Source organism: Symsagittifera roscoffensis, chromosome 9 (assembly GCF_963678635.1).
Source record: "Symsagittifera roscoffensis chromosome 9, txSymRosc1.1, whole genome shotgun sequence".
NCBI lineage: Eukaryota > Metazoa > Xenacoelomorpha > Acoela > Convolutidae > Symsagittifera > Symsagittifera roscoffensis.
In genome coordinates, this window is record NC_087070.1 from 52016724 (window position 1) to 52154749 (window position 138026).

At 36.7% G+C, this 138026-nt stretch overlaps 1 protein-coding gene and 1 non-coding gene across 3 annotated transcripts; both read right to left on the reverse strand.

Annotated features, from left to right (window-relative positions):
* Positions 1–42712: 42712 nt before the first annotated feature.
* LOC134854006 (UDP-glucuronic acid decarboxylase 1-like) lies at positions 42713–97494 on the reverse strand. 2 transcript variants are annotated; one of them, XM_063870067.1, is made up of 13 exons: positions 97397–97494; positions 84480–84613; positions 79549–79609; positions 79295–79384; positions 75186–75249; positions 72574–72819; positions 66311–66410; positions 52493–52614; positions 48557–48720; positions 47628–47688; positions 46501–46558; positions 46304–46407; positions 42713–43482 (listed from the first exon to the last, which is right to left on the reverse strand). In XM_063870067.1, the coding sequence occupies exons 2-13, from the start codon at positions 84547–84549 to the stop codon at positions 43363–43365; spliced, it is 1260 nt and encodes a 419-aa protein (XP_063726137.1). In that variant the 5' UTR covers positions 84550–84613; positions 97397–97494; the 3' UTR covers positions 42713–43362. The 2 variants fall into 2 exon arrangements, with proteins under 2 accessions (XP_063726137.1, XP_063726136.1); XM_063870066.1 differs by lacking the exon at positions 97397–97494 and adding an exon at positions 95948–96203.
* On the reverse strand, positions 54893–54979 carry Trnai-uau (transfer RNA isoleucine (anticodon UAU)). Its single transcript is given in 2 exon segments — positions 54893–54928; positions 54942–54979. It is a non-coding gene; the product is annotated as a tRNA-Ile (tRNA).
* Positions 97495–138026: the final 40532 nt, after the last annotated feature.

Sequence of the window (138026 nt, forward strand, 5' to 3'; positions counted from 1 at the left end):
GTTACTTTCTGGATGTTGTCCAAATAATGGCGGGGGTGCTGTGAATGTATTCCAGTCTAATCTTAAAGGAATATTTGTTGATGATTGTTCTCGATATATAGCGTCGAGGTTATTTGGGAAATTTAAAGGAAAAGGCGTCGGTGAAATCTGGCTTATTGATGTTGTTGATGGTAGTGATAATGTTTCTGGTAGTGATGATGATGTTGTTGTATCCGTAGAAATATCTATTGGATCATTGATTAAATTTGGTTCACCTTGTGTGAATGATTGTGTTGTCCAATTTGGTAGTCGTGATGTTTGGTTTGGGGGGTTAAAGGGATTTTCACGTATTTGTTCAGATGTTGGTGTTGAACCTAAGTAATCTGAGGGTAGGCTTGAGGTGCTACGTTGTGAAAGAAGCGTAGGGGTTTCTGGTAATGTACCAATGGGGTTTTCTGGAGTACTTTGTGATGGGGATTGGGGTATATCAAAATGAACTCGGGGGGTTTGAAAATTTCTATTTCGTCGAGGATGTATAATTTGTCTATTTATTTCAACGGTATTTTGATTTTGACTAAGATTTCGTATTCTACTTAATTCTTGTGGTAGTGTTGGGTACAAGTTATATGTTGGTTCACTTAGAGGTGATTGTCGTTGAACTGGTTCTAGTGGTTCAGATAAGCGAGCGTGTCGTTCTTCAAAGGTATATGGGTTATCTTGAAAAGAAATTCGTGTAGATGTTTGAGGGTTTTGGGTAGTTAGAGGTGGTGTTGGGTTATCTTGGGATGATGTCGGTAAAAACTGACTGTGTGATTGTTGGTTAGCAATTTTTGATGGTTTTTGATCTATTTCTTTTAGTGAAAAAATTTATGTTTATTGTAGTACTCTTCTAGAAAAAGAAGTAGAAGGATTGTTGCTAGGGCGAATGTGATGATTGCTTTCTTTATAAATTTGCATATTGTCAAGATGAGGGATGATAGAAATGTTATAAAAATTACAAATAGTAAAAAAATATAGGTTCTACTAAAAATGGTTCGTATCATTTAGATAAGTTTTGTGAATCGTACCTGTGGATATGGTCAATGGCTTTTGAAAGTTGGAGGTATAGTTCAAATATGGAATAGAAAATTTAAAAAATATTGCAAAAAATGATTAAGATTATTACAAAAGCTTCAAAGGTATCAAAAAGAAATATGATTAAAAGTTTAAATATCGTTAAAAAGTTTATGAAAAGGTTAAGAATTATGTTGACTGATCGAGAGAAGAGCATTTAAGAAATGGCTTCTCGATTGAATATTTTTTGTTGTTTGAGGCAATTTTCAAGTGTGGTCGAATTATTTATTGGTTTTTTGACAAGTGGGTTGAGTTTTTTGAAAAATTGTTGGGGGCGAATTTTATGGTGTTCGGGAGGTCTTCTTTGTCTTTATTTTTATTTGTCAAGTGATCTGGGGTATTTTTGAGATTTTTATACTTTAGGCTATATAAAATGGTCGTTCTTTTACTTTAGGCTAATTTAACATATTTGTTTCGGGAGTATTTGAGGTCTGAGTTGGGGAAATATTGTTGATCTTTGGATTATTAGATAAGGGAGGGTTATGATATTATGGTAGTATTTATTTTAGTTGTCAAGTTGGAATGGTTTGCTTATTTTTGACCTGGAGGTCGCAAAGTTATAGTTATAGATATGCCTGGAGTTTAATATCGTTCGTCTAGTTGGTTTGTGTTAGAGTTATAGAAGGTGACGGATTGGATGAATCCTATTGGCTAATTTTGAACTAGAATCGCTGCGTGTCTGTCAGCATGTTATTTTGAAAAATGAAAGTTCAAAATATTTCAGAGGTGCAAAGATTATTAATTGTAAAATTAAAGCTGTTTTTGAAATTCAACTTTCTTTAATATTTTAGATTGTGGGATGAATGTTTTATAGTTTTTGCGTGGTTGATTTCTAAGTCGTGATGACTCTCTATGTTCTGATTTGTCGATTTGTTCTTGGGGTATAATTTTTTCTGTCATTTTTCTATTTTTTCTTTCTTTTTGAGGAATATTTTGATCTAGCTTTTTTGTATTGTTTTTTATTGTAGTAGATTTTTTATTTTGGTTTTCGGGATGAATGTCATGTTGGTTTTTTGTTTCATTTTCCGTATGCGGGTTATTTTGAATAACTTTTAAACCTGTGAAAGAATATAATTGAGTTAGTTCGCGTAGTGCGTATTCTTTTTGGTAATAAGGTAATAGATTGTTTCGATGTTGAATAATTTCTTTTTGTTCTGAGTCGGTGATTTTATATGTGACGTCAGTGGGTTTGGCAATTATTTGGTATGGTCCTTTACGAAGGGGTTGTATTTTTTAAGAAATTCCTTTTTGAGTGTTAAAATTGGGTATTAAAACAAATGTTCCAATTTTTAAATCGGAGGCTGGTGTAAAGCGTGAATTTATTTGTTCATTAATGTTTTGCCTTTGTAACAACTTTTTTGTTACTTTTTGGTAAATTTCATTGTGTTTTTTATTTCTGTTTAAAATCCATTCGGTGTGTGTACCGGAGGCTAATTTAGGAATTTGTGGGTGATGAAAATGATCTTCATCGTGTGTGTGTAAAGGTAGGTTATAACAAATTGAGTCTTTATTCGGTTGACAATGACTTTGTGCATTTTTATGAGAGTTTGCTGTAAACATAATTGGTTTGCGTGGCTTTTGATTAAAAACCATTTCATATGGTGACATTCCTAGAGTTGTCGTGATTTGTGAATTATATGCTAAGGGAAATAGTTTTACATCTGCTGACCATTCGGTGTATCTTGTATCATTTCCATTGATGATACATCTAAGATATTCTTGTAGTGAACGGTTCATACCTTCGACCAAGCCGTTTGTCCAAGGTGCATGAGATGTACGTGGTTTGTGTTTGATGTTATATAAATGACATAGTGTGATGATTTCATTATTTATGAATTCTGTACCGTTGTCTGTAACTAAAATTTCTGGTAGTCCGAACTTGGCTATCCAGTGTTCATAAAGTGTTGTGTAAGCGTAATAAGCGTTACAATGTGGTACTGGGTTAAGTGCTACATAATGTGTAAATGAGTCAACAATTACCATAATGTAGGAGTTTCCTTAGGATGATGGTGAAATTGGTCCTTTTGTATCAAATGAAATACGGTGGTTAAAGTACAAACTTTGTCCTTTAAAATCTTGTTTTTGTGCTATTTGTTTTTGATTTGGATAAGGTTTATTTAGCTGACATACTATACAATCATTGCATAGTACTTTTATCCAAATTGGTGCATTTGGGAAATAAAAGTTTTGTATGAAATTTGAATATGTTTTCTCTGATCCAGAGTGTCCTTTAATGTTTTGTGTATGTGAAATGTTAAAAGCTATGAGAATCATACTTAAAGGGAGACAGGGAACTGTTGATTCATTTAATTGGTATTCTAGAAGGTCTGTGTTTTCATTAATTGTTGTATTATTAATTTTTCGAAAAAATCGGAGGAGTGTTCTATTTCCTAAAATTGTGGTATCTGCCTTTACGGGTTTAGTTTTATATTTGTGCCATGATTTTAGTTGTCTAATTACTGGGTCAAGATTTTGATATTGTTTCAAGGTATTAACTGTAATTTTTTCTGTTGGAGGGAGAAAAATGTTTTCAATTTCTAATTTAGATAAAGGAATTGTGTCAAGTGGGTCATGGAGGTCGAAAACTTGATTTATTGTGTTTTTTGAATCGTTTGTTTGTGGTCCTGATAAATTTATTTTATCAGTTAGATTTTCTTTTTCAATTAACGGAAAAAGGTCTTTTTTATGCGAGTGTTGTTTTACTCTTTTTTGTTGGGTGTTATTTTTTATCCATTGTGAGTATGGAATTGGTTTGAAAGTTGATGTTCCAAGTAGATCAACTTCGTAGTGGTTATTTTGGCAATCTAAGTAAAGTGGGAAGTGTTGTAGGTTATTTATCTGTGATTGTTCAACGTCAGTTTTTACTGCATATTTGCATTCTAGTCGGGGTGATGTTTCGTTTTCTGCAAGATAAAATTTTATATTTTTGGGTATTTCAACTGTAGTTTTACGTGTAAGTAATTCAGGTGGTGTATTTCGACTTAATGTGTCTGGTAATGCAAGATTTTTTCCTGCTGTCCAAACTATATGTAAGTTTGGAAATTTCATTAGAATTAATTGAAATCTATAAACTCGGTGATTTGGGTTGGACTTTTGTGTAAAGAGAAAAATGATTGGTTTGTGATCTGTGAATAGAACTGTTGGATGTTTTGATCCAAGTATCAGAAATTCATATTCTGTAAGTGTATAGATTATAGCTGTACATTCTCTCATTCGAGTTGAGAGTCGTAGCTCTGCTTGAGTGAATAATCGAGAATTTGCTGATATAAGGTTCATTTTGTTTGTACCATTGTGTGATTGTAATAATGCTGCGCCGATGCCAAAATTCGAAGCATCGCACATTGCATAGAATGGTTGATTTGGATCTGGAATTGTATTCGAAATTTGTTCAGTTAAGAGTTTTTTAATTTCTTCAAATCGTATTTGATGTTCTGTATTCCATTCAAAATTATTTTGTTGTCTAAGTATATTATAGAATGGTCTTAAGTATAATTGCATTTTATAGACGTATTTGCTTAAAAAGTTTAACATTCCAAGGAATTCTTGGATTTTCTTTTTGTTTGTTGGTGGTTGAAGTTTCTGAATAGCATCAATGCGTGATTTTAATGGAGTGATTGTCTTTCTTTCTATATTGTGTCCTAAAAATTTAACTCGTGTTAAAAAGAAGTGTGATTTATCGGGGGCGGCCTTCAGATTTTCGTTCTGAAGTATTTTGTGATAGTGTTCTAAAACTTTAAACATTTCTTCTTTTGTCTGTGATTGCATAAAAACATCGTCTAAATAGGTGATTGCGTTTTTCTTGAGTATTAGTGGTCTAAAAATTTTGCTCATAAAAGCTGAAAATGCTGCTGGTCCTATGGATATTCCATAGAATAGGCGGTTAAATTCGTATTGTTGATTTCCAATAACAAATTGTGTTAAGCGTCGCGATTGTTCATCTAGTGGCATTTGATTGTATGCACTATTCATATCTGCGGTTGTAAAGTATTTTCCGTTTATTTTTGTTAAAATAACTTGTATTGGTTCAATAGGTCAATTGTATTTTGATTCGTCTATTAGTGAATTAAGATATCTAGCGTCTAGAACTATTTTTAATGATTCTCCTTTTGCTAGGATGATAACAGGGTTGATAAATGTGTTACCTTTTGGTTGTTCTTCTTTGTTTACCGGTGAGATAATTTTGTATTGCTCTAAAATATCGAGTAATCTGTTCACTTTATCGTGTAAATGAATTGGTACTTTACTTGCTCTTTGTTTTTTGAAAACTGCGTCAGGTTTTAACGGGAGATGTAGTGATGAACTGATTTTGCCAACATCAAATTTGGATGTTGCATAGACTGATGAAAATTTTATTAGCTGTTTGGCTAACTTATCGAATTCGTCTTGTGTTATTTGTGAATGTTTGAAGTTAAACATTGTTAAAAATTTCTGTTGATCCTCTGCATAGTTATTTATAATTAATGTAGGTTTGAAATATGGGGTTTTTGTGAAATAATCTGTATTTCTTTTTTTATTACTTATTATATTATTTATGGATAGTTCTTCGTTAAGAATTGTGGATTGACAAATATCTAATAATTGGAGTATATTATTTACGCGGTATGCTTTTTCATGCATTGGTGATATTGTAGCGTTGGTTTTGCAATATCCTAAAAGTCCTAAGGGTAATGTTACTTGATACGGTGTATTGTTGTATACATGTAACAAAATAATATCTGAATTCGTATTTTTCAAATATTTTATGGATGAAATTGTGATTTTGAAAAACTTATGGATAGGTTTGAATTCAAAGTCTGACATATAGAGTTGTTGTTTATTTTGATTTTTATCATATTGGTGAACTTGTTTTATTGAAAAATTATATATGTTTCCTGATAGTGGTTTCAGGTGTTTTCGTTGTTGGTTATAAATTGGATAAAATTTTGAAAAGAATGGTGGTTGTTTATTTAATCTTTGAAAAAATGTTAGGGCTGTGTCTTTTGTTTTTGTGTACTTATCTTTGATTAGTATTTTACTATTCAAGATGTTGATTGTTGGTATATATTTAGAGATAAATGGTATTCCAATGATATTGTGCTTAATATCAGTGATATGAACTATTTGTTTAAATGGTTTATTTAAAATTTTATTTTGCTCCATTGTTCTTGTGGGGAAAAAAAATAATATGTTGATCCTTGTGCTGTTGCTAGTTTACTGGAGGTTGCAAGAGGTGTTAATTTTGGGTGTAATGTTTTGATTTCATTCCATGTGGGAATGTTTATTATGTTTGATTCTGCTCCTGAATCAATTAAAAAATCAATTTCAAGATCTGGTGGTTGAAATTCTTTGTTTCTTGGACTTTCTAAAAGAAATGGTATTGTCCAAATTTTTTCTTTGGGTTGTTCTTTTTGTATATTTTGATAGATGTGATTTGTATTCAAGCATTTTGTTTTGTCATTTTCATTGGATTTATTTACAGTGTTGATTTCGTTAGTTTCTTGTGCCGTTTGTGTAGTATGGATGGGTTCAACATAATAATTGTGAAGGAGTTCTAATTGATTTTCATATATATGTGATGAAAAAGGTTGTTCATATATAATAGATTCGTAGTCGTTTTCGACTGCTATCATATTTATGGAGATAGTGTTTACTGTATCACTTTCTGTGTCTGATGATCCACAGTTTATTTGATTTAGTTGTAGTTCGTTATTTCCTGTGTCATCAAAACCTGGGGGGTCTGATGTTGTTTCTTCATTTGATTGTACTTGATTAATATGTCTTTGATGTTTGGGTGTACTACTTCTGTGGCGATTTTTAGAATTATTATAATGGTTATTATTTCTGTGTGGTGATTGGGAATAATTTCTATAACGATTATTATATTCTATAACTTGAATGTCGATTTTGTGAATTGTTTCGTGATCTGTTTTGATAATTATCGTTTGATCTGTGATAGTTTGATCTGTTATATGAGTTATTCCTTGATCGATTGTTTGAGTAATTCTGATTTCGGTTGTTTGAATAACTTCTATTTCGATTATTTGAGTAGTTTCTATTTCTATTATATGATGAGTTTCGTGATTGATTGTTTGGATAGTATTTATTTCTTATGTTTGATTGGGAATTAGATCTAGAAACAAATTGTGTTGTATTTGAATTTGATATGGAGTAGTTATTTCGACTATTTGGTCGATTATAATGATTTTGTGAAGAATTCTGTGTATTTCTTCGTTCTGGTGATCTTCCTCTATAACTTGAGTTATATGGCGATTGATTTCTCGTGTAATTGGTATTGTTCGGAAGTGGTTTTCCTGAACGGTTGTTGCTGTATACATTTTTGTTTGGTAGATTTTGATCTTTCTTCATGTATTGATAGAATGATTTATTTGGTTCTTTATATTTTTGAGGTTTGTTTTGGTTATCCTGTTGTTTTTGTCTACATTCAGAATTACAATGCCCGTATCGTCGGCAATAATTACACCATTTTTTGAAAGATGGTTTGCCTTTAAAGTTTGGGTGTTTTTCAAAAATATTTAGTATTTCAGTGATTTTTTCAACGAGGTCTGTATTTGATTCCTGTATGTTGTTGATATTTGTGGTATTTGTTTCAATTCGATTAACATATTGTAACTTCAATTTTTCTGTTTCTTCAAGTTTCATTGTGATTTCCGCTTGCTGTAGTTTGTCTACTAGTTTTCGAAAATCTAGATCGGGCTCTCGAATTGAGGAGGGATGGGATGCTCTCTTTTTTATTGCTATTTTCCTTAATTGAGGTGTTAAGGTCATCATTAAGATTTCTGTCCTTTTTGTGTTTTTATAGTCATGTGTATTTAATGAATATGCTTTTCGAACTAGTGTTTTGATACGTACTGCTAATTTTTTGATGGTTTCTTTTGGTAATCTGCGAATTTCATTACATAAAACTCTTTGTTGTTGTTTATTTCTCTCGGAGTCAAACATTTTTGAAAATTCCTGTGTAAATCTTTTCCAATTTGATTTTATTTCTATAGGCAATACTGAAAACCATTTTTGGGCTGCGCCATCCAAAGTTGTTTGTATCAACGCTGTGCGTCGATGTATCCAATTTTGATGTAGTGGTGTATTAATTGGTTCAGGTCCTATATTTAGAATTAAATTTGCTGTTACTGCATTTAAATAATCTTCTACAGAATATTCAGGGTCTGTTCCTGTGAATACCATTAATGGTTTGATTGATGTTATTGATGATCCACCCATAAGGTATGGATTCATTGTCATTTGTAATAATTCTGCGGCATTTGGCATTTGTGAAAAGTTTGAAAGTTGATTTTTTGTTATTTCGTGTTGTTGAAGGTAATATGGGAGTGGTATTTCATTTTGCAATTGTGTTGGTTGATACGAGTGTGTAATCATTGGGTTTTGTGGTCGAATTGGTTGAAAAGATTGTGTATTAATTTGGTTTTGCACTTGTATTGGTTGTTGATTTTGTGTATATGTTGGATGTGGAGAAAAAATTCTATGATATGTACGTGGTTTTTGCACTCCTTGTCCACGATATTCTTGAGTATATGGTGCAAATATATCTGGTTGTAAATAATCATCATCAGAGGATAAATAATCCGTTTGATGAGGTGCTTGCTTTTTATTTTTATTTTGTTGAAAGAATGGGTAATTTTCACTACGATCCTGTGGAGGATGTGAATTAGTTTGAAAATTTACTGAGTTGGTTGTTGCCATTGGGTTATCCCAATATCGAGATCTTATCTGATTATTGTTTTTTTTTCGTGGGGGATATTTTGTTTTTGATGAATGTGCGTAATTATAATTGTGTTCCGCAAAAGTGTTTCTTGTGAACGTTCTGCGTGTTTTTGACGGTACTGTCATGGGTCTATATGTTTGATAATCCATTTGTGAATATTTTGGAGCAACCGAAGGTTTAACGGTTGATTGTAAGGTTACTTGTGCTAGTGAAGTGTTTGTATTTCTTTGTGTTGTTAAATTTGGACGTATCGGTGAAATACTTTGTTGTGTAGTTGTTGTTGTTTGGACGATTTCTTCATTTATGAAGTGTGATGGTGTTTGAATATCTTTTTGAGTAAGGTTCCTAGTTCCATTAAGGTTTTCATTGTGTATGATGGTCGAATTTAAACTGTTATTTCGCGTATCAGGTAAAAATGTATTGTAGTTTAATGGTGTTGCATCAATGGTTAATGGTATTACTCTTACATAATCTCTTATATAAGATATTGTACTTATTGCTTGACTTGAGATTGATTGTGGGATATTTATGAATGCATAATGAGACCATTCGGGGTCCCAAACGTAGTCTGACTGTTCTGTGATGGCGGTATCATCGTTTGAATTTTGAGGTCTGAAGTTTTTTCTTGCTTGTGAAATTAAATCTATATTATGTGTGAAATAATCTATCATAAATCATGCCAAAATTTTTTTAAAGTCATGTTTTGTATGTTGTGAATCTTTAGTGAAATTTTCTTTAATTATATGTAGGAAAGTTGAAAATAGTGTGATTTCATGTCGTACCCTTATATGTTTGGATGTCTCTGTCGGTGAGACCTTTGGGATTGGGGTTTCGTTTTCTAATATTGAAATATAACTATATATTATTGCAAAAACTTCATTAGTAAATATGGAGTTTGCTCTTTGTGAGTTATGATATTGTATGCTTTTTATATATTCTAAGAATATTTTTGAAAATTCTAAGTCAAGATCGTCTGTTTGAATTACATATTTGCGGTGATTCGGGTTTGGTGTGCTGAATTCTATGGTGTAGATTCCGTATTGTTGTGTTAAATTACATATATCTTTCAGATAGTGATCAATAATTTGTCTTTTTTTTACATCTGGGAACTCTGCTTTACATGGGCTGATTCCGGGTTCAAACAAATTTAGGAGGAAATTCTTGCAAAGATTGTGTTGTCCTCTATTATCGGGTGCATCTACGAGGAAGGGGTAGATATCGTCGTCATCTGGACTATCTTCACTTGGAGTGTGTGTTTTCCTCATTTTTTGTTTAATGACTGTTAATAGGTAATTATTGATTTGTCTAATTGGTTGATTTCAATTATACAAGTGTACTGGTTTGTGTTTATATTGCTTTTTTATTCTTCTTTTTCCTCTTTTTGATGAATTTGAAGTTGTTTCTGAGTCGGAAAAATATAATTGATCGTGAATGGGGCAATTTTTATCAATAGATTCTTTTAATTTATAAAGTTCGTCTAAATTGCTGGCTTCTGATTCTGAAAATGCGTTTCTATTTTTTGAAAATCTTTTTCGTGTGATTTGTCTTTGTTTGGTTATTATTTTCCTTTTTAGTGTTTGTCGTTTTGTTCTAATATATCCAACTGTTTGTGTATGAGGTGTGATTACGAGGTCGTATTTTTTGTTGTCTATTTCACAGTTGTGTAAAACGATTGTTTGTTTGTTTCCTAGATTTTTAAATGACATAAGGCTTAGGATGACGGATGCAAAAAGTTGTTAGATGATTTCTATTTCTTAGACTGTTAGTCCTTACGATTTTTTGGTTAGCTTAACCTGGGTCTATTTGTTCAGGGTTGGAGAGAAAAGTATATCGATTCCGAAGAATGATTTTTTACTTTCTCGTGGCTAGTGTAAGCTAAGGTGTTAACTTACTTAATCTTACTTAGGGGTAGTGATTGTGTTCAAGGGTTGGAGAATAGTAAATCGATCCACAAGGTTCAGGTATAATTAGAACGCGAGTAGTTCGTTAGATACTATTTTAAACTTACTAAGTCTAAGATTTATCCTGGGTCTGGTAAGAGGAGGGTTCAAGTGAAAGATTTATCCTGGGTCTGGTAAGAGGAGGGTTCAAGTGAAGGATGAATAAACGAAGTTCTTCACTGTTTATCCTAATTTGAATGATTAGTTTTGTTCAAAAATTTCCATTAGTCTTGGGTTTTTTGAAAGGGTTGGATAGTGAATCGACGTTTGAGGTCCTTAGACACAAGCTAATTGGGTGGGGGAGAACAAAATTGTTCTTTTTGATCCAAGGATAGGCCTTGATGATCAAGTTTTAAATTTAATGAAATAGAAACTTTAATGTAGATCCAAGGATAAGCCTTGATGATCTGATTTTAAAATTAAGTGAATTTAAGTTTAAAATGGTTTAAATTGTTTAAAAATTTTAGTTTTTGATGTTTAGTGAGCTTATGATTGCTGTTATGTTTAGGTGATGAAGCTGGGACTACAAATGATTTTATGATTACTAACAATTTATTGTCATGCTACTAATTTTTGTTTTGATTTTCAATAAATATTTTCCAAACATGTTTTATATAATACTGCAGAATTTAGGAAAACGATCTGAGATCTTTTTATCAATCGTTATTGTGTATTAATAATTTTGTTTAGCGCCTGAAATGATCATGAAGATTGACTTCAAGATTTTATGTTTGTAAATGAAAATCTAAATTCATTGCTAATAAAACTCTAAATATAAAAGTTTGTGTTGGCTTTTGCCGTCCTATCATATAACTATTTGGTAAGTGTCTACTTTGTCGTATGTCGTCTCTGGTTCGAGGTCTTCATCCAATTCCGGGTAGTTCTATTATCGTTCGGAATATTGGCTCTGATCTATTGAGTCGTAGAGACATTTTGATTAAATTATCGTCGTATAACATTTTGAAAATGTTTTGTCTAAATTCTAATCTATTTTTGGTTAATTCTAAGCTATTAAGGTCTTGTTCGAGACTTATGGTCGCACCAGATGAGTTAGGATCAAGTGGTTAACTCATAGAGTAATTTCGGATAGGGTACACCGTCTGCTCGTCACGCTATCTTATTTTCGGCCGGATAGATTCGTGCAACTTCTTAGTCTAATACCGATCCTAATCTTACTCTTATACTATCAAGTCTCAGGTTGTTTAACTAGTCTCTGCTAGGCTCAATAGATCTAGGGTATACTGGTTTATTGCGGCTGCTGAAGTTCTCTTGGAGAGGCAACTAATTTCTAAGTTAAATTCAAATCTCTCTGGTGCTGAAATTACAAGTAATTTCAGCACTTACAAATAAGTGGGTTGTTAGTTAGATGGATCATGATTGGTTAATATTAAATACTTTACAGTGGTAAAATATCTAATTTATCCAATCATAAAATGTAGTTTAGATCAGATTCCAAACTCTCAAAGAGTTCTAACGACATACAATTGAGCCAATAAAAGGTATTGAGCAAACCATCTAAGCAAAAAAACGTGAATTTAAAAAGCTCTGAATTTTGAATGCTTTTATTTCCCACATTTGAATTTTTCCAGATATGATACTTTCAGTTGGTCTAAAAACAGGAGTGCAAAATAATGAGCCGCGTTGTTCTTTTAAATTTAATATCGCGAGAAAAATTCGATGAAAAACTTATTTATAAGAAAATATTGAGTTCCTGGTATTAAAAACATTTACATATCGCAAAAAACTGAAAAAATTGACACAATAGATTTCATTTTCAAACCACCTCTAATGGTGCATTTCATTTTTGCCTTTTTTCGCCTTGTAGCCCAGCCCATACGACATGTAATTGTAGCCCAGCCCATACGACATTTAATTTTGCACGATTAACGGCAACTACGAGCATACTTAATGAGGAAACTTATGAGAAAATCGTAGAAAAAATTGAGAATTGCAAAATCTAATTTTGTTCAGATTTTGAGAGCGAACAAGGAGCGAATGTGTTTCAAGTTGGAGGTGGTTTAGCATTCAAAATCTACCTGTACGACCCGACTGAGACCAGCTTCACCGCCTGGGACAGGTCTTACTCGTTCGAGATAGGCCCAGGCAGGAGCTACAACATGAAGCTGTCCACCAGGAAGTTCAGAGACTACACCGGTTTCAATGACTGCATAGAAGAGGGTAAAATGGGGTGGGTGCCCTTACATGTTTTCATTTTTGGACCATGTTTCCAATGTTTCCATTAAAACCAAGTAAATTACACAAGAACCCGTTTGTCGATTTAGGGTGTTGCGCCACTACGACAAAGGCTACTCTCAGATGTTGTGTGTGAGCGAGTGCTACAGCCAGATTGAGTTCGAGATCTGCCAGTGCAAGAGCTTCACCCAGCTGTTCTTCTCCTCAACCAGCTACGAGTGTGGATCTGTCACCACGAGCATGTGTCCAGTCGAACAGGAGAAGGTCATGGGTGAGTCATGAGCCATGATCACATTTTAAGGACTAAGAAAAAACATCTTCACACGCAACAGTTAAACCACTAAAGCAGATTTTAGCTATTTCGATTCGAGTATTTATTTTTACACGCAGCGGTGAGCAATTATGGTCCAAATTTGTTTTCAAAAGAATGGATTTTAAGTTTTCACTTGACCTTCGTGTACGGCCTAATACTGCTGGTTAAGTTTTCGAAAACCTTCTGAAGAAAAAATACATTGTGAGGACAAATTTTCTGCCAGGTTCTTAGAAACAAAAAAAACATATCAATGCAAATTTTTCACAGTGGAGACGATGGCAAAATAATAGGAAGAATTCACTGTTACCATTAACATTTGTCATAGCTCAAGCAAAACATAGCCCTCTGACAGTTGGAAAAGAGTAATGAACGCAAGGGAACAGAAAAAAACTGACTTGCTGTTTGAAAAAATCTTTACTTTCGAATTTCGATGAAAAAATAGATGGCCTAAAAGCTCGTTGAATTTCTAGAACAACATATGATTGACAATTTTCCATAAAACTAACCCAATGTGAGAAAACTGGATCAAAAGATGAACATTTTTATTTCGCTAGAAAACCTGAAAATTAACTTCCACCTTCGAAATTAGAAGTCGATCACGTTTTTCGTGAACTTAACACTTTTGCTGTTCGATAGTGGAGTTTGCCTTCATTTTGAAAATGGAAATGAACTGAACTTAAAAGGAAACAAGACTGCTCGTATATCAGGGCAAAGCCCTGAATGTTCCGATTGTCCCTTAATTCATATCGAATAGTTTTTGGGGAAAGAAAATATTGAAAACCTGTAAATTTTGGACAAAATCAAACTGTAAAATTTTGAGTCGTACGAAATTAATGCGACCAATAAGCTAGCCTCAATTCGCTTTGGAACGATTTTGTTGTGCGGGATAATTCGCTACGCATAAATAAGTCGCGTTACGCTCTCAACAATATGAATAATTTATTCAAAGTGCACACAATTTAGTCCGGAACATGGGCAATTTGGCTTTTTCAAACCCCCAGAAAATTACAAAAAATAGTCAGAGGTAAAATATCTTTTTAATTTTGAACTCAGAAAGTTGATATCTTTAATGGGGTATAAAAAGTTTTTGTTGAAAACTATTGTTTCGATCGACGAAAATTGACTGAATAAAAAAAATACACCGAGCATAAATATTCCGTTTTCTGCGAAAGTCGGAACAATAACAATTCAAACCACAAAAAATCAAAGTTAAGCGTTAACAAAATTTAGATCTTTTTTACTGTGTTTATTTCTCGCAATAAAAAGCTATTTTGCAATAATTGAGTTTCAATTACGTTTGTTGAAATACTTATCAAGAAAATTGTTTTGATCCTGTTATCAGAAACGTGTATGGAGAGATGCAAGCCTCAATGCAGCTACACCAAGTACAATTTTGAGATGACCTCAACTGCTTTTCCCAATCCAGGCTACAAGCAATACTCCAGGGCAAGAATTGGGGGAAGTAACACAAAAAGGGATGTTACAAGTTGATTTTGACTAAAAAACGAAAAAAAAACGAAAACGTATTAGGGTGCGTTTTAGATTTTTTCCGCGAAAAGTCAGACACCAAAGTTACATATCGGAATGAGTGATATATCATATAAGGGCCCTTACATTTGTGACTTTAACGAAATTTTGAATATATATATATATATTTCAATTTTCGTTTGAAATTTTTGATTTTTGGTTTAATTTCAAACAAAAACATTTACCACAAACAATAATTGTAATGTGTGGAGTGATACATTGAAGCCCTTCCAGTCCTGATTCGAACGGCATTAAAAAATTGTCCCAGTGCCGAAAAAATTGGTTTGAAACTTTTTAGTGTCCGAGAGAGTAAAACAAGCGAGCAGGCTTATTATAGAAAGATAAACCATGAAACTTCAGTTTAAGACTCGGCAAATTGTTTTTTGTGAAGCTTTTTAGCGCAAATTTTGGGAAAGAAAGCTTCGAAACTTCAATACAATTTTTGCAAAAAAATGGAAAAAAAAATTTTTTTAAATTTTTTTTTGAGTTTTGTTTAAGTTAATTTTTGACAAAACCGTCGCCCATTTTGCCTAATTTACTCTGGCTGTCAAATATGCCTCATTTAAAAATTTTCGTCAGATCTTTTCATCAACGCACGCACAAAAAACACTAATTTGAAAAAATGAAGAAAAAATTAGTTTTTGGATTAAGGTCTTTTAACATTTGAAAAAATATCAAGTTAACATGTAGCATTCCATAACAACTATCGCAGCACTGTTAGTTACGAATACATGCGAGGAAACTACGCCGAGCTCACACTCAACATGGGATCCCTAACTGTACAACACACGAATGTACATCCAAAATACGAGATATTCTCGGCCAGCAGTGCCATGGGGGGACTTCTCGGAATGCTTCTCGGAGGCAGCATGTTGACAATATACGAACTATGCGAGCTGTTGTTTTGTTTGGGAGGCCTTGTCATACATCGACTGATCAAGTGGTCAAAAAGATTATCAAGCATGAAAAAAGTGAACCCTCTTACCCAGGCGCGGATCTAGGAATTTCTCGAGGGGGCGCGTTTTTAGGCACTTTTTGGAAAATTTCGACCAAAAAACCGCGTTTTTTCGGCCCCCCTTAAAATTATTATAGATTGGCGCTGAAGGCGCCTTTAGAAAAATTTTAAGGTCCGTCAGCCAAAAATGGATATCTCAAAATAGTACAAAGGGTGGACCCTTTGGGTCGGCAGGGGTCGAAGCCCAGAGGGCGTCCGCCCTCCCCTCCCCCCTAAATCCGCTACTGCTCCTACCGACAATATTCAAACAGCCAGACGCACAAAAATTTCTGTGCAAACTATTGAGATCCAAACTACTGTATATATATGATACAAAATTTCTGCACGTTGTTTGGCGATAATTAAATGTTAGAGTATATATATTTTTTAGAAAAGTGAGCAAACAAAAGTAGTGGAACCTGATCTAAACTACATTTTATGATTGGATAAATTAGATATTTTACCAATGTAAAGTATTTAATATTAACCAATCATGATCCATCTAACTAACAACCCACTTATTTGTAAGTGCTGAAGTTACTTGTAATTTCAGCACCAGAGAGATTTGAATTTAACTTAGAAATTAGTTGGACTCTCCCGAGCACTTCAGCAGCCGCAATAAACCAGTATACCCTAGATCTATTGAGCCTAGCAGAGACTAGTTAAACAACCTGAGACTAGATAGTATAAGAGTAAGATTAGGATCGGTATTAGACTAAGAAGTTGCACGAATCTATCCGGCCGAAAATAAGATAGCGTGACGAGCAGACGGTGTACCCTATCCGAAATTACTCTATGAGTTATACACTCCAGTCCTAACTCATCTGGTGCGACCATAAGTCTCGAACAAGACCTTAATAGCTTAGAATTAACCAAAATAGATTAGAAATTAGACAAAAACATTTACAAAATGTTATACGACAATAATTTAATCGAAATGTCTCTACGACTCAATAGATCAGAGCCAATATTCCGAACCATAACAGAACTACCCGGAATTGGAAGAAGACCCCGAACCAGAGACGACATACGACAAAGTAGAAATTTGCCATATAGCTATATGATAGTTAGGCAAAAAACAGAACAAACTTTTATATTTAGAATACTACTGGCAATGAATTTAGATTTTCATTTGCAAACATAAAATCTTGAAGTTAATCTTCAAAATCATTTCAGGCGCTAAACAAAATTATTAATATACAATAACGATTGATAAAAAGATCTAAGATCGTTTTCCTAAAACTCTGCAGTAATATACAAAACATGTTTGAAAAATATTTATTGAAAAATAAAAATAAAAATTAGTAGCATGACAATAAATGGTTAGTAATCATAAATCATCCTGTTGTTCCAGCTCCATCATCTAAAACATAACAGCAATCATAAACCCACTAACGTCATCAAAACACTAAATCTTTCCTTTACACACATTTAAAATTTTATTAAAACTTAAATTCACTTAATTTTAAAACCAGATCATCAAGGCTTATCCTTGGATCTTAAATCATTTTCTACTTAATTAAATTTAAAATTTGATCATCAAGGCTTATCCTTGGATCAAACAGAACAACTTTGTTCTCCCCCACCCACTTAATTAGTGTCTAACGACCTCAAACGTCGATTCACTACCCAACCCTTTCTAAAGACCCAAGACTAATAGAAATTTTTAAACAAAACTAATCATTCAAATTAGGATAAACAGTGAAGAAATTCGGTTATTCATCCTTCACTTGACCCCCCCTCTTACCAGACCCAGGATAAATCTTAGACTTAGTAAGTTTAAAATAGTATCTAACGAACTACTCGCGTTCTAATTATACCTGAACCTTGTGGATCGATTTACTATTCTCCAACCCTTGAACACAATCACTACCCCTAAGTAAGATTAAGTAAGTTAACACCTTAACTTATACTAGCCATGAGAAAGTAAAAAATCATTCTTCGGAATCGATATACTTTTCTCTCCAACCCTGAACAAACAGACCCAGGTTAAGCTAACCAAAAAATCGTAAGAACTAACAGTTTAAGAAAATAGAAACCATTTAACAACCCTTTGCATCCGTCATTCTAAACCTTATGTCATTTAAAAACCTAGGAAATAAACAAACAATCGTTTTACACAATTGTGAAATAGATAACAAAAAATACGACCTTGTAATCACACCTCATACACAAACAGTTGGATACATTCGAACAAAACGACAAACACTAAAAAGAAAAATAATAACGAAACAAAGACAAATAACACGAAAAAGATTTTCAAAAAATCGAAACGCATTTTCAGAATCAGAAACCAACAGTTTAGACGAACTTTACAAACTAAAAGAATCAATAGATAAAAATTACCCACTTCACGATCAATTATATTTTTCTGACTCAGAAACAACTTCAAATTCATCAAAAAGAGGAAAAAGAATAATAAAAAAGCAGTATAAACACAAACCAGTACATTTATACAATTGGAATCAACCAATTAGACACATTGATAATTACATATTAACAGTCATCGAACGAAAAAATGAGCTCAACGCACACCCCAGGTGAAGAAAGTCCAGATGATGATGAAATCTTTCCTTTTATAGTAGACGCAGATACTGATAGAGGACAACACATATTTTGTCAAAATTTACTCGTAAATTTGTTTGAACCCGGAATCAGTCCATGTAAAACAGAGTTCCCAGATGTAAAAATCAAAAGACAAATCATAGACCACTACTTAAAAGATATATGCAACATAACACAACAGTATGGAATCTACTCCATAGAATTCACCTCACCAAACCATAATAATAGAAAATATACAATTCAAACAGACGATCTTGATTTAGAATTTTCAAAAGTTTTTTCAGAATATATAAAAAGCATCCAATATCATAACTCACAAAGAGCAAACTCCATATTCACCAATGAAGTTTTCGCAATAATATATAGTTATATTTCGATATTAGAAAACGAAAACCCAATAACAAATGTCTCACCGACAGAAACATCTAAACATTTAAGAGTACGACATGAAATCACACTACTCTCTAGTTATTTAAACATCATTAAAGAAAATTTCACGAAAGACGACGTTTCACAACATACAAAACACGATCTACAAAAAATTTTGGCATGGTTCATAATAGATTATTTCACACACAATATTGATTTAATTGCACAAGCAAGAAAAAATTTTAGACTCCAAAACTCGAACGATGATACCGCTATCACAGAACAATCAGATTATGTTTGGGACCCCGAATGGTCTCATCCCGCATTTATAAGCTTCCCACAATCAATCTCAAGTCAAGCAATAAGTACGATATCTTACATAAGAGATTATGTAAAAATAATACCATTCACCATTGATGCAACACCATTAAACTATCATACATTTTTGCCCGATACACAAAATAATAGTTTAAACTCTACAGTCATACACAATGAAAACCTCAATGGAACTAGGAATCTTACTCAACAAGATATCCAGACACCATCACACTTCATAAATGAAGAAATTGTACACACAACAACTACACAACAAAGTATTTCACCAATACGCCCAAATTTAACAACACCAAGAAATACAAATCCTTCACAAACACAGGTAACCTTACAATCAACCGTTAAACCTTCGGTTGCCCCTAAATATTCACATATGGATTACCAAACATACAGACCCATGACAATACCATCAAAAACACGCAAAACATTCACTAGAAACAACTTTACAGACCATAATTATAATTATACACATCCATCAAAAACATATAATCAACCACAAAGAAATTTTAACCAATATACAAGATCTCGAAATTGGGATAACCCAATGACCCAACCTAATTCAATAAATTTCCAAACAAATCCTCCACAGGATCACAGTGAAAATTACCCATTTTTTCAACAAAATAAAAATAAAAAACAGACATCTTATCAAATGGATTATTTATCCTCAGATGATGATTTCTTACAACCAGATATATTTGCACCAAATACTCAAGAATATCGTAGACAAGGAATACAGAGAACACGTACAAATCATAGAAATTTTTCTCCACAACCAATAGATGCACAACATCAACAACCAATTCAACAACAAAATCTAATTAATACACAATCTTTTCAACCAATTCAACAACAAAATCCAATGACTGCACACTCGTATCAAGCATCACAAATGCAAAATGAAATACCACTCCCATATTATCTCCAACAACATGAAATAACAAGAAACCAACTTTCGAATTTTTCTCAAATGCCAAATGCAGCAGAATCATTACAAATGACAATGAATCCATACCTTATGGGTGGATCATCAATAACATCAAACAAACCTTTAATGGTTTTCACAGGAACAGACCCTGAATACTCTGTAGAAGATTATTTAAATGCAGTAACAGCAAACCTGATTTTAAATATTGGACCTGAACCAATTAATACGCCACTACATCAAAATTGGATACATCGACGCACAGCGTTAATACAAACAACCTTAGATGGCGCAGCTCAAAAATGGTTTTCAGTACTACCTCTAGAAATAAAATCAAACTGGAAAAGGTTTACACAGGAATTTTCAAAAATGTTTGACTCCGAAAGAAACAAACAACAACAAAGAGTTTTATGTAATGAAATTCGCAGATTACCAAACGAAACCATCAAGCAAATAGCAGTACGAATCGAAACACTAGTTCGAAAAGCATATTCATTAAATACACATGACTATAAAAACACAAAGATGACAGAAATCTTAATGATGACCTTAACACCACAATTAAGGAAAATAGCAATAAAAAAGAGAGCATCCCATCCTTCTTCAATTCGAGAACCCGATTTAGATTTTCGAAAACTAGTAGACAAATTAGAACAAGCAGAAATCACGATGAAACTAGAAGAAACGGAAAATCTGAAACTACAATACGTTAACAGAATTGAAACGACTCCCACTAATATTAATAATATACAGGAATCAGAGACAGACCTCGTTGAAAAAATCACTGAAATACTCAATATTTACGAAAAGAACCCAAACTTTAAAGGCAAACCATCTTTCAAAAAATGGTGTAATTATTGCCGACGATACGGACATAGTATTTCCGAATGTAGACAAAAACAGCAAGACAATCAAAATAAACCTCAAAAATATAAAGAACCAAATAAATCATTCCATCAATACATGAAAAAAGATCAAAACCTACCGAACAAAACAGTCTACAGCAACAACAGTTCAGGAAAACCACTCCCGAACAATACAAATTATACAAGAAATCAATCACCATATAACTCAAGTTATAGAGGAAGATCACCAGAACGAAGAAACACGCATAATTCATCACAAAATCACTACAATAGACCAAATAGTCGAAATAACTACTCCAGATCACATTCAAATACACAACGATTTGTTTCTAGATCTAATTCCCAATCAAGAAATAACTACTATCCAAACAACCAATCACGAAATTCATCATACAATATGAATAGAAACTACTCCTATAATCGAAATAGAAGTTATTCAAACAACCGAAACCAGAATTACCCGAACAATCAATCAAGGAATAACTCATATAATAGATCGAACTATAACAGACCAAACAATAATTACCAAAACAGATCGCGAAATAATTCACAGAATCGACACTCAAGTTATAATAATCGTTATAGAAATTATTCCCAATCACCACACCGGAATAATAATAACTATAATAATTCTAATAATCGCCACAGAAGTAGTACACCTAAACATCAAAGACATATTAATCAAGTACAATCTAATCCAGAAACAACATCAGACCCTCCAGGTATTGATGACACAGTAACTGATACGTTACAACTCAATCAAATAAACTGTACATCATCAGATTCAGAAAGTGATACAGAAAACACTCTTTCTATCAATATGATAAAAGTCGAAAATGACTATGAATCTGTCATATATGAACAACCCTTTTCATCACACATATATGAAAATCAATCAGAATTTCTTCAAAATTATTACACTACACCCATAAATTCTACACCAACGACGCAAGAAACAAATGAGATTAACACTACAAATCAAACCAATAAAAATATCAAAACAAAATGCTTGAATACAAACCACATTTATCAAAATATACAAAAAGAACAACCCAAAGAAAAAATTTGGACAATACCATTTCTCTTAGAAAGCCCAAGAAATAAAGAATATCAACCACCAGACCTTGAAATAGATTTTTTAATTGATTCAGGAGCAGAATCAAACATAATAAACATCCCCACATGGAATGAAATAAAAACTTTACACCCAAAGCTAACACCTCTTGAAACCTCCAGTAAGTTAGCAACAGCACAAGGATCAACATTGATAAACTACGGAAAAATCCAATTATTTCTCCTCCCCACCAGAACAATGGAGCAAAGCAAAATTTTAAATAAGCCATTTAAACAAATATTCCATATCACTGATATTAAATATAATATCATTGGAATACCATTTATTTCGAAGTATATACCAACAATTAACATCCTAAATAGTAAAATATTAATCAAAGATAAATATACAAAAACAAAAGAAACATCCTTAACATTTTTTCAAAGATTAAATAAACAACCACCATTCTTTTCAAAACTCTACCCGATATTTAACCAACAAAGAAAACACTTGAAACCACTATCAGGAAACATCTATAATTTTTCAATCAAACAAGTTCACCAATATGATAAAGAACAAAACAAACAAAAATTTTATATGTCAGATTTTGAATTCAAACCTATTCACAATTTTTCAAAATCACAATCTCATCCATAAAATATTTGAAAAATTCGAATTCAGATATCATTTCCTTACATGTCTATAACAACACACCTTACCAAGTAACATTACCTTTAGGACTTTTAGGATATTGTGAAACCAACGCTACAATATCACCAATACACGAAAAAGCCTATCGCGTAAATAATATACTCCAATTACTAGATATTTGCCAATCTACAATTCTTAATGAAGAATTATCTATAAATAATATAATAAGTAACGAAAACAAAAATACGGATTATTTCACAAAAACTCCATATTTCAAACCTACATTCAACATAAGTAACTACACAGAGGACCAACAAAAATTTTTAACAATGTTTAATTTCCAACATTCACAAATAACACAAGACGAATTCGAAAAATTAGCCAAACAGCTAATTAAATATTCATCAGTCTATGCAACATCAAAATTCGATGTTGGAAAAATCAGTTCATCACTACATCTCCCGTTAAAACCAGACGCAGTTTTCAAAAAACAGAGAGCAAGTAAAGTACCAATTCACTTACATGATAAAGTGAACAGATTACTCGATATTTTAGAACAATACAACATTATATCACCAGTTAATAAAGAAGAACAGCCAAAAGGGAACACATTTATCAACCCCGTTATCATTCTAGCTAAAGGAGAATCATTAAAAATCGTTCTCGATGCTAGATACCTCAATTCACTTATAGATGAATCAAAATGTAATTGGCCCATTGAACCAATACAAGTTATTTTAACAAAAATAAACGGCAAATACTTTACAACCGCCGATATGAATAGTGCATACAATCAAATGCCACTAGATGAACAATCACGACGTTTAACACAATTTGTTATCGGAAACCAACAATATGAATTCAACCGCTTATTCTATGGAATATCCATAGGACCAGCAGCATTTTCAGCTTTTATGAGCAAAATTTTTACACCACTAATACTCAAGAAAAACGCAATCACCTATTTAGACGATGTTTTTATGCAATCACAAACAAAAGACGAGATGTTCAATGTTTTAGAAAAATATCACCAAATACTTCAGAACGAAAATCTGAAGGCCGCCCCCGATAAATCACACTTCTTTTTGACAAGAGTTAAATTCTTAGGACATAATATAGAAAGAAAAACAATCACTCCATTGAAATCACGCATTGACGCTATTCAAAAACTTCAACCACCAACAAATAAAAAGAAAATCCAAGAATTTCTTGGAATGTTAAACTTTTTAAGTAAATATGTTTATAAAATGCAATTATATCTACGACCATTTTATAACATCCTTAGACAACAAAATAATTTTGAATGGAACACAGAACATCAAACACGATTTGAAGAAATAAAGAAACTTTTAACTGAACAAATTTCAAACACAATTCCAGATTCAAATCAACCATTTTATGCAATGTGCGATGCTTCGAACTTTGGCATCGGTGCAGCACTATTACAATCACATAATGGTACAAATAAAATGAACCTCATATCAGCAAATTCTCGATTATTCACTCAAGCAGAGCTACGACTCTCAACTCTAATGAGAGAATGTACAGCCATAATATATACACTGACAGAATATGAATTTCTGATACTTGGATCAAAACATCCAACAGTTCTATTCACAGACCATAAACCAATCATCTTTCTCTTTACACAAAAATCTAACCCAAACCACCGAGTTTACAGATTTCAACTAATTCTAATGAAATTTCCAAACTTACATATAGTTTGGACTGCAGGAAAAAATCTTGCATTACCAGACACCTTAAGTCGAAATACACCACCTGAATTACTTACACGAAAAACAACAGTTGAAATACCCAAAAACATAAAATTCTACCTTGCAGAAAACGAAACATCACCCCGATTGGAATGCAAATATGCAGTAAAAACTGATATTGAACAATCACAAATAAATAATTTACAACATTTCCCACTTTATTTAGATTGTCAAAATAATCATTATGAAGTTGATTTACTTGGAACATCAACTTTCAAACCAATCCCATATTCTCAATGGATAAAAAATAACACCCAACAAAAACGAACAAAACAACACCTGCCTAAGAAAGACCATTTTCCACTAATTGAAAAAGAAGATTTAACTGATAAAATAAATTTATCAGGACCACAAACAAATGATTCAAAATACACAATAAATCAAGTTTTTGACCTTCACGACCCACTTGATACAATACCCTTATCTAAATTAGAAATCGAAAACATTTTTCTCCCCCCAACAGAAATAATTACAATTTCAACACTGAAACAATATCAAAACCTTGACCCAGTAATTCGACAACTGAAATCATGGCACAAATATAAAACTAAACCTATCAAAGCAGATTCAACCATTCTAGGAAACAAAACACTCCTCCGATACTTTCGCAAATTTAACAACACAACAATTAACGAAAATACAGACCTTTTAGAGTATAGCCTGAATGAATCTACAGTTCCATTTCTCCCTTTAAGTATGATTCTTATAGCTTTTAATATTTCACATACACAAAATATTAAAGGACACTCTGGATCAGAAAAAACATATTCAAATTTTATACAAAACTTTTATTTCCCAAATGCACCAATTTGGATAAAAGTACTATGCAATGACTGTATAGTATGTCAACTAAATAAACCTTACCCAAATCAAAAACAAATAGCACAAAAACAAGATTTTAAAGGACAAAGTTTGTACTTTAATCATCGTATCTCATTTGATACTAAAGGACCAATTTCACCCTCATCAGAAGGAAACTCCTACATTATGGTAATTGTTGACGCATTTACACATTATGTAGCACTTAACCCAGTACCACATTGTAACGCTTATTACGCTTACACAACACTCTATGAACACTGGATAGCAAAATTCGGACTACCAGAAATTTTAGTTACAGACAACGGTACAGAATTCATAAATAATGAAATTATCACACTATGTCATTTATATAACATTAAACACAAACCACGTACATCTCATGCACCTTGGACAAACGGCTTAGTCGAAGGTATGAACCGTTCATTACAAGAATATCTTAGATGTATCATCAACGGAAATGATACAAAATATACCGAATGGTCAGCAGATGTAAAATTATTTCCCTTAGCGTATAATTCACAAATTACGACAACTTTAGGAATGTCACCATACGAAATGGTTTTTAACCAAAAGCCACGCAAACCAATAATGTTTACAGCAAATTCTCATAAAAACGCACAAGGTTATTGTCAACCAAATAAAGACTCAAATTGTTATAACCTACCTTTACATACACACGATGAAGATCATTTTCATCACCCACAAATTCTTAAACTAGCCTCCGGTACACACACTTAATGGATTCTAAATAGAGATAAAAAACACAATGAAATTTATCAAAAAATAACAAAAAAGTTATTACAAAGACAAAACATTAATGAACAAATCAATTCACGTTTTACACCAGCCTCCGAATTAAAAACTGGAACATTTGTTTTAATACCTAATTTTAATACTCAAAAAGGAATTTCTAAAAAATTACAACCCCTTCGAAAAGGACCATACCAAATAATTGCAAAACCCACTGATGTCACATATAAAATTACCGACTCAAACAAAAAAGAAATCGTTCAACATCGAAACAACCTATTACCTTATTACCCAAAAGAATACGCACTCCGCGAATTAACTCAATTATATTCTTTCACAGGATTAAAAATCATTCAAAATGAACCACATCTGAAAAACACAGAACAAAATGATAACCCCACCGAAAATCAAAACACAAAACCAACCGCCACCAAAAACAATACACAAAACCATAAAGAATCCCCAAAACAAAGAAAAAATAGAAAAATGACCGAACAAATAATACCCCAAGAACAGATCGACAAATCAGAAAATCGAAAAACAACAAGACTCCGAAATCAACCACGTAAAAACTATAAAATATTCATCCCCCAATCTAAAATTTTAAAGAAAGTGGAATTTCAAAAGTAATTTTAACATTATACTTCACAACCTTGAAACCTCCGAAACATTTTTCATTTACATTTTTCAAAATAACATGCTGACAAGTACGCAATAATTCTAGTTCAAAATAGACCAATAGGATTCATCCAATCCGTCACTTTCTCTAACTCAAACTAAGACCAATTAGACGAATAATATAGAACTCCAGGCACAACTATAACTATAACTTTACGACCTCCAGGTCAAAAATAAGCAAACCACTCCAACTTGACAACTAAAATAAATATCACCATAATACCATACCCCTCCCTTATCTAATAACCCAAAGAACAACAATATTTCCCCAACTCAGACCACGAATACCCCTAAAACAAATTTGTTAACATAGCCTAAAGTAACAAAATGAACATTTTAATTAGCCTAAAGTATAAAAATCTCACCATACCCCGGATCATTTGACAAACAAAAATAAAGAAAAAGACGACCTCCTGACCACCATGAAAATTGCCCCCAACAATTTTTTACAAAACTCAACCTACTTGTCAAAAAACTAATAAATAATCCGACCACACTTGAAAATCGCCTCAAACAGCAAAAAATATTCGACCAAGAGATCATTTCTTAAATGCTCTTCTCTCAATCAGTTACTCAAATACTCATAAATCTTAAACATTTTTTTACAATACTTGAAACCTTTATAATATTTCTTTTTGATATACTTGATTCTTTTCTAATAATCCTAATCATTTTTTGTAACATTTTTTTAATTTTCTACCTTATACTCGAACTATTCCTCCAACTTTCCAAAACCCTTGATTATATCCACAGGTACGATTTATACAACTTGTCTAAATGATACGAACAATTTTCAGTAGAACTGATGTTTTTTTATTGTTTGTAATTTTCATAACATTTTTATCATCCCTCATTTTGACAATATGCAAATGTATAAAGAAAGCAATCATCACATTTGCCCTAGCAACAATTTTTCTAATTATTTTTTTGGAAGAATATTATAATAAACATAAACCTTCCCACTAAAGTAACAATTCAAAAATCCATCAAAAATTGCTACCCAACAGTCACAGAATCAGTCTTCACCGACATCATCCCAAGATAACCCAACACCACCTTCAACTACTCAAAATCCTCAAACATCTACACGGATTTCTTTTCAAGACAATCCATACACTTTTGAAGAACGACATGCTCGTTTATCAGAACCACTAGAACCAGTTCAACGACAAGCACCTCTAAGCAAACCAACATATAACCTATACCCAACACTACCACAAGAACTAAGTAGAATAAGAAATCCTAGTCAAAACCAAAATACAGTCGAAATAAATAGACAAATTATACATCCTCGACGAAACAGAAATTTTCAAACTCCCCGAGTTCATTTTGATATACCTCAATCCCCATCACAAAACACTCCAGAAAACCCCATTGGTATATTACCAGAAACCCCTACGCTTCTTTCACAACGTAGCACCTCAAGCCTACCATCAGATTACTTAGGTTCAACACCAACATCTGAACAAATACGTGAAAATCCCTTTAACCCCCCAAACCAGGCATCACGACTACCATATTGGACAACACATTCATTTACACAAGGTGAATTAAATTTAGTCAATAATCCAATAGATATTTCTACGGATACAACAACATCCTCATCACTACCAGAAACATTATCACTACCATCAACACCATCAATAAGCCAGATTTCACCACCACCTTTTAACTTAAATTTTCCAAATAATCTCGACGCCAGATATCCAGAACAATCATCAATAAATATTCCTTTAAGACTAGATTGGAATACATTTACAGCACCTCCACCATTATTTGGACAACATCAAGAAAGTAACCGCCTTCATAACTGGGCACTTAATAGATTACAATATCGCCAAGATATTCACAACGATATCCGTGATCACAATATTCAAATACTCCAACAAAACAGTTTACAATTAAAGTTTGAAATCACAGTTAAGTTAAACAATATTACCCAACATCCCTACCCATTAAACCCACCTAACATAACAGCTCAATCACTACCACCACCGTTTATAACTACTGAAGTAATATACAAATACGACAGATATACCAAAAACACAATTGGCTACATTACATTTTATAATCCATACTCAGGATTATCATACACATGTATATTCTAAAATTATTAATTTTTCTCCAACTCCTTTTTCTAGTAATCTCAAATCAAAACATAAACCCTTCCCCTCGTACAGGACCACAAGATTTATTAGTAACACATTACGATTGTGAAGAAAATGAACAAAAAACACTACATAAATATGCAATAAATCAAGTATCACAATGTGAAACAGAACCACAAGCTATAGAAACCACAAATGTAATAGCAACACTCTATTCAAAAGCCCGAGCAACAACAGTTACAGGTTATAAATTCACAGCAACATTTTCCGAAAAGAAAGTACATTGTTCACAAGTCTCGAACGGAAACAAAAACCGACTTGACCATGAATCATTCTATCAGAGTAATATAGAACGTCTTTTACATCTCAATCCCGACGATTGTAAAAATGAATTACTTAGACTAAACATCACACAAAATAAAAACTCCGAAAGAAAGTTAGTTAACTTTCAAGTTTTTTCAGACTCTGTACATCAATCACAACTTGAAAGACACCAAGGACATATAAAACTAGACGAAAAATACCCGTATAACGGCGCGCACGGACGATTAACCTATGACCTACACGATAAACATTGGATACCACACATTGGTATAAATAACCCATCAAACTGCAAAGCAGACACAAAAAATAAAGGATACCAAGAAATAATGTTTTTCGATTGGAAAATACAACTCGAAAAAATACAACTAACACGAGATTTATCAGATAGTACAATGATCTATCAAGGAATCCGATTACCTTGTAAAAATGATCAAGGTTATTGCGACCCTACAACGAGAACACAAGCAACAATTGTTTGGTTCCCCGAAGATACATGTACAACATTTCAAGTAGCAAGAATACACGCTCGTATGATAAAATTTCACGAAAAATACTTTATACAATCAGTTCCATATGAACAAGTACATCCATCACGAAAACAAAGTACTAATTTTAGAAACATACACAATATAGAAAATAAATTGACACGTTTTCAAATATATCAAGAAACAGAACTTGCATGTAAATACAGGAATCCACTCCATAAAACACAATACTCTGAAATATTAGTTGAATACGAAAAAGGATTCGACATGACCACTGGAAAAATAAAACTTGACCCACATGCCACAGGTCATCCTCCAAACGAAGGAACATCCTATATACCAGTTAATTTTGAAAAAAGCAACGGACAACCTGGTGGACATCTAAAACCCCATGACACCAGAAGCACACGCTTACAAGAATTATCACTAATGAATACTACATATTTCGGTAATATCCACTATGATATTCATTTAGATATGAAACTAGATTATACAATTAGCCGAATTTTTCAAGAAATGTCACTCTCCGAATTAGAAACACTACACCAACTATGCGAATTAGAACGAACACAAATATTACAATCACTTGCACTAGCAGTATTAAAAATACCCTATACAGGATACTTATTATCTGGAAATAGATCAAATTTTTTAGACTATGAAGGAAACATCTTATGGTTTTATACTTGTACTAAAAAAGTATCACCACTATACGTTTTTGAAGATAAACGATGTTATAAAAGAATCCCTATCTTTTATAAGAATAAAGTACATTTCGTGGATACACTTTCACGAAGAACCTATTTCTGGGATACCGCAGTCCCATGTGGATCAGAAAACAGCCACAATGTAGTACAACTAAACCCTGATGAAAATAAATATTATCTTCTCACTCCATATCCCACATTAATGCAATCACTCAAAAAATTTTCACCAGAAAGCATTCGCGCTATTGCTCGAAACCCAAATATAGACTTACAATCAATAGGAATCTATTCAAAATCAGATATTCAACATCACATTAGAACACAACAATTCCAAGAATTATTAACACAAATGGACACTATACAAAGACAATCAATAGACCAAAATTTACGCAAACTTGCAGAAACCGCAGGATTTGCCGATATCTACACGCAAGACTATAGCGGATATTTTAAAGACATTAAAGATTATATATATCTAAACGGTGAAAAATACCGTCCCCAAGATATATCACCAATTAACATTTTTAGCTTTGTTACACTCAAAAATGAGATCCTCGATTTTCTAGGATGGCCCTACTACATCTTAGAAAAATTGACTATTTTATACGCAATGTTTAACTTTATTGGATTTCTTTTCTCACTTTTAAAAGGAATCTACAACACATGTGCTATACACACACAGGTCAATCGACAAGCAAGTGTAGCACGCATACTCTTTGCAGGATTTTTTGGAATCTTTTCTACATCTATAAACAAAATTCTTTTAGACGCACAAATAAAAGAATATAACACAAAAATAGCAACACGACAAAATACATACGACGAAGAACATAACAATGTAGACATAACGCCAACGGCACCACAATTACCAGCCCTACCAAATAACCATCCACTATCCCTAGTCCCACGAAATTTTCGAAACTTAGCCATCACACATAATCCAAATTTTCGACTCACCACATCACAAAGTCCCATTCAACATATAATGACACACCAGTCACAAGACGATAATACTTATGAACAAATTATTGAACAACCCCATACCACCGCTTTTCAGTCTCAAAATAATCATTTTTTTAGCCCACGATGAGCCGCCAACTTGGATCACTACACCGATCAAATTCCCACCCAACCAATCTTACCTCCCCAATCCCAATAATACCACTTTTTGCTTTTCCGCCACCCGATTTTCCATCTAGTAATGTAACATCAGGCATGAATTCCGATACTAATTCACACATCTCAGTTTTATATTCCATCTCACAACTCAATAACCCGAATATTGAAACCCCCGATGAATTTGCCGACTCAGAACCATCCCCATCCAATAATTTTCATAACTCTTCTAATTTTTCTCAACCCCCTTTTCAACCCATATTATCCAATAACCCTGACCCAATCACTCCCACACCCTCTTATGCTTCCCAAGTTACCCCAACCTACTCCTCATACCATTCTGACCAATCTCATTCTCCAGACACCCCCCGAATCTCCCCAGAGCTAGATAATTTTATTACCCTTCAACAACAACCCTACCACCTTAATACCCCAACCATAAACCAAATCTCCTCCACAATAAATTCATCCAACCCCCCTACCCCTACACCCTCTTCAAATTATACTGAATCATTAGCACCATCATCCACATCAACTGAATCTTCACTCAACACTAATAGAGCTTACCGCACTTTTAAAAGAAAGTTCCCCAACCATCCTTTCCCAGCAAAACCAGGAACAGCCCGTGAATACATCAACCACCCCAAGCATACTAACACAAAAGAATTTTTAGCCATCACCTTACCCTCATTCCCACAATACACCTTAAACACCCCCCACGACACTAACGAAACACGCAACTTCGTAGATGAATACGTTTTAATGCCCACTCTCTCTTGGACCTCATATTATCATTTTACTAACCCTCTTTGCTTACCATTATCTAACACTCACATCGATATAGAGCGAAATACGGACATGCTATATCGACTCACTACACCACTAACCGCTAGACAATTTACTTACGTTGGATATAAAAAATCACTAAAAACACACACTGCACCTAGAGCTAACGAATATACACTCGAATACTATGATCACAACATCATCAGAGCTAACCAAGATCAATTCTTAGACGACGATCGCTTCGCTAATCCACAAATTACCGAGAAATTTTTCATCAAGACACCATATATATTCACACTAAACATCTTCGACCGAAAGTTTGATCACATTATTTCAGAAGCACTAACAAACACACAAGCATACGAAAGTTTCAAAGAACGCTTCCAAATATTTTCACTAACCTTTCATTTCCTTGCACCACACGAAAGAGATTTACACTGCTCACACGATATTATGTTGCGCACTAAACAAACCCACACATATAGTTATTATCGCTTCATCCAAAATCACTTTGACCTACACACACCCTCTAGACAACCACACCATCGTTTTCAATTCATTAATTCCAAATACACTTCACCATTTTTCCTAAATTTCACATATTGCATTAAAGATACTAACCTTCATGGTATTCTTCGCTATTATGATCCCATAACCCAAATGTACATCTTCTGTCCCATCACCAAGACCTTCAACGCCGAAGAATCCCGACCCTTCCTTATCCCGCACGAGTTTGTACAACCTATAGAAATCCCAATTTTAGAATTCATCCACAACACTAAATTCAATCACAAATTATATAATCTAATCCAAAACACACCTTATGAGTTTGCAGTTGGCACTGAAGAACTAACCACTATTAAGGCACTTCAATTGCTTTGGCCACTGCTTCAGACTAAAAATATCATCCGCATCTTAGCTAAACTACTAACAAATTCCGATCTCATCCACGACATCTTCCCCCACGGTTTTTTCCCCGACGACTAACAGGTAAGTATGAATTAAATGAATATTACTAACTAATTAAAATATTAAAAAACTCACCATACTTTATCCATGTTTTCTTTAGATTTTTAGCCTTCATCCGACAATCACCTACAAAAACCACAAAAGACAAATAAAAATCGCAAATTTCATCAAACAGATTTCAAAAATTCTATTAATCTCTTACACTTATAAATTTATAAATTTAATACCAATGCAGTAAATTCATTTCTAAAATTTTCCCCACAAGCAGTAAATCTAATTATGATGAAAATTTGTAACTTAAAATTCCCCCATAACTAGCAGTAAATTTCCAAATTCTATGCAGTAAATTAATAAAATGCAAATGCAGTACTAACCTTTTGATATTCTCATTCATTCGCACAGAAATTCTATCCACACTCGCACAGCTCGCCCACGAAGAATTGTTTAAAATAATGAATTTCAGTTTCAAGTTTTCACACTCAACAACTCTAAACATATAATAACATGTTTCAAACCTTCCTTTAACCCGGTTGGAAAGGAATCATATACTAAACAAAACTAACCAACGCAGCTTACTAAATACCACAAATCATAGAATAACAGCATGACTAAGAAAAGGAAACCAACGGTACCCAAACCGGATTAACCCAGTTTAAAACTGGATAATTTATTCTTTTGAAGACTATTATAAAGTCTAAGAAAGAAATAATAAAACACAAAAAAGTCGAAAGACAAACCCATACCACGAACAATTTGCTTTTTGGAAAAAGGACATAACCAACAAGACATAAGAAAAACCACAACAAACCCAACATAAAACGTTGTCACATAACAGGACCCCTCATAAAAACCGCATGAAATCATACTCCCACTCCTGGCCTAACCCACCAGGAAGAACGTCCTGAGCATGCTCTATAGCCGGCCTAACCCACCGCGCTACATCCACGCTTTGTGACCACACCTCTATTTTTAATAAGAGCTACTCAAGGGTGAGTAACTCTTCAAAATAACCGAACTAAAACAAAAAGCTTTTGTGAAAACAACTAACTAAAATCATAATTAAAAAATATTAAACTAATAAATGTTTTATAAAATGTAAATTACATTATGCAATACATAGATCAGAATATAACACCAAGGACGAACATCTAAAGACAAAACGACCCCACTACACTCGAGAGAGAATGGCCAACCACAATCGATATGCCACTCACAATCACAACTCAAAGGATTTAGAGTACGACTTGACTTCGCAGAAAAGGACTTCATTGAACTAGACCAATGACCACCTCGATGTTCAAGTATACGTACAGATCCGAGTAACCAGGCATCCCCTCCACGCACAATCTCCACGCCATTCCCAAACTAGATCAGACACAAAAGAAGTTCTCCACGCAGAACAGAAAAACCTGACATAGCCAACCATTCTGAAATCAGATTTGAGTTGTTGCAAAGACTTAGTCGTTGTCACTAGAAGACACAACGTCTTATGTCTCTAACTCCAGCTTCCTGGAACTTCTTTAACAAAGAGGAAACGGAAGAAAATGATGTTCGCCAAAAACCAACGTCCATCATCCATCCTTCGAATCGCAGAAGAACTATTCTAAAAAAACTCTGTAAAACCCGGATGGGTGGAACCTGATCTAAACTACATTTTATGATTGGATAAATTAGATATTTTACCAATGTAAAGTATTTAATATTAACCAATCATGATCCATCTAACTAACAACCCACTTATTTGTAAGTGCTGAAATTACTTGTAATTTCAGCACCAGAGAGATTTGAATTTAACTTAGAAATTAGTTGGACTCTCCCGAGCACTTCAGTAGCCGCAATAAACCAGTATACCCTAGATCTATTGAGCCTAGCAGAGACTAGTTAAACAACCTGAGACTAGATAGTATAAGAGTAAGATTAGGATCGGTATTAGACTAAGAAGTTGCACGAATCTATCCGGCCGAAAATAAGATAGCGTGACGAGCAGACGGTGTACCCTATCCGAAATTACTCTATGAGTTATACACTCCAGTCCTAACTCAGTAGTTTCGCTACATTTACTTATTATTACACGGATTTTAGTCAGTGATAGCCTGGCGAATGGCGAATGATACCTTTTTTTACTGTTATAACGAAACCCCTTAGAGATAGGATCGAATAAAACAACTAGTACGGCAAAGTCCTGAACCTTCAAACTACACTTTAACTAGTCTAGGTTCGCCTGGGATAAAAAAATGATGCAATTTTCAAAAAAAAAACTAATGAACACAATTTTTTAAAAATTTATCCTCAAAACACAATGTCGAGTATGATGAACTTTTGAAAGCTGAACACTCAATCTCCAATATAAAATGCCCAATTAAAAATAATCAGACAAAAACATTTTATTCGTAATTTCTGTAATACAAACAGGTATTGTCGTACTTAAAGCATAAACTATTATCCGATATCATTCTCACACCATAAACTTTTTGGTACGGTGTGAGAAATAACCTTGCACAAGCTTTTAGCGTGAACAGAAGATACATTAATGGACCAAAGAAAAAGAATAGGCTTCAACAATCTCTGAGTCGGATTAACACTCATCTTACGATAAGCGTACAAAAGAAAAACTGGAGCTGCAGCTAAATTTAAATATCCCAAATTGATGATTTTTATTCCCTTGCTACTTCAAGAAAAATACCTTATTAAGTTTCAAAAAAATGTCATAGCGCAAAACAAATTGACCCGCATAAAAAACAGTAGTATAAGAATTCATCATGTCAGCAAGTTACATTATTCTGCAAGTTACATGATTCTGCAAGTTACATGATCTGATAAGTCAAAATATCGATGCTTCTAGATATGTAAGTGCGCGTTATTGTGCAAAACTAAGGGGAAAACTAACCTGATTAGATTTTAAATTGAAGTTCAATTTTCAGGAGAGTTTTAAAATTCAAATCAGTTAGTGGTTGAAAGGAACTAATAAATTTAATTTATTTTAAAAAATTCTATTTTTAAAATAAGTCTCACATAAACGCTGTTTTAGAGATCAGAAGAAACTACTTGCAACTCAAAAAGCTCGAACCAAACAAACTTGGTCAAACTTTGATTTGACGGTCAGTCTAAAACAATGCTGTAAGCAAGTGTATCAGAAAAAAAACGGTTGAAAACGGTCAAATAGGCAGCCCTTTATGTTTACATGTAAATCATATTTAGCGTGAACAGAAGATAGATAAGCTGGAGCAGCAGCTAATTTAAGTACCCCAAAATAAAATTTTTAATCCCTCGCTGCTTAAAGAAAAAAAGAACGTTTTAAACTTTTAGAAATGTCTGTGCAAAAACTTAATTGACCCGGAGAAAAAAGAGTAGTATAGGAGGTTAATCTTGAAAGGTATTTTAAGCAATCTATAATTTATCTGATTTTGAAAGTTTGTTGTTTATTTTTTTCATCCAAAGTTTTCAAATAAAGTTACTTTGGTTTAGTCAAATCATATTGCGTAAATTTGAGGTCCAAATATAACTCACAGCTTTTAGTTGTTTCAGTAAGGATGGTTCGAAAAAGTAATAGCACTAAATTTATTGTTATGACAAGAACTCTGTCAACAGAAGTCACGCCAATGTTTTTGTTCCGACTTTCGATACGAAAGTAACGGAATATTTGTGCTCGGGGTGGGGTTTTTTTTTCTTCAGACAAATTTCGACTTTTTAACTAGCCATTTTTGACGGATTTTTTTTTTCATTCGAAAGCTATTGTTGTCTTGAGCTCAAATTTGAAAAGATATTTTACCTGTGATCATTTTTCGTAAAGTAATGGGGGTTTAAAGATTGCCATTTTGGCCAATTTGGGACAATTAACGCGCGATATATTTCGCGCTATTAACGCGTAAGCGGAGAGTTAATCCGTGTTAGAAATCGTTCCAAATTGGTTGAAAATAGCTTATTTGCCATAATTGATTTGTTACAAGGAGCTAAATCTATCTTTTTGTACTTTATATGGCGTGTGGGGGGATGATTTTTATTTAAAAAATTTCAAATTTTAGAAATTTTTTTTCATTTTATTTTATTAATTTTAATTTTTTGGTGTTATTACTGCTCCATAAAACCTTAAAAGGCAGTCGGAACATTCAGGGCTTCGCCCTGATACGAGCAGTCTTGTTCGCTTTTGTTGCCGCTCAGTGACCGAATCCCAATCCTTTCAACGCTGATTAAGACCATCATCTATTACAAACTTTGTGTATGTTGCAATTCCCTATCTTGTAACACAATGTTTTTGTTGTATCGCAAATTTTGCGAAGCCTCGTTTTGTTTCTGTGTAACTATCCGAATTAACCGAAGAGAAATCCAATTTTTGTTAAAGCGCTCCAATTGTTTTTTTTTTGAAATTTTTATCATTTATTTTAAAGTGAACTTAAATCCGTATTTTTGAGGGCAGTCGGAATAGTCCGGATTTGGCACTGGTACGAGCAGTTTTGTTGAAATTACGCCTCCAATAGCAGTATCAAGTAAAAAGTGCTAAGAAGTGCTGTAGTTTGAGTGTAATATGGATTGTTAGGGGTCATTTGACGAGCCACTCTTATTCCAATTACTTGAGCTCAACAGATATTAAAGTAATTGGTTGCGATCAAATATTTGGTGCTGTTGAATTGACCAGTTACAAAAATGGGAGTCAGACGCTCATTAATTTGTTCAGCAAATTGGGCGAACTGGTATTTTTGAACCTCCAAATGATTACAAAATTGACAAAACTCAGAACCATAATTTTTTCCGTCCGGTATCAAAAACAAACTTCATCCAACTTCTTCTTGGCTGTTATTTCTTGAGCTCAATTGAAAAATTAAGGAACATTATATCTGCAAAGTCTTTTTCCCTGAGCTGACGCTCCCTCGAGGGCTGATATCTCTACATATTTATTTATAGATCTTAACATAAGGCAGTCTATTTTTTATTGGGCCATGAGAAGTTTTTGAACTCATGTATCGACCCTGCTTCGTTTATTGTTATGTTTCGATCATAATCGACTTATGCATTGACCTTAGTAGAACAAAAGTTTTGGTCGGCTAAGATAGCTTGGGTGGACAACGGACAATTAGTCCAACCATAGGATCTAATCAGTGTTCGACCCAACTCTGTTTCAACTTATATTAATAATTTTAGTCAAATCGATTTGCGCAGTTTCGAGGACAAAACATATCTTTATGCTTTTAGGTGTTTCAGCATGGATGGAAAAACATTTTGTTATGAGAACAGTTTTGTTTTCGTCTCAACAGGGATCAACCCAAACGTTGTCATCTTAAGAGCAGCTCGGTCAAATAAACCCAATGTTTTCCAACGCTTTTTATGAACATAATCTATTAAAACAATGAAAGGTTGTATTAGTTTTTTTTTTTGAAATTGAATTTTATATGAAACGTTTTCTTCCTAAATTTTGAAACAAATTTTTTAACATTTTTCTTTTTCTGTTCACTATCTTTTAAAGCAAGTTTTTTTTTGTGTTGTAAGTGTTGGAAAGCTCCGTCCCACTCTACGTTTGACTCTGAATCGCAAAAACTTTCAACAAAATAAGTCGCTATTGGCTACACTTAAGTAGTTTTGGTAATCAGAGGTTTTACCCGTCCCAAAATGTTTTAAACAAAGACTTAATTGAAAACAAAGTTTTGTCAGATCTACTGCGAGAACAAGTGTTTTGCAACCAGTGAACTAGATTTCTTCGCATAGGACTTACCCCTTGAGAGCTTATTAGTGAAAAATTACTGCCCAGCACATATTTTACGCTTTTTCTGCAAATTGATTCGCTTGCTATCCATTTGCGAGTGACATCTAACCTGCTCCCATGGTTAATATTACAATATTTGAATTCACAACGAAAAGAAGAACGTAGCTAAAAAATGAAAAAAGTGTCAAAATAAAATGATTTTTCGCACATTTTTTTTCGCACATTTTTTGACAAACGATTTTTCGAAGAAAAACACTTGGAAGGTTTTTTAATTGATGAAACTGTTGGCATTATCATGGCATTGATGGGGATCCGCTCCCTCAGAAAATGATACCATCGCAACCCGGTGGGTCTCTCCTGTTATAATATTTTAGGACATCTCATTTGGACTATTATTGGGCGCCTATATACACTAATTTGAATGAAGGAGCATTACAAACGTTCAATTTCTCACGCAATTTAAAGCTTATTCATGGTGAAATAAAGCTGGAATAAACATTTGGAACCTAAGAACCGTAACAAAACAAGAGAATATCTATTACGCAGTAGCGAGGCTGAGCTTAGCACCACTTGCGATACAAAAATGAATGATTATGATTTAAAAAAAAAAGAAAAGACAATTTTAAAAAACTTCAAAAAGTTGTTTTTTTTTCTAAAAAAAGTTCCGAATATCGCAAAAAAGGAAAAAAAATCCTAAATACAATTAACTGTAACGCTAGAAACATTGACATGATCTTTTCTGCGGGATCTAAGCCCATAAAATTAAGCAGCCACACATGTCTAAAAAAGTCAAAATTTTCATTTTCCACAAAAAACAGGTCCCGACTGGCATTGAGTTTCCGTGATTTTTGTCTCAAGTATGGGTGATACCACTGCGCCAACTGAACAGAACATTTTTTGAACTTGAGCTTTAAAAACAACTTCCAAAAACTTTTAACTAATAACATGAAAGAAAATTTAAAAAAATCGGCAATATTCAAGTAAGAAAAAGCTAAAAATTTGAACGTGCGACAATTTCCTGTTAAAAAAAGCAGATCTTGGCCGGATTCGAGTCATCGATCTTTGTCTTTATGAGAAGGTGCATTAGCTTTTTGCCACACGCGTATTAACGTCTGACTTTTGATTCCATATGAATCAAAGGTAAAATGTTTAAATTGATTCTTTCAAACTAATTTTTAGCCCTAAGAAAAATTCAATATTCTTATTTGATAAGCTTGCTAATCACGAGCGTAATTAGCTTCACCAAAAGATTTTATAAACAAACCTGCCACTCGAAAACAGCGAGTACAATTTTGAACAATTTTGCCAAAATTAAAAAATCTAAAATTTCATTACAATATTTTGTTTTGAAAAGTATCAGAGAAGTTGATTTTAAGCTTATGAACATCGATTGTCGAATTTGAGTCTATTTCAATTCAAAAAATTTACTCAATCACAGAAATTTACTCAATCTAATAGAAAAACAAAGTATATAATCCGACAGAACTAAGGCCGACACCAAATAAACTGAAAACAATCCGAAACTGTTTCGATTTAGAATCACATGACTTCCATGGACCACTTAAAATCAATTACTATCTTTAAATAAAAAAGTAGTTCATGTAGGATGTAGGTGGTACATTAAAAGGAAGAAACTTAAAAATCGTAAATTTTTAAATTGACCAATGGCATGTACGAAATAATGAAGAATTGCTGGCGCTATCTTTCTCAAGATTGGACCAAAGCGGAGGAGTTTGTGGAGCAGTTGCAATGGAGGCTGCACGTCCAATGATAAAAAGGAAGATGAACTTTTTACTGTTGCAACACCATAGCTACATGAATATGGAGGCCATTGTGCGACAGCAACAATTAGAGAGGCCACAGAAAAATCTCCGCTTTGACATGGAAATTTGAAAAACCAGATTTCTTACTGACGACCGAAAAGTATAAATTTTAAATTTCGAATGCTAGAAATGAAAAAAAAAAAAGTTTTTCTTTGTTGACTGAAAAAATCGATTTAGTAGAAAATATTAGCCGACGATCAATTTTATTCTTTTGATAGTGTCTTAAGTTTTTTTCTGTTATTGTCTTTAGTGTCTTGTGTTCGATGTTTCCGATAAATAGATTTTCAATACTTAGTTACTTATTTTGTTACAAAATTTGAACAATTATGTTTTGTTACATTTGTAATTTTCTCTTCATGAATTGGTGTATCATGAATTGATGAGTTTCTCTACATGGGAGTCAGCCGCTCATTAATTGGTTCAGTAAATTGGGCGAACTGGTAATTTTGAACCTCCAAATGATTACAAAAATCGACCAAAAATGGAGATTTAAAGATAATTTTTTCCGTCCGGCATCAAAAAAAACTTTAATCGAACTTGTTCTTGGCTGTTAGTTCTCGAGCTCAGTTGAAAAATTAAGGAGCATTATATCTGCAAAGTCTTTTTCCCTGAGCTGACGCTCCCTCCGGGGCTGATCTCTCTACATATTTATTTATACATATAAATATAAGGCAGTCTAATTTTTGCTGAGCCATGGGAAGTTTTTGAACTCATGTCATGTATCGACCCTGGTTCGTTTTTTGTTATGTTTCGATCATAATCGACTTATGTATTGACCTCAGTAGAACAAAACTTTTGGTCGGCTGAGATAGCTTGGGTGGACAACGGACAATTAGTCGAACCATAAGATCTAATCAGTGTTCGACCAACTTTGTTTCAGCTTATATTAATGATTTTTGTCAAATCGATTTGCGTAGTTTCGACGAAAAATTATATCTTTATGCTTTAAGTGTTTCAGCCTGGATGGAAAAGTTTTTGTTACGAGAACAGTTTTGTTTCATCTGAAAAGCTGCTCTGTCAAATAATCCCAATGTTTTCCAACGCTTTTTATGAACAATCTATTAAAACCATAAAAATTTGTATTAGTTGTTTTTTTTTGTGAAATTAATTTGTTATGAAACTTTTTCTATGTAATTTTTGAATTTTTTTTCTAAGGTTTCTTTTTCTGTTCACTATACTTTAAAGCAATGTTTTGTTGTATCTCAAGTGTTGGAAAGCTCCGTCCCACTCTACGTTTGACGTTGAATCGCGAAAACTTTCAACAAAATAAGTTGCTATTGGCTACATTTAAGTAGTTTTGGTAATCAGAGATTTTACCCGTCGCAAAAAGTTTTAAACAGAAGACTTACTCGAAACCACAATTTTTTAAGATTTACTGCGAGAACATGTGTTTTGCAACCAGTGTCCTAGATTCCTTCGCTTAGGACTTACCCCTTGAGAGCTTATTAGTGAAAAATTACTGCCCAGCACATATTTTACGATTTCTTCAATTTAAGTAACAAAATACCAAAATTTTGAATAAATTTGGTGCTGCGGCACTTAAGCCGACAAAAAGCAAGCAGAAAACAGAAATCCGGCGAATATTTTTTGACGCGCGACATTTTCCCGTTTATAAAAAAGCAGATCTTGGCCGGATTCGAGTGATCGACCTTTGTCTTCATAGGCAGGTGCGTTAGCTTTCTGCTACACGCGTATTAACGTCTGACTTTTGATTTCATATGAATTAAAGGTAAAATGATTGAATTGATTCTATTAAACTAAATTTTAGCCGGAAGAAAAATTCCATATTCCTATTTGATAACGCTTGCTAATCACAAGCGTAATTATCTTCACCAAAAAAGATTTGATAAACAAAGCATGCCACTCGAAAACAGCGAGTACAATTTTGAACAAATCTGCCTCCGTAAAATTTTTTTTTAAATCTTAAATTTCATTACAATATTTAGTTTTGAAAAATATCAGAGAAGTTGATTTAAAGCTTATGAACATCGATTGTCGAATTTGAATCTATTTCAATTCAAAAGATTTACTCAATCTAAGAGAAAACAGACTTGCATGGACCACTTAAAATCAATTACGATCTTTCAATAAAAAAGTAGTACATGTAAGATATAGGTGGCACATTAAAAGGAAGGTACTTAGAAATCGTGAATTATTAAATTGACCATTCTGTGAACGAAGTGTTTAGGGTAAAAAATCTAGTAGCCGGTTGCAATACCCTTACTTATCGCAAGGGTAATAACATAAACATTTAAAAGATCAAACAGCAAAATTATTTACATTGAAAGAGTGATATGATCGTTAATTATGTAACAACATTAGCACTGATAAAGTTTTAAAACTATCTGCAAAACTTACCCTCTGAAGTAAAATAGACTAGTTCAACTAATATTGAAGTTTAAGTAAGTATATTACCAGCACCGATATTTATAGAAGATACAGAAACTATTAAACCATAAAATAAGTTTATGGTTGTGTACTAACAAGGTTTTCCTAACAAGAACGTTTTCGTTCTTTTGAATGTGTGAAGTTATTAATCTATGGTATCAATTGGCTCCTTTAATAATTCCTCATTTATTAACGTAAGTGCTACTCAAATGACAGCAACAGGATCCAAATTTGAAAATTACTACCGCTAGAAACATAGAAAACTTACAAACATGTTTCAAAACTCAGTCAAGAGAGGGGCGGGGACTTGACGAAAGAGCCTTCTATTTCATCTTGACAATTCAAGGCGCGTATGCTACGTTTCATAGCAGCAGATTTATTTTAAATTTTTCAACAATCAGTCCTCTTTTTTGCTAACAACGGACTTTACATCTGCGAATGGTTCCCACGTGCTGTCCCGGTAGATCTCCGATTTGAAGTACTTGATTGTTGTCTCAAGTCCTTTCTTGACTGGCACCTGACAATATAAGTAAACCGTGAAGATAATTTAAGGAATATTTGAAAAATTGGTTAGAAGTTGTAAGCAGGGCTGATAGGGCGAATTGAAATCTTACTACATCGGGTTTTATTTGAATCTTTAAGAAAACGGAGCATTAAAATAATGATAATTCAGTCTAATTTTCCCAAAATTGATTTTAGAAAAAAAAACATTCGCATACACAAGCAAAAATATGACCGATAACGCTACAGGGAAAAACTGAATGAGCAAAACTTTGAGTCTACAAAATTTCTTAAGTGACGCACGCCAATTATGAGTCTACATAATTGCTAAGTGACGCAAGCCAATTATGACGCAATAGCAGTACCAGTCAATTTGAAGAAAAAAAGAAATTTACCAACTAACATGCCTCACTTTATAAAGGGGACGCATTTTATCTAGTATACGAAAAATTTCATTTAAAACATCCGACACTGACCAGGTTCGAACCCTCTTATTTCGTTGCTGGTCTCCTTCCCTACCTCTACGCTACAGATCCATGATACCTTGAAACTAAAGTGCTATTTGTAATATAATAGTCTGTGTTAATATCCTTAGCACTGACTGTACTTAATAGCTGGATCAAAACGAACACTTTCAATATGAACACATTTTGTCACCACAATTTCAGCGCAACAATATTTGCGGCTTAGGTTAAAAAAAGAGTTCATACTATTACACAAGCTATACTTGTTTAACTACAGGCAAATAGCGAATTCGAACACTGGTAAAAGGCACGTCAGATAAAGTTCCTGTAGAAAGCGCAACGAAAACAACGATAAGCAAAAAATGTATGAACATAAAACAAACGAAATATTCTGTAAACGCATACAAAACAGTAAAACGTAGATTTAGTCAAAAAAAATTAATTTAGACAAAATCCAATATTTGACATCAGTTCTCTAAACAATTCAAAAATTGTCATCAGTTCCCATAGAAACATTGACTGACCTCAGACGGTTCTCAAGTTTGAAAATAGTGCAAAACAACGGCTTTTTTTCAAACAACGGCAAGTTTGAAAAAAAAACAAATGACACCCGGCTTTTGGGAAAGAATTAAGCGACTACGGGATTCAAACCGCGAACCTCAGGATTATGGATCATTCGTCTTCCTGGCTGTGTCCACTGATCGAGCTGTCACACAGTTTAGCAATAATTTTATAGAAAACAGCAGGCTCCCTTACGAAGCGGATACAAGATATGACCGCAAAAGAAAATTACGAAAAAGTTAAGAAACTATTTCAAACGAAACGTTTGTTGAATAACAAGGATAGCCGTATTCATAAGCAAATACAAATAAAAAATCTACAAATTAATCAGTTCTACAAATTAGTGTCGTTTCTTGTGCGTGGTATGACGCAAAAACTGTACACAAACGTAGAAAAATAGTAAACTAGCGTAACCGCCAAGTGTTAGCTTCGAAAAAAACAAAAAAATCAAACTTTTTAAATTTGATTTTTTTTTGCACAATATTTTTTAAAATTCTTTTAGAAAACTTTTTTGGCCAGGTAACTGAAAAATGAAACTTCCAAAACTAGTTTTTGTATAGAATAAAAATTTTTTTAGCCTAAATGAACAATTTAACATGTTATGACACTTTATTTGCTCCAAATTAGACGAAAAGTCAAAAACTTCAAACCGTTTTTTTTTACACAGGGAAAATTTGTTGGAAACCTTTTAAGGTCGTTCGAATAACGACTGAAAGGGCTTCAATATGATATAACTCCCACTCAGTCCAATAAATATTTAACGTACCTGATTTTGCTGTGGAAAAAAATACCCGAATACAAAGTTCGTCCGCATTTTCAATAGTCGGAACAAAAACTGAACTTTTTCATTCTGCTGGGATTTTTCGCTTATATAAAAATTGTCAGGGAAACTCAGTCATTCACGCATTTTCCATCAATTTCCAGTTAGCTATTGGAGAGCGTAATTGTCTTTCATTAAGCAAATAGAGTTTGAAAAAATCACAATACAATTTTTGCTAAAAATCCTTTCAAAATTACAACTTCTCGCACCATTTGCATTTTTGCTAAATAAAATCGGATCTTGAAGTTAAACACTCGCAAGAGTAAAAAGCTTTTGTTACAAAATACAAAAAAAGAACGACTTTCAAATTTAAAAAAAATAATAATAAAATCGCACCTTGGATTACAAATTTTTTTTTCGATTAAAATGAAACAAGTGGTAGAAAAATGGATCAATAAGTTAAGTTTTTATTCCAGTTTGAAAGATTACAAACTAAAACTACAATAGGTCTCACATATTTTTTCAAGCCACTCGCACTTTTGTCAAGCCATATTTTTTCACGCCACTCAAACTTTTGGAAAGAGCGTAAGCTGCCTTCCAATTCGCAAATTGTTGAACAGAAATTAAAAGTTAAACTCAAAAAAAAATTGAGCGTGACACACTTTCAATAAGTGAAAACACAATTTCAATAAGTGAAATATCACTTAGTTTATTAGCACTTAAAATAAATATAAATGTACTCAAATTCCAAAAATGAAAGTTCTCACAAAAATGTGGTAAATAAGCCAATAAGGATGAAGTCGGACACCATGTGGCCCATAAAAAGTTCGACAAAGGACAAACCGCCGAGACGAAATGAAATGACTCGACTCAAAAAGCCACATGAAATTGAACGTTTTGGAAAAAGTGAAGGAAAAACTAAGCACACGTATATTGAAAAAGTGTTGATCGAAAAACAGAAAATTTTACCATTCAAACAAATTGACATAAATCGAAAAACGGCTTTGTAAAGATTATATCAGAAATAAATTCCAAATTTACAGTTTACTTACGATTGGTTTCCAGCCTAACTCTCTCATTGCTTTCGAAATGTTCGGTTTCCGTTTCTGCGGGTCATCTACTACTTTCGGCATGTACTTGATTTCACTAGGCGAATCTGCAGCAAAAAAGTATCATCAATGAGAAGTTATATTTATAGATAATATAGATACTGCAGAGCTTTAATGCAGTGAACTAAAAAATACGTTACCTGTCATTTCCTTGATGATTTTGGCGAAGTTTCCAATCGAATACTCGTCAGGGTTTCCCTGAAATCCATGACTAATGTAAAAAATAAAAGCGGAAAAACGATTAAAGGAAAAAAATCAAGAAGCGGAATCACCTAAAATCCAGAATTTCGATCACTATAATTTAAAATCATAAGTCACTTCGTTGCTAGCAATAAAATGGTTCCACAACAACTCGCAACAAAAGACAACCCGTATAAATGGACAAATCGTAAGCTTTAAAGAGATGGTACACCTCGATAAGCTTAAAAATTAGTCTGAAACGCAGTATTGACAGGTAGCGACCGCTTCCATTTATTAAAATCTGCACGCAGACTTTTGCTGCATGTTGCATTTTTAATTGTGATAGTTCCTGCCACTTCAAAAAATGGGAAAAAACTACGTCCTAGGTACAAAAATTTCGCAGTATTTGCTACCCCAAAGAAACCTTGTAGAGGGTCGAGCGTAGTATCATATTAAATCCCTATTAGTCGTTATTCCGATTCCAAAATAAAATTTAAAAAAATTATCTGTATCGAGAAACTCGCCTGGTTTCATATTTAAGCCATTTTGGTCGTAACTCGATTATAAAAAAAACTGTCTGGGGTGTCGAGAAACACTGGTCAAATTTAGTCTATAAAAATTTTTAAAAAATAACCAAAAAAATTTGCATGTAGTTCTTAAGCAGGGGCACTAGAACGGTTCGCCGTGATGAGCAGTTCAGCTCGTATGTTGTACCTTTCCCTCGTGGATGAATTGTCTTAATCTTAGTCTAAAAAAAACTGGTTTTTCAGACTAAAATAGACAGAGGCTGATGTGACAAGAATTTGATTAGATGCTGGCCTCCAAAAAACCTCTACCTCCAAAGTTAAATTTACACGATTTTTAGTTTTGAAAAATTACAACTGATTCGAGCATTATTCCACCTAGTTCAATCGCCTTTCCTAGAAACACATAAAAAATTTTTAAAAATTTCTATTTATAAATTTTGTCTTAGTTTTTATCTTTCTTCTGTAAATCAGTGTGGTCGGAACATTCTGTACAACTTGTACAGGGACCAGCTATCCATGTTAGTTTTTATCACGGGCAGTGAAAGGATCTGACAACTTACGAGATTGACAGGGGTGGTGACATTGCTATCCATCAATTTCACCAAACCAGCTACCAAGTCACTAAAAACACAATTTACTTACATTTATTATCCTTGTATGACTCAAAATTAAATCACAATGAAATTTTAGAATGCTCACGTATGAATGAAAGTATAGTGCTGATTTAAACTATCCGTACAAAATGAATAAAACTTGAATTTTCAAACACGTTTTTCTCAAATTGGGTTAACATAAGACAAAAAGTGAAGAGAACAAAAGTTGCTTAGAATTTCATCAGAATTAATATGGGGCAATTTTTTCTCCCAAATTCTCAACCAAAATTTTACCCCAAAAATGGGTCACTTTGGCTTTTTTCAATTTATCAAGAATTACGCTTTGTTAATTGATGAGGAATGTATATCACAATCAGCCCAACAAAGTTCTCGCAGCCCGTAAAATTTAAAAAATGCTTGGTGGTTTTGGGCACAAATATGAGCAGAGAACGGTTCGCGATCAAGAGCGGAGCAGCTCTTATGCTGAGCATTTTTAGCAAGGAAAAATGGTTCGAAGCTGATGTTTCTTTTAGAATGTTCTGGACCCGACACAAAATATGCTCACTGTTATTAACGGATTTCTATCGAATTCCAACTATTATTATCTGCCCTCCTTGAAACAAAGTAATTTATACATATACGATGTTGGAGTCCATCGAAAGCAGTGGAAATAATGACCATCTTGGTTTTCGCATGAAATGAAACTATTTCATACCTTGGTGAATAAGTTCAGCAATTTCAGTTTTTCACATGATATTATGTGAAATGAAATTTATGAAAACGCCGAGTTTCCACAAATGTAGTTAAATAAACGGAAGTTGAAATAATTCACACTTTTCTCATTGAAATGAGATCTCAAAAGAAAAGGAAAAACAAAAATAAATAGAAAGTCTCACCTGACATATTGGAAAGAGCGAGTGATTGCACCATCTCCATAAATGGTAAGTGGCTCCCCCTTTAGTGATTGGACAATCAGATTGCTCACCACTCGACCATCGTTTATATGCATGCGCGGGCCGAACGTATTGAAAATTCGGGCGACTCGGATGTTCACATAGTTCTTAAACAAAATTTCATGAAGGTGCTTCAGAATTAATCACTTCATTGTTGATTGACAATTTTCCTCAAACCACAAGAATATCCCAATTGTATTTAGGCATGATGCTCAACAATAATATGTGGAATAAAGTTTAGACGGGATTTAGAAATTGTTTATAAGAATGGTAAACACAAGTCGCGAGGAGGTTTCGAATCCACAAAAGTTGGTAGTGTGAATGCAGTGCACGTAGTCTAACCACATCCCAAACTAAACAATCTCCTATTTAAAGCTAATTTCTATGAACAGTCTATCATTTCATTTGATAACTTCAGTCATTCATTTCTACTAACTTCTACTGAGAGAATACAGCGAAAATTATGAGAAAAAACTAGATTCTACAGATCAGCGTCTCCCAAAAATGAAGATTGGGTAAGTTATCAGGACATTTTGTTCGAAACTCTTTCAGAAAAATCCGCCAAAGACATGAATCAACAAAACCATTTTGAGAGAAATTGTTGTGCATGCTTTGGTGGCTTTGTAAAAAGAGACGAATCTTGTATTTTAAAAATTGAAACTTATCGTTACTGGATGGATATTCTGCTGCTAACTTATGTAGAAATGAGCCAACATTGTGCATACTTCAGCAGCCGAATAAAAAATCACGAGACAGTTTGGTATTATTCAAATGAATCTAATTAACCCAAGTTAGAGCTATTGCGAAACGTTGTTCCGGTTTGCAGAATATGATATCTTAATATTGTGCATACCCCGACAACTATTGACAAAGCTCACGAAATGAACAATTTTCTGGGGTCAGAAACCTTTTCGCCCAGTAAGTTTGCAGTTTTAGCAGTTAATGGTTTTTCAATCTGTAAGTCTTTTTCAATAGTTACACAAACAATTTCGTTTTCGTGGAAGCAACTATTGAACAACAGAATTTTGAAGAAAAAACATTGGAAAAACAGACCTTTGAAATGTTAATTGCATATTTTATAAATAAACAACAGGATCTCTGTAATTTAAATCCTATGAGCTTTTAATGATTCTTTGTGAGAAAAAAACCAATGCAGACCATTTACTTCAACATGGAGTTACGTCAAAAATTGTATAATTTGGTTTAAAAAAACAATACGTATACTGTTTCTAAGCTTATACTGGTCAGTTTTTTTTTCATTTTTTATCCTATTTTTTGGGAAGTTTTGGGATGCCAAAATTCGTTAGTACCAAATTAAATTTCCAGCTTTTAATTATAGGAAAAACTTTTCAAAGTTTCAGCTTTAACAGAGACAACGAAGCCCAAAAAAACTATCTATCTTTTAATGATGGAAAAATTGAGCATATCTGCAACATAAAACACATTGAGCTAGTATTAGAAATTTTACAGACAGCAAATATAGCCAACAGACAGTTTTAAAAGAGTCAATGAATTCAAGTACACAAAAAATATTGAAATACTTTGTGAAAAAATCTTAAACTTTCGATTTTTTAAGAAAAATTTGATGGCCCTAGATCAATAGGTAAAAACTTTATTTTGCAGGAAAATCTGATAATTAAATTCCATTTTCGCAATAAGAAGTCGATCACGTTTTGCGTGACCTTTACACTTTCGCTGTTCAGTAGTGGAGTTTGTCTTCCTTTTGTTTAAAGAAAAGAACTGAACTTGAGAAGAAATCAAAACTGAATCCGCGAAAAATAAAACTCCCTCCTGAACTTTCAAAAATCCAAAACGGAAACTTTCAAAATTAACAAACAAAAATAAAAAATACGATGAAAAAATATTTACTTCAGAAACTTTTCCTAACAAGGTCAGCATTTACTGATGTATTTTAAATTCATCCGAAAGCCGATATAAATTTGAAATGCATCCGAAAAACACTCAATGAAGTTGAAAAAGGACCAACTCTAGCAGCAAAACTTTTTTAAACCTTTTTCCCGTTTTTCAATTTGATTCAAGTTTCAAAATCAGCAAACACAAAATCATGATATTGACAAGGATAGCCGGTTGCTGTTAAAATAGCACAGAATGTTCGCAGGTTTAGCAAAAAAAAACACATCAAAAAAATTCTTCGGAACATTCTTATCGTAAAATTTTCCGAGAGAGAAGCAAGGTGTGGAACTTCACATTTAGCTGTCTTAACGAATTGTCAAGAGCTTCCTAAAACACGTCCAGATTTGCTCTTCGCTCTATAAATCCTATAATTCAAACAACTTTTTCTGTGATTTTTCCTTTGGACTTGCAATTACAGCTGAATTGGCTTGGATATCATGTAAAAATTTTATTTCAAATTTCTTCATGGGTTTGCACGAATATTTTGCTAAAGAAAACATACATAAATCTAAACCTAACCAACAGATCATTGGAAAAAAAGTCTGTGAACGCAAGGAAACCAGAAAAAAGACTTGTTTTTTGAAAATAATTCAATTTCAAATATCAGAGTTAAATCATAGGGTCTTGAATCTCTTCGAAATTCAAGAAAAATTAATGATAGACTTTTTTGATCAAATATAAATAATTTGAGAACACTTGATCAACAGGTTCATCTGAAAATTAAAATTCATTTTCGAAATAAGAAGGATAGTTGAGTTTGCCGCTTTCTTTATGACAAATAAACTGAACTTGGAAAGAAATCAAAAGTCAAACCTCGAAAAAACAAATTTGAACGTGAACAAATTTTAAGACTTTTCCTGAAAAAAAATCATCAGGACCTAAATAAATATCTTCACTACGTTCACCGACCTTTCAAAAGATCCTTCCCAGTCAGAATAGAAAACAATGTAATATAATATAACAGACAAAAAAATTGAGACTTGAAGCTCATTTCTACAGTTGCTGAACAGTTAAAAAATTTGAATAAGTTTTCAAGATTTAATTTTCTGAAATTGTGAATAAAGCACTGTGGATGAAACAGCAGTAGACAAGAATCTGACAAGCAACACAAAACAAGACCAGGAAGAAAGGTGTAAGAATAACAAAAGACCAAAAAAACTCTTTTTCTTAGAAATAAAACTGCATAATGCTTCAACACAGAGTTCCCATTTGTACATGTTCGGATCTTTTTGCCGACTTAAAATTGTTTGAATAACGTTCTTGTCAGATAGATAAAAGTTGTTTAAAACCGTTTTTAACAGCTGGGAATATTCCGTGATCCAAGATCCCAACTATTGAACATAGACGACAGACAGTTGGAAAAGAGTCAGTGAACTTAAGGAAACCGAAAAAAAACTGACTGGCTTTTTAAAACTTCAACTATCGAATTTCAAAGAAAAAATTAGATCCCTCAAAGCTCTTTGAATTTCTAAAACAATTAATAATTTTGAATATTTTTTGGATAAAATTAAGCGAATTTGAGAAAACTGGAAGAATAGATAAATCGCTTAATCCGCTGGAAAACCTGAAATTTATAATCCACTTTTGAAACTAGAAGTTGATCAGGTTTTTGTTGACCTTTACACTTCAGCTGGTCGACGGCGGAGTTTTCTTTCCTTTTAACAAAGGAAATAAATCTGAACTTGAAAACAAATCAACTTTCCTGAAAACGAAAAAAAAATCATCATGACCTATAAGAGCCTTCATTACTTTCATCGAGCCTTGTAAAAAACATGTAAAAAATATGAACTCATCATTCATTGTTAACTGAAGTCTTTATTAATGTAGCATCTACTTTAATGTAAGCCGACGATTCACAACAGGCGACAATTAAACGACTTGTGATACCAAATTCTGCCTTCTCACAAAAACTTACTTGTGTTTCCCCTGTGTTCAATTTATACATGTATGTATTTGTGTACTGACCCTGCTGTTGTATGCGTAACAGAGTGTCTCTCCCGCCCTTTTGCCTTCGTCATAACAGGATCTGGGTCCCATGGAATTCACATTGCCCCAGTAAGTCTCCGACTGGGGGTGCTGAAGTGGATCTGAACAAGTTTTGACACTCACAAATCACATTATTATTCTAATAACGACCATTGTTGCAAAAATACGGAGAGCCGCTGTTGTACTCTAAATTACGACTTCCATGTTTTTTAAATTGTTTTTGTGGGTTAGGTGATGTTTTGTGGCTAATACGGAATTTATCGGGCAGAACAATCGCCATCAGAATTGAATGTAGGACGTTTCGCCACTCACATATTTCGCCGTAGATTCTTAACGACGGACGTTGTGTGTGAGATGATAGGAGCAAAAATCAAGAGGAGCGAAAGGTGCGTTAACCATCAGAATTGAATGAGATGCGGATAACTTCTTACTCTAGTATGCAGAGGAGAAATCATGCGACACTCTTCAACGAATCAAGTGAACAATCTCCCCCCTAAATCAAATGGGGACCGGCCTATTAGCATGTGTATCGATTAGCATTGCCCATGTAAAAAAATGTAGTTTAAAGATTCGCTTTTTCACATTTTGTTTACTCAAATTTGAAATATTGAACAGCGTGCACTCAGCCGAACTTTGTAATTGAGCGAAAGTGAAATTTCGGCTCCCCAACAAAACATGTGCCTGTCGAAATTATTTAAAAGTTAAGGCTAATTTGTTTTTTGTCTGAAAGCGCAACCTGTTAAAGCAATTAGCGAACGCTAATAGGCACAGGGGTGTTCAGTTATCGATATAGATTATATTGCAGTTTCAAAATAGATTATCGATATTTTTGAGCTGACAAAATAAATAATCTAAATAATCTTTGGAATATTTCGAACAAAAAAAGATTATTGTTGAAAATTTTATTTTTCAAACCAAATCGGATACAACTTTAATATCCCAGAGTTGCTTGTTTACAAAAAGGAACAATTGCGCTTCAAGGTTGACAGGCTCGAGTTTTTTACGGTAGTCGTCAAAAATCATTTTTGCTCGACTAAACAAGTAAATAGGCCCACATTCATTGGCTACGAATCCCAAGACAATAATCGAGGCAACAAGTCACAATTATTGTTAGTCAACAATAGATTATTGTAATGTTTAGCTCCAAAAAATAGATTATCGATATATATTTATTGACAATAATCTTGTATACAATAATCTTTTGAACACCCCTGAATAGGCACACATACAAATCGCTACACCCCCAAAACCAAATGGGGGGTGTCGAAACTAGCATGTGTGCCTATTATTATTCGCTAATTGCTTTGACAGATTGTGCTTTCAGACAAAAAAAAACAAATTAGCCATAAGTTTTAAATAATTTCGACAGCCACAGGTTTTGCTGGGGAGCTGAAATTTCACATTCGCTCAATTAAGAATTCGGCTAAGTGCACGATGTTCACTATTGCTATTTTGAGTGAACAAAACTTGAACTTTACATGGGCATGCTCATAGACACACATGCTACTAGGCCGATCCCCAAATCATATTAGGGAGGTGGTCGTTCACTTGGTCAAAAGTAATATGTTTCAGCCACTCAGATTTGAGCATAGTACATGCAGGACTTGATGCTTGAATTTATCATTGAATTTTAGAGTGGGAGATTGTCCACTTTTATTCAGGGGGAGATTGTTCACATGTACGATGTACCCCCTACAAATCGTCCATTCGGGTCAAACGAGGGTGATCGCTCGACTAGCATAAAAGGGTAAGAGCTCGACTAGCATTTTGTGCTCCGTCCAAACCGAATTTCGGATCTACTTAACAATCCCCCCCCCCCATTGTACCTACTATATAATCTCTCCCCCCCCCTATTGTACCTACTAAAGAATCCCCCCCCCCTTTCTTGAAAGGGGGGGGGGGAGATTGTTAAGTAGATCCCGGATTTCTTTTTGGTGCTAACGGTCTGAACATGTCAAGTTAGGGTCCCAACGGTCTCCTCAACCAATTATATTTTGACCACACGCGGTCTGAACATTAAATCACAAGGACCTTCCGAGCGGGAAAGTTGAACAAAGTCGAACATTTTCCGGTAACATTCAACGAGTCGGTATTACTATGATAGAATGGTCCCTCGAAAAAACAACTATGATAGACGGGTCCCGCATGCATTTCGCATGTTATAATTTAGAAAACAATTTGTGTAAAAACTTTATCCTGTAATTTTACAAGGGAGTGGGAAACTGGAAAAGAGAAAGAGTCCATTCTATTTAAACAAATCTGCAGGTGGGGGGGGGGAATGAGAAAGATTGTGAAAACTTGTTCACCTGTTCACGCTGACACGTTTTAATGCCTTTTAAAACATGAAAAATCATTTTATATTTTCGTATAAAAAACTTCTGCTCCCGGGCGGGCTCGAACCGCCGACATCCGCATCGCTCATACTGTCTATAAGTACGGCGCTCTAACCGACTGAGCTACGGGAGCCTGACTTCGTCAAGAGATTGGTAAACAAAATCCAAGCCAAATTGGTTCTCTCGCTACGTTAATGTTGAATTTGAAAGCAATACACAGCACAGGACAATATAACTACAGGCTGACTTAAATTATTAGAACACAAGGCTCTTTTCCCTTTTTCCCCCCCACCTCACGCCAGTTTCAACTTATTAGTGTAACGAGTGGTTTTACGAGGTTGAGTATGAAGACCAAACAAATATGTTTGTCGTGGCCTTATTAGTCTGTATGTAAATTTTAATAACAATCGGACAATGTGGTCAACAAATTTACATGTAAAAATTTGCAGGTGGGGGGGGGGGGGGGGGGAGGAAAAAGAGCCGGACACAATTGCAAACTTGATTCATATGACGTAACTTTTCGGTTGGTTTATACTTCGGCTGGGGTACACTCGTTGCAGCTTATAACATGAAAAGTCATTTTAAATAGATTTCCGTATAAAGAATTTCAGAAAAACCAAAGGTAGGAAACTGGAAAAGAGCTCGAAAGTCCCCCCCCCCCCAAAAAAGGTTCATTTGGTGAATTACCACAGCCAAAATTTATCTTCTTGAATTCTGATTGGTTGAAATTTGAGCCAACGAATTTATGGATTGATTGTTTACTGTTCAACCAGCATAAACTCAAGCTGCAGGATAGTGACCGCCGCAGCCGCGCCAACATGTTGCGAGCTTGCCACCAAAGAGTAGGACTCTATACGAAATTTACAGCCAGTTATCGCCGCAAAGCGGCGACGCGCGCGTAGCGCGCCCACCGGCGACCTTAAACCGAGACTCGGATAATTTAGTCTTTTGACAATTGACAAGATTTGGAACTTATGCGACTGCTTTTTTATTTTGGAACCTATGGGACTGATTTTTTATTTTGGAACCTATGAATACGCACCGGTTCATTTATACAGTGCTGATTTAAATTATCCGGACAAAACGAACATAACTTGAATTTTCAAACGCGTTTTTCTCAAATTGGGTTAAGATTAGACAAAAAGCGAAGAGAACAAAGTTACTTAGAATTTAACCAGAATTAATACGGTGCCATTTTGTCTCCGAAATTCTCAACAAAAATTTTACCCCAAAAATGGGTAATTTTAGTTTTTTTTCAATTAATCAAAAAATACCCTGAAACCACTTTTTTAATGGATAAGAAAATTATAGCACAAGAAGCCTCTTACACAGCCCAACAAAGTTTAACAAGGGTTAAATCTCCAAAAATTTGCACAAATTATTTAAAATTTATTTTAAACAGAGATTCTGCGTTTTATATAGTAAAAATCACATTTATTGACTATCGAGTGAAAATTTTTTCTCTTTTACTGTTTTTGAAGATTTAACCCTTGTTAAAATTTGTTGAGCTGCGTAAGAAAAAACTCAATGGCCCATTTTTGGGGTAAAATTTTTGTTGAGAATTTCGGAGAAAAAATTGCGCCATATTAATTCTGATGAAATTCTAAGCAACTTTTGTTCTCTTCACTTTTTGTCTTATGTTAACCCAATTTGAGAAAAACGTGTTTGAAAATTCAAGTTTTGTTCGTTTTATCCGGATAATTTAAATCAGCACTGTAGCTCCTTTGGGTCTTATGCGTTAAGCGGCCCAAAAACCAAAATTGAAGCAAAATGAAAACTAAAACTGAAACTGATCCTGATTGGCTATTATTAGCCAATCAAATTCGAGCAACTAGGTCAGCCATTTCGATTGATACTGAGAATTTCAAACAGACAGATAGTAATTGTATGTTGATTACGTGTTTTCAATTTGAAAGAAAATTTCTGACTATTTTCCTAATTTTGGGCCGTTTAACGCATAAGACCCGCTCCTTTTAGTCAATCAAACGGTTGGGTATGGAAAACAAGGGTTCTCAAAAACTAATGGAAATTAATTTTAACAACATGAATTATACCCAAGGCTTCCGCAAAAATAATGGTAGGGGCCCATTATGGCCGTAAATAATGGAGGGAAAGGACAAAAAGTAAGGCCATTATGTATGGAACTGCCTTCGATTATGGCCATAATTTAGGGATGACGTAACCCCATTATGTAAAACAAATAGTGAGCGGTGGAATCCCTCATACGCGAAGGACCGAATGCGCGAAAATAAAAATCAGCCTATCAGATTTCAGTAATCTAAAATTTGGAAAGAAATTAAACATTTCCAGGGACTGAATATTGATATTGGCCGAATTTAACAACGACAGAAATATGCAATATTTTCAATAAAGAGCTTTGGGATAATAATCTGGCTTCAAAAATTTCGTAAGATTGAAAAATTTGTTTTGAGTTTTCATTCAAAATTATGGAACGAAAAAAACCCCATTATATGGCCACATGTTTTGCGCAACCCCTGATTAATACCATTAATGGAAAACAAAAAAAATCCATTATTGAACAATGGAAATTAACGAAGTTTAGTCATTGGCTGGGAAGATTGTAGAACTTCTCGTTTTTTCGTCCCAACAAACCACCCCGAGCACAAATATTCCGTTACTTTCGTTACGAGTCGGAACAATAAATCAACAGTTACGCATATGAAAATTTTATACTTTGTAACGAATATCCCTCCTTTTGCAAAAAGGGGGAATATAGTATATAGCTAAAGAGATCTAACACATGCTTGGTTGGCGAGGGCATTCTACGGTAGGTCACTTAGTCACTCGGGGGGGGGGGGGGGGGATGGAGATTAAACGGTTGATCCGATACAGTACCCAAAAAAGGAAGGAGTCCTAGACCTTATTGCGGGCTCCGGCTCTTTTTCCTCCACCACCTTTTGGTGGGGGAAGGAAAAAGAGCCATACATCACCTTATTCCTTTTCTCACCAAAACATTTGAGAGGGTACTGAAATTTGCTTGGCTTATTCTAGCCAATCAGATAGAAGCAAAATAGTCTCAGTTCAAGATCTTGAAATCTTGAAAATCTTGGGGGGCGTTCAACAGTGTATACAAAGTATACAACAGTGCCGAAAATAGTAGAAAAATTTCAGAATGATTTAAACGCATTTTCTAAAGAGCTGGAAGTTACTGACGCTAATTCAACATTCTTCAATAATGCGGTTAATTTTGAAGGAATCTAGCATTTACTCAACGTTAGCTTATGAAAAATTTGTATTATTCAATGTATTAATACTAAGAACAACATACTAAAATCACTGGCTAATTTGGTTAAAACAAATGCAATCACTTTATTCTTCAGCAGAATTCTTGCAAGACCGACTTTTGAGCAGCTACGAAGGTAGTAATTTTTCAATGGAGGTTTTCTCTGTGTTTTTTTTTAATCTGGGTAAAACTCTGGAGCGTAATTGAAATAATTAAGAGTAGTTTACCAAACATTCTTCAATTGAGGGTAATTCGGTTAATTTAAAATTCGACTTAAAATTGTGAACAAAACAAGTGAGAAGGTACTGAAATTTGGTTGGCTTATTCCAGCCAATCAGATAGAAGCAAAATAGTCTCAGTTCAAGCTGTTGAAATCTTGGGGGGCGTTGAACAGTGTATACAAAGTATACAACAGTGCCGAAAATAGTAGGAAAATTTCAGAATGATTTAAATGCATTTTCTAAAGAGCGGGAAGTTACTGACGCTAATTCAACATTCTTCAATAATGCCGTTAATTTTGAAGGAATCTAGCATTTACTCAACGTTAGCTTATGAAAAATTTGTATTACTCAATGTATTAATGCTGAGAACAACATACTAAAAGCACTGGTTAATTTGATAAAAATAAATGCGATCACTTTATTCTTCAGCAGACTTATTGCAGACTTTTGAGCAGCTACGAAGGTAGTCATTTTCCCCTGGAGTTTTCTTTGTGTTTTTTCTAATCTGGGTAAAACTCTGGAGCGTAATTGAAATAATTTACAGTAGTTTACCAAACATTTTTCAATTGAGGGTAATTCGGTTAATTTAAAATTCAACTTAAAATTGTGAACAAAACAATTTAGAGGGTACTGAAATTGGATTGGCTTATTCTAGCCAATCAGACAAAAGCAAAATAGTCTCAGTTCAAGATGTTGAAATCTTGGGGGGCGTTCAACAGTGTATACAAAGTTATACAACAGTGCCGAAACGGTTGATCCGATACAGTACCCAAAAAAGGAAGGAGTCCTAGACCTTATTGCGGGCTCCGGCTCTTTTTCCTCCACCACCTTTTGGTGGGGGAAGGAAAAAGAGCCATACATCACCTTATTCCTTTTCTCACCAAAACATTTGAGAGGGTACTGAAATTTGCTTGGCTTATTCTAGCCAATCAGATAGAAGCAAAATAGTCTCAGTTCAAGATCTTGGAATCTTGAAAATCTTGGGGGGCGTTCAACAGTGTATACAAAGTATACAACAGTGCCGAAAATAGTAGGAAAATTTCAGAATGATTTAAACGCATTTTCTAAAGAGCTGGAAGTTACTGACGCTAATTCAACATTCTTCAATAATGCGGTTAATTTTGAAGGAATCTAGCATTTACTCAACATTAGCTTATGAAAAATTTGTATTATTCAATGTATTAATACTAAGAACAACATACTAAAATCACTGGCTAATTTGGTTAAAACAAATGCAATCACTTTATTCTTCAGCAGAATTCTTGCAAGACCGACTTTTGAGCAGCTACGAAGGTAGTAATTTTTCAATGGAGGTTTTCTCTGTGTTTTTTTTAATCTGGGTAAAACTCTGGAGCGTAATTGAAATAATTAAGAGTAGTTTACCAAACATTCTTCAATTGAGGGTAATTCGGTTAATTTAAAATTCGACTTAAAATTGTGAACAAAACAAGTGAGAAGGTACTGAAATTTGGTTGGCTTATTCCAGCCAATCAGATAGAAGCAAAATAGTCTCAGTTCAAGCTGTTGAAATCTTGGGGGGCGTTCAACAGTGTATACAAAGTATACAACAGTGCCGAAAATAGTAGGAAAATTTCAGAATGATTTAAATGCATTTTCTAAAGAGCGGGAAGTTACTGACGCTAATTCAACATTCTTCAATAATGCCGTTAATTTTGAAGGAATCTAGCATTTACTCAACGTTAGCTTATGAAAAATTTGTATTACTCAATGTATTAATGCTGAGAACAACATACTAAAAGCACTGGTTAATTTGATAAAAACAAATGCGATCACTTTATTCTTCAGCAGACTTATTGCAGACTTTTGAGCAGCTACGAAGGTAGTCATTTTCCCCTGGAGTTTTCTTTGTGTTTTTTCTAATCTGGGTAAAACTCTGGAGCGTAATTGAAATAATTTACAGTAGTTTACCAAACATTCTTCAATTGAGGGTAATTCGGTTAATTTAAAATTCAACTTAAAATTGTGAACAAAACAATTTAGAGGGTACTGAAATTGGATTGGCTTATTCTAGCCAATCAGACAAAAGCAAAATAGTCTCAGTTCAAGATGTTGAAATCTTGGGGGGCGTTCAACAGTGTATACAAAGTTATACAACAGTGCCGAAAAACGTAGGAAAATTTCAGAATAATTTAAACAAATTTTCTAAAGAGCGGGAAACTAATGACGCTAATTCAACGTTCTTCAGTTATGCGGTTAATTTTGAAGGAATCTAGCACTTACTCAAAGTTAGCTTATGAAAAATTTATATTATTCAATATATTAGTGCTAAGAACAATATACTAAAAGCACTGGTTAATTTGGTTAAAACAAATGCGATCACTTTCTTCTTCAGCAAACTTCTTGCAAGACCGACTTTTGAGCAGCTACGAAGGTGGTCATTTTCCCCTTGAGTTTTCTCTGTATTTTTTTTCTAATCTGGGTAAAACTCTGGAGCGTAATTGAAATAATTTACAATAGTTTACCAAACATTCTTCAATTGAGGGTAATTCGGTTAATTTAAAACTCAACTTAAAATTGTGAACAAAACATTTGAGAGGGTACTGAAATTTGATTGGCTTATTCTAGCCAGTCAGATAGAAGCAAAATAGTCTTAGTTCAAGATCTTGAAATCTTGGGGGGCGTTCAACAGTGTAAACAAAGTATACAACAGTGCCGAAAATAGTAGGAAAATTTCAGAATGATTTAAACGCATGTTCTAAAGAGCGGGAGGTTACTGACGCTAATTCAACGTTCTTCAGTAATGCGGTTAATTTTGAAGGAATCTAGCATTTACTCAACGTTAGCTTATGAAAAATATGTATTACTCAATGTATTAATACTGAGAACAACATACTAAAAGCACTGGTTAATTTGGTAAAAACAAATGCGATCACTTTATTCTTCAGCAGACTTCTTGCAAGACCGACTTTTGAGCAGCTACGAAGGTAGTTATTTTTCCCTGGACACTTTCTCTGTGTTTTTTTTTCTAATCTGGGTAAAACTCTGGAGCGTAATTGAAATAAGTTACAGTAGTTTACCAAACATTCTTCAATTGAGGGTAATTCGGTCAATTTAAAATTCAACTTAAAATTGTGAACAAAACAATTTAGAGGGTACTGAAATTTGATTGGGTTATTCTAGCCAATCAGATAGAAGCGAAATAGTCTCAAATCAAGATGTTGAAATCTTGGGGGGCGTTCAACAGTGTATACAAAGTATACAACAGTGCCGAAAAACGTAGGAAAATTTCAGAAAAATTAAAACGAATTTTCTAAAGAGCGGGAAGTTAATGACGCTAATTCAACGTTCTTCAGTTATGCGGTTATTTTTGAAGGAATCTAGCATTTACTCAAAGTTAGCTTATGAAAAATTTGTATTATTCAATATATTAGTACTAAGAACAATATACTAAAAGCACTAGTTAATTTGGTTAAAACAAATGCGATCACTTTCTTCTTCAGCAAACTTCTTGCAAGACCGACTTTTGAGCAGCTACGAAGGTGGTCATTTTCCCCTGGAGCTTTCTCTGTGTTTTTTTTCTAATCTGGGTAAAACTATGGAGCGTAATTGAAATAATTAAGAGTAGTTTACCAAACATTCTTCAATTGAGGGTAATTCGGTTAATTTAAAATTCGACTTAAAATTGTGAACAAAACAAGTGAGAGGGTACTGAAATTTGGTTGGCTTATTCCAGCCAATCAGATAGAAGCAAAATAGTCTCAGTTCAAGATGTTGAAATCTTGAGGGGCGTTCAACAGTGTATACAACAGTGCCGAAAAACTCGTCCATTCGGGTCAAACGAGGGTGATCGGTCGACTAGAATGAAAAGGTAAAAGCTCGACTAACACTTTATGCTCCGTCCAAACCGGAGTTCTTTTTGGTCCCAACGGTCTGAACATGTCAAATTAGGGTCCAAACTTGACATGTTAATTTAAAATTCGACTTAAAATTGTGAACAAAACATTTGAGAGGGTACTGAAATTTGATTGGCTTATTCTAGCCAATCAGATAGAAACAATATAATCTCAGTTCAAGATGTTGAAATCTTGGGGGGCGTTCAACAGTGTATACAAAGTATACAACAGTGCCGAAAAACATAGGAAAATTTCAGAATAATTCAAACGCATTTTCTAAAGAGCGGGAAGTTACTGACGCTAATTAACAAAGAAAATCGCTCAAATTTTGGCACAAAAATGTCTGTAACTGCGAACTAAACAATTATTTTGGCGTCAAAACATGTAAGCTGTAAGCTTTCTCGCTCAAAACCTTAAAGTGTCACTTAAGATTGTAAACGATTGCCGTTTCATTTTTTGGTTGCCGCACTCAATATATTGAAATTTGTTTAAATTTTTGGCACTTTTGAACAAAGTTTTCATTTTCTGCACTGTTGCACTTCGGCACTGTTGTACTGCCCCAAATATTGCTTTAAGGGCTGGATAAGTTAAACGGCCCGACATTTTAATAGTTAGATAAAATTAGTTCAAACTTTGTGACGAATTTGTGTTCTACTTAGCATAAAAATTTTAGTGTTTTCGGCGATTCGGGAATGCGGCTATGTGGGTACGCACCGAAACACAGGTACCGAATAAGCAATAACACTTTTGACAACTAAATGCTACATAAATTATACATTTCAAAAATCTCGCGAACTAAGCTGAATTAGAAAACTTTTGGTGAAAAATTGTAATAACTATACTGTTTATGTAAAGCAGATGCAACTTTCCATGGGTTTCATGGGGGTCGTTAAACAGTGCCGAAACTGGAAAAAAAATAAACGCTCAACAGTCCCAAAAAAAAATCATACTTGATTAATCGTAGTTGATCGTGGTTCCACATTTAAAAGTTCACATTCTGAATAAACATGTTCTATTGCGCTCATCTTTCTGCATCCTGTAAAAACGCGGAGAGCAGCATTTTGAATTATTTGCAGTACCTTTAAAGAAGTTTTACTGGCAGTATGCAACTAAGCAGGGCTTTCATAATCTATTTAAGTCTTACTAACAAGGTAAAAGTGACCAGTAAAGTTTCTTTGGACTGGCCCCACGAAGTCCCGGATAAAACCTTGAGGATCAATATCATGCGCGCGGCTTTTCGGTTGTTCGTCTGCAATGTTCTGCCAAATTTAGGGAGGACACCAAGTATTTTGGTAGGTTTCTCACCGGGCAGTATAGTAATTTTCATTTCAACAATCGGGTCCGTGTTGAAATCTTTAATGAAAGAAAGAAAAATGCCGGCCGAACCTTTAGGAGAAAAAACAAGAGCCCTTGGGGTAAAAAACTTGTGTAACTTAGATAACTGGGTAGGACAGATCAGGACGTTGAAATCTTGCTGGACTGGACAAAATGCTGAAAGTCATGAGCGTAATACTGCAGTTTTACATCGGGCCAAGGTGGAAAAACCCGGATGTAAACGTTGAAAAATTTTGGGGGATAAGACTGATCCTTCAGGAACGCCTCTACAAACAATCCTAAATTTTGAAAGGGTGTCCCTGATCATAGTTTTTGATTGACGCCATTCAGGTAGCTTGACAACCACTTAATTAGACTTTCCTCTACGCTTGTGCCATAAAGGAGATCCAGGAGGGTGCAATGGCTGACCATGTCAAAAGCTTTTGTCATAAAATAATTAAAAACCTCATATCTCAAAATCTACAGAGAATTGAGTAGCCCCATATGGAGGTAAGATTCGTAACTCCTGAAAATACTCTGAAAGCAACCCAACTACAGGGCTAGGAATTTTAAAATTTGAAAAAAATTAATTTAGGTTATTTGAATTTTTTATGAAAAAATCACAAAAAAACGCCATATCTAAAAAAAAATGAAGATTCGATTAGTTATATCCAGAGGCACGATTCATAACCCCCGAGAAGCTGTGAACACTTTGACAAACCCCACTACAGATTTGGAGGTGCAAATATCGAGTTTTTGAAAAAATCAAAGAGAACGTCATATCTCGAAAACTACAGGGAGTTGAGCAATCATATTTGGAGGCAGAACTTGCAGCTCCTGGGAGTATCCTGGGAGAGCCTTATTTTAGAGATGGGAACTTCAAATTTTTTATTTCTTAATTCTTTGGAAAATCTTGAAAAAACCATAAAAAACTTCATATCTCGAGAACTACAAAGATTTGAGAAGTGAGATTTGGAGGCAAGATTCGCAATCCCTGAGAGTACTCTGACAGCCTCCAACTACAGGGTTGAGAATTTAATTTTTTCAGAAATTTTTAAAAATTAAATTTTCTAGAATTTTTGAAAAATCTCTAAAATTGCCGTATTTTGTAACTTGAAAGGATTTGGTTATTCATATATGGAGGCCGATATCGCAACACCCCAGGAAACCCTGTCTGCATCCTACTATTGGGTTGCTTAATTGAAATAAACACTGAATTCAAACAAGAAAATCGAAAAAAAAATCTGGAGCCTGGTTTGATGATGGTCATTTAGTGGGTAAAGGTAGATTCAATAATTTCGGCTCAGAGTTTAGACCCTCGTTGGTCTTCCGGGATAGCACCAAAGAGGGGAGTAGGCATTAGCATCACAGAGGACGATACTGTTTTCATCGGATAAGAGCGCTATAAAGCATGCTTAAATCTTGGGGGCACTTAGAGCGGGAGTAATGTAGAAATTGATGATACGGAGATTTGGGGTGCTGGCATTTACTTGTACGCAATGTGACTCCAAAATTCCGTCTTCCGCTGTTTCTAGTTCCTTGTATAGAAGGGATTTGCGAATGGAAGCAAGGAGCCCACCTCCTTCTCGAGTACGGTTTTTTCTAGTAATTGTATAAATTGGGCCCAGCGAGGGGGTGAGATTTTTCAACTTTAACTTAGTTTCTCGGAAAATCTCGATGTGGATTTGGTATTTGAACTGTAAGGCTGCAATTTCGGGTGCTTTACCAGAGATGTTATTACAATTTAATTGAGGGAGGGAGCTGGCTTGGTACAGACTTAGTACAGAGGGAATTTGCTTGGTTGGTTGTGGGGTTTGTTGCAGTATGAGAATTTGACGCGAATTCGGAGTTTGATTCGTTCTAAGGGAATGTGTGATCACTAGGTGGGAATTAGTTGTTGGAGGGGGATTTGTTACGGGCTGGCGAGTAGGGTTATTAATGTTATTCACAGGAGGGGGCAGTATATAAGATTCAGTGCAAGAGGTGCAGCAAAAATCTCTAGTCCTCTTTGAGCTTTTTAAGACCGCTACATTTAAAATGGATCTAACATATACATGGCACCAGACGCTGGCTTGGTTCAGTAATTTTTTTTGATTGCAAGGTGAGCAGACATAGTGACCAGGGTTGGATCAAAATTAATAGATGGAGCGACCCGACCGACTTAATAGAGCCGGTAAAATATGACGCTACGCTTGCTAGTTGGTTTGGGTAAGAGAAGCAAGGTAAAACATAATCTTCTCATTTACGTTTCAGGAAAAAAAATGAGTACCCGGTTGTAATACACATGCTTATCCAAGGGTAAAAATTGCGAGCTCAAAATCTTTCTAGACTTAAGATCAGGGGCGGATTTAGCCCCCCATCTCAGGGATTCGACTTCCTGTCGACCCAAAGGGTCCCCCCTTTGTACTATTTTGAGATACCCATTTTCGGCAGACGTATCCAAAAACTTGGCCAAACAGTATTTTAAGTGATTTGGGAGAGCTCGAAAAAATCAATTTGGTCGACCTAAGAACAAGAAGATTGACAAAATTTTCGAATTTTTTTTTTTGAAAATCCGCACCTTTCGCGAAAAGCCTAGATCCGCCCCCTGCCTAAGATCAAACTGATGCATTTAGAAAGATGAAAAAACGGACCTTTGAGTGGCCGAAAAAGCAATGCTTTCATTCGAATGAATGATATCCCCCTAATTTGATCATAGTAGATTGTTCAGTAGAGCAGTTTGTCATTTTAGTTGTCACACATGGTACAACCACTGCTTAAAAAACTGAAACTTGTGCGCCGTACGTGGTAATAGAAACGATTAAAAGAGATGAGAGACAAGAAGTACTTGCCTCCGTATACTTCTGAGGTTGATGCGAAGAGTAGCTTGGCCTTGACTCTGCTGGCCAGGCCTAACATGTTGATAGTGCCTATCGTATTCGTCTTCACTGTCTAAACACAAAAAAACTAACATCACATGGACACAAACACGATGCGTGCCCAAAACAAAATCTATGATAACTTCCCCTAGGGAGCATGTTCCTTATTGATCAGGGCGATCCTTTTCTGCTGTGTTTTATATCAACTGTCTTCAAATGGTAAATTCAATATTCTGTAACACAGCTGAAAAAAAATACTTGGTCTTTAAGAATGTTGCATAAGCGGAGTTTCACACTACTTGCGATTCATAAAAATACAGAAAAAATGGAAAATGTTACAAAAAAACTAGGTGGACCAAAATTTTCGTATGTCTCGATGAAGGACACCTAGAGATCAACTAAAGCTGGAGGTACGTATTCGATATTTTTTGAATACTATGCGGGACGAAAAAATTGGACTTTGCCCAAAACCTTAGTTCTTTCTCTACTAAAATAAATTAGATTTTTCAGGTTTTGGAATTTCCCAAAAACCTAAGCTTTCTCGTAGAAAATCATAAAAGAGCAGCCACTTCTGCAGGAAAAATTCGCACAACCGCTTCTTCCGATTGAAATGTTCATCTCAGATATGAAGTTTTTAATAAAATTCGAGTATTTTTTAAACAAGGGTCAAAGTTCAGAAAATTGAATTTGCGAATCGGTAACTTTTTTTCTACTAAAAACAAGTCATGGCCGGTAAATTGAAGACGATTTCCAAAACCGGGTTTTTCGATTAAACTCTTAACCTGAAAATTGGCACGGTAACTTCGAGTAGAGTTAAAAAAGTTTCCAAAAAACGGTCCCAGTTTCAAAACTTTCACTTGTTTGAAAGCCAAAACTTTTTCTACAGGAAACTAAGCGTATCCAATTATGAAGGTAAGCTGTTGAGTTGATTAAACCTATGATATCAGGTTTGGCACGCCCGTTATCGAAAAAATCCAGAAAACCAGTCAACGGATCAGAAAGTTGACATTTCCGAGAATCACAGCTTTTTGTTTAAAAAAGTTGAGCGTAGCCACTAATGCACAAGAGATTCACCTGATCTTTTTTTCCGACTGAACCAAAAACCTAAGTTTTATAGGCGTTCTCGAGAAAAGTCACAAAGTTTCAAAAAACGGTCAAAAAACCAAAATTTTGGCTTTTTCAAGGGCCATAAATTTTTGTATCAAAATAATTAGGGCAGTCGCGTGAGCACAGGAGCTTCCTACAATCCTATCTTTGGATTGAACCCAAAATCTTAGACATGAAAGTGTATTTTTTGGTAAAATTCACAAAATTTTGACCAAAACGGAAAAAACTGCGAGTGACCGCTATTGCAGGGAAACTTCCAACTACCTGATAACGCCGTTCAACCCACAACTTGTGAAGTTTGTGAGGTTACTTTTAGAGAAAAGCTAAAAAAATCAAAAAACAGTCCAAAAAATCAAAAATTTTGCTATTCTGAGGGCCATAACTTCATGTGACGAAAAAAAATTAGAAAAAACGGGTCATGGAAGGACGCTTATCAAATCCGTTCCATTATTTGAAACCAACATCCTAGACTTGGTAGGTTAGCTTTTGAGAAAACGAAAAAGAATATATCTATCAAACTTATGGAGCGGAAACAAGGCCGACAATCTTTGAGCATACACCAGTTGAGCCGACAAAAAAAATATTTTGTAAACTTCACAAAGTTTCAAGTCCGCCTTAAAACTACCCTGTAGTAACTAGTACCCACCCAGTATTTAAGTTTGAATTTTCATGAAACTCAGCATGTCAGCAGAAGAGCAAGTCAAGTGAAGAGCATTGAGCATGTCAAGTGATTCAACTGATTCAAAGTCTACATTCCGATTTGATAATACTTGCTAATTGCGAGCGTCAAGATTTTATTTAAGTTATCAAGTTCTAGTTGCAGTTACTGAGTTCTAATTGCAATTACAGAGTTCTATTTACAGATAGGTAATTGAGTCATCCTTTTGATTCCCAAAATGGAACATATCGTTCGTGAGACTGCAGAATTTTTCTGAACAAACAACAACAGTTATTTTTTGTATTGAACATCCACTCTCCAATCAACTCTTGTCAATTTCGTTTTTCACGGCGGTGAATGTTGATAGTGTGACTAAAAATGGAAAAAAATTGAAAGCAGGCTTGGTAAGCGGAATCAATATTGAGATGAAACAAAAAGAACAAAAAGGCAAATGCAGTTTTGACTTAGCTGGGACAGTGAACGGAGAGTGAAACCAGCCAATTAAATTGAAAATTGACAAAAACTTAGAAGCGCGTAGTTTCTCCAGTTAGCCTTTCTTCCAGGTGTCGGTTGAATTAAATTATTTCTTCAAACCTTTGACCAGGCCGTTGTTCATAAAAGCTTCTTATTGAAGTTTCGATTCGAGATTTCCTCGTTTAATTTTTTTTGTTTAGAGCAAAATAGACAAATTCCAAAAGAAACCCTATGTAGAGGTTACGCATTCTGCATTGTTTTGGTGAATGACTAAGAACAGCATTTTGCCATAATGGGAAAAAGTGTAATCAAGTTTTAAATCAATTGTTTCTGGAGGTAATTAACTCCTAATGGTCAACAATGCTAAAGGAAGGATAACTTGTACAAACAATGGCAAGAAAGTTCAAAAAACTTTCCTAAAAAATGAGCGGGAAATTGATTTCATTCAGGCAAGCTTTCATTCAGGATTTCATTCAGGCATTGAGCGGGAAATTGATTTCATCGAGTAGGAAGGGAGAAAAAGAAGGAATAACTAAACCAAGATCTTTCGGGTAAATTTCTTCTCCAATTTTTGCATGCTACACCAAGATAAATTATATTATTTTTATGCGAGTAGTGAAGGTAGTGAGAGATCGTTATCACGCATTTTTATTGAAGTATGGATTAAGGGCAGGCTTTGTAGTTGTATTTAAGGTTTCCTGAGAAGTTTGCTGAAGACCTGCTTACTGTTCTAAGAAGATGCTATCATTTATGACAATTAAGGTTACTTAAGATCTGTAAACCTGTTAGAAATCGAGGGTGCGAGCATTCAGTTCAGCTGTAACTTAAGGAACATTAGAAACTACAACAGCTCAAACAGCTTGTATTGAAATTTTTTTAAAGCAAAAAAGGCTGAGGTTGTGGGCATTCTATTCATAGGTCAATTTCGACCAACAACCGCAGTTGTCTTTTCTCAGTTAATTTGTCCTGCAGGAATACGTCCTGTCAGTTTAGCAGTAGTGCATCATTCTTTGTGGGGCCCCACTAAATTTTGCTAGCATTTTTGGTATCGTCAGGTAATTATAATTGCTTCAGTAGCTAGGGTATCCAATTATGAAGATTGAAATACCAGTTGCCAAAATTTAACCAGTATCCTAGGCCTGTAGTTGGGTCAAAATGATAGTCAAAATTATGTGTGATTGTGCGTGATTCTTTAAAGAATGCAAGCCTCAAATAAAACCTAAAAACCTTTAAAAAATTTTTAAAAAATGCTGTGAAGTGATGATATTGTCTAACCAGATAGTCGGAGGATCAATACAAAAACAACAATGAAATAATAATGAGATAATAGGACATTAGCAGAAGAAGCGGATCATGCTTTGGGTTAGCTCTCATTCGAGGTAGGAAAATCTTAGTTAATCTTTTATGAGGCGAATTTTGCTGCTGCACAATTTGCAAATCAACATACTTGTTTATGTCCAGCCTCTCAATTATCTTCAACTGTGTCAAAATCTCTTCGTCAGAGAATTGATTTCGCTCGTTATCTTCCTCTTCGAGATAGTCTTTGCAAGTTGTTTGATAATCATCAACATCAGAGTAGTCTACCTTTAAACTCGATTTTTCGTTTTCTACTTCTTCATCACTGTAACTCTTCATTTTCTGTGGCGAGACCGGAATCGAGATTATATCTATCGTTAAAATGTGGGCCAACGTTTTGACTGTTCTCTGCGTAGCCAGAGCATGACAAATATGCCAAGATAAATCAAACTTCGTTGTTTTGCTTATAATTGGCAGCAGTATCTTGACTTGCTCGAGGTTGCGCAGTTCAACATTTCGTCATTTTTGATTCTGGCAACTTGAATTCTTCGGCGAAAAATAGACCAAAAATTTTCTTAACGTTAGCGTGTTCTTGGAGCTGTACCGTCTTATATTTGAGAGGCATTTCGCAATGAATTGCTCTTTTAATAGCTGGTTTTGCTATTTTGCTCAAACTATTGCCTTTGCGTCGTTGTCATCTGAAATGACCAAGATTGCTAGACGATTCAAAACAGTTAGAAAATCCAGTGCATCCTCAATTTCGGATTGGAAACATCTATCTCAGAATTCAAACTCACATTCTCGGATTCAGTCAAGCACTGCGTACCGGTTTTGCAATCGCTCGAAAGCTTGATCGAAATCATTCCGCCCAGCTCCAAGATTTGAAGAAAAGGTGAGCGCTTCACCGCCTAAATGGAGATGAAAAAAAAACAACTCGCTGATTTTAGGCTTCTGTATGCAAGCAAATGTGGAAATAGCTCGTAAGGGTCCTCCGAACTTCAACCAGTCTTCGTCAGTTTCTCCAGTACACGTTGAGTTTGAATTCACTAGTTTGAATTCACCAGAGATTGAAACAGAAGGTAGAGTTGGTGCGGTTATGGTGCAAGTTTTTCGAATATTTTTTGTGAAGATGAAAATACGTGCAAGATCTTTGGGTAAGTTGATCGTATATTTTTTGTGAAGATGAATCAGTTATGAGGTTTTTAAATTTGATTGTAACCGAAAATTGAATTTGAATATTGTTTCGAAGTTAGAACATTATAATAGAGGTAATGGTTTTTTTTATAAGAATTTATAAAAACCAAGTGTATGTTTTTGAAAAGACTTTCTGTTTTTGAAAAGATTAAGTTTCGAACTCCAAAACAAAATACATGGCCTTAAAGCGTTTTGCATTTCAATAACAATTTATGATTGACACTTTTTTGATTAAATTAAACCAATTTAAAAAAATGGATAAAAAGATGGGAAATCTAAAATAAAATCCATTTTTGAAATTAGAAGTCGATCACGTTTTTTCAGTTTATCACGAACATTATAAAAGAAGTAATGGTTTTTTTTGATAAGAATTTATAAAATCCAAGTGTATAACTTCAAAATTATAAAACTCATAATACAAAACGAACATAATTCTAGAGAGGTTAAGGATAGTATTAACGCAGAAGAGTATTGGATTGTAGTTTTAAATTGAGTTGAAAGTTGTTTATCAGGTTTTGTAATAGTTTCAATTAATTTAGCGAAAGATTTTAATATTAGATTGAAAACTTGCAAAAAACGCCACCATCTCTGTCAACATATGATAACCTTAAGTCATTTCACCTTATTGGTGCTTTTTGCGCTTTGATTCTGCGCTGTTTTATACCAACTGCTTCAAAAGTTAAAATCAATATTCTGTTCAACAGCTGAAAGAAAAGGCTTGGTATATAATAATGGTGCATACAGCTTATCGGTCAGAACTATAAAATGAGTTTTAATTGCAGTTATCAAGTTCTAGTTACAGTTACTGAGTTCTATGTGCAGTTATTTAAATCTAGTTGCAGATAGGTAATTGAGTCATCTTTCTGATTCCCGAAAGGAATGAATCGTTCACGACAAAATCATTTTCTGACCAGAGATATGAGGTCCTCGGATTTAAGAAAAAGTAAGGATGAATTCAGACGTGAGGTTAAGCTCAACAATCAATAAGATTGGAAACAAAAAATTATGAAAACTTGGGCACAGTATCTGCGGCCTCACACATAAACTTGCTTATACATGTCTTGCATTTATGACTTTCTTCGCGCTGATACTTTGGACCAACACATGAAAGTGTCAAAAAGTAGAAAAGTATAGGCGTAGAACAATAACACTCAAAAATGTTAAGTTAGCCCAAGACAATATGCAAGACCGAAAACATCAAATCGATCTTCAAACAATCCATTTTATATACTATCTCAATTTGTATGGTGGATGAACATAAAAGTAATTTGTTCAATCGTTGATCAACCAACATAAAAACGTACTAAAAAATCACGAGTCTTCAATTTTATCTTCTAGCTTTTTGCGTCAGTCCCATGGCGTCATTGTAAAAAATTTAAGAAGTCTTTAGAGATTTTGATTCTGCTAAAGTCTAAAACGGAAAAGACTGTTTAAAGCTTTTATAAAATTGAAGAGCGGTGATTTTTTGGGTGATAGGTTAGAAGATACATATTATGGGCTGGCTGACCTTAATGGGGTTGTACATGTAATGAGGAGGGGAGGCGGGAGACGCCAGATGGTATATCTCATCCACCTCCAAGTATATAGGCAGAGTGACATCATGGTTGATGAGTTCGAAGTTTGGGTGCTGCAACCAATGGTCTATGTTCCTCTTCCTTCCAGTGAAGAAGTTGTCCACTACTGTCACCTCGTGACCTTGCCTCATCAGAAGGTCAACCAAGTGCGATCCAACAAAGCCAGCGCCTCCAGTCACCTGAAGTTGTTTCATCACATTAAACCCCAATGCGGGATTTACTGACATTGCAAACACCAATGATAACAAATATCATAATATTAATAATAGTAGGATGCGCATTGCCGGTGTTATATTAGCCGACCAATATCGATGAAATTTTGGTGGCTGTTTGATGACGTATTTTACCGCAAAAAAATTATAAAATATTGAAAACTTGTTAGAAAGACTAGAAGTTTTTGCACTTTCAATATTATGCTTGCACCCTACCGGAATTGCCAAGCCACAAAAACTTAACCTTTAATTTTCACAGGACTTCTCTTCAATAAATTTTCTGATCTGTTTGTTCTTTTTCATTTCTATAAAAATTTAAACAGAACACTTTGAAATTAAACTGGAGCTGAAAAACTATTTTAAAATATACAAATTAATGACTGCCAATGATTGCGGCTATAAATTTTTAAAAAGAGAAAAAGGTTGTTAACTTTGCGGCCATTTAAAACTACAAATTTTCTCTAATAAAAATTCAGTAGCATACCTTTTCAAACATGTATATAAACACAGCCAACAGATAGTTGAAAAAGAGTAAATCAACGCAGGGAAACAACTGAGACAGTGTCTTGTTTTTTTTTGAAAAAACCGAATTTCGAACTCCGAAACAAAATACAAGGCCTTAAAGCTCGTTGAATTTCAATAACAATTTACGATTGACACTTTTAATTAAATTAAACCAATTTAAAAAAAATAGATAAAAAGGTAAATTAATTTGAATTGAACATACTATGTAATCAAAGTCAATCGAACCGCTAAGAAACAAACCTGAATTGAAAAATTGATCAACTTTTGCGATAAAAAAACTAGCCAACAGACAGTGGAAAGAGTCAATGAACGCAATTGAACAGAAAAAAAACAAAGAATTATTAGAAAAAAAACTTTCGAATTTCAGAGAAAAAATAGATTCCCTTAAAGCTCTCTGAACTCCCCGAACAATCGAAGAATGAGAGTTTTTTGATAAAATTAACCTAATTTGAGAAAACTGAATCAATGGGAAAACTTTTTATTCCACTGGGAAATCTGAAAATTAAATTCCGCTTTCGAAACTAGAATTCGATCACGTTTTTCGTGACCTTTACGCTTCTGCTGTTCCGTAGATGAGTTTGCTTTCCTTTTAACAAAGAAAATGAAATGAACTTTAGAAAAAATCATAAGTCAAACTGCGAAAAAATAAATTTCAGCCTGAACAAATTTTAGGACTTTTCGTGAAAAAAAAAACAAAAAGAAAAAATCATCAGCACCTATAAAAGAGTCTGACCTAGGGTCATCGACTCTTAATAAAAACTAACCTAACTAAGGTTTCACTTCCTTCATTGAAACTTAAGTAAAAAAAGGCTTCAAAAATTTTCAAAAAATGCTTCCACGGGATTTGGATTCACGCCCTCGGATTTGGAGTCTACATGTCAACTTTTTCCACGAGAACTGATTAGGTTCGTCTGTCTTAAATGGCTTAACTTACTTTTAAAACAACCGCTTGAATAATTAAATTCAAGATTCAACTATATTGGCTAATTATTCGATTTCAACCGATCAGGCGAGAGGATTCTAACTTTTTTATTGATTTTTTTTTTCGATCTTTTAAACTTGAGCCGTTTAAGTAAAAAAGACCCACTGATTGATTTATTCCCTTTCCGCTTTCATGGTCAGTTTGCAGGTTCAATTTTTCTATTTGCAGCTTAATCTTTACGGCCCATCAGTGAAGTTAGAAAAAACACTAGGACAAAGGAAACTCTCTTCTAATCTGGTTGCAATACGTTTATTCAAAGTTTTAAGTACTTCAGATGAATTTTCATTTAGGACTTCAATTTGGCCGACAAAAATGGCACAGCAAAATATGGAAACTGAAAATACTTGCTCATATTAAAAAATCTTTCTATGGCCTCGAAGCAAACACCTCAGTTGATGACCTCGTTGATTTAACCTCCCACTAGGGATCAAGGAACCACAAGGCTACTATTGAAACACTACACTAATCAGGCGGATTTAGGGGGACTCTTCCCCATTGTCAGTGATTCGACGCCCTAACCAACCAAAGGGGCCCACTATTTGGTATTACTTTTTGTCATCCATTTTTGGCCCACCAACCATAAAATTTTTCTGAAGGCGCAAATATACGCAATTTTTTTTTCAAAATCCTCTCCTCGAGAAAATACTAGATCAGCCCTGACACCAATGATAAAATATTCATTTTACTGATTGCTACTTTGATAGGTTCTGACATGTCCACTTGCCACTGCAAATGATCATTAAAACGCGACGAACAAACCGTCATTAGTTATATTCATAAACTTGAATGTGTTTCGTCAAATTGAATCAAACTACTCAAAACTTACCAGAATTCGTTTTCGTTCTTGGATATTCAGTTTGGTCACATTTGCAAACGGTTTCGCGCCATTTCTAAAATAAGTAAATGACTTAAAATTGTTCACTTGATTAGCTTATCAGATGGGTTAGTTAAAATTGTACTTTATTTTACGGACCCCAACAGCAAATATAAAATCCCCGACAAGTTCAGTTGAAACAAGAAAGAAACAGTACAATAGCTTGGATGCCAAGAGTAAATTGAGCGAAGTTACACCAGTGCTGCATTGTTATTAAGCCAGGGTTCCCTTGCCAGGGACACTGTTATTTAAAGTTAATAATCCAGACATGCAATAACTTTGTTGTCTCAAGCCTTTATCGGAGGCGCCTTCCAGACCTGAGCTGGTATAACTTAATCGGTTCAATCCAAGCACCGCAAAATTTTTTCACGATATGGTTTGTCCAAGCAGATTTGAGACGCGGATCAACTTTTTTTATTGGAAGCCAATGATGTTATTGGAAGCTAATCGCAGTTCGAATTTCAGAAAATTTAAGTATTGATCTTACAACTTCAAAGTTTCAGACCGTATGTGCATTGAAAAGATTTGAAAGTGAGTGGTGTAAGTTGAACAATCGCTCCGCTTGAAATTATAATAAACACAGATTTTACAAACCCAGATCTAGAAAAAATGACTTTATGCTAATTGTTCAAAAAATCCTACGCTATGTTTCATACTGGTGGCTGCAGTGTCACTGAACTTAGGCATTTACAAAACATACATAGCGGTTTTTATGTCGACAATACTCAAAGCTTATAGGCCCGTCTCTATCAATCAATCGGCTGCCAAAAATTTAAATCTGATCAAACCTTTCAAGCAATAAAACTGTGAATAACTTTAGGTTATTCCACATTGTGAATTGTTTTTGCAGAGTTTTAAGTTTTTCAACGCAAGCTATTCAGCCAATCAATGTAACTTTGAAATATTTCAATGTATTTCAGCTTGGACCGGTTCGCAAAGCTTTTCTGAGCAAGCTACTCTATCGATTGAATTTTAGAAAAACTTCATGAAAAAGAGCGATTAAAACTTTGAAAAATTTTCATAAAAATTTATGCTTCAATTCGATTCGCAAAAGTTTAGGTCTACCATTCAAGCCATTCAAGGGATAAACCTTAGAAAAAAACTTCAGCTTAGGCAGTGATGTCCATAAAAAAATTTAAATTAATTGAAATTTTCATTTAAATTTCAATTTATTTAAATGTGAAATTATGAGCCCACTCAAGTAAAATAAAAAATTTTAGTTTAAATCGAGCAATTTAAATTTAAAAGAATTTAAATTGTTCCGGCGGTATTTCGATCCGACGCCAAAGTACAGAGTTTACTCATGATAATTAATTTCACAGTTCCGCGGAAAAAGCAAACTATCTAAATTTTCACAAATTTGATGAATTTTTGTTGCAAATAGATATGGCCAAAAAAACTGCTTCGGAATTCGTTTCACAAAATTGCGAAAAGTTCCCATAATTGGCAGAAAAACTGCTAAAAACAGACTCAAGAAAAATTCAAATTTGTAAAGGAAAATTCAAATAGCTTCGGAAAAATTTAAATTGATGCCAACAATTTTTATAATTTTCTTAAAGAATTTTTAATTCAATTTTTATTTTTTCAAATGGACATCAACGAGTTTAGGCCATACGTTGAATCTTTTCATTGCTTTTTTGTGACTGAGAGTAAAATTAAATTCAGCATTCGTCTAAAAATACACTCTATATGATTATGACAAGTGTAAAATTCAAGAGACGGTTCCATTCAATGCTTTTTGCAAATGCGGGTATCAGAAAAAAAACGAGAAAATGAGCAAAATTAGTCTGACCACAGAGTTCAAAACGAGCTTCAATTGGTCCATACGAGCTTTCTTTGAGGATGTCAACATCCGCTGGAAAAAAAAAACACACCATACAAAATAGAAGAGGTTTTCCATTTTCCCTCTAAATTTCAAATTCAACTGCCAACAAATGCAAAACTAACCCAATGTCGTGATAATGCATGAAAGGATAAAAAATTTGGGGCTATTCTCATGCGCGAAGTACCGAATGGACGAAAAAACTCGTGAGCGAAGAACCGAAAACAAAATTAGCCGAAAACAAGGGCGGATTTATGGGGGGGGGGGGGGGGGGGGGGGGGGAACGCCTTTCTCTCAGGGATTCGACCCCTGCCGACTTTTTAAGAAACCCATTTTTGGCCGACCCTAATATATACTAATTTTTAGAGGTGATAGTGCGCCAAAAAAACGCAATTTTTTGGTCGAAATTTTCTAAAAAGTGCCTAAAAACGCCTTTTTTGGACTGTTTTTTCAAAATTTTGCCTGCGGTGCAGAAAAATTGGCATAAACAGGGACTAAACCGTGCTTAGGGAGAGCTCGAAAAATCAATTTGGTCGACCTAAAAAAAAGGTCGACAAAATTTTCGAAAATTTTTTTGAAAATCCGCCCCCCCCCCCCCCCCCCCTCGAGAAAATCCTAGATCCTCCCCTGGTCGAAAGTCAATTTTTAAGAAGCAATTGCCATTCAATTAAAATGAATTAAATGAAGCAATATTTTGCTTCTTTCATAACGAAACCCTTGAAATGTAAAATTTGTTCCAATTCGGCGGCGATCAGTGACAATTTGAAAAATTTTGCATATTTCTGCCGTTTTTATATTCGGCAAATATCAATACTCAGTCCCTGGAAATGTTAACTTTCTTTCCAAAATTTAGATTACTGAAATCTGATTGGCTGATTTTTATTTTCGCGCATTCGGTCTGGCGTATGAGGGATTCCACCAAAAAATAAACTCTTTAAATCCAACTTCTCTTCATGCCTTGCAGCAAAAAAATCACGCATTAAGCTACAATAGATTAAATGTGGAGGTAGGAAAGAGCCCATTCATCCTATCTTTCATCAAAAAGACTTCAAAAAACCGAAGAGATTTCAGTGCTGAACAATAATATACTAGAAATGATTTTACTTACCCAGTCCTAGAAATATCATAGATAATGTTCAAGCGAACAAGAAACTAAAATAAAATTAACAAGGCAGTTTTTACTAATTAATACAGCCACGTTAGATAACACAGAGTTCGAAGTTTCAATGCAAGCATTGTCTAAATAAAAGTTAAATTCAACATTCGACTACAAACTAACTTGGAAGGGTACAAAAAAACGAAAAGCAATTTATGCATTAAAAAGGAAAATTTGGAATTTTTGTCCAGGGGTGGGGTTGAAACCACCTGTCAAACTTTACAGGTTGAAAGAAAAAAGCTAAATGATAGAAGAATTCTCATTGACCAAAAAAAACTCCTTGAACTACAGAACTAAACAAACTTTTTGAGACGGCCCAAAAATGTTTTTTTTTTATCTTTCCTGTAAGCTTTAGAAAATTATGAACCATATTTTTGACGCACGCTTTCCCTCTTTTTCAAATGAAGCTCATTTTGGTACTCGAATACCTTGTTTACATTTTTTGCAACAACGATTCGACTTAAAAAAGTAACAAAATGAATGGCGAAGCTTCTTTCAGGCGCTAGATAAAGTTTTAAAAAAGTATTTTAGCTTTCAAGTTTTATTTTCAAATGGTTAACTGCCATTCAAAAATTGGCTATTCTACCGTTTGTCCCGACCTGCACGTAAATTGATTTGTATATCAGGTGAGGGGAGGGGCAGGGTTGTCATGTTATTAACTCATTGCTTTTAACAAATCGAGCGTTCAATTCGAATGCAGTCGTTTTTTCATATTTCATCGGAAAAATTGGCCGACTAGGCCAATACTATCTCCTCCAGTGCTGGATTGGAGCTCTGTTTCTCAACTATCGGGCTCACCTATGGAAAACTCCGAAGTTCTTTGGGCGTCCAGAAGGCTAGAAAGCTGGCTTTTCCCTAACAACTCAATGAGTGATTTTATTAATCAATTTTGTTTTTAACGTGTTTTATATATAAACATCTATATATAACTAAGATGTTTACATGTTAAAACGTTTTAGTTAACAATATTACAACCCTGGGGAGGGGGAGGAAACGGTAGAAAAGCCGTTAAATTTTCAGGCACATGCAATCACGCAATTAGAACATACTACCCGCACAAGTGGATCATAAGGGATAACTTACCTTATTCTGAGGTCCAAGTGTTCCATCTCTCCCTTAATAGGATCCACCACGTGTTTCTGAATCGTGTCCTTAAAACTCTGAGAAGAAACTCTGAACAAAAACAGATCACAAACATGTTGACAATATCAGCTGTTTTAACTAAAATTCCGCCCTTTATATCTGATTGCTTGTCACTTCTTCACTGTTAGTAACAGAGCAAAAGATGAATGTAGATATTGAAAAAAAGTTAAGTTATAAATTTGCACAATACTTACATTTTTTGGTCAATTTCAGCCATCCTCGCTGCAACAGCATTGTCAATCCACTTATTGACACCTACAAACAAAACAAACTAACTTGCTTTGATCAAAAACAAACTTTTTTTAGTATAAAAACATAAATTTTAGTGAATCATTCAGATAAACTTCATCCTGTAACTATCTATTTCAGAAAATTGATTTTATAAAATTATTCAGCTATTTCAAATTGGTTGCGAATTCTAATCACACGGAATTTCTCAAGTTTTACTTAATTGAACAGATTATAAAAAGTCGAGCATTAAGAATTCACTTAATACAGGCATCATGAAGGTGAAAAAAATTATTAACTTAAATACGAAATCAATATATTCATATAACCAATTCTAAGCAAACTGTCAACCTCAGCCCAAAGTTTATTACACAGAGGCGAAACCGCACTTCTCAATCACGTTTAAAAAATCAGCTGCAAAAAAACTTGAAAACATAAAAATCTCGAGAACATTTGCCGGAATCGAAACGCCGATCGGGAGATAACGACTCTAGCATCCCGCTTGACATAAAAAACTTCCAGCTATAATGAAGCTTAGCATACTCATGATATTAAATTGCCAAAGCTATGCAGCAAGCGTGCGGCCATCAAAATGAGCACTATTTTACACCAAATTGGTTGGAACAAATATTAGAATGATAGCATAACACTAGGCTTGCAAGTAAAAACGAATTTCAAAGCAAATACATGTGGCCCTAAAGCTCTTCGAATTTCTAAAACAATATTTGATTGACACTTTTTTGATTAAACTAGCCCAATTGAAAAAAAACTGGAAAAAACCTAGCCCAATAGGTAATTTTTTTTAGTCCACTGAGAAATCTGAAAAAAACTCCTGTTTCGAAACTCGAAGTCGATCACGTTATCTTTACACTTTTGCAGTTCAAAAAAGGAGTGTGCCTTCCTTGAACTAAAAAAAAAACAAAAGAAGAACTTCATTAAAAAAAATCTAAAGTCAAACCGCGCAAATTTTAATTTTTACGTGAATAAAATTTAAGACTTTTTCATGAAAAAAAAACAACCAAGGATAGCCGGTTATTGTGCAAGTAGCACATTATGTTCTGACCATAGTCCTAAACATACCCAAAAGAAAGTTTTTTTTCAAATTAGTGTAGTTTTTCTGCGTGGTGTGATACAATGATCTGATAAAACTGGAATTGAGGCATATTCGACAGTCATAGTAGTGTAGGCAAATTTAGAAAAATTGCAGAAAAACTACTTTAAAAAATTAAGAAAAACACAAAAACAATTCAATCACTTTTTTTTAATGATTGAATTCCTAAAACGGAATTTCTTTTTTAATTCCTAAACCGGAATTTCAAAACTCTTGCATTACTTGAGTAAAACTACAAGCATAAATAAACCGTAGTAAGACTACTCACTTGCTCGCTTTATTAGCTCGAAATAAAAAAAATCAAAGAATTTAAACCGTTTGTTTTTCAATACTGAGAAAACTTTTCGAAATTTTCGTTCGAATCACGACTGAAAGGGCTTCAATTTAGTATATCACTCGACCCATTGCGTTGATTAATTGTCTTACCTGACTTTGATGGAAAAAAACATCACCCGAATAAAAAATTCCTCGCCATTTTTCAAATCCTTCAATGAGTGTTTTGAGTATGAGGTGTTAGTTTATAAGCCCAGAAGATCAGCATGAAAAACCAGAGGAACAAAATGAAAAACCGCACAAATGAAAAAAACCGCACTTTACATAGGATGACCAGATATTTCAATTTATTGACACAAAAATCGTTGCTCGCAGAACAATTTGTCAATATTTGTCATTTAGCTGACTAACGGATTATCCACAATTGGACTTGTTCACGTATGACTGCTGCATGGGCTGTAAGGGGTTTCTAACTGTCAAGGCTCAAATCTTTTCTAGCGGGACTTAGAGATTTTAGCGGGGCTTAGAGTGAAAACGCGCCATTAGCAGAATCAACGGAATATTTGTGCTCGGGTGGGTTTTTTTTCTTCAGACAAATTTCGACTTTTTAACTAGCAAGTTTTGACGGAATTTTTTAATATCATTCGAAAACTATTGTTGTCTTGAGCTTTAAATTGAAAAGATATTTTACCTGTGATCTTTTTTCGTAAAGTTATGGGGGTTTAAAGATTTTGGTCAATTTAAAAAGATATTTTACCTGTGATCTTTTTTCGTAAAGTTATGGGGGTTTAAAGCCATTTTGGTCAATTTGGGACAATTAACGCGCGATATATTTTGCGCAATTAACGAGTAAGCGGAGATTTAATCCGTCTTAGAAATCGTTCCAAATTGGTTCAAGGAAGGTTATTTGCCATGATTGATTTGTTAGTAGGATTAAAAGTTATCACTTTGTTCTTAATATGACGTGTGGGGTGATGTTTTCACAAAAAAATCTCTAACTTTTTTCTGAGAATTTTTTAAATTTTATTTTATTACAATTAGATTTTTCTTGTTATTACTGCTCCATAGACCTTCAAAGGCAGTCGGAACATTCAGGGCTTCGCCTTGTTACGAGCAGTCTTGTTTCTTTTCAAAAAGTCATAGAGCATTTGTATTAAATTTGTTCACATTGTCTAGTCAGTGCCACTTAAACTGGGCGGAAATGAAAACGGATTATAATGGCTTGAACGGGGCCTAGGAAATTAGAGGATAAGCAAATTAGACGGATACTACAAAAACGAATTTAGACGGAATTTATTTTTTACAGATCTGGCATTTTAGACGAAAAAGCTATGAAAAGGAAAGGGCCAACAAAATTTTTTCTTAAGAGTCAAGTTTCACAAATACAAAAAGAACATAAAATGTCAATATCTATCAAAACAATTAGTTTAAATGAACATAAAATGTCAAATCTGAATATTATAGTAGAGCTTTGAATTGAATAAATTATGCATGATTGACTTGTAATTTTTTTGGCCACCGAAATTGAACTGTTGTCTACAAACAATTTTATTTTTCTAACGCAATTTGTGTGCAAACAAAGTTAATTTATCTCACTTTCGTTTATTTTCTCACAATTGCAGTTTTGCTAAACCGTCTAATTTCCTTTTAAGTACCTCCGTCTAATTTGCTTATCGTCTAATTTCTCAACCCCCGGCTTGAACTAATTTTCTTCGCAAATAGAAAAATGGTTGAAAAAGATGTGAAATCTTGTTTATTAACGATTTTGAAGCAAATTTGGGTGTCTTTTCGGCTATACCCCTTAAGTAATGAAAAAGGAAAATGAAACTTCTGTATTACAGAATTAAATCTATATTACACAAAAAGTCGGGATATGAATAAAGGACATGCGAAAAGGGTTTTCCTTTAATTTTTTTTGCCGTTTTCTCCACATAAACTCCAAAAATATCACAGCAAATACAGTTTTCAGGCCCATGTGAACAATCTCCCCCAAAATAGACCAAGAAAATAATCTCCCTCGTAAAGTTAAACGACAAATTTTAGCAGTGAGGCCACTAAATCTGATTGGCTGAAAAATATTACTTTGAACTAAATGAACAATCTCTCCCTATTTTGATTTTTCATGTTGGTTCAACGCTCTGGAGATCCAGGTTGGGTAAGACAGTGCCGAAAACAAAAATTTGTTAAAGAGTGCCGAAAATTTGTTAAAGAGTGCAGAAACTGACTTATTTGTTGTGAACTAATTGAGAAAAGAAAAGAAAGTTTTGTTTGCTCATCGATTTTGGCGCTAAAATTGAGTCTGAACAAGTTTATTTGTCGTGAACTAATTGAGAAAAGAAAAGAAAGTTTTGTTTGCTCATCGATTTTGGCGCCAAAATTGAGTCTGAACAAGTTTCAAGTGTCATTATTAATTTTCCCGCCAAAAGCTAGCCTCTTAAATTGCGTTCCAATATTTCCCGCCTTTTTCGGCACTCTCTAACTTCGGCACTGTCTAACGCCCCCGGAGATCCAACCTGCATTTTTAAAGTTAATCGAATCCATTTTCACTATTTTGACACAAAAAAGTAAGTTGATGGTTTTGACTTAAACAAATAAGTTAGTTCCTAAAAAGTACTTAAATCACTTAATTTGAAATCAAGTCGTGGAAAATCCTTGCGACTTATCAGAGAAACCACATAAGGTTTCATTTTTTTAGAACTATTTGTCTTGCAGGGCTTTTTTGCCTTTCACAAATTTAGTTTTGCGTTTTCAAAGTCGCCCAGTATATCTGTTCAGGGGCGGATCTAGGTTTTTGGAGGGGGGGGGGGGGGCGGATTTTCAATAAATTTTCGAATCTCTTCCAAATAACTAAAGACTCTATTTCGACCAAATTTTCAGCGCGGCAGGCGATTTTTGAAAAACCGGCCAAAACACGCGTTTTTAGAAACTTTATGGATAGTTTTGACCAAACAATCGCGTTTTTTCGGCGCGCGCCCTTTCTCAAAATTAGTATGAGGCAAAAGGTGCCTTTAGAACAAATTAATGGCCGGTGTCAGCCAAAAATCAAGGCCTTCAAATGTACCAAAGCGGGAAACTTTGGGTCGTTAAGGGGGATCCTTTGAGTCGTTGGGGGAGGGGCATCCCCCCAAATCCGCTACTGTATCTGGTGAGCCTTGATTGCACTTTTCGTATAATTCCAATTGCTATGCTGCTTTCACTTTTTATTGCTTATCGTTAACATTTTTATTCTGCTTTAGTTATGTCACTCAAATCGAAATGTGTGGCTACACGTTATGTACTATTTTGAATGCATATCACTAATGAAGATGAGACAACTTAGTTGATACAGCACCGATCAAAATGTGCTGTCAATACCTTATATCTACTGATATATTTTATTAAACTTTCCTTAGTTTATTTATCACTTTCCTTGTCGTCTCCATTTGAAATCACTGAGAGCACTTCAATATGATACGATAGTTGAGTACTATGGGCGGGGAGAGAGAGGTTACAGTTAATGGGCTTTCTACTTACCACTGTATATGCAGTAGAGAACGAATAAAGAGGAGACGAGGATTAAAAATAGCTGCTGATTTTTCTGCATTCTATATCCACCACGAACACTTTCACAGACTCCACAACACAAAGTCAAAGAAGACCGACGAAACCTGAAATAAAAAAAAATTACGATATCAGTGGCGAATCATTTTCTTCTTTGAGAGTTCTCAAGAGTACGCTGTACCTCGGCACCCAAAAATATTTCGATACAATATCAAAAAAGCTGTTTCGGAAGTCTTCGTGATCATTCTTTTTAAGCAAATTAACATACACATCACTTCTAATGTAGAACGTTTGACAGGAACTCACAAAATGAATCAAGAAAACCAAAAAATTGAATTATTTATTGAACATTTCTTAAAATGCAAATTTCGATTAAAATAGATCCCACTAAAGCTCCAAGACTTTCGAGAATCTTTTATGAGTGATATTATGAGAAATTTCATAAAACTAACCCAACTAGAGAAATCTGGGTTAATATTTAATTGTTTATTCAGCTGGAAAATCTAAAAATTTAAATCAATTTTCGAATCTACGAGTCTTCCACGTTTTTAGCGCAACTCGCACTTTTCCACAAAAAGGAGAACGCAATTTAACGTCCTTTTAGCAAATGAATTCGAATTGACCTGAAGAAAAATCAGAGATCAACAGCGAAAGATCAAATTTGTGCGTGATTAAATTTTAAGACTTTTTGCTAAAAAAAACACGACCCTTATAAGTTTCTTCATTTCATTCAATGACACGTAACTAAACCCAATTACCACAAACTCTTATGAACCAAAAGAGGCTCATTTGAAACAATCGCTTACAATTGAAAAAATCAGTTATGAAAATTAAAAGGAATCATATAACGAAAAACAAAATATTTTAGAGCTCAACTTATGATAATGAGCTGTGGATTAAAAATGATGTGAACAGAAAACAAACTGAATAAAGAACAAATCAAAGCCCAAAAATAAATTTCACGCACAATTCGCCTCACAAAAATAAATGAGTCAATTTATAATTCATTATAATGATAACAGTTTTAGTGACATTTTAATAAATTTTAATAAATTATAATTGATTATCATTTTTCCGAAAATCTCTTGTATTCTATTATAATAAATTATAATCCCTTTTTCTATCAAAATACTATCTCGCAAAAAATCAATTATAATGAATTATAATTTAGCTATTCTGCAAGAAAATACAGTAAAAATCAAATTTAATGTAAGTTTAAGCTATAAGCAGGGGCCGATCTAGGACTTTCTATCAAAATATTATCTCGCAAAAAATCAATTATAATGAATTATAATTTAGCTATTCTGCAAGAAAATACAGTAAAAATCAAATTTAATGTAAGTTTAAGCTATAAGCAGGGGCCGATCTAGGAATTTCTCGGGGGAGGGGAGCGGATTTTCAAAAACTTTCGAAAATTTTGTCGACATTTTTTTTACGTTGACCAAATTGATTTCATTAGCACTCCTAGCTCACTAAAACGGCCCCATTTTGATCAAACTTTCTGCACCGCAGGCAAAATTATGAAAAATAGACGTTTCAGTTAAAAATGAATACAAGGGGCAGCCGTGGTGGCCCCAATAGTCAATGTTGAATTGTTGAAAAGTTTGATCACGACGATATTTTCTGGATTACTTATCATTGGACACTGGGTGGAACTACACTCTGGACGGATCCCGACTTGCTGTGTTCGCCATCCCAATTCCCAATCAGCTGAGTTCATTCCAATTTTGTTTATTTATTTTTCTTAGTCTCTATACCTTATGATTAAAACATTAGGTGCAAGTTCTCTTTACCATTCCATCAATAAACTTGAACAATCGGAACAAGATAAGCTTGCTGATCCTGTTCACTCTTTCCTGGACTGAATCTTGACCCTAGCACGTCAAATTACTGCCTCGATTACCTTACATCAACCCCTCTCAGGAACTGCAAAATTGTTCTCTGGCACGACTTATTAAACAACACAATAACATCGCACCCGAAAAAAGGCAACAAACCCCAAACAATCGAAGAACTGATTGCGACCCTTAAGACTATTCCAAACCTCTTTTGCGTCGTTACCTGTCAACGCAAAGGTGCTCCCTACATATTCGACGATCTTCTCAATTCATTAGACTGTTACGTCATCGACGTAACCAAGCACATTATCAGTGCTTCCGAAAGAATTGATGAATCGTTAATTGCAGAATACCGAAAACTGCACTAGGCTGCTGACATAGAGTCGAGGACTCTAGCTACTGTGCTGCACTATTTTCCCGACTTCAATAGAATCTTCAAAACACGTGGCACGAAGCGTCGAACGGCTGGCTAAACAGGTACGCAAATCTGAGTCCTAAACCTTGAAATCTCAACAGGCGTGCTCATCGAGTCACTGGCTCTGAGCCCATTTAAGATTTTAAGATGTCCAAACATAACACCCGAATTCGGGTCAAGTCAGTCTCTGATTCTTGTAGTACGTGCTGCGAGAAAATCCTTAAGAATGAAAGCTCTTTCGACTGCTTTTGCTGTGGTTGTCGAATGCACCTGAATGAAGACTGCACTGGTCTAAGTGAAGCCGCTGTCAATGGAGTACCAGCCTTAGGAAAAAATGCTCTATTGATATGCAACAAATGCGTTGAAGAAAAACGTCAAGATAATTTGACCCAAGCTGCCCATGAAACTACAACCTCAAAAGAACTTCAAGAAACTCAGATGAAAACCCTGGAAAACGAAATGACTGACCTCAAAAAAACAGTGACCGAAATCAAAACGCTGCTAACCACAAAAGAACCTGATTCAGATTATCCAACCCAACCTAGCTCAATTGCCAGTCGCCAAAAACCGCCACCGAAACCCGCCGACGAACTCGATGGAACTCGCATACGAGGAATCCCTGAATCAATGGAGAAGGAAGCCAGGTTGCGCCAAGAACACGATCTCGCCAAAGTTCAAAAAGTATTGACCCATATGGATGTCAATGCCTCAATTGGCGATGTCATACGCCTGGGTCGACATGACGAGAACAAGACAAGAACAACCATATTTAAAGTGCCCAATGCATACCAACGACGAATGATATTTCTATCTCTGAGGAAACTGAAAAACTCCCCTCAACCAATTTTCCTCAGCCGAAAACTGACGAAGGAAGAAGCTGATCAAGAAAACCTTGCCCTCGTCAGAAGAAGGCAACTTATCAGCGACAAATCTGTAGACCGAAAGGACATAAGAGTCCACGATGCAACTCTGTACATTCGGAAAGATGGAAAGTGGACAAAAGAGAAACTCCCAGATCCCGAAGCACCCATTTGACTAGCAGCGACGATGAATATCCTTGTTTACAATGTCAGAAGTATTCTTGAGTATCAACGGCGGACAACCTTCTCTAATGCAGTCCAAGTAAAAAACGCTCATCAAGTCATCTGCCTAACTGAAACCTGGTTGACAGAAAGCATCGGCGACGCTGCACTTTTTTTGACAAACTACGTTATCCACCGAAATGACAGACCGAGTGACAAAGGCTTGACAAAACATGGTGGCGTACTCATAGCAGTAAACCGTAACATTCCAAGTAGCCAAATCAATTCCGCGTTTCAAGATTGTGTTATCATCCGCATATCCCTGAACAAGCCGATTTTAGTATGCTGCATCTACAGCGGTCCTTCAAACAGTACCTACACATGGGACATCTCAGATCTAATCGAACTCCTAAAGTTCCTGAGGCGTAAGCAATTCGAACAAAGTGCAATTTGTTCGTATATAGTTGGAGATATAAATTTTAACTGTACACACTGGCCGTCAATGACTTGTGAGCAGTCAATCCTTGACGAACTCTGTGAATCAAACTTCCAACAACTAATAAAAACCCCTGATGGAAAATCACTTGGCGTTCTCCTTAGTAACAAACCGCAATTTGTCACCAGCGTAAAACTTGACAACCGTCTGAGTAGTCTATTGAGTTCCGACCATTTGCCACTCCATGCCAAAGTCTCATTTGACTACCGACCTGTTAATAACAATACACCAGCCATCAAACAAAAACTAGATTTTGGCATTTTCGCGTACAAGAAAGCAAACTGGGAAGAATTGAATGAATTCATTCGTCAACACCCCTTCCAACCATTTTGTTTGAGCAACGTTGAACTGATGCTCGATCATTGGTACGAGTGGTTATACGAAATACTACAGGACCTGCTACCTATCACTACAAAACACAGGTCTGAACTAGCTCCTTGGGTGGGAAGCGATTCCTCCAACCTTATAAAGAAATTAAATACACTCCAACTTAAAAATCAGCGAACACCTGCCCCATCGAACGAAGGCAAAATTGAAAATCTGCAAACTGAACTAACACTGTCCCTTCAAATTGACCAGCATCTCCACCAAAAAATGGTTTTTGAGAATGGGAAATTCAGCGAAATACAACGATATCTGAAATCGATCACCAAGTCTCGCATGATCCCTTCAGAGATCTTCCTAGATCAAAAAATAGCCAATACAGACGCTCAAAAAGCTGAATTGTTTAACATATATTTTCAATCAGTTTTCACACGAAACGCCAACGTTGGGAAAGCAGAACGACAAGATAACGTTCTTCTGAACAGTATCAATTTCACTATCGATGAAATAGAAGATGCCCTGAACGAGCTGCACGTAAATAAGGCAAATGGACCAGACATGATTGGTAACTCTCTTCTGAAAAACCTCTCAAAGTCACTACCAAAATCACTTCACTTATTTTTCAACTTGATTGCAAATAAAGCGATATTTTCAACAAAACAGAAGATCAGCGAAATCGCACCAATTTTCAAAGACGGGGATAAACAAGACGTATCAAATTACATGCCGATCAGCCTGCTCTCAGCAGTGTCAAAACTGCTTGAGAAACTAATATTTGAGAAACTGGCCCAATTGTCTACCCAACACTTACACCAGACCAACACGGTTTTAGACCTAAACGATCGACGATAACAAACCTATTAGAGTATCTACACGAGATATTTAGCTGCCTAGATTCGCCAAACTGCAACTACCTGAACACGTTCTACTTGGACTTTCAAAAGGCTTTTGACAAAGTCTCGCACGGAATCCTGATGGAGAAATTAGCGACTTCTGGAATTGGAGGAAATTGTTTATCTCTGATGCACAGCTACCTCTCGAACCGGAACCAAACAGTGAGACGGAATGACACAATTTCCGGAGAGCTGGAAGTCTTCAGCGGCGTTCCCCAGGGCTCTATACTCGGGCCGCTTCTCTTCCTAGTCTTCATAAATGATCTACCGCCCTGTGTCATGTCCGCAACATTTGGTTATGCAGACAACTACAAAATTGTTGGAGACAACCCTTTAACTCTCAACATAGATGTTAGGAGACTTTGGAGGTGGTGCGAGGAAAACTGCATGTCAATGAACCTGACGAAAAGCAAAGTCCTCTGTATCAAAGGATCAGCTACAATTGCACTCCCCAATTACAGCTTCGAAACCACTGAACTAATGAACGATCTGGGCATCCTGATAACCGACACGCTCTCTTGGACGCAACACGCAAAAAAGAGGACTGAAAAAGCCTTAAACGCTCTCTTCGTACTCAAAAGGAATCTCTCAAAGGCAAATTTTGCGACCAGAAAAAACGCATATATCTGTTACGTTGTGCCAATTCTGTGCTACGGTTCAGCTATCTAGAAACCATCAAAAGGTGACTTAGGAATCAAAGAAAAAGTGCAGCGGAAAGCGATCTCGTGGATTTTCATGACAAGCAATAGCCATATCTCCTATAAAGCCAAACTCGTGAAACTTAACATCCTTTCTTTGTCTCTAAACCAAGAGCTTCATGTTGGACTGCTGTTTGCAAAAATACTAGCTGGTAAAGTTGATATCGACTGGAGAAGCCATGTAAGCATCACTGACGTTGGAAACCGAAGAGCTCAAATGACACGAAATTTCGTCTGCAAACAAATGCGTCTGAAGAAGTGCGAGTCGGATTTCTGGTTTCGGGCATGTCGTCTTGCTAATCTGTTCAACGAATACTTCAAATGTGACATATTGTTTGACCCAGAATGCAAAAACAGACTTCTAGGAATGTACACAAAGTTTTTCAAAACTCGCTACAACGAATCAGACACATGCACTTGGCGCATTCTATGCGAATGCAACAACTGTTGAGACCTGAAGAAACTTACACTTATAACTGAAAATTAAACTTTGAACAATGCAATGACTGGGTTTTATGCAAACCCTTGGTTTATATTCCTAAATCCTTTGTTATTATTATTAATATTATAAAAAAAACAGGTCAAAAAGGCGTTTATAGACATTTTTGGAAAATTTTGATCTAAAAATTGCTTTTTTGTCGCGCTCTCCCCGCCCTCTCAAAATTTGTACAATTAGTATATATTGGCGCCAAGGGCGCCTTTAGAAAGTTCTTAGGGTCCGTCACCAAAAATGGATATCTCCAAAAAGATACTTCAAAGGGCGAAACCCCAGCCCCCACCCCTAAAACCGCCCCTGGCTATAAGTACAAAATTACAGTTTCTTTTAGTTCGGTAAACAACTGAGAAGCACACAAAACAAAAATAAAACGAAAAGAATCAATGGCACAATTTTTGAATAATAATGGATTTTACTTCATTATAATGGATTATAATTCAATAAAATATTAGAAAAAAAAATTCATAAAATAATCGATTATAAACGATTGGAATGATTTTTATTGTTTCGAAAAATAACAACATTATAAACCATTTTTAATCGATTATAATCATTTTTTTTTGAAATTTATAGAGACTGACGATAAAAATCCACTATAATTTATTATTTTATCTTTTTACTGAGTGCGGGAAGGGCACTATTCAGACTGAGCTTAACGTCGAAGTGACGTTCAGGTAACCCTACGCCTCTGACCTGCCCTAATTTCGCGTTAAGGACCAACAACGCTGGACCATGGACGAGGCAAACCAAGTCTACTAGTCCCTCTCAGCATGTAATAACTTTTCTGCATTTTAAATGAAGCGTTATGAAGCTTTGCCTGTGTAAAGAGAACCAGTAATTAACCTCAAACATAATAACAAATTTTTTGATGTCACAAGTCTGTTCTGTTGAGTGTTCAACGCCAGGTCTGAGGACAAGATTTCTATGAACAATTTATACGAGAAAAAAGTCTCTGAAGTTTCAAGCAGGTAAACACTCAATGCCAGTACTCGATAACCAAAAATTTGCTACCACATAACCAAAAATCGGGTCAAGTCAGTCTCTGATTCTTGTACGTGCTGCGAGAGAATCCTTAAAAATGAAAGCTCTTTCGACTGCTTTTGCTGTGGTTGTCGAATGCACCTGAATGAAGACTGCACTGGTCTAAGTGAAGCCGCTGTCAATGGAGTACCAGCCTTAGGAAAAAATGCTCTATTGATATGCAACAAATGCGTTGAAGAAAAACGTCAAGATAATTTGACCCAAGCTGCCCATGAAACTACAACCTCAAAAGAACTTCAAGAAACTCAGATGAAAACCCTGGAAAACGAAATGACTGACCTCAAAAAAACAGTGACCGAAATCAAAACGCTGCTAACCACAAAACAACCTGATTCAGATTATCCAACCCAACCTAGCTCAATTGCCATTCGCCAAAAACCGCCACCGAAACCCGCCGACGAACTCGATGGAACTCGCATACGAGGAATCCCTGAATCAACGGAGAATCAACAATCTCGTCTGCAAACAAATGCGTCTGAAGAAGTGCGAGTCGGATTTCTGGTATCCCTGAATCAACAATTTCGTCTGCAAACAAATGCGTCTGAAGAAGTGCGAGTCGGATTTCTGGTTTCGGGCATGTCGTCTTGCTAATCTGTACAACGAATACTTCAAATGTGACATACATATTGTTTGACCCAGAATGCAAAAACAGACTTCTAGGAATGTACACAAAGTTTTTCAAAACTCGCTACAACGAATCAGACACAAGCACTTGGCGCATTCTATGCGAATGCAACAACTGTTCAGACCTGAAGAAACTTACACTTATAACTGAAAACTAAACTTTGAACAATGCAATGACTGGGTTTTATGCGAACCCTTGGATTATATTCCTGAATCCTTTGTTATTATTATTAATATTATAAAAAAGACAGGTCAAAAAGGCGTTTTTAGACATTTTTGGAAAATTTTGATTTAAAAAATGTTTTTTTTTTGTCGCGCTCTCCCCGCCCCCTCAAAATTAGTACAATTAGTATATATTGGCGCCAAGGGCGCCTTTAGAAAGTTGTTAGGGTCCGTCACCAAAAATGGATATCTCCAAAAAGATACTTCAAAGGGGGAAACCCCAGCCCCCACCCAAAAAAAAGGGCCCCTGGCTATAAGTACAAAATTACAGTTTCTTTTAGTTCGGTAAACAACTGAGAAGCACACAAAACAAAAATAAAACGAAAAGAATCAATGACACAATTTTTGAATAATAATGGATTTTATTTCATTATAATGGATTATAATTCAATAAAATATTAGAAAAAAAAAATTCATAAAATAATCGATTATAATCGATTATAAACGATTGGAATGATTTTTATTGTTTCGAAAAATAATAACATTATAATCCATTTTTAATCGATTATAATCAATTCTTTTGGAAATTTATAGAGACTGACGATAAAAATCCATTATAATCTATTATTTTCTCTTTTTACTGAGTGCGGGAAGGGCACTATTCAGACTGAGCTTAACGTCGAAGTGACGATCAGGTAACCCTACGCCTCTGACCTGCCCTAATTTCGCGTTAAGGACCAACAACGCTGGACCATGGACGAGGTAAACCAAGTCTACTAGTCCCTCTCAGCATGTAATAACTTTTCTGCATTTTAAATGAAGCGTTATGAAGCTTTGCCTGTGTAAAGAGAACCAGTAATTAACCTCAAACATAATAACAAATTTTTTGATGTCACAAGTCTGTTCTGTTGAGTGTTCAACGCCAGGTCTGAGGACAAGATTTCTATGAACAATTTATACGAGAAAAAAGTCTCTGAAGTTTCAAGCAGGTAAACACTCAATGCCAGTACTCGATAACCAAAAATTTGCTACCGCATAACCAAAAATCGGGTCAAATCAGTCTCTGATTCTTGTAGTACGTGCTGCGAGAAAAACCTTAAGAATGAAAGCTCTTTCGACTGCTTTTGCTGTGGTTGTCGAATGCACTTGAATGAAGACTGCACTGGTCTAAGTGAAGCCGCTGTCAATGGAGTACCAGCCTTTGGAAAAAATGCTCTATTGATATGCAACAAATGCGTTGAAGAAAAACGTCAAGATAATTTGACCCAAGCTGCCCATGAAACTACAACCTCAAAAGAACTTCGAGAAACTGAAATGAAAACCCTGGAAAACGAAATGACTGACCTCAAAAAAACAGTGACCGAAATCAAAACGCTGCTAACCACAAAACAACCTGATTCAGATTATCCAACCCAACCTAGCTCAATTGCCAGTCGCCAAAAACCGCCACCGAAACCCGCCGACGAACTCGATGGAATTCGCATACGAGGAATCCCTGAATCAACGGAGAATCAACAATTTCGTCTGCAAACAAATGCGTCTGAAGAAGTGCGAGTCGGATTTCTGGTATCCCTGAATCAACAATTTCGTCTGCAAACAAATGCGTCTGAAGAAGTGCGAGTCAGATTTCTGGTTTCGGGCATGTCGTCTTGCTAATATGTACAACGAATACTTCAAATGTGACATATTGTTTGACCCAGAATGCAAAAACAGACTTCTAGGAATGTACACAAAGTTTTTCAAAACTCGCTACAACGAATCAGACACATGCACTTGGCGCATTCTATGCGAATGCAACAACTGTTCAGACCTGAAGAAACTTACACTTATAACTGAAAACTAAACTTTGAACAATGCAATGACTGGGTTTTATGCGAACCCTTGGATTATATTCCTAAATCCTTTGTTATTATTATTAATATTATAAAAAAACAGGTCAAAAAGGCGTTTTTAGACATTTTTGGAAAAGTTTGATCTAAAAAATGCTTTTTTTGTCGCGCTCTCCCCGCCCCCTCAAAATTAGTACAATTAGTATATATTGGCGCCACGGGCGCCTTTAGAAAGTTGTTAGGGTCCGTCACCAAAAATGGATATCTCCAAAAAGATACTTCAAAGGGGGAAACCCCAGCCCCCACCCCTAAAACCGCCCCTAAAGTACAAAATTACAGTTTCTTTTAGTTCGGTAAACAACTGAGAAGCACACAAAACAAAAATAAAACGAAAAGAATCAATGACACAATTTTTGAATAATAATGGATTTAATTTCATTATAATGGATTATAATTCAATAAAATATTAGAAAAAAAAATTCATAAAATAATCGATTATAATCGATTATAAACGATTGGAATGATTTTTATTGTTTCGAAAAATAATAACATTATTATCCATTTTTAATCGATTATAATCAATTCTTTTTGAAATTTATAGAGACTGACAATAAAAATCCACTATAATCTATTATTTTCTCTTTTTACTGAGTGCAGGAAGGGCACTATTCAGACTGAGCTTAACGTCGAAGTGACGTTCAGGTAACCCTACGCCTCTGACCTGCCCTAATTTCGCGTTAAGGACCAACAACGCTGGACCATGGACGAGGCAAACCAAGTCTACTAGTCCCTCTCAGCATGTAATAACTTTTCTGCATTTTAAATGAAGCGTTATGAAGCTTTGCCTGTGTAAAGAGAACCAGTAATTAACCTCAAACATAATAACAAATTTTTTGATGTCACAAGTCTGTTCTGTTGAGTGTTCAACGCCAGGTCTGAGGACAAGATTTCTATGAACAATTTATACGAGAAAAAAGTCTCTGAAGTTTCAAGCAGGTAAACACTCAATGCCAGTACTCGATAACCAAAAATTTGCTACCGCAAGTGTCAAATAGATATTATCACAAAAGTGATTTTCTAAAACTAGTTCAAAAATTTTTTTCAGGATTTGACAACAAAAAAGGGTTCAGGATTTGACAACACATGTCAACAGAAAGTTAACATACCCAAGCAAAATGAAAAAAAAAACACTTAACGGGAAATCTTCAGGAATTTTTCCAGGTCAACTCATGGAGAATATATTCAATGCTTCAAAACTGACCGAAAACGCAGGCTGCTGGAAAAAAGTTCACGTATGAAAATTGCATCCTTGTTTAATCAAAATGCTTTCATATTTTTTTCAAGCTTTTTATCTTTAAAACCTATCACAAAAATATCGAGAACAGAATATTCCGTTCCGCTTGCTAAGTGATCGTCGTCTTTTGTTACGTTTGACGGAGAGTTAATAAATTGTCAAGCATAAGTCCCATAAATATTTGAGATGCGTACACAAAACCTGCAGGTTGTGTTCAAAACGCAGGCTGTTCAAATGGTTCAAAAGTAACCGTATCAAATTTTTACGCGAAAATTCAGGTTGATTGAAACCACAAAACAAGGGCCTTACCTTCTCATAGGTTAAAAAAAGATCAACTGACAGCTCAATAAGGCAACACTGCGAAAGATAACGACAAATTTCTTCACTAAAATTAGTTTGTTTCGATTTTTCAAAGCATTATAATGCTCAGCTATGCAGAACGTATTCTATAAAATAATTTTTAGCCGTAGAATTTATCAGGCTTGAAAATTCGAAGTTTTTCTGTCGTAAGTTTTGCACTTCTGGTTTTACCAGTGAATCAAAACGCATATAAAAGTTAGTAGTCGATTTTTTATTGAACTAAACACCTTGTATAAGAGATAAAGATAAGAGAAACAAGTTTTAACACTAACTATTAAGAAAGATATTCATGCTTTCTCTTTCACAAACACGTCAAAACATGTCTGTTTAGGAAATTTGAGTTATTGAAACAAACTCAAGGTTTGGTTTTCAAGGCTCTTAAATTAATGACTGACAATTCGCTATTGTAAAACCTATTTATCCGAGGACTTTCGGCATGTAATCTTTAACTATACCCACTATGGTACCTAGTAACGAATTTCCACACCTAATGATCTAATTCAACGGTTAAGCATATGTTAGTTTTGTACGTAATAACGAATCTCCTGATCTACTTAACAGTCTCTCCACCCCCCCCCCCCCCCTATGGTACCAACTTAAGAATCTCCACCCCTATAAGCAAAAACTGTAAATTAGCGCTAGTGATTTGCATTGAGAATTCTACTTTTGCTGCATTCTGATTGGTCGAAAAATCGAACAATTTTGATCTACTTAACAATCTCCCCCTTTCTTGAAAGGAGTGGAACTTTTTAAATAGATCCGAACCTCTCCCTATTTTGGAAGAAAATTAAAGAGAGCCGCAATAAGAATGCAATTTAGTATGCGTTCCTAATAACCAAGCCATCTTTGAATCTGAAACGAACCGAGATATTTTTACTGACTTTATCTATTGCTCTGCATTAGTTTCCGATTTAAGACTATTTAGCAAAAGGGAGCCAAGTTTTGGTCATCGTCAATTTTACTAAATTTGAAACTGAATACTAAGAACATATTCAATAGAGATGAAATCGGAATGGATTTCGCAGAAATAAAGGAACCGTGAAAGAGTGTTAAGCTTTTCCACCAAGCATTATCTCCGTCTCTCAGAATAGACTACATATCTGTTTTAAAAATTCATTTTACCCCCTGATAAAATTTCGTTTTTGAATCATTCATAAATAGAGAAAAACGTATCAGCCGAAATTGCGGCGGTATCCGATTCATCCTTAGTTTTTGACACAGTCATCCAGAGTCAGTTAAAATTTTAAATCAGGTATAGATTTGCGACACTTGACTTATACAAAACTATCGTAAGAGCTACATCGTAAAACCATCTCTTTGTTGATCAATGAAGCATTCAAAATCAATACAGCTTATCCAGTTCAATTTGGAAAAAAGTATATCAAAATCTGTACTCACTCATTCTATGCATAAGTCCGCCTTTAGAGGGTCAAATTGAATCTGATGGGGCCTTCATATTGAACTTGATGCACAAATGCTACGGCAGTGGGATATCTGAAATGAAATACTGTTCCACTTCAATGTTATTTATTCAGTTGGCACCAAGTTTGGCAAGCAAACTGTTGCCATTATTAAAAACACTTGTAATTTTTTTTAGCAATAGTCTGCGTTTTTTTAGCAATAGTCTGCGTTTTTTTAGCAATAGTCTGCGTTTTTTTAGCAATAGTCTGCGTTCATTGCAGTTTTAAACTGTAAATCACTTTCAACTTTCCGTAAACATGATATTTTATCGCTCGACTAACAACCACACGAAAAGTGCTTTGCAAACGTTATTTTTCAAACGCAATCGGTCTTGAATTTCGCACAATTCACATTACGAAAACTAATAAGATTAATAAAAGAACCAGACTGCTTATAGCAGGGCGAAGCTTTGAATGTTTTGACAGCCCTTAAAATTCCCGATGAAAAAGTTCTTCATTAAAATTTTATTTTAATTTCCCTTTTCCATATTTTATCCCCCACAGACTTTTAAAGAGAGCCGGAAAAAATTATGTCTAATAAAAAGTTTTTAAGTCCCCTCACCCTCAAAGCACCCCCAAACGCACATAAAACTTTTTACGTTTGTAGAATGACGCAGTATAAGGCAATCTGGCCTATCAAACACAACAAAGGGAAAAAATGAACAGCCAAAAAATTGTCATGAAAAACTATAAATTCTCTTAATATTTTTAGCACTTTTTTCCATCAAGAGAGCATCATAAAACTAATGCTTCCCTGAAAATACTCAAAAATAGGTCAGTAAGCGGATAAAAAATAAGCCAAAATAATTTGTGCAGATTAAATCTTTTAAGCGAAAAAACAAAAAACTTACATATGAAATCAAGGTTAGTAATATTACAAATAGCAGAAAAGAAATCAAAACACTAAAAGAAACTACAATGTAAAACTTGCGTACAGTAGAAAAAAATTCAACTATGCGGCAACTTATCCGCCAAAACATAAGCAGATAAACGATAAGCCGACAATTTTTTTGAAATGGATTATTTCCCGTTTGAAAAAAAAAAACAGTTCCTGCCTCAACCCAATAGGTCCAGGCCCTATAGGTTTGAGGTTTTCAAGTGCTGCAACTAATTTTTAAATCTAAGTTTTCTGAACAAAAAACCATAAAATCATAAGAAACGCAATATCTCGAAAAAAAATTGAGCAGCCATATTTGACGTTATGGGCCTGATTGCACACCACAAAAAAGTTAAAAATTTCAATTTTGCCAAACAAACACTGAAATGAAAAGCTTTGAAACTTTGCCTTGCGAAATAAGGAAAAAACTGTCCAGTTAAAGCCTCACCCTCCAACAGATGTATAGTTAAAATATTAGATGAACTTGGAAGTTTAAAACGTTGGAACAAAAAAAAAACATTTAACCTTGCAAAATAGATTGAGACTTCTACTAGGTCAACTATTTACAGAATGTGTTTTTTATTTCGGTGCGGATCTCACCCAATTATTACACATTTCTGCTGATTTTTTTTTAGCAATAGTCTGCGTTTTTTTAGCAATAGTCTGCGTTTTTTTAGCAATAGTCTGCGTTTTTTTAGCAATAGTCTGCGTTCATTGCAGTTTTAAACTGTAAATCACTTTCAACTTTCCGTAAACATGATATTTTATCGCTCGACTAACAACCACACGAAAAGTGCTTTGCAAACGTTATTTTTCAAACGCAATCGGTCTTGAATTTCGCACAATTCACATTACGAAAACTAATAAGATTAATAAAAGAACCAGACTGCTTATAGCAGGGCGAAGCTTTGAATGTTTTGACAGCCCTTAAAAGTCCCGATGAAAAAGTTCTTCATTAAAATTTTATTTTAGTTTCCCTTTTCCATATTTTATCCCCCACAGACTTTTAAAGAGAGCCGGAAAAAAATTATGTCTAATAAAAAGTTTTTAAGTCCCCTCACCCTCAAAGCACCCCCAAACGCACATAAAACTTTTTACGTTTGTAGAATGACGCAGTATAAGGCAATCTGGCCTATCAAACACAACAAAGGGAAAAAATGAACAGCCAAAAAATTGTCATGAAAAACTATAAATTCTCTTAATATTTTTAGCACTTTTTTCCATCAAGAGAGCATCATAAAACTAATGCTTCCCTGAAAATACTCAAAAATAGGTCAGTAAGCGGATAAAAAATAAGCCAAAATAATTTGTGCAGATTAAATCTTTTAAGCGAAAAAACAAAAAACTTACATATGAAATCAAGGTTAGTAATATTACAAATAGCAGAAAAGAAATCAAAACACTAAAAGAAACTACAATGTAAAACTTGCGTACAGTAGAAAAAAATTCAACTATGCGGCAACTTATCCGCCAAAACATAAGCAGATAAACGATAAGCCGACAATTTTTTTGAAATGGATTATTTCCCGTTTGAAAAAAAAAACAGTTCCTGCCTCAACCCAATAGGTCCAGGCCCTATAGGTTTGAGGTTTTCAAGTGCTGCAACTAATTTTTAAATCTAAGTTTTCTGAACAAAAAACCATAAAATCATAAGAAACGCAATATCTCGAAAAAAAATTGAGCAGCCATATTTGACGTTATGGGCCTGATTGCACACCACAAAAAAGTTAAAAATTTCAATTTTGCCAAACAAACACTGAAATGAAAAGCTTTGAAACTTTGCCTTGCGAAATAAGGAAAAAACTGTCCAGTTAAAGCCTCACCCTCCAACAGATGTATAGTTAAAATATTAGATGAACTTGGAAGTTTAAAACGTTGGAACAAAAAAAAAACATTTAACCTTGCAAAATAGATTGAGACTTCTACTAGGTCAACTATTTACAGAATGTGTTTTTTATTTCGGTGCGGATCTCACCCAATTATTACACACTTCTGCTGATGCCATCTTTAGAAAAAAGCCAATTGGCAGAGAATGCGTCTGGTAAAAAATACCTAAGAATTACGTGGCCAAACTGTGCATTTTGCGAATGGCAAGCGGATTCCGCAACAAGGATGCTCTCTTTTTTCTTCTGTTCTTTCTATCTCTTTGATTGTTCCGACAAAAACTTAACATGTTTAAAATTTAACATGGATTCCAAAGACTTAGGGACACCAAATTGTGAGCCTTAACTAGCGCATAGTTTGGCCTCTTAATGAAAGGTAATGACCCTTTCGAAATAACTTTGCAAGCAATATTGAAGAATGAGTGACCCTCCCTATCCTTCTAGGTCAAAAACTCAGAAAGCGCCCAAATTTCTTTTAGTGGATACTACCATACTGTAGTATAAATGTTTTTAATCACATTTTTCTCGCCTTATTTGCATTTTTTTAAATTGTTTAATACGTAGTAAATCCTGAATTAGATTTTCAAAAAGGAGAATTTTTCAATTTTGGAGCTTTCGGCTACTATATGAAAAAATCTTAAGATTTTCGATGAAGCAAAGCGACATTTGTTCCAATTTTAGCTTTTCACCAGACAAACTTTGATCATTTAAACAACATTCATACCCGAGTGCTTCTAAAACAATAAAAGTATCGACCAGTTGCTATGAACATCAGACTATTTTCCCTTGTGATATTTTCTCTACGTTATGGTCATTTGAAAACCGTAGACTTGTCATAGCGACGTCGTGCTTTATTGCCAGTTTTCAATATTTTTATTGCTGGTTGCTGGGGCAACAAACTAAATCGACCGTGAAATGATTACAAATTGCCCTGAGGCAAGCTGATCAAAGCAATATCTGGATGCAAATTAAACGAAATATTTTTTTTGAATGAGACACTGCTTATGATACGTGCCATTTTAAACAGTCATTTAAAAACACAGCGCCCAAATTTGTATCCGATTAGACTCCTTGGGCTTGGACGGATCTGGTCGGACACCTGGATCATACAAAAGCCCGTCGAGATGTGCTTCGGAGCCAAAAAAATGCATGTAAGTGGTCGTAAAGCCGTGCATGCATGATTAACTTTGCGAATTCACTACTTCTAGCAGAGTACAGCCTTCTCAGCTCACATAATTTTAATTCCAAGTTTCAAACAGCTCTAGAGAAAAAATAGTTTCCCATGTTCTTTCCCTGTTATCTTTCGAACTCTAGTAAAAAATTGTAATATAAATGGTTTCAATCACATTTTTTTTGTCTCATTTGCATTTTAAAATGAATGTTTGATTCAATTATTGCGGAAAAACTTGAACTCTTCAATTTACAACTTCAGGTTAATTAAAGTTAAAATCAATTTTCTTTCAATTCTCGAAGAATTAAAGCGAAATTTGTTCCAGTTTATGGGTTTTCGCCCGACCAACTTTAATTACCCAAACAACAGTTTAGACCCTAATGCTTTTCTGTCACAATACAAGTATCGACCATTTACTATCAAATTTCATCATTTACCCACTGTGATAATTTCCTTCACGTTATGATCAATTGAAAACTGCTAAATTGTAATAAAGAATCCGTGCTTTATTGCCAGTTTTCTATATTTACAATGCTGAGGCAACAATATATCAACCATGAAATGATTCCAAGTTTTCGGGATCTAAATAATACGAAATATTTTTTTTGCGTTTCGAACGGATTTTCTCAGATAGAAAAAGGCAGATGGTAGTATTAGCATAAAACACTGCTCCTGATACGTGCCAATTTAAACAGTCAATTATAATCAGAGCGCCCACTTTTGTATCCGAGTAGATTCCTTGGGGTTGGATGCATTTGTCGCATAATGCGCGCTTTTTATTCACACAAAATCAGAGATCTCAATCATTTTAAAGCCCTTCGAGACGAGCTTCGGATCCAAAAAAAAAATTTAAATCTTGAAGGTGATCCGATCCTCTTCAACAGGTTAACCCACAGGTTTAATTCGTCGGTGAAATTTTTTTGTAAGTAGCCTGTAGGACTTTTATTGGCTTGTGCTTCTTTTTATAATTCAACTTCATTTTTATTCAATGAAAACTCGATAGTTTATATTTGATTCCTTTTTTTAAAAAGTTTTTTGTCTTAGAAGCTGAATAATGAAAAACTGTCAAACATAATATTCAATTTAAAGCTCCATAACGGTCTCACTTTCCTTACTTTTGAAAATTTCAGTAGGTTGAGTTGAATTTATTAGGGAATTTATTAGGAATAAATTAGTCACCGCATTAACTTTGAAAATCACATGGAAATGAGCGGCAAACGAAAAGTAGGAGTCATTAAATTTCAATTTCTAGCCCTTTTCTGTCCCTTTAACGCCGTGATTTGCACAATACAGCTTTTCATTGCCATGCAAAAACATCAGCTTTTTAGTTTCGGGCATTAAGCAGGTATTCTTTTTGATCAAACTTTCATTTTTATTCAGTAAGGTCAACTTGCAAGGGGCCATAAATAAAAAAAAGGAAATGAATGAAAATTACATGTTTAATTTTTAAACTATCCAAATGAAAAGAACTGCAAAGGAAAGTGGACTTCTGATTTTCCTTTTTTTCTGAGGTAATTGACTGTTTATAACAAACTTAAAAACACACGACGGATGTTTATTAGCACAAAAAAAATCAATTTTTGCTGAGCTAATTAAGACGAGTGAATAACGAGGTGATCCGTTTTTTTTCCTTTTCCACCCCCACCTTCTAATTTTTCATTTTCCATGCTCATTTACGTTGTTACCCAGAGGCGATGCGAAGCTTCATATCACTTGCGATTCGACGCAAGCGCAGCATTGCAATTAGCTAAAGAAAAAGCGTTTAAGTATGTTCAACTACCAGCATTAAAGTAAAGTACAAGCGTTAAGTTTTTACCGAGCGGCCACTAAGCTGACAACATGTGGGTAGACATCCATTGAGTCGAAAACAAAGAAAAAACATCGTAAACTGTCGGTATGAAAAAATTGAGTGATTGAATTTCAAAATTTGCACCAAAACCGACCGGAAATAGTATAGTGACCTTTGTACTTTGGTTGTTCAAAAGTGGAGTTCACCTTTCTTTTAACAAAGGAAATAAATTAAACTTAGAAAACAATCGCCAAAAAAGTAAACTTGAGCTTGAACATATTTTACGACTTTTCTAGAAAAAATCATCACGACCACGTTCATCGGCTCTTAAAAAATGGCACCCGCATTAGGCTTGAAAAAAGAGTTAAATTGTCTGCTTGAACTAAAATAAGTTTAATTGGTCTGATAAAAGCGGCCGCTATTTTGAACGTTCTGTTTTTGAAATGAATAGATTTTTGGTAGACAAACCGTGAGATAGTGGTCTCAATTAGGGACGCTGGACCTAAGACTGAGCGTTTTTCTAAGTCTGCCAATAAATTACGCGTTTACTTGTAGTGGGTTGCTCTGCTAAGATTAAGTTTTCACTTTTTATGCTAAAACATTAATCTGCGAAAAAAACGCACCCGTACCTTTGGTTCGAAAAAAATTTAACTCGGAGTATAGCCCCACCAAAATGAGCACTTTCGTTTGCGAGCTATGCTGGAAAAAAATACGAGTCTTAAAATGACACTAAGTTGCAAGCTTGGGTGTAAAAAACTGCCAAAATTAAGTTGAAAACATAGCCAACAGAGTTGTGAAAGAGTCAACCAACGCAAGTAAACAGAAAAAAACTGCCTTGGTCTTTGAAAACTTTCGAGTTATAGATTTCAAAATAAACTCTTGTAACTCTTTGAATTTCTAGAAAAATTTATGATTGGCTTTTTTTGATAAAACTAAACTAAATTGACAAAACTGCCGCGAAAACTACCTAAAATGAGGTGATTTGTTATGTAAACATTTGTCTATTTTTTCCTCAATTTGAGAAAAGCGTATTTGAAATGTTCAGTTTTGACCATCTTGTCAAGTTAATTTAAATCAGTTCTGCATTGAGATTGTTCCGCACAAAAAGCGGTTTTACTAAGTTAATTTTTGAAAAACAAAAACTAATCCCAGATATTGAAATGTATCAACAAATTCGACAGCACCAAGTAAAAGATGAAAACAACGGCCTATAAAAAAAACACCCTGTACACAATTCCGCAATACTACCTTTAAGCTGCATTTATCAAAACAGTCATAAAAAACGGCATCTTATCTTGTGCAAAAACGAAGCGGTTAAAAACTTTCCTTTACCAGTATGCGAATCCCTAGCCGGGATTTGATATCGTGAATTGAAAACTTCATTAAATTTTTAACTGTTGCATTTAAAAACTGCTAAACTACCGACAAAATTTTTCATTATTGTTGGTTTTTGCGCGTCGAGTGCTTTTTGGACGGAAAAAACTTTGATTCTATACTTCCCTCTTAACCCAAAAAAATCCAAGTTTTTTTCCGGGCTCTGAATATCCAAAAATTGAAGTATTCCAGGCTCTCCAAACTTGCTAAAGACTTTTCTGACGGGAAAGCTGGAAAGAGCTGTCTAGCCACTATGGCACTTGATTTAATGAGCTGGATTTAATATGCCACTTGATTTAATATGCGAGATGGTAATTCGATTGAAAAAAATGCATAATTCAAAAATGGAAACTATCAGAAAAAAAAACTTTTAATTTGCATACTTGGAAATCTTGCAAAACAAACTATATGACTTTTTCAAAACTCAATATTCTGGCTTTTGGAGCGACCAAAAACAATGTAACTAAGCCGATGAGACATTAGTCGAAACCATTTAGGGTGAATATAGCTTTCAAGCAATAAAAAAAATGAATATCAAAAAAACTTACAAAGTCAGGGCTATTAATTTTACAAATTACAGGAGTAAATCAAAATCACTGGTAAATGCGATGAAAACTGCCGAGCTGCCGAAATTACCGGGAAATTCCCCCGATGTGTAAACTAAGCCGACAATCAGACAACCGGAAATCCGACAATTCAATTTTTCACGAAAAAAAAAACATTTTCTATTGCTTTCATAGTGAAAAAATTAAGGACCGGCCGGAACTCGAAACCTAGACCTTAGGGTACAAAGTCAACAGCGTAACCTTTAGACCAAGTGGGAAGGAGTCTCGGAGAAGCTATGATTCACTAATAAAGCAACTTCAAAATTTCTTTCAGATTTGTATGGAAAGTTGTTTACAAGAAAAGTCTAGTTCCCGATTAAAAGCCACTTCCTCTTAGCTTAAAAACAAAGCATCGACATAATTAGCCTCAAATACCTACCGGTATGCAAAGATTTCAAAAATGCTTTCAAATCAATTTATACTAAGCAATAGGCTGAAAAACAGCCGAGTCTAATCTGATTGCATTCCACACGGAAACCAGCAAGCAAAAAAACATGATTGATGATTCAAAAAAAAAAAAACATTTCAAATATGTCTCCACGTGATCAACATTTCCAAATCAGCGTATAAATACGCCAAAAAAATAACAACAAAAAGTTTTTAAAAAAAGTGAAAAACAATTCAAGTCGGTTTGGGATGATCACTTTGAGAAAAAACATCTCTGAAACCAAATCATCTCTAATCACTTTGGGAAAAAATCATCTCTGAAAAAAGTGAAATAGGAAAAAATAGAAATAAGCCTCCAATTATTAAAACTTAATAACAGTAGTCACAAATAAAGCAGCTACACATGCTAAAAACTGCCAATGCCATGTAGCAAAAGTGGCACCAAATACAAATCGACAGAATTTTGCAACTAATAATTTCGAAATAACGAACTGAAGGCATCCACACTAACTTTGCATGTAACAAATTGAAAAGCATAACGCCACATTATTTATAAAATATGCATATGAAAAAATCGCGAGATATATTGAGTTACAAATGTTTCTGAAATCGAGTTTTTTATTATTGTTATGTTCTATGAAACACAGCTTTTTTCGGGTCATTTGATTAACTAAAAAGGTATCAACTGTGTTAGTTTATTACTTATCAAATGTCAAAGCACAGGCTATCAAAAAGCTGTAAAGGGGCCCCAAAAATTGCACCAATATATTCGATTTAGGTAAGAAAACAAAGAATAGCTTAAGTCCGCTAGTGCAGTGCAATCACAGTGGAGCCAAAAACAATAAACCTTCCAAAGCGAAGTTCGAAAAAAAACAAATTACCAAAAAACTCCGACCACGACTCGAACAATTTATTTATGCATGACAGGTCTGAGACAAGCCATTACCTATGATAGCCTGCATATACTATGATTACCTCCAAATTGAAACAAAAACTCAAAAAATTCATGAAACATCTTTTCAAAAGATACAAAAAGAATCATAGAAGTCAAATACCTGCACCATTAGAAAAATTAGACAAGAGATTCTACAATAGTAAAACAGCATAAATTTCAAAAAAAATCTTTGCTGCTGGAACTAGGCCGACCAACATAAGCAGACAATAGTCCAAAATTGAACTTACATAAATCAGAAAACTTCATGTTCGCAAAAACACCAGATTACTCTCAAAGCATTGAAGTGACCTCGAGGCCAAATGGGAAGCATCAGCATCAGTGGCTGAAAAAAAGTCAGATTTTTTAATTTCAGAAAACGTTTTGAGCAATTATAGAAACCTCAAGTTACAAAACGATTTCTTAGGTGGCCCTCACTTCTTAACACATAGGCGAAGCGGAGCTTCGCAATTCTTGCGATGCAAAAAAAAACACATTGCACAACAATAGTAAATGAAAAAAAAGACAAAGTTGGAAAACATTACAAGAAAAAACTTTAAAAAAGATGAAAAATTACCGATACAAAAACTGTAATAATGATTTTCATAAACAGCCTTTGAAAATATTGGAAATCAATTACCGAGCGGTAACAAATGAGACAAATTTTGGGTCGAAACCTGTTGAGCCAAAAACAAAACTGTTGTCATAAAAACTTCACGTTTAAAAACAATTTTACGACGTCCAAAAAACGGTAATTGAACCAACAGAAACAGACAAAAACCACGAACCGAAAAAAGATATGTTTTTGAAAAGATAGTTAGAATCTGAAAATTAAGCATGTTAGAAGATGAATGAGTCCAGGGGACGAATGAACCATGTGAACTAAATTATTAACGTTAAAAAAAGTCTAGTACCCGATTGCAATTCCCTTGCTTATCGGAAGGGTAAAATAAAGTTGGAAAACTTTATTAATAGCAGAAACCAAAAAATAGGTCTTTATTTTCAATTTTCAATCATCGATTTTATGGCTCTACTCACATCACCTTAACGTTCTCGTTTTTTCAAAAAATTGTATGATTGAGAACTTATTTTAGAAGTGTCTAGCGCGTTGCAAAAGTAATCCTTTTTCTTTACTGAGAATTTAAAATTGAAATCCCATTTTAAAACAATAAGTGTAGTGTCTCATTCGCACATTGTAAAATTCACCTTGAGTTCAATTGAGTTCACATTTTGAATGGTAGTCATTTGATCTGAGTTTTTAAAACTCACATCAAAAGTTCATGAAAAAAACTGTAGAAGAATGACGAAACAAAATTAAAACTTTGTTGCGAGAAAAAAACGAGAAATCGAACGCGCTAACTAAATGACACAACTACTCTAACACTATGATTGCATTTCAACTATTAAAATTTAACCGTTAAAAAAGGACCGGTAATAAGCCCACAGAGCTTCAGTCCAAAATCAGTAAGCCAGAAAAAAAAACAAAAACAAAAAATGATGTCAAAATTTGATCTTGGTGCATCAAATGGTCAGAGCTCTAAGGAGAGGCTTGAAGCGTAATTAAGCTTTTTAAAAACAAATTGACCAGAAACTATACCAAAAATTAAGAGTAAAACACGTAAGCTTGAAGTCAACAATGCACTGAGATTTCGAATTCACACGACTTGTAACACCACTCAAACTTAACCAAATGAAGTCACTTGAACGAAAAAAAAATTGAAAGACCAGAAATTGAAAATTTTCATAATTTGAAGAAATAACGTCTAGAAACACTTCTAACTAGGTAACCTGTCCTTAAGCCAAAAACAAAATTGCTGTCATGAAAAACTCCACGATTTTTTACGCTCCCCTCTCCGAAAACACAGAAAAAGATGAAAAACGATTTTCCTCTCAAACGACACAAAATAAGGTCACTGATCCGATGAAATATACGCCGAAACAATGAGCCAAACGAAGCTTTTGAGCAAAACAATAAATTCTATTAAAATGAAAAACATTTACAGCACAAGAAAATTCGCGTATGGCAAATAAGAGGACAAAACATACAAACATTACCGCGACAATTTTTTGAAACGGAATATTTTTCGATTAATCCTGGCCAAATTCGAGCCTTAGACCTTAGCCACCCTAAAGCATAGTCGTAACCTCTAAAAAAAGTGAGCCAAAGAAGCTAAAAAAATTGAATTTATAATAGCCCGAGCTATCAAATGATTAAAACTTAATTAATTCATCAAGTTGTTTATCTGAAAAGTCTATATCCCGATTTGCTAACGCTTGCTTATTGCAAGCGCAATTAAATATTCATAATTCATTTGATATTTCTGCGAAAAAACAGACTGCGAAACAAAACAAGACTGCTCGTAGCAGGGCGAAGCCCTGAATGTTCAGAAGGTCTATGGAGCAGTAATAACATGAAAAAATTATTTGTCATAAAATAACTTTTTCTATTTTGAGATTTATTTTGTGATATCATCCCTCCACAAGCAATATAAGTACAAAATGATAAATTTCGCTCGTAGTTACATATAAATTAAAGCAAACAAGGCTGCTCGTATCAGGGCGAAGCAATAACATAGAAAAAAATGTAAAAAAATAAAATGCAACATTTTTTGTTCTAAAAATAAACTTCTTTCAACCAATATGGAACCATTTCTAAGGCCACCATACGATAACCACCATAACTTTACAAAAAATAATCACGGGTGAAATATCTTTTCAAATTTAAGCTCAGGACAACAATACCTTTCGAATGATAAAAAAAATTCCTTCAAGAATGGCTAGTTAAGAAGTACAAATTTGTCTGAAGAAAAAAACCCACCCCCACCACAAATATTCCGTCACTTTCGTTACAAAAGTCGGAACAATTATCTTCCTTCAACCAATTTGGAACGATTTCTAAGACGGATTAAATCTCCGCTTACGCGTTAATAGCGCGAAATATATCGCGCGTTAATTGTCCCAAATTGACCAAAATGGCAATCTTTAAACCCCCACAACTTTACGAAAATTGATCAAGGGTGAAAAATCTTTTCAAATTTAGGCGCAGGACAACAATACCTTTCGAATCATATATAAAAAACTCCGTCAAAACTGGCTAGTTAAAAAGTCGAAATTTGTCTGAAGAAAAAAAACCACCCGAGCACAAATATTTCGTTACTTTCCTTACAAAAGTCGGAACAAAAAACCGACGGCAATGCCCTTGCTATTAGGAAGGGTAATCAAAATCTTTCAACTCAGAGGCGACGCTGCACTTAGCACGCAAGGGCAAAAAAATTTCAAAACTGTGCTTTAAAAATGCAAGAAAATACAATATTTTGCCTCGAAAGCAAATGAGCATCAAAAACTAAAGCTTCTAAAGACTTTGGGATTCGACCGCAATCATTTAGTTTCCTTTATTGATGGTCTAAAAGGCAATTATCAATACTTCAATTTTCTCAGAAGCAATTTTATCTTTTGAACAAAAAATTTTTTATGCTCAGCAGGGACTGAATCTTTTGCAGACGTGGTACACAAATCTAAAGTCCATTTCACATAGAACAACAGTTTTGAACTTCTCTGAGAGTCACCGTTGTTACAACACCTTCCGAAGAAGGTGTTAACGTAATTCTGCATTGAGTCGTGAAAGCAAAAATCTTCAATTTGCACCATCAGTATTATAATAACAGCACAGTTTCGATCCGATAAAATATTGTTTGTCGCTTTTTTCAAGAAATCTAGTCCGGTAATGTATGATTTCAACAACATTGAGCATCTACTGGAAGTCAACAAATCTTCGATTGGGTACATGCGCTGCTTTTCATCAAACACAATCGCTTCGACGAAATCCACGGCTGCCTTTTGAATGGAATCTGATTCGCAATTCACCTCTTGAACAAAACTCAGAACAAAATCGATTTGGAAATCATGAATGGCGTTTTTCATTACAGCACGAGAGTTTGCTACGCCTTGGACTAAATTAGCAAACGCCGTTACTGAGTTTTTCGAAATCGATATTTTGGACCCTGTCATCTCAATGAATCGTGTCAGAGAGCCCGATTTGACCATCATAGCGTACGATGCTTGTCCAATACAGCTTTTTGAGAAAAATTCTATCAAAAATTCACTTAACTCAGACTCTGCCTTTTCACTCGACCCGAATATGAGTTCAACAAATGATCTCGGCGGAAACGTTGAGCTATCAATTGCTTCAATTTCAGATCCCAGGATTAAGCTTTTCAACAAACTTGACGCAGACTTGTTTTCACTTTCCACTTCGCGATTTTTCATTTGGCTGAGCTTTGCTTTTTTTCGACGTTTTTGCAAACTCACAGCTTCTCTTGTAATTTTAATTTGCGGGACAAAACCTAACTTTTCAGAGAAAATATGCTTGAATACCTGAGCATACATATAGGTTGCCAAATAAGGCAACGTATCGTCTTTGGACTTCAAGCCATTTTTCAGAGTAGTTAGACAGCAAGCTATAACGTCTTTATAGCAATGTTTCCATTTTCTAATTTTTTCAGATACTTTCAAAAGCAGAAGTTTCGCAATTGTCGCGTAAGCTTGAGGTGAATTTTCCGATAAGCACATGACTAAAAAAGAAAGTTTCCCACTAAACACGAACTTCTCAATGTTTAAGCCAACTGCTTGTTGAGTTGTACTCTCTTCACCGAGATCTTCATTTATCAATGTCAGCAGTACTTCAGGATCGTAATAATCTTCAGTGGTAAATACTTTAACCAATTCTGCCGAAATTGGTCCCTGGTTGCTGTAAATACACAGTTTGTTCCAACCTTCGATTGTTATCAAAGCTTTATCTTTCTGGTAAGGCAATTTCTCCAAATTTAACTCAATGCCTTCATTCTGCCATAACAGAATCAGTTGTTTCAGTAACTGGTCTCTTAAATGCAATGAGCCCGAATATCTTACTGCTATCTCCGAAACTTCCATTTTTGAAGACAATTTAGGAAATTGGAACAATACATGAAGCAATAAAGCAAGCTGTCGATCTGTTAAATTACTAACGCCCGTTTTAAAAACTTTGATCATGACAAAAGCAGCTAATCCCTCGGATAGCCAAAGCTTCGAGAAAATTAAATTCACATGAAATAACTCTTCATTTTCCGTTCCAAACTCCGAACTTTCAAAAACATAAGACACAAATTTCTTCGCAATGAATTCATCAACACTCACAGAATAGTTGTCTACACTCTTGAGAAAAGCTGCACAGAAAAGGTTGAAGGCCCAAGATATCTTCGCACCTTTTTCTATTGATAACTCAGATAGAACAGTTTGCAACAGCTGCTCTGCAGTCATGCATTTCGCCAAATAAGGAATGACAAATTGTTTCGATTCAAAGGATCTGTTATTAGACAAAATGCTGTGAAATTTATCCCCGAAATCCTCATTTATAGAGCAAGTTAACATCCATACAAGCATTTCATCGCACACAAACGATTGATTTTCAGTTGAGAATTTTTGAACTATGGGTTCTTCAAAGGTTGCTTTGTCCATTATATTTGGGCAAAACGATTTGACTACGTTGTGGCAAGAAAATGGATATCTGAAATACCAGCCCATAATCGCTTCAGCGCTTGCATTTGAACATTTTGAAATAAAACGCTCGCCATAACTCTGAGCCATAAGAACAGATTCAACGCAAAATAATCTTTCGAATAAAATTTGAAATCTTTCAATCGAGCAATTTCCTAATGCACACTGCACATGATCCCAATTTTCCAGGAACTTTCGTGATATTGAAATTTTGTCACTGCATGGTAAAAATTTTGCATTTTCGAGGAATACATAAATTGCTGCAGGTGGCAAAGCGTCAACAATTCCCAGCTGTGTGAAGAAAAATTTCAGGCATTTTTCCAAATTTTTCCTTTTAGACTTAAGAATCACTTGTTTAAATCTCTCAGCAAAGCGTTTCGGGTCCACAGCATTGATAGTTGAGAATAAGGCTAATAACTTGAGCTCCTGCTTCAGATTCAGATTAGATTCTACATCAGAATCAAACTCATCGAGGATGTTAACTAGGTAACCAAGAAGTTTCTCCGAAAAACCAAGTGTGTCCAAATTAGTAATCTGGCCAAATTCTTGTTTTCCGGATACGATGGAAACTAAAGCAGTCGACAAATTACTAGAACAAAAATAATCCGCTACTTGCTTAATCGAGCCTATCTTACTGTTCAATACAAGTTGAAAAAATAATTGGTTAATCAAATCGGGCTTTTCAAGTAGAGCTATTCTTTTCTTTGAAAGAATTGCAATTAAATGTTTCACCGGACGTTCCTTCGTGTTAACATTTCCCAAATCATATTCCAGATCGGCTACATTTTGAAATCTTTCATTTGCGCACACTAGTTCCAGAGACCTTTTGGTAATCAGTACTTGCTCATTGAGATAATCACTGTATGACTCTTTGAAAATTGAAACAGCATCGGGGCTATTTTTCAACCAATTTCCAAGTGCGGTCAAAAAACCCGCATCGTAATCAATGTTTTCATCTTCGAAGAAAGATATCTCTAAGCCACGCTCTTCCTCGGGTACAGACATCACCTGAAATTGTTATATTATTGCATCGGCAGCAGCAATCAAACCTGGGCATTTATATTAAAATTGCAATCAAACTCTTTCAATGTAAGGCTTTCAGATCTAGAAGAAACATGATTTGAGGACCAAAACTTTTATGGTCCCACCAGACCACCTGAAATCAACTCTACTGAAATTCAAGTTGAAAACTAAAAAAATTATGATTTTTTGTTAGATCCAGCTAGCACTTAAATTTCCGATGCTTCAGGCAGATGAAAGAATGCTTACATAAAAATTATACAAAAAAAACAATGAAATAAATGGAACCTTAACAACAGACAGGGGCATCCAATGACGCTTTTTATATCACAAAATGAACAATTAAAATAATTTCAAGATAAAAGTTCTATTTGATAAAGTACTACAAGATAGTTTAACTACTAGCGTGTAAGGCACCTACGGTGCTTCAAACAGATTTGTGAGCATGAAAGTTACTCTAATATGAAATATATGGAACCAAAAGCGAAATGAATACAGCCATACAGACAGTGAAATCCAAGAACGCTTTTGATTTCAAAAATTGAACAAGAAAATTAAATTAAACTAAAACGGTCAAAGCTCAAAAACTACTGATTTTCAGATCTTCGTAAGCAAAACCCTAAAATATCCGACAGCATACACCTGCACTTAATGTGCCAGTCGGACATATTCGGAAGTTTGACCTTGAGCAACGCAAAAGACGTGATTTTGGGGTGAAACGGAATTTTTCAAAAATTCGAATTGAGCAAGTCATGCTCAGGTTTCTCGCGACAACTGAAAATATCAAACATAAGATCAGAAGAACCGAACTACAATCGCGGGAAAGTAGTCCAAAAAGCAGCGGGAAATTGCTATTCTCAATTTCCAATTATAAGATTAAGCGAGTAGAGCTGTGTGCCAGTCGGTCATATTTGGAAGTTTGACTTTGAGGAATACGGACAACGTTATTTTGGTGTGAAATATAATTTTTCAAAATTCGAATTGGACATGTCAAGCTCAACTTTCTCGCGAAAACTGAAAATCTCAGAAATACAATACGCGAAAGACAGAGAAAAAAAACGCGGGAAAGTGGTCAAATTTAGCAGCGGGAAATTGCTAGTCGCAATTTCTGATACTTAATTAGAACGAGAGTAGAGCTGTCCTATCTTGATATAGGAAACAGATCGATTACAAAAGAAGAGCGAATCAATTAATACTGTACCAGAGTGAACCTTCGGTGGGAAGGTAGACAACCGAAGTCTCCCAATGGTTCAGACCGAAAACTCAATTCTCAAGCTAAAACTTGTTCGATTAGAACTTATTGAGGCAAACTTAATTTACCATTTAATCTCAAGTTGCTTATTAATTTAGTTACCTCAAATTCACGAGTGTGCTGTTATGTGAGTACTCAGTTTAATTTTCTAGAGTGTGTTTTATGGTTTTTATGTTGAGGTAAGGAGAGTTTTAGGTTGATCCATCTGAAATGGATCACAGTTCCACTGTCTAATAAAAAGTAACTGTACGGACTGTTCCGACCCTGTTTTTAACGGCGTTGACGTATTTTGGGTATTTTGAGACCTAATTATGGTGACGTTCTAATTTTCTAGAGTGGGGGGTATTTTGGTAGTGGCCTTTAAGCTGTAACGGGTTTTTAGTCTCATATCGCAAGTGGACCGAATTGGCTCCGACCGTTCGAGGTAGAAAAACACAAGAGATGGTGTCCCTGACTCTTGAACCAATAGTTATAAGGTCTATTTCTCTTTAACCTCATATGAGACTTAAGTAGGCGACTGTTAAATAGTGTTTTTTATGGCGCTCCTGGGTGTTTTTACGACATCAAGACTACGGGATCAAACCTGAGTCACACATGAGGCTTAAGAAAAATAGGCCCTATAACCACTGGCTCAAGGGTCAGGGACACTATCTCTTGTGTTTTTCTACCTCAAGAACGGTCGGAGCCAGTTCGGTTCGTTTGTGACATGAGACTACGACCCGTTACAGCTTAAAGGCTACTACTAAAATATCCCCCCATTCTAGAATTAGAAACGTCCCCATACTTAGGTCTCTAGATACCCAAAATACATGAACGCCGTTAAAAACCGGGTTGGAACAATCCGTTAAGTTGCTTTTTTATTAGACAGTGGAACTTTGATCCATTTCAGATGGATCAACCTAAAACTCGCCTTACCTCAACATAACAATCATAAAACACACTCTAGAATTTAAATTTGTACTCACATAGTAGCACGCTCAAGAAGTGGGAAATAATCCAGTCGGTAGTTAACTCAAGAATTAAATAACGTAACTAAATGAGTCTAATGTTTTATAGTTTTAACAATGAGAACGAGTTTATACTCTAGACAATAGTTTTCTTGTGAACCATTAGGACACTCAAGCTGTCCATCTTTCCACCGAAGGTTCACTCTAGTCCAGTTCCGAATAATACTCCAGTCGCTATAATCCAATTCGAGGGAATGCTCTCGTCTCTGTCACAGATGGGACAGCTCTACTCTCGATTATTATAGTGACGGAAATTGCGAATAGCAATTTCCTACTGCTTTTTCATACAACTTTCCCGCGTGTGCGACTCAATTGTTCTTTAATTGTTCTAACTTCTTTTTCTGATTTTCAGTTCTCGCGAGAAAATCGTGCATGACAGGTTCCATTCGAAATTTTGAAAAATTAAATTTCACTCCAAAATCAAGTGTTTTTTTTTTGCTCCTCTCAAGGTCAAACTTCCAAATATGACCGACTGGCACATACTCCCCGGACTCGAGATCGATGTCCTCATCGCGCGCTGTCTTCTGCCAGTGAGTCCCAAAAAAACCGAGTGTTGCTCAAGATACAGTGTCAGTGGTCATTTACAGAAGTTTGCAGCAGATTTAAGCTTATCTACACCCCAAAATTCACAGCCATTTAAAATTTTCACACTATTGCTAAACAGCAACCAAAATCTGCATACACCTGCACCCTTGAATTTTCGCTTTTCAAGCCAATCATTTTAAAATCTCTTTTGTCCTATTCAATCAGGAAATTGTCATGCAGCATTTCGATTTATATAATAAATATAGTATATTAGTAACAATATTTGCTTTGTTAAAATTTCTTTTTCGTGAATCCAAGTTTCACTCGGATCCACGCTCAAGCCCCCCTTCCCTCTCAAGACTCAAGATCCATCCGATTTGCCCATTCATCTCGTACTCTTCGCCTTGGAGGTACTGCATCCTGAAGTGCTAGATGCGCAAACTGTCTCAACAGTTCCTCTTCATCATCGGAACTAATCACAATCTCCTCCCAAGCCTTCAGCTGTTCATAGGATCGCATCCATTCTCTCTGCTCCTGCAACCTCTTTGCTTGGTTAGGTAGTGCCTTCACCCTAGCTTCTCGGTTCAAGCAAAAGGAGTTGTGCAGGCTCAAGCTCACGTTCTTCGCCAGGTCTTCCTCTAGTATCGACTCCCTCGCTTTGGTATTGTCTCTAGACATCTTACCCACTCTTTTCCATCCTGTCGTGATCGCATTACGATGGGTTAGCAGGGCTCTCTTGAAAGCTTCCGGCCCAATCTCGGCCTGGAACTGTCGATACTCTTTTTGATGTTTTCTCATGTGATCTTTCGTTGTCATGTACAACCAAGACGTCAGTGTCGCCCGAAACCATGGAAAGTACCTCAAGCGACTCCATACGTGCCTGACTTCCGTCGGTATGGCGAATACTTTGCACGCAGTCTCAAACAACTCGAGTCTCCTGCTGTAGTCTATCGCGTATATGGACTCAGCCGTTGGCGTCGTCGCCTCCCGATACTTCGTTATATTCTCTTCTATCCATCTCAGAGCTAACATCGTACTCACTACTAAGAGCGTCACCTTCTGCCGGTGATCCGGTAGTCCGATCGACCGAATCTCTTCCACATCCCACACCAGGCAAAGGTTCTTGTGATCTGGATACCACACCGTTTGTGCCAAACAGTGGCATGGGCATTCCCCATGAGAGATCTCAATGCTCCTGAGATTACGCTCCCCTGAGGCTTCCAAGAGAGGCTCAAGCTCCATCATTTTCTCGTGCATCGTGTCGTTATCTTCCAGGTTCGGAGTACTTCCCACAGGTTTTCCGATCACGTTTTGTCTCTCGTGATCGCTTGTGTTTTCTCTTTCCAACTTCAGAAGATCTTCTCCCCAGATTTCGCTTAAGTCATCTCTCAATTCTTTTGGTACTGTCCCTTTGATTTTTCTCAACAACTTGTGCGAGTGATGCGACATCCGAGCCAACCTCACGCACTTGGGCACTGAGAAGGCCTTGTCCACCAGTATTCTCTGGCTGGACACTTCCACCATCGCCATGTGTAGCGGGTAGTGACTTCCGCACAAGTTGGCCATCATTGACCCTATCAGCGATTTCGCGTTCAATGGCAAGCCATAAGCTTCGCTCATGGGAAATCCCATTTCCGCCTCAAGACCAACCTTCCAGCTCCGGATGTGTTTTTGAGTCACCTGCAACACCCCGGGCCATGATTCTACGCTCAACGCCGTCACTAAATGATGTTCAGATTCCAGTCTCTCCAGTGCCTGCAGACCACACATTCTCGAGAAGATTCCGAGAGCTGTCGCTATATTCACCGTGGTTCTCGCGTAACATTCCGCTATTATTTGCACTTCACTTTTCTCCCTTTCTGTGATGTCTTCGAACCAAGTGACCAGGTCTTCTTTTTGAAACGACAGTATTCTGACGCATGACCGTCCATCGCAGATGTGCTCTCCGTTCCCACACGTCGAATCCAGACAGCTACCCGGCTCCAATTTCTTTGCTGACCCGGGGTCGCTCGTCCTTTCGCTTGGCTCTTGCATCTGGGGCGTGATTAGCTTATGTAGCACACTCAACTTCGCCAGATCTTCATCTTCCGTTGGTGCTAACCTCACTCGCTCGGTGGTTTCCTCGATTAGACTCGCATGGGGATGTGGACACCAGGAGGGTCTTAATAGCTTCCATATCACTCCCAAGTTCGTGGTTAACAAGCCATTTCAACCGCCCATGTTCGCTTCAACTCTCTTGTTTGAGCGCGGTATGCTTATCACCTCTGGTGTTTTCTCAAGAATCAGGCCCAGGCTCGGCCCCTCTTTTTCCACCGCGTCTATTTCCATTATTCTTTCTGTCCAAAACTTCAGTAGCTCCGCTACCTCATGGTTTCTGTGGGCTCCTCCAGCTTCCGAGTCTAAGAAGGGATTGTAGGCTATTCCCATCACTCCAGACACATATTGGTATTCCCCCTTCTCACTGAGTCTCGAGTACTGTTCTGACGAGGCCAGGTTACGGTGAACATCATGTTCTTCCTCGAACTTCTTATTAGAGAACCTCCGTACCTCGTCCAGCTTTCGATGGTTCTCTAAGGATAGTCTGGAACCATCTTCTTTCTCTATTCCTGTACTCTGATATACGTTCAAGATGATCGTTGAGACTCTTTTCTCCATGGTTTTACTTCCACTTGCTCTCTGGTGGCATGCCAGGATGGTGCTATCAGACATCATTGACATTATCCATCTCAAGAAACATGTGGCATCTTTTCTTCTAGCCAGGCTCAAGCCTGAATTGTCCCTGGCCACGTGTTGCATCAGTGCCTGATACACCTCTAGCTTCTTGCTTCCCAACTTCAGCCTGTCATACGAGGTCAATGTCTCCAACTCTATTCCCACCAGACTCCAGGTGAACATTAATTGTCCCGCAGTTCTAACGAAGGTATTCGCCATTAGTGGCGGTGCTGATGAGGATGTCCTCATCGCCTCTTCAAAATGATCCTTCAACAAACTCTGCCAGGACCTCTTCAGATGACTTGCCCTCTCTATCTTATTAACCTCGGCTTTTTGCTGGGTGGCCCAATTGCGTCGCTTGCGAGCTATTCCACTGTCCAACTTCTTCAAGCAGTCCTCCATTTCCTTCAATGTTTCGAGGGCCACCCACCACGTCCGGGAAGTGTTCCTCGTCTTGTTCCTCTCCAATGGATCACTCGTCACTTGTTTGCCCATGTCCTGATGTGCCTTCGAGATCCATTCTTTGCCGATCTCCACTTCCCCTACCTGTCCGTTCGTTGAACCTCTCTTCACGTTTATCTTCTGAGGCTTGAAGTCTTCTTCTGACGTCGAACTGGCGGAAACCTCTATTTCCTTTTCTACTTCAAGTGGTTTCCTGAGCTCCGAGCTGTTCTTGTATGCCGCCGTCTTGCATCGAGCCAAAACGATGGGCGCCGTCTCTCTCAAGTTTCCTTCCGAAACAGCATCCACTGAAGGACTACCCCATCCTTCCACTTCTCTCTTCCTCTTGCGAGTCGTCACATCTCTGCTCGAGGGTGTTGTGGCTATCATCATTGATTCGACCTCTCCATCCACTCCTTCCAACTCTTGCCTCCCCCCTGCTCGAGCCTTAAGGATATTAGTACTTTTAATCATATTACTAGTCCCAACCTTATCCTTTTTTATATCATCAACCATTTTATCCACAGTTTTTTGTTTCAGAGTAGAGCTGTCCTCACATTTCTCTTTTCTAGTCTTCGATCGTGCGTTCCTCAGCTCCACTAGCTTGTTCAGCAGCTCTTTTCTTGCTTTCTCATCCAGGCCCGTTCCTATCAGGAGCGGTTCCCCGAATCTCACTACTGCGTCCCACAGTTCCTTCTTGAACTTGTCCAGCGTCGTCTCGCTGCCCACCTCTCGATTGAATTCCTCCAGGAATTCCTGCCAAGCGTCATCCTCGAGAGATCCCAAGAATATGTCCCTGTTCCCTTCGAACGTGTTCTTCTCCCTTTCCTCCGAGCTCAAGAGTAACATCCCCATATTGAAGGTCTCACCTGCCAATGGCAACTCTAGGTTCTTCCGCGGGGACGGGTTCAGAGGTGGGGTGGCAGTATCTGCCCAATTCTCTTCGCTCAAGTCTTTCAACAGCTCTTGAGTGGTGAGTTCCTCCCCTGATGGCCCTGGTTCAGGCGTATTCCCCACCTCCATGTCTTCTCCAGCTTCACTGAGAGTTTCATCCATACTCTCTTCCTCTGATTCATTTCTTCTTCTCTCGAGAATTCTTTTGAATCGATCCTCAACGGGTCCACTCCTCTTGTCTCCAGGCGTGTCTACAGACAGTGGTGACGGTGTCGTAGGATCCAGCTTTTTATATTCCGTCAGGGCTACATGCAGTTGACCTGCTGCATCTAGTTCTGTTCCCTCCTGTGTCACTTCTACTTGTTCCAAGCCATAGGGTGCCTTGTATTTTCTCGTGGCAAATTTCATTTCGTCCACCAATGCGACGTGCCCCTCCATCACGATCATCCTGCCATCATCCCATATGGGTAGCATATTCTCAAGTCCTTCCTTCTCAAGAGTCCTCAAGACTTTCCGCACTTCATATCCAGGGGGCTGCGAACCTCTACTCTTTTTCGCTTGCGTCGTCCACGAATTTACCTTCATCTCGCTGGTGTGGAAGTAGACTGCCGCCGTGTAGCCGATGAACAGGGGATCCCAGCCATCCGTGAAATGCCTCTGCGTTTCCTCCGTCATCATCTTCGCCATTATGGTGGGAACCACCAAGGGACTATTCATTCCCAAGGTCATCCTCCTGACTGTCGGGAACTCAGGCATTGTGGCTGGTAGGATTTCTTTCTCCATTATGGCCTCCAGCTCCCTCTTGACTAGTGCAAAGCACTCCTTCCAGGCGGGGATTCTCAAGACTTCTCGTCCGTCGGCCGTCAATGGGTTTAGGTTCCAAAACTTTGGATACATTTCAATGGGGCCCTCTCGCTTGCCTCCCATTCTACATTGCATTTGTCCCCTGAAGTTGCACACCATCATCTCGGCATCTTTCACTTTTCCGAAGAGTACCGTGTTGCTCATACGCGCCCTGAGCACCTCCTGCTGACACCAATTCAGCGCTGTACCATCCAGTACGCTGATGAGACTCAAGTGCGTCTGCGAGTGACGATACGTTATCACCAGGGGATCTGGAAACGCGTACGTCACTGCTGGACCATAGATGCAGGTCACCACCTCCTCTAGACCCCGGATTATCCCCATTGGGTCCGACCTCATTGCCAGGCACAGGTCCGTCAACAGAGGCATCCCTCTGTTCGCCTTCTCCCATTCTTCTCTCGAGGTTGGGTTCTCATCTTCACCCGTCATGTATCGATTCTGCATCATGAGGTATTGCACCAGCAGTGTCTTCAACCCTGCGGCACACTTGTAGGAGCTGGTTTCAATGCTCGTGTGGACTCTCCCCATAGACAGAGGTTCTCCATATTCCATTAACCGATGAAACGACACCAATTCCCCATGGGTCAAGAGTACTAGTGCCAGATACCCATCAACTCGAAGTGTCTCCACTCCTCGACTAAACATGTATGCTGGGCCCATGTTGAACAAGTATCTGGGGTAAACCAAATACAGGGCCAAGAGCAGGCTGATGGACATGCCCAGTATCTCCTGTACGAAGGCTCCGAAGATAGTCGCCGTGGTGCCGAACACTCCTGCCAAGAATTCTTTCTCCCAGCAAGGACTCAAGAACTTGAGAATCTCGTAATCTCTCCTAGTCTTCAATTCGCCGTTGGCGTGCTCTCTCCAAAATCCTCCAATCGTCACTTCATTGGCGGCCGAGACAAATCTAGCCACCGTCATGTCTCTCGTTTCAGCTAGCTCCAGTTGCTTCTCTAGAAAACTCCAGATTTGTTTCACGAGGAGTGGTGCTTCCTCCCTCGTTTTTTTTCGTGACGTTCTCCAGCCTTGGTGTCAGGAATGGCCACCAGCCATTCTCTTGAGTCAAGCGATATTTCATCGATTCTAACTGTTTCTCCGTCTCGACCACATTTCTTCTCTCGTTGCTGGGACCTCTAGACCTGCTGGTGGAATTTGCGACTTTCACATCCATACTCCGGAACCACAGGCTGGCCGTCAACTGGTTTATCGCCGGGTGGTCGTCCCCGATGACTGGGCTGAACTTGAGTTGTCTAGCAAAGTTCGATATCTCTAGCAGGAGTACCTCATCCAATACAATCAGGACGTCGGCCAGTCCGTAAAAGCCCCTCAGTGCATGAGATATGTCAGCCCATGCCGCCGGCAATTCTGATTTGTAAAGCCTCAAGTTCGATGGCTCCAGCTCTCGATTGGGGGCTGCCATCAGAATCCGCCATTCACTCCCTTCTGCTATCAGGATCAAGACCGCGTACACGAATTGTAGGGCGGGTGGCATATTTGCGTATCCTGGGGATGTGGTAAACACCACCTTCGTCTTAGACCCAAATCTCGAGGCTACGTTCTCTTGTACCTCATTCATCGCCGCAAATAACGCCTGAATAGCCTCCCATATCTTCCTTGATGTCGGAATCTCCTTGCCCTTCAGTCGCTCAAGAAGTCCCATCGCGTGCAGGTGATCATTCATTCCTGCAAACAATAGCAGCTCAGGTTCACAGGGCATCTCCGACTTTATTGCCACCACTAGAGTCAACATCTGGTTCAATTCGGCTCCTGGCAAGGAGTATACCAGAGTCTCCGGCCAGAACAACTTGGGAGACGTTCCTTCGAAGTCCGATCCCGCCACAATGACTACTCTTGCAGCAGCTGGATCTGCTCTATCATAAACTGCCAGAGTTTTGGCCAGTTGGGTGCCACCACAGGGCTTCCCGTACCTGGGATCTTCTGCCAACTTCGGACCTTCGTAAGCGGCATCAGGCAATTCCATTCCCCCCGGATTGAGTAGCTTGTCTACCACCTTTAACTGCGCCGGGGTTGCCAACCTGATCCTGGCGATGCCAGTTCGGTGCTTGGGAGGTTCTATTATAAGTCCAGGACTCCCCAACAGCTTGAGAGTCCTGTAGTTAATGGGTCCCATGATCGCTTTTGTGGGAATTCCAGTCAGGTCTGTGGTCTCCATTAACTTCGCTCTCGAGAAGTGCGCCTCGTGAGCTTTCAACCAGTCTACGCAATGATGTCTATTCAAATCCTCGTGCGACACTCGTTCGATCCCCAGGGTTTCCGCCAACTCTCGTCTGCATTCCAAACTCTCTAGATCCAGTTCCTTCACCTTCTCAGGATATCTCAAGCGGGCAGTCTCCATAGACTTCTTTTCTCTCCTGCCATCTGCCACCACCACAGAGGACATCGCCGAGCCCGGAGGTGTTGATGACTCTACCTCCTCCGACTCCATTGGTGTGGCACTCTGCAATCGGGTCTGATTGCTCCTTGAACTGTCTCTAGTATCAACTCTCGCTCCCAAACGACCAGCCAAGGCCCTCGAGGCAAGGAATGGTGGGTTGGGAGGTGGTCCTAAAGTGAATTGGGCTGTCTCCAGCAGGTCCGCCTCTAGCGTGTTTATGTGTTCCTGGAAGACGTCGTTCAGCCACTCCGCTCCCCTTGGCCTATCGAAATGGATTCCATCTTTTGAGGTGTCTTCAGGGAATCCCTTTTTCTCCATACGTTCTGCTATGTCCAACAGCCTGAGAGGAAGCACACTCTTTCGGTGTATGTCTCGGATCACCTTGTTCAGGCTCCGCACCTTCTGGTTCATCTCTAGGGCGTGCTGATCAAACATCATGTTGTAGGGGACCGTGCATACCATCAGCAGGATGGGGTCCATCTGGATCCTCAGTTCCTCAAGAAGGCAGCTCATCTTGTCGCACAGCCTCGTTACTTTCCTCACTTCTCCCCTTGACACGTCGTTGGTCCCAACCATCAGGGTCACTGTGTAAACTTTGGTCATCCCTAGCATGTCCAGGGTTGCCAACATCTGTGGCGTGGCAGCTCCAGCGAAACTCAAGACTCCTGTCTGCCAATGTGACCGTATCTGGGTCAACACCCGCACCAGGCTATCCCCTATAATTAGGTGAACTGCACCCTCTGGCACACGAGGTGGCGCTAGATACTCCACCCAGGCTGCGTCATGGAAGCAGTCCCTCCTGGCTCCCTGTTCCGCACTCCAGTCCAGCCGATTGTGCCTGTGGTAGTTCCCTTCTGTATTCTTCTTATAGCTTGCGATCACGACATTCCTGACCGGCTGTTCCCTCCAAGTTGGGAGAAGCTCTGGCCTTGTCGATCTTTCACGACTCTGCTGCTGCAATTTCTCGCCTAGCTCCTTCAGGCGCGATGAGGCGCCGCTCACCTGACTGCCACTCGAGGTCGAGGTTGGGGTATATCCTGGTAACACCACATCCATCAGAGCACGTACAGGTTGTGTCTCTAGGTTGCGCAAGGAAGGCGTCACGTCATTCGGTATCCAGACCTCCAACCCTTCACTCATGTGTTCTCTGGCCTCGCGGTCAAGGTTGAACCGTCCTCTAGCCCTGGGAGCTTCATCCACCTCCATGCGCGACTCTGGCCTCGAGCTGGTCACCACTCGTTCGTTTGACCTGGCTCCCTTCTGTGCGTCAAGCTCGCGTTGTCGCTGTTCTATCCTTTCCAACTCCGACTTCAGTTGATCACGATTCGCGACGTTCTCCCGCACCCTTAGCTCCTGCTGATGTTCAGCCCTTAGCATCTCAAGTAATTTCAACGTCTGATCTCGCTCGTCGACTGCCTGGTCTCTCTCCAGCTGAAGCTTCTCCCTTTCCAGCTTCGCCTGATCCCGATCGAGGTTCGCTTTATTCCTTTCCTTCAGCGCCTTCTCGAGCTCTTTCTTTAGAACCCCCAGATCCGGATATGCCTCGGTCGTCTGTTGCGCTCGCGACATCGACGGCACCTTACTCGAGCTCTGGCCTGTGGATCTTGCTGTTGGTCTCGTCGGTAGCGGTCTCGTCGTACACCGGCATCGAGACCTCCACTATTCCTCTTTCAATCATGAAGTCACGTAGTCTTGTCAGTGCCAATATCACGTGTTCGGGATCAATTGTGTTTCTGTCGTTGACTCTCGTTACTAGGAAGCAGAGGTATTTGCCCGGGACTTGTGCCACTGACGGTGGAAGCGCTGCCATGCCTCCCAGTCCTGGCCTCTGTCTGAACAGAAACTCTACGTTCTGGTACTCTCTTTTGAAGTCAGCCTCCAATCTTGATTTGAAACTCATGTCCGCCGTGATGCAGATCGCGCTGGTCCTGTTTGACAGGATGAAGTCGCTATCCGTTATCATGATGTTCTCTGAGTATTCATTGGGTATTTCGAATTTCGTTTTGAAATTCCTTCCTATGGTAGGCTCTGGTTCTTCTTCCTCCAGTTCCAATCCGCTTGTTTCCCTCACTTCCTTGAGCTTCTTTATCATCAAATTTTCGGTGTGGGTAAGTCCTACCCCCACTCCCCGGACAAAAATATTTATCGACGTCCCCGTCGATGTAGTCGGGTCTGAATTGTCCTTAGGGATGTCCAGTGGCCTGTCTGTTGCTGTCCATCCGAAAAGAGGGTCCTCTGTCTTCATGTAATTTGCTGCTGATACATCGATTTGCTGAATGCTTTGTCCTTCGCGGCTCTCGTCTTTGACATCACGCATCCACTCTAGAATCCTCAAGTTCGTGTTCTCCCTCCTTTCTATTTCACTCTGCTCGAGATCCGTCTCCAATTCTGGCGTCGAGTAATCATCCTGCGGATAATGTCCACCATCGTCAATGACCTGCCATTCCTCTTCGGCTTCCAGTTCGCCTGCGCTTAGTAGTTCATCGCCCAACTTGTCTGGCTGTATCTTATCGATCAAGAAGTCATCCCCGTACCTATTGTACCTCATACCTGTTCGTTTACGATTGCCAGTCCTGGTTTCCGGTGGTGTTGGTCGATCCGGCTCCATCCACTTCGGTACCTCGTTTTGCTCTGGGTCGTTCCAGTCTTCTTCTACAAATGAACCTGCATCCGACTCCACTTCTATCTTTTCGTTGTCGTCCAAACTCAAGTTCTCATTACCATCATTTTTCTCTCTAGTGCCTTTCTCATTCACTTCGCACGCTGGTTCCACCACCAGGTACTCAAGACCTTCCATGTCTTTTGGTAGGCACCAGTCCTCCGGGGACGGGACGTGAGGCTTCAGATTTTCGTAATGTGCTGCTCGCCCTGTACTCAAGCGATTGAACCGTCCTTGTTGATGTACTTCCGTAATCATGAACGGTCCTCTCCATTTCTTGAGTAGTTTCTTTGTTCCCTTGGGCGGTATGACATTTTGGAAGACCCACACGTATTGGCCCACTTCGTATGGCTTTGCTCTTAGTATCTTTTCGTCATATTTCTTGCGTTGCCTCATTTGCGCTTGCGCCGTGTTTCTCCGACATAGCTCGTTTAGCTCTTGTTGTCTTTTGATCGCTTCCTTCACGTATGCTTGAGGTGACGTCCTTTTCCCCTCGTACTCCGGGTAGAAGAATGTTATAGGCATTGCCCTTTCCCTGCCTGTCAACATCATGAAAGGACTGATACCCGTCGTTGAGTGCTGAGTACTATTATAGGCTCCTACTACCTGTGGCAGGTATTTGTCCCAGTCCGTCATGTATCTCGAGCAGTACACCCTGAGCATGTTGACCAGTGTCCTGTTCTGTCTCTCTACCAACCCATTGGTCTGTGGATGATAGGTCGTCGAGTGTGCTTGAGCAATGTGTGATCTCTTCATCAATTCTTTTGTCAAGTCCCCCACAAAAGCCTTGCCGTTGTCCGACTGGAAAGTCATTGGACAACCATACCGCGATATCCAATGCGTTATCAGGTGATCACATGTCTCCTCTGCTGAGGCTGTCTGGCACGGAACCGCTTCCGCCAACTTGGTGAAGTGATCTATTATAACTAGTATTTGGTTATAACCCGACTCCGTCATGCAGATTTTCTGATGGTCTATCTGCACCACCTCGTTGAATTCCGAACTCTCGACAGACTTGAGGGGAAACTTCATCTTCCTTGGGTCTTTTACTTGAAGGCATGCTAGGCAGGCATTCACCCATCTCTCGCAAGCTTTTCTCATTCCCGGCCAGTCAAACCTGTGAAGTATCCTTTGTTGTACTTTATCTATCCCCTGGTGGCCCATCTGGTCGTGTGATCTGAAAAGCACCTCCGTTTGGTACAATTGTGGTAGTATGATGAGGTTGTGTTTGTGTAATATTTTTTCCTCATCTCTTCTCTTGCACGCTACCACCCCTTCAGCTGTGTGATAAAGTAAGTCTCTCTTTTCTTTGTAGAACTGGCTCAAGATCTTGTAGCTGTCTTCCTCAAGTTCCCCCTTCTCCTTGACTCCCGAATGGATCCATTTGGAGAGGTTACTTGTCATTTTGTCATTCTTCTGGGCCCTTATTAGGTCAGAAATCCTGTATCTCGCCTTAACGTGCTCCTTTAGCGCCATGATCTGTCCATTCATCTCACCAGGGTTGTGGATGTCATCGCTCAGTTTCACACATATCATCCTTTTCACGATTTTCATGTCGTCTTCTGGTACCAGATTCGTTCTGACGTTTGAGTTGCACGATAGTTCCCTTAGTGGTTTTCTTGAAACTGCTATTTTCTCGAGCTCCTCACCACCTCGTACCTCTTGTATTTCCAGATTGTACGTCCCTGAAGATGGATCCGTCTGTAATTCCCTGTCGTGCTGTCTTATCTTCTCTTCCGCCAGTATCATGCATAGACTGTCTTGGTCTTCGCTGCTCTCATCCGAGTCTTCATCCCATTCTTCACGCTCCCCGGACAATTTCCCTTCTCCGGTTTCGTCTTCTTCCATGAATCTGGACCACTCCCCGGACTCTTGATCTAGTCCCAGGTGTTCAACTTCTTCTCTGAATGTTACTTTCTTATCCCTGACTTTTGTCTGCTCCAGAATTTTTTCGGGGATTTTTTCAACTAGTGATCGCACAACTTCCTTGCTATCAGTGATGCTTCCTTTTGAGACGTCAGTATTGTTCACTGTTTCTTCTCTCCGAAGTATGGTTAGTTCCGGTGCCTCCTGACCTTTCCCTTGGATCACGGGCTTGTCATCTGATAGTTTCTCAAGCAACCTCATTAAGTCTTCATCTATTCGGACCGTTCCCTCCTCTACCTGGATGAGATCATAACCTTTTGCCTTGAGTGTTTCCCTCACGATCTTGGACTTGAGCTTTATTCCTATCGGAATCCCTCTGCTTTTCTTCAAGATGGTCTTTTCAAGAGGCTCTTTCGGCAATTCGGGATGATCTTCAATCGGTTTGCCTGATTTGTCCAGCCATCTCGTGAGTGGAAGACTGTCGTACGTTTCTTTGTCCATAAAGGAGAAGCCGTCTTTGATCTCAGGTCTGTCCGCCTCTCTTTGTTCTTGCCTCTCGTAGAACTCCGTCTTCTTACTCAAGCTGTCAGCATTTTGATGTTTATCTCGTGTTCTGTGCTCAATTATCATGTTGTATCCATCCAAGCGAACTATCCACCTCCCAATATAGCTCTGGTCCATTGAGTACGTTTTCAGCCAGCTTAGTGCTCGGTTGTCGACTCGCAGCTTGAAGGGCTCACTGCCTAAGTATGCTCTGTATTTTTCGACAAAGGTGACCACCGCGAACATCTCTGCTTTCGGTGCTCCGTACTTCATTTCTGTGTCACTTAGGACCTTGCTCCCGTATGATATTGGTCTCAAGACTGTCTTCCCATTCCATTCTTGTTCTTGATGGAGAATCCCAGAAATAGCGACTACTGACGCATCCGTGTCTAGCACGTACATCCCCTTCTCAGTCGGCATACCCAGTACTGGTGCCTCACACAGCTCTTTCTTTATTCTCTGGAATGACTCTTCTGCCGCGTTGTTCCACGTGAACTTCTTGCCCTTATGTCTCATTAATTGTTGCATCGGGTATACCTTGTCCGCATAGCCCTTGATGAATTCTCTATAATAGTTGGCGAAACCCAGGAAGCTCATCAGCTGGTGCTCCGTCTTCGGTGATTTCCAGGTTAGGACTGCTTCCACGGCGTCTGGATCAGGTCTGATACCGTGTTTATCTACCATCCTGCCCAAGTATTTAATCGAGTCCTTGAGTATCTCGCACTTTGATGGTTTACACTTCAGCCCCGATCTTTTCATGCACGCGAACACCTCGTCAAGCCTCTCGATGTGGTCTTCTAGTGTTGGCGTTGCTATTACCACGTCGTCCACGTAGCACATTACCAGGTTGCCGTACTTCTTCGTCACGCCTATCAACGCGTGTGCCATCAGCCGCTGAAACGTGGCTGTTGCATTGCAGAGTCCAAACGGCATCCGTTTCCATTGAAACAGACCCAACTCGCAGGCGAACCCTGTCTTGTCCCTGTCTTGCTTCCTTAATGGTACCTGCCAAAAGGCCAAGCCTAAATCAAGAGTCGTAAAAAATTTCGCATCACCTAACTTCGAGAGGCTCTCATCAATTCTAGGTATGGGATAGGCATCCTTCACCGTGACGGAGTTCAGGTATCGAAAGTCACAACAAAACCTTAACTGGTCGCCTTTCTTTTTGGCCATCACTACTCCACACGCCCACGGTGACTTGGATGGTTCTATCATGTCATACTCTAGTAACGTTTCGATTTCTTTTCTACACGCGTCCGATTTGTGTGGGGTCATGCGCCTCGCCCCCTCCCTGTGTGGTACCGCGTTTTCCTCAAGTTCTATTTCATGTTCAACAAAATTACAACACCCGATATCCGCCTTATGCCTTGAAAAAACCTCCTCGTTCCGCTCTAGTACGTCCTTGATAGCTTCGAGCTGTTCATCTTTCAGTTTGCCCCTTAAATGTTCAATCTCCGGCAGAACCGGTTTATCAGTTTGCATTTCATCTGGTGTGGGTCGCTTTGGAAAGTTCGAACAGCTCGAAAGCCCATCGTCCGTTTCTGACTTAAGTGATTTGATAAGACCTGAAGAATCTTTTATTCTCTGCAATCGTCTCAAGATACAAATTTTGTCCCTGTGGTTGGGACAATCAACAACTTCATTTTGTTTTGAGTTTTCAATTGTTTCATATCGAGTTTTAACCGGTAAAGCATATCCCAGCTTCCTCCCTCTCTGTATCGTGATCGGTATATCAAGGGTATTCAACAAGACACTGACGCAGAGGCCGCTCTTCGTTATCGAAAATGATCTTCCTAAAACAGCAGCGCTTTGACTATTAGGATTTGGAACTATACACACTTGCTTGTTGTCACTTAGTTCATTATAATTTTTCATCCTCAAGCTTACGATTGCCGCTTCATTAGCTTTTAACCTCACTCTCCTACTCAAGAATACCGGTGCTTTGTTCTCATTTGCCATTATTAAATTTACCGGTTTGATTGCGTACCTCCTATCCGGGTTCCGTATCCTGAACATTGCATTATTTAGATCTATCGTTACGTCGAAATTCCTGATGAAGTCTCTGCCCAAAATGAATTGGTCAGATTCATCTAGGTTTTCTACCACGATGAAGCTCATCCACAGGTTACGTTCCCCCAAATTGAGGGCTATTATCGGCGTCCTGCCCAGCACCCGTAGGGCCCCTTTGTTTGCAGCTGACAGCCGTATTCTCGAGTCTATCAAGTCACCTTTGTCAAAGCCCATCTTTTCCCATGTTTCGATTGGTATGACGCTCAAGACTGCTCCCGTGTCAAGTAATCCACGCAACTGAGTCTTTTTGCCATTTATGTCTAGCACGTGCCCTGTCACGTCTGCTTCCGTCCCGATGTGCATTGCATCTTCTTCAAGCATGGCACAGTGTCCGATCGATCTTACTTTCAACTCTTCTTTCCCTACATAGATTTGTCCAATTAGGTCTTCGTCGCATGTTATCATCTTCTTGGTATAGATGTTGATTCCATCTATATTTAGCATCACCTCGTGTGGACCATAAGCTTCAGTGTACCTATTATCAACACGTACCGACTTGCTGCCCCCTCTCGTGAGTAGTGCTCTGAGCGCTCTAGAAGTCGTTTGTGGACTTATTCCACTCAAGTAGTCTGCATACGCGTCAATGTGCATTATCGTCTGGTCGCTTGGCTCGCTCAAGTTTCTGGTTACTTCGTGGCCGCCCACTGTGATTATCGACATTATTCTTGCTCCGATTTTCGATATTCCAAAAGGTTTACCTGTCACCATTTTCACGGTGTTACAATTCCCGTTCTTTGTTGAGCCCGTTCTAGCCTCTGGTACTGAGTTCGATCCGGTTAATGCTTCGTTAAAATTCTGTCTTTCGATCTCCAACTTTAGTCGTTGCTCTATTTCTTTCGCAGCCAGATCTTGTTTCACTTTGGCAATTGCTTCCGTCGCCGCTTTCTCATAATTTATCTCTAGAGAGCTCCCGGCCGCGGACTCTAACGCACCGCTAACATGTGTTACAGCTTTCACTGTCTTCGTCGGCAATTCGGTGTTTGGTGTTCCTAAGTTCCTAGATTCAAACTCGTTTTGCCTGTTCCGCTGATTCTGCACCGCCGCTAATGCCAACTTATGTTTGGGGTGATTCTGGTCCTTGACCGCTTCCCAGAACAAGGGACAATCCATTCTGAAGTGCCCCTCCTGGTTACAGAAGAAGCATCTGGCGCCTATCTTGATGATTAAGCTATTATAGTACTCGTGTTCCTCCATCTGGCTCATATCCTCTTCATCCAGTGCATAACCTAGGCTCTTCATGCCTTGTTTGTACGTTGTGCAGTCAGCCACATGATGATCCGCTGACCGGCAGTTCGCGCATGATCTCCGCTTGTCCATATCATCTCTAGGTTTGTACCATGATGACTTCTGGGGTTGGCTTCCCCCTTGCGTGTTCCTGTTTTCAGAATATGAGTACTTCTTAGGTTTCATCAGCATGTATTCTCTTGATTTCTGTCTCATTTCTTCTGGGGTGGGTGCGCTGTCCTTCGACAATGTGTAGTATGTTGCTAACATTGTCCTTAAGTCATCACTTTTCACCCCATCGATGAACTTCGAGGCAATGCTAAAGTTCCGTCTATTTTTCGACTCCTCTGGGTCACTCCTCCTTCTCAAGCTCTCGAGGTCATCTAGGAACCGATCTATTGACTCGTCGTCCCTCTGCCTTCTCTTTTCAAATCGCATCATCGCTTGGTGACCCTTCATGCCTGACCCGAATCGATTCAGCAATATCTCGAAGATCTTGTCCGCGGTGTCGCGTTCTTCCTCCTTCTTTGCGACCACGCATTTTAATGCCGGTCCTTCCAAGTTGCTCAGTATGGCTGTACATGCTTGTCTTTCGTCACTCAAGTTATCTTGTTCTAGATGTAATCTCATCACTTCCACCCAAGTGTCAATGCATCCATCGGAGTCGTCTTTGAATTCTTTTGGCTTCTTGAATGTCTTTCTTGTTTTTCCCTCTCTCCTGTCGCTCGAGTCAGTGTTCCTCGTGACGAAGGCCTCTAGAGTCCTGTTCATCATCTCCCAAGTGCTGGCCCATGTCATAGCATCCGGTCCTGTGTTGCTGTTAGCTGTTGCATCTCCCGGACCAGTCGTTGTATTCGACGTTCCATTCTTCATTATTGTTTTCGCAGCTGTTGGTGCTATGCTTATCGCATCCCTGGTTAAGGGCAACGGTGTCGATTGCCGTTTGTTCCTTTGTGGTTCTACAAAGTCAACTCTGGTGCCTTGCGTACGATCCGCTGCCGGTCTTTCTTGTGGAGTAGAACCTCTCATGATTGCATCCAACTTCGCCTGTATTGCACACGAACTCTCGGCTTGACTCTTGCTCATTGTGTCCATTCTCCTTTCCAGGCTCCCTAATTGGCTGTTGACATCATCATATCGGTTCTTCAACTGTTGCATGTCTGTTTTGATGTTCTTTTCTCGTTCTTCATTGGTGGCTTCTACCTTATCTGACATTTCCTTGAGTCTCTCCTCTGTTGCCTTAGCTAGGTTAAAATAACTGTCTAGATACTCGTGCTTGTTGTATCTTATCTCCTTTTTTATCACCTCTCTGTCTTCTTCACTGTTCTTAAGTCTTTTGTCGATCTGATTTAATTTCGCCAACAAGTCGCCCAGCTCAATGGTAGTCTCTTCATGGTCAGCCGTCGGTTTCTCTTCGGCCGTAGCCTCTGCTTTAGCTTGTTCCTCATTCTGGCCGGCTTCTGTCGCTTTCGTGCTCACATTACCAAATGTTCGTGCTCTTTCTGTTTTTGGTTCTTCAGTCACGTTTTCTTTCGATTTGAGTCCGACCATCATTGCAAACTTGTCTGTGAAGGATGTCTTTTTCACTTGAGAGTCGTTTTTCACAGTCTCTCGGGTATTGCCTGTTGTGTCTTCCAATGCGTCTATTCGTGAAAACTCCACGGTTTTTGGACTTTGGTCTTCCACGTGGGGCATCGGTGTGGATTCCGTTGTCCTCTTCTCCACTTCATCTACGCTCTGGTCTGGTGTCTCTAGGTCGATTTCGATTGTGGGCTCCACCTGTTTTTCCCCCACATCTTCTCGTGTCTTGCTCTCGGTGCCACTCCTCGTACTGACCATGTTAACTGAAAAGTTCTTCTTTGTTATCTTTGGGCCTGTTGATGTCGTTCCGCGCAGCGATGAATTATATTTCGTGTTTGATCCACTTGACCTTTTTTCGAGCACCGGTACCCTACTCCGCCTCATTATTTCTATTTACAACTGCTTTTATTTACAATTTTATTATATACACGATTCTAGTCTAAGAATAAAAAAAATAATAAAACAAAAAAAAATTTTTGTGGTAACAAATTTTGTACAACGTGTTAAAAACCTTGTTGTAGCTCTCTTTCTAAAACCTTTGAAAAATTTCCCTTAATGTGGTCTCAACCGTACCTATTTCGATTTGTCTTATTTTGTCTTAAGACACACTTGTTGTAATTTTACTTCAATTTTTATACCGTCCCAAGACTATTCGTCACTATCACAGTACTCTCCGCTAGTGTCCTAAGACCCTTGTACCAAGGCCACTGTTCCAAGACTACTGTCCCAAGACTAGTGTCCCAAGACTACTGTCCCAAGACTAGTGTCCCAAGGCTAGTGTCCCAAGACTACTGTCCCAAGACTACTGTCCCAAGACTAGTGTCCCAAGTGTAGTGTCCCAAGACCAGTGTCCCAAGGGTAGTGTCCCAAGACCAGTGTCCCAGGGCTGGTGTCCCAAGACTACTGTCCCAAGGCTAGTGTCCCAAGACTACTGTCCCAAGACCAGTGTCCCAAGACCAGTGTCCCAAGGCTAGTGTCCCAAGGCTAGTGTCCCAAGACTAGTGTCCCAAGACCCTTGTCCCAAGACCACTGTCCCAAGACCACTGTCCGAAGACCCTGTCCCAAGACCACTGTCCCAAGACCCTGTCCCAAGACCACTGTCCCAAGACCCCTGTCCCAAGACCCTGTCCCAAGACCACTGTCCCAAGACCCTGTCCCAAGACCCTGTCCCAAGACCCTTGTCCCAAGACCACTGTCCCAAGACCCTGTCCCAAGACCACTGTCCCAAGACCCTGTCCCAAGACCACTTTCCCAAGACTGCTCTGTCCCAAGACTTCTTCGGTACTGTCCCAAGACTCGTCACGGAGTGTCTTCCTCGTTGTAGGGTCTTCTTGAATCACCGTACCTTGTACCACCACTCAAGCTCTAGTAAAATTTTCCCAAAAACCTTCTCTTAAAAGCCAAATGCTGACCCCCCTCTTCTTTTTGGTTGTTTCTATTTCAATGTAGGTGCGCAGGTATCTTGTGATCACCTGTTCGTATAAAACCAAACACAAATCCTCACTAAAATGCAACAAAAATCTAAGTAAGAAAAATAATAAAAACAGAAAAATGAGCCCACCTGAAATTCAAAGGTGACCAATGTCTACCTTTCGTCTAAAAAAAATGTCTGGTACCTAATTGCCACGCGTTTTCCTCCCCCCACTAGTGATCTTATGGGGTGTCACAAAAGCTGTCTATATCCGGTCCCCCCTACCAAACCAACCAGCGTACCAGTCTTAACTCGAGTTGAATTTTGGATATTCACCTATTATCACCAACGCGTGTTATGGCTAATGTAACTAAGTCAACGATGTCGATTAATTAGTTACTCTAGTTTCTCCCCTTTTTACAATTTGCAACCGCTCACCTCTAGCCTAACCAGTCCCCCTTCTAACCTTCCCCCTTTCTAGCCCCCCTTCTTAAGCCTAAAAATTACTTTAAGCGCCGGGTGCTAAACCTCTCAAGAGAAAACCGTAGACCTGTTTCCAGGCCTGCTCAAGTAAAAACGTTCCTCAAAACTGGGGGATTTCGCTTATCCAATTTTACACTTATCTCCTATAATGTAATGTGGATTCTAACGATACCCGTTCTGCCCAACTTGAGAACTCGAGAACTGTCAAATCCTTCTTGGCTGCTTTCCCACTCGACTGGTCACCTGTTCCAGTCCAGTCTCCTATTGGTTCAGCTCAAGTGTTCCTGAACCAGTTTCCCACTCGGCCGGTCACCTCTTCCAGTCGAGTCTCCTATTGGTTCAGCTCAGGTACTCCTGAACAACCCTCCCACTCGGCTGGTCACCTCTTCCAGTCAAGTTTCCTTGTTGTCCAGCTAAGTTCCAAACTATCTGAAAACCCTTGACAACGCCCCACACTCGGGCACTTTATTACGGTTACTGGGTTAAATTGCTAGGTTGATCGAAACGATCGAACTTATAAAACAGTATGGGTATACTATTTAATTAATATAAAGGTTTGATCCAACTGATCTGGTGTCAAAGTCACTGTCTTTTTTCGTTTTATGGTTTTTGTTCCTTTTTCTATTCTTTTTTGGTTTTTTTGTTTTGCTTTTTGTCTTTTTGCTCGTGTTTTTGTCCCCCTAGTTGCCCCCCTTTACTCGGTTAGCTAAGCCTCGTTCGGAGAGCGTACCAGGAAATTTTCTCGAGTTTTCTTAAAAAGCTATCACGGTACAACCGGAAGGTTTGCACGTTCCTGTCGAACCGTACCGCCGGTACTCTAGAATGGGCATTCAGCCCGAAGCTGTCTCAAGTGGGTTCGACTCCGTAGTCTTGATGTCGTAAACACCCAGGAGCGCCATAAAAACACTATGTAACATTCGTCTACTGCAGTCACACATGAGGCTTAAGAAAAATAGGCCCTATAACCACTGGCTCAAGGGTCAGGGACACTATCTCTTGTGTTTTTCTACCTCAAGAACGGTCGGAGCCAGTTCGGTTCGTTTGTGACATGAGACTACGACCCGTTACAGCTTAAAGGCTACTACTAAAATATCCCCCCACTCTAGAATTAGAAACGTCCCCATACTTAGGTCTCTAGATACCCAAAATACATGAACGCCGTTAAAAACCGGGTTGGAACAATCCGTTAAGTTGCTTTTTTATTAGACAGTGGAACTTTGATCCATTTCAGATGGATCAACCTAAAACTCGCCTTACCTCAACATAACAATCATAAAACACACTCTAGAATTTAAATTTGTACTCACATAGTAGCACGCTCAAGAAGTGGGAAATAATCCAGTCGGTAGTTAACTCAAGAATTAAATAACGTAACTAAATGAGTCTAATGTTTTATAGTTTTAACAATGAGAACGAGTTTATACTCTAGACAATAGTTTTCTTGTGAACCATTAGGACACTCAAGCTGTCCACCTTTCCACCGAAGGTTCACTCTAGTCCAGTTCCGAATAATACTCCAGTCGCTATAATCCAATTCGAGGGAATGCTCTCGTCTCTGTCACAGATGGGACAGCTCTACTCTCGATTATTATAGTGACGGAAATTGCGAATAGCAATTTCCTACTGCTTTTTCTTACAACTTTTCCGCGTGTGCGACTCAATTGTTCTTTAATTGTTCTAACTTCTTTTTCTGATTTTCAGTTCTCGCGAGAAAATCGTGCATGACAGGTTCCATTCGAAATTTTGAAAAATTAAATTTCACTCCAAAATCAAGTGTTTTTTTTTTGCTCCTCTCAAGGTCAAACTTCCAAATATGACCGACTGGCACAAGTGGACCGAATTGGCTCCGACCGTTCGAGGTAGAAAAACACAAGAGATGGTGTCCCTGACTCTTGAGCCAATAGTTATAAGGTCTATTTCTCTTTAACCTCATATGAGACTTAAGTAGGCGACTGTTAAATAGTGTTTTTTATGGCGCTCCTGGGTGTTTTTACGACATCAAGACTACGGGATCAAACCCACTTGACACAGCTCCGGGCTACATGCCCATTCTAGAGTACCGGTGGTACGTTCCAGCGGGAACGTGTAAGCCTTCCGGTTGTACCGTGATAGCTTTTTAAGAAAATTCGAGAAAATTTCCTGGTACGCTCTCCGAACGAGGCCTAGCTAACCGAGTAAGGTGGTGGGGGGTAACTAGAGGGACAAAAAACGAGTAAAAGACAAAAATGCAAAACAAAAAAACAAAAAAAGAAGAGAAACAGGAACAAAAAACCATAGAATATAAAAAGGACAGTGGCTTTGACTTCCAGATTGGGTGGATCAAAACTTTATATGAATTGAATTAGTATACCCATAATGTTTTCCAATAAGACCGATCGTTTCGATCAAATCAGCAAGTTTATACAGCTGCCCGAGTGAGGGGCGTTGTTAAGAGTTTTCCGATAGCTTGCAACTTGAGCGGACCGCTAGGAGACTTGACTGGAACCTGAGAGCACCCTACTATAGGGTTGGGATTTTCAAATTTCGTGATTTTTTTAAAGAAAAATGAAAAAAATCATCAAAAACGTCAAATCTTGGAAACTAAAAGGACTTGAGCAATCAAAATTAGAGGCAAGATTCGCGACGTCTGTATGTTTGCTGGAAATAAGGTTGTCTCTTCATCAAGTGAGGAGTTTTCTAATTTTGTGATTTTTTTGTAAGTAAGTTCTGTGAAAACTTTTTGAAAATCAAGACGTCACATCTCGGCAAAAAAATCATTTAAGCAGTTATATGTCATATGTGGACGCAAATTTTGCAACTCTTGAGAGTGGCCTGGCTGCAGCCAAGTACCGGGTTGGGATTTTTGAATTTACTGGTTTTTTTAAAATCTAAGTTAGCTAAAAAATTTGGAAAAAATCATAAAAAAGTTGTCATATCTCGGAAACTACAAGGAATCGAACCGTCATATTAGAAGGCAAGAAATGCAACCCCTAGGTGTACCATGACAGCACTCAACTACATTTCGCAATATCACATTTTGGAAAACAATTCTGAAAAACGCTGAAAAAAATCACCAAAAAAACCGCCTTATCT

Coding starts and splice junctions, on each gene's coding strand:
- LOC134854006 (XM_063870066.1), bottom strand. Junction 48,721..52,492: donor GTTACGCATACAACAGCAGG/GTCAGTACACAA, acceptor ATTTTGTTTAAG/AACTATGTGAACATCCGAGT. Junction 46,408..46,500: donor AATCATCAAGGAAATGACAG/GTAACGTATTTT, acceptor TTTTTGCTGCAG/ATTCGCCTAGTGAAATCAAG.